This window comes from Siniperca chuatsi, linkage group LG11 (genome assembly GCF_020085105.1).
Source record: "Siniperca chuatsi isolate FFG_IHB_CAS linkage group LG11, ASM2008510v1, whole genome shotgun sequence".
Classification (NCBI taxonomy): domain Eukaryota; kingdom Metazoa; phylum Chordata; class Actinopteri; order Centrarchiformes; family Sinipercidae; genus Siniperca; species Siniperca chuatsi.
In genome coordinates, this window is record NC_058052.1 from 1,550,150 (window position 1) to 1,694,328 (window position 144,179).

Consider the following 144,179-nt stretch of genomic DNA (forward strand, 5'->3'; position numbering starts at 1 on the left):
CTGCTGTAACAAAAGAGTTTCCCCTCGGGGATCAATAAAATATTTCTGATTCTGATTCATCAATATCAGAGGATGACTTCAAAGCTATAAAGAATGTGCTGGATCCCAACACTCCGGAGGGGCTTGTAAACAAAGTGTGGTTTGACATTCAACTGCACTTCAGGCGCAGGGGAAATGAGGGCAATCAGCAGATCAAACCCACATCATTCACCATCAAAAGAGATGAAAACGGAACAGTATGCAGCCTGGAGTGCCTATATCTTTGTAAGAACAATGCTTTAGGAATGCTTTATGAACATGTTAATGAAAACAGTTTGAATTGGAATGTTTCTTAAAATATACTAGTATGTTACATAGCAATCGCCTTGCATAGTGCAAGTGCAGGTAACCAGGAGGGCCTATTTCTTTGTAAGGACAATACTTTATGAATGCTTTATAAACATGTTAGTAAAAACGTCTTACATTGGAATATGTCTTTAACTTTCATATTGCCATACTTGGTAACTTGGTAATCACAATAACCTTGTGATTCAATCAAATATGTATAGATGTCCAGATAAGCAATATCTGAAGTAGTATTGTTTAAAAGTAGGCTTAAGACTTTACTCTTTCAATCAGGATGTCTTTGATAAGACATCCTGAATGCCAAGAGGAGGGCCTTTATTTATGGTAATAGGGAGGAGGTGAGGGCAATCCAGGCTGACCTAAAGGTGAAGATCAGGGAGGCCAAGGAGAAGTACAGGAGGAAGCTGGAGTGGAAACTCCAGCAGAACAACATGAGAGAGGTCTGGAGCAGCATGAAGAGCATCACTGGCTTCAGACCATCTGACAGCAGAGGAGTCAAAGGCAGCTTGGACAGGGCCAACAAACTAAATATGTTCTTTAACAGATTCGACACACTGGCTCCTGCTCATCCCCCCTCTAACTCAGCTGCTGTCTGTCCTCAGACTCCTCTGAGTCCACTGCTCCCCCCTCCTCCATCTTCCTGGGAGAGTCCTACTCCCCCCTTAACCGGCTCTCAGGCTAACAGCCCCTCTCCAGACCGACGACTCCCCCCTCCCCCGACTGTAACCTCTGCTGTGCCTGACAGCTGACCAGGTGAGAGGACAGCTGATGAAACTCCACTCAAACAAGGTTGCAGGCCCCGATGGCAATAACCCCGGGGTGCTAAAAGCCTGTGCCCCCCAGCTATGTGGAGTCCTTCAACGTGTCTTCAACCTGAGCCTAAGTCTCCAAAGGGTCCCTGTTCTGTTGAAGATATTTTGCCTTGTTCTTGTGCCGAAGACGCCGCGTCCCAGTGGCTCCAAGGACTACAGACCAGTGGTACTGACCTCCCACATAAAGAAGACCCTGGAGAGACTGGTGCTGGAACAGCTTTGGCCTATGGTCAGACCTCTCCTGGACCCTCTTCAGTTTTCCTACCAGCCCCGGCTGGGAGTTGAGGACGGCATCATCTTCCTGGTGAACCGCATAGCATATCATATATTTCAACACCATCCAGCCTGCCCTGCTGGGGGAGAAGCTGGCAGCAATGCAGGTGGATGCCCCCCTTGTGTCCTGGATTGTGGACTACCTGACTGGCAGACCACAGCACGTGTGCCTGCAGCACTGTGTGTCGGACAGCGTGGTCAGCAACACTGGGGCCCCTCAGGGGACTGTCCTCTCTCCCTTCCTCTTCACCATCTGCACCACAGACTTCAGCTACCACACACCTGCCACCTTCAGAAGTTTTCTGATGACTCTGCTGTGGTGGGAAGTATCAGCGGTGGTGATGAGTCTGAGTACAGGGCTGTGGTGGGGAACTTTGTCTCATGGTGTGAGCAGAACCATCTGCAGCTCAATGCGACAAAGTCTAAGGAGCTGGTTGTGGATCAACGAAGGGCCAAGGCACCAGTGACCCCAGTTTCCATCCAGGGGGGTCAGTGTGGACATTGTAGAGGATTACAAGTACCTGGGAGTACACATGGACAATAAACTGGACTGGGCTAAGAACACTCAAGCTTTTTACAGGAAGGGCCAGAGCCGCCTCTATTTCCTGAGGAGGCTGAGGTCCTTCAACATCTGCCAGACAATGCTGAAGATGTTTTATGAGTCTGTGGTGGCCTCCTCTCGCCATCTCTCCATCTGTATGCATTTTCTTACTGCATGTTACTAACTCGACATCTTCTCTCTCCCGTAGTTCTGTGCTTTCTCGTTTCTCTCCTCTCTCCTTCTGTCACTTTCAGCAGGTATTTCTGCCTCCAGAGCTGCAGAGACTGGATCTGTGGTTGTGGGCCACCTGCTGCCCCTGTGTTTCTGCTCGACAACTGCTACTACAGTTGTTGTTATTGGCTCTCTTACTAATACTGTCATTATTGTTCCTATTGCTGTCATTCCTATCATTATTAATATATTAATATTAACACTACAATTACATTTCTACTATTTAAAAAATTCTAGGTGTTATTTGCATTGTGCCCCCCCAAAAAAACCTCTCTCTCTCTCTAAACCTCTCCTTCTCGCTCTCCTTCTCTCTCTCTCTCTCTCTCAAAACCTAACATGGCAGCGGCGGATGGCCGCCCACTGTTGAGTCTGGTTCTGTCCACGGTTTCTGCCTCTTAAAGGAAGTATTTTCTTGCCACTGTCGCCAAATGCTTGCTCATGGTGGAATTTTTTGAAAAAAAGTGCAATGAGATAAGTTCTGTTATGAATTGGTGCTATATAAATACAATTGAATTGAAAGCCTCGTAAGCCCACCCCTGGCACTGCCTACGGCTCTTACAAGTTAGTTTTCAAGTGCAGCCTGAGTGGTCTCATTGCTGCCACCTGTGGCCAATATAGGAAAAAACACCCATGACAACAATTAGGTGTTTTTATCCCATTGGCCACAAGAGCGCATTAAACCCTTTCGAACTTCCTGCCCCAGAATGAGGTAAAAAAGATGGCACACACAAAAACTTACTTTGAAGGTACTGTGTGGAGGTTTTTTACATGTATTAATTGCTTTTTATTTCCAATGTGAATGGATTGTAACATAACTTAAAAAAGGAGACCCTCCCTGACTTTCTCGGTTGCCTGTAACAGCCTGTGGACTGATTTCTATGTAAAGGACTCGGTTTAAAGGACTGTTTTTCGATGAAAATTCAATAGATGTGATGTTTATGCTTGCCTCTCTTCAGCTCCCCTACAGCACCAACAGTGTGTAACAATAGCTAACATTAGCTTAGAAATGGGGTCTGCTAACGTCAACAAATGACCAGCACCCACCCATGACAGCTACAGTAGCTTGGAAAATAGCATTTTGTGGCACTGAATTTGATGAATTTACTGTTTTTTCAAATGAGACATGTATTAGGTTGGAAAACCAATATGCGCCGCTGGAGTGGAGTGTTTCTGATGTGTGTTTCACTGATATTATTGAAACTGAATCATGTTTTATGGAGAAACTATTTTCTGGTTTTCCCTCTGGTGTCCTCCGGCTGCTTTGCCTCAGCTCTCTGTGATTTACGGAGTTTCCTGATGGACAGATATCTTTACTTGCTAAAGTAACCGCTAGCGGCGTCGAAATGGGCACCAGAACCGGAGCCAGGTGAGCAGCAACAGAACACAGCCTCTGATATCAATGAAGGCCAGTTTGACGTCAGGGAATACACTGCTGGGACCACTGCTGAGGTGGTTTTCTTGCCAGTTTTTCCTCCTGGCTCAGGCCTCCAGGGTTGGGCGCTGACTGATGCCCGACCTCCCTCTCGCTCCCCTCCCGCTTCCCACCTCTCCTGTCCCCGCCTGAACCCGCCGTGTCTGTGTCATTCCCAGAGTCAAGAGTCCTGCTTGGAGCCACTGTAAATCACCTCAGTACTGTATTCCCTGTCATCAAACTGGCCTCTGTCAGTCTCGGGAGTTGTGTTCGGTCCCGGTTCGGCCGTGTCACTGTTTTGGCCGATGCCCACGATGCACACTCGCTCCTACAGAGTGTGAGCACGAGCAACAGGATGCTGACAGCAGTTCACTTAACGGCCATTAGTGTCATAAATAACAAGGATTTTCTGAAAACTCTACACAGTACCTTTAAGGTTGAGGACCGAAGGGCAATCCATACAGAAAGTGTTTTAAGAAGCGTTTTTGACGTTCGTCAATTGCCCGAGGGCTAAACCGGTGGCGGAAGTTTCTGGTGTGCTTGCTCTATGGGCTGCACGATGCAGAAGAGTCTTATTTTATTCCTCTGGAGTACTAAATTAAGCGTAATAACCAGTGTTTGAATTACACTGTGGCTTTTGGGGGTGGGAGGATACTGTACATATGTATACACATACATGAATGCGCCTGCCTACGTGCAAAAATATACTATCAATACATTTCAGTTCATACAGAGAATATTTAGCCTGGGACAACAAAGAAGCAGAAAAAATATTCACTGTTGCAATGTTTTTTTTAGTAAGTTACTTTCTTTAACAGACCAGACCTAGGTTGCATCCCATGACAATTCTAAACATGCTCACAGTCTCAACTATTGGTCTTACGTAAAACACAAATGCGCGAATAAACATGCACATTGACAAGTGCTTTACTATTAGCCTATTATTTATTTCAGGAACCTAAATATACATTTACAGAAAAGAAACAGCAGCACCAAAAAGCAGCAGCTCCTCCTAAGTTTCTCAAATTAGGCTTTCTGGGGAGCTCAAGTCTCTTTCAGTGGAGCCGAGCTCCTCGTAGCGCCACCATATTTCGAACCCTGGTAATATCACAATCTATGTGTAATATCCATAGGCCCCCAGTTCGGATATGAACTTTCTGGCTTTCTGCATATTTCCTCAGCCCACCACTATAAAATAGAAAAATTAAAATGATTTAGTTTTCTTCCTGTATACTCCTAATGGATCCTACTTGAAATCTATTTTTGTCCAGTACATTTCTGAGCCTGGCAAATGTGCGTTGGGTATCTAAGTATTTCAATGGGAAGCATAAAGGAGATAGCCCCAAATTGGGCTAGTGGAATGGAAACATGATTAGCATCACAAGACAAACAGTATATTGTATGAGAGATATGTTTTTGAATGTGCAGTATAGCAGCATTGTACATGTATGACATGTTAATAGATTTCATATAATGGGACTAGTGTCATTTGATATTTTTCTTATTTTCAAAAAATCCTTTGAAAAGACAGAAGCCAACAATACATTAGTCCATCTTGAATACTTTCTAAATTCCCTACCCTGTAGCCCCCCCTTCTGAAGATTAAATCTTTGAAACAGCTCACAAACATATAGTTAATTTTTTTTTATTCCTAAAACAGTTGGCCACTGTAGTTTTTAGGAAATGTTACTCAAACAGGAGAAAATAGTGCATTTGTGGGGGGGCTGTTTTCAGTGGCAGATTAATACATATTTGTTGCTCTAGTGAGTATTTGGGGCAGCAGGACGGTGTATGTAGGATTGAGTCCAAATAAATTACAGGTTGTCTATTCATTGTAATGAAGGAACATGTCACCCAGTGCAACAGTGTGTTTTTAATAGTTTTTAGACAACAATGGACCTCTATGGTCCTAAGGAATAAGACATATCAAGCTTTGCTACAAACACTATTTGTTAGTAGGATACATTAATTGTTGGTTTATGGTCTTTTCATAGGATTTGTTAACAATAACAGAAATACAACCTTTTCCAACGCACAATTACCAGTCATTTCCTTTTGTAAGAAGCATAACAGACCTTTGTCACTTTGTGTTTTGTTACGTTGTGTACCGAGTAACTTTGCTCCCCCTGTAGCAGCTGTCAGGTATTGTGCATAATTAACTGTGCAAGTGAATTTTGCTGCTATCACTTGGAAGATCAACAATGGTATAAAAAAGGGAACCAGCTGTTCCCCATACATAGCACATGAGAGGAAATAACCCAGCATCTCAGGGGTTTATGGCCTGTGTGGGAATAGGCAACAAATTATGCTCATATATGGCCATGTGTCTACTGCAGATAAGTCAGTCTTCATCAGCTAATGTCAGTGGCTGAATCAACATTTCCAGTATATCAATTTTTTGAGTCATGTGACTTTTGGCTCCATACCATTGTTTGCCAAACTATTGTAGCTAAAATTTTAACAAACAAAATACAAATATTCAGCTATTGTGATATTCAGACTTGTTTCTAACTAATTATTGTCGTATGGCAAGGTGCTATATGCAGGTATGTGGACCCAAAAGCAGATGACAGATGAGGGCATTATAATTTGTTTAGAATAAAAAAATTCTTTCATACACATGTTTTTATTTTGAAGGGGTTGCCAAAAGAAACTTGAAAAGAGATTATGTTGATCTTGACCAATTCTGTTTTTGACAGAATCACTGCGTACTGTTGTCACAGTCTGTCATGTTCTCTCCAGCCACTCCCCTTCACTATGCACTCTCTCACCTGAGCACTGATTCCATGCACCTGTCACCTATCACACACCTGCACTTAATCAGCCACTCTACTCCCCTGACAGGTGCGGAGCTGGGGACCTCGGGCGGACGGCCCGGACAGGTGCGGAGCTGGGGACCTCGGGCGGACGGCCCGGACAGGTGCGGAGCTGGGGACCTCGGGCGGACGGCCCGGACAGGTGCGGAGCTGGGGACCTCGGGCGGACGGCCCGGACAGGTGCGGAGCTGGGGACCTCGGGCGGACGGCCCGGACAGGTGCGGAGCTGGGGACCTCAGAGCTGATCTCCGGAGGCGAAGACGGAACCCTTCTGGAGGCCGGCGGCGAAGACCGAGAATCTCTGGAGACCGCTGAACCTTCCGGGAGGCCGGCGGCAAAGCCCGAGAGTCTCTGGAGGCCAATGGCGAGGACTGACCCCTTCTGGAGGCCTGCCCATCCACTCAGGGACCAATGGCGGTACAGCAGGGCGGGGAACCAGCAACGAGACGTCAGGATGGGGAGCCGGCGACTGGATACCAGGGCGTGGAGCCGGCGACGGCGGGACATCAAGACAGGGCGGCGAGGTGGTTGGGCCTGGAGCCAGTAGCAAGGCGGCTGGACATGGAGCCGGCTCTGGAGCAAGGGGCTGCTGCGACCCAGCAGGGACTGGAGCAAGGGGCTGCTGCGACCCAGCAGGGACTGGAGCAAGGGGCTGCTGCGACCCAGCAGGGACTGGAGCAAGGGGCTGCTGCGACCCAGCAGGGACTGGAGCAAGGGGCTGCTGCGACCCAGCAGGGACTGGAGCCGGCGTGGCAGCAGGACAAGGCACTGGCGACTGGACCTCCGGACATGGCGCCGTCTTCGGAACCTCAGGGCTGGGAGTACGGAGCTGCTGCGATCCAGCCGGGAAACGAGTCGGCTGCGATCCAGCAGAGAGTTCAGGGAACTGCTGCGATCCAGCCGGGAAACGAGTCGGCTGCGATCCAGCAGAGAGTTCTGGGAACTGTTGAGGTCTGGCGGAGAGTCCAGGGTGCGGCTGATATCCAGCGGCAGCGACGACATGGTGCGGCTGCGATCCAGCGGCGGGGGCGAGGACAGGGTGCCGCTGCTGCCATCCAGCGGCGGGGGCGAGGACAGGGTGCCGCTGCCATCCAGCGGGCGAGGACGGCCGCGCTGCCATCCAGCGGCGGGGCGAGACAGGGTGCCGCTGCCATCCAGCGGAGGCGAGGACAGGGTGCATCCAGGGAGACAGCGACAGCGATGGCTGCTGCCATCCAGCAGAGGCGACAGGGAGCGATGGCTGCTGCCATCCAGCAGAGACAGGGAGTGGTGGAGAGTGACCGGAATCTGTAGGCGAGGTGGTGCCGGCTGTTGAGAGCTGGGTGGTGAGTCGGGAGACCTGCTGGGTTAGCTGTGTGATTTGGGAAACCATGGCTTTTCTGCTGTCTGTCAGAGTCTGGAGTAACTGTTCGTGCTGGCCTAGCAGAACCTCTCTGTTAGCCAGTGCTAAGTGGTAGGGTGCTACCTCCGGGTCTTTACCTGCTGGGTCCATGTTTGGTCGGATCATTCTGTCGTATGGCAAGGTGCTATATGCAGTTATGTGGACCCAAAAGCAGATGACAAGGAAGCGGTCTCAGGGTGAAGTAGCCGGATGACTACCAAGTTTATTGTGGGGTGGAATGCAGGCATGTACAGGTAGAGGTGAAAGCAGGGGAGTGAGTCCAAGGTGGAAAAACACAGTTCACAAAGAAGCAGCCAAAATCCAAGATCCAAAACCACAAATCCAAAATCCAAACAAGGGCCACAGGAGAACAAAGAATCCAATACAAACTTACAGTCAAGGCTAGGCAGGACCAACACCATGTGTACAACAATGATCCAACACTGAACAAAGAAAAGACCAAGACTAAATACCCTAGGGGAGGTGATATAACAAGACACAGGTGCCAACAATCAAGGGAGGACCAACAATCAAAACTGGAGGGAAAACACAGACAGGAAGTAAAAACACAAGACACACAAGGGAAAGAGAATACTACAAAATAAACCAGGAAGTGACAACACCAAAACTACAACAATTATACCATGGCTATGGAAAATACATGTCTCTGATTGGCTGAAAGGTATTAAAATTGTATATCGGGACATCTCAAATAAAGTTTGTCAACAGTTTATCAGTTAACAAGTTATATTAATCCTTAGGTAACCAAAGCAACAATACTTACATTCTATTTATGTAAGTGTATACTGCATAATCCCAAAGCTACCTATGCAGACTGTTGGGGTTGACGGTGGACCCTAAAAGAAGGTAGAGTAGGGTTTCATCTGTATTACAATGGAAGACATATTACGCACTCTTTCAACAGAATTTCAGTCTGAGTTCCCCCAGCATGACCAACAGACTCATCACAGCATGACTCACAAGGCCTCAGGGGCATGACACACACAAGCGCACAAGCGCACAAACACATTCCCATCCCGTGCTCCTTCCCTGTTGATATCAAACAGTCTGACTCTATTGAGGCCTTTAAATCCAAACTTAAAACTCATCTTTTCACCTTAACATTTAGCTAGCTGCTTATTTTTAAATATCCTTATACCTTTTACCTTCTGGTGGGTCGGTCTCAGTCTCAATTTATCTATTAAGCCTAATACTTAAATATTACACTGCATCTCTCTAACCCTCTGTTTGTTTGTGTCCCACAAGCACAGCTGTGTGCCTATCTCTCTTGCGCTCTTCTCTCTCCCCCTAGTTTCTCCTTCTTCTCTCCTTTCTCTGTGCTGGCCCATGGACCTCTCTCTCTCCCCTGGCTGTCGGTGCCTCTCTCCAGATGTTTTGGATCTGGATCTTCGTCCTCCAGGATGGTCAGCCTTTCCTCTTGTATCTATCCTCCTCTGTGTGTCTGTTCCTTTCCCCTACCTGTGTGAATAGTGTGCTTGAGTTTTGACTCTTGTGTGTGTAGCACCCATACAACCACACTGTATGTTACATACGTGAGAATGAGGGTGCAAACGTTTACATTTTAATAGTCATGTCACTGGGTTTTGAGAATAAGAGGGATCAATCATAACCCACCCAGTTTCCCTTACACTATAATACCCGAATTTACCACTGGGCTACATGTGTTTGTGTAGTCTGTCCTCTTCCAGATCTCCATGGTGGAGAGGAGGTTGTGTGGCTCAGGTCCATCAGTTTGATGACATCTGAAGTTGCTCGATGTCTTCCTGGATCCATTTTTCATGTATAATAATAAAAATAATAATAATAATAATAAACTTTATTTGTACAGCACTTTTCAAAATTAAAATTACAAAGTGCTTTATATGGTTGAATCAGGGTTACAACATTTCAGGACTGAGGCAAATAAAATCAGGCATGTAAAAACTACAGCAATACAATGAAATGAAATAAAAAAAAATAAAACCCCCAACAATAAATATAATTACTAATAATAAAACAGATATGATATATTGGCAATAAAACAGAGCACTAGAATTAATAAAAGGCATTTTTGAAAAGATACGTTTTGAGAAGTGATTTAAAAGATGTCACTGATTCAGCAAGCCTCAGATCCTCAGGTAGGGAGTTCCAGAGCCTAGGGGCCCTGACTGCAAAAGCCCGGTCACCTTTAGTTTTGTGCCGGGACTCGGGTACAGCCAGCAGAGCCCTGCCTGAGGATCTGAGGCTGCGCCCTGGCTCATAGGGGAGCAGCAGTTCAGCAATGTAGCTGGGAGCTGGACCATGAAGTGCTTTAAAGGTGATCAGTAAAATCTTAAAATCAAGTCTAAAATTAACTGGTAATCAGTGAAGAGAGGGTAAAACAGGTCTGATATGGTCATGTCCTCTAGTGCTTGTCAAAAGCCAAGCAGCTGCGTTTTGTACCAGATGAAGGCGTGAGATGTTTTTAGTCTAATGAGAAGAAATAAAAGCATGAATGACCTTCTCAGGATCAGGTCAAGAGAGAAAAGACCTGATCTTTGAGATGCTCCTTAATTGATAAAAACATGATCTAACAACATTTGTAATTTGTTTTTCAAATGAAAGTTCACTGTCAAATATCACACTTTCTGGCTGCGGGTTTGACATTGGAAGACGGGGATCCAAGCTGTTTATGCACAATCAGGATGGACTTTGAGGGGCCAAAGAGAATTATTTTAGATTTATTTTAATTTAGCTGGAGAAGGTTTTGGACATCCAGCACTTAATTTCTGACAGACAGTATAGAAGATGATTAAAACTGCCTTCATCACTGATTTTTAATGGGACATACATTTGTGTGTCATCTGCATAACAACGGTACTGGATTTTATGTTTAGTTATGATCTGTCCCAGTGGTAGCATGTATATACAGAACATCAAGGGGCCAAGGATGAACCCTTGGGAAACACCACAGGTCAGAGGGGCCACAGAAGAGGAGGCATTACCCATGACCACTGAGAAAGTCCTGTTTGATAAATAGGATTTTAACCATTTTAGAGCAGTGTCCTTGATGCCAGCTCACTGTTCAAAGTGGTCCGATAGGATGGAGTGATCAACAGTGTCAAATGCAGAGCTCATGTTACAATCTATTCATAATTTTGTCATCACGATTGTCCATGTAATTTTATTATGTTGCTCTAATCTGTACACACGACATTTATTGCATGTCTGTCCGTCCTGTTGCTCTTCCTGGGCTTTCTTCCATTTTTTCATCCAAATCGAGGGTCTAAGGACAGAGGGTGTCGTATGCTGAACAGATTGTGAAGCCTCCTGAGGTAAATATGTGATTTGAGGGTTAGGGTTAGGACAATTAGGGTTAGGGTTATCCAATTGACTTGACTTGACACACAATCAGGGCCAATAGGAAGCTGCATAGAGGGAAACTGAGTATGCTACTATGTGTATCCCTCCTTTAACTCATCATGACAGTGTGATTACAAATGTTTTACCACTCTCTTTACCATCATCCCAGTTTCTTTATAGTGTAAACTACTTTGTACAGCGTAAGATTCTTTGAAACAAGTTTCTATTATCATGATAATCTTAAAACTTATCACAAATAGTAAAACATGGAGAGAGGTGCTGCCTGTGTTATAGTTTGAGGTTTTGTCATTTCCTGTTTTATTTTGTAGTGTGTTCCTCTCCTTGCGTGACTTGGGGTTTTACTTTCTGTCTTTGTTTGCCTTCCCTCCAGGTTTGATTGTTGGCCCCACCTTGATTGTTTGCACCTGTGTCTCGTTGTCTCACCTCCCTTACGGTATTTAGTCCAGTTCCTTTCCCGTGTGTGTGCGTGTGTGTCTGTTAGGTGCATTTTTTGTTGTACCTTGTCCCTGTTCCCATGCACAGTTCCTGGCATTTCTTCCCGTGGGTTTGTTGGTATGGATTCTTTGTCTCCCTTGGACCGTGTCTGGATTTTGGACTTTACACTTAGCATGCTCCCTGTCAGATTTGTTTAGCCTCTTTGGACTCACTTCCCTGTTTCCACCACTGCCAGCTGGTAACCCATTACCTATTACTTGGACCTGTATCTGGCTACCTGCCTATTACCTGTTTGTTGTCTGTCTGCCTGTACCTGCCTGTAAGCCACTTCACCCCAATAAACATTGTAGCCATCCGGCTACTTCATACTCATACCGCTTCCTGGTCATCTGCATTTGGGTCCACATAGTTGCGAGAGGAAGGGGGCCCACAGAGACTGCTTATGTATAGGGCCCAGAATTTTGTGCTATATCACTGAGTGTACACGCAGTTTTCTAGAGACAGCGGTGGGTGATGTAATGAGAAGATTAAATATGAGGTAAGAGATGTTACCTTATAGTAAAACATTGTTTGTTTAGGTTAGGATTTAGGTTATAATCAGGCTTTTTCTTCACATTATGTTATTATTTTTGCAGTCTACACAAAGTTCCGTAAAATGTCAATTGAAGGCGCATTTATAAACTTTTTACTACATTTATGAGTGATTCATTTTATGATTTAAAAATATTTTAATTTTGCATTGTGAAGCAGTCTGTCACTATATTATAAAGAGTACGGTATAGAACTGCTCTATAGGAAAAGTGCAATGAAATAACTTATGTTATGAATTGGTGCTATATGAATAAAATAATATACAATAAAAATATGAGCCCTATAAATTAATCATTGACAATCCTTTTGATTTTTAATAATGATGATTAAGATATCACTGTGGTGATGGTTTACAGGTACATGAATTAGTGGTATGGGTGCTATAAATAGCAGCAGCCATGAGTAATGACAGCTGCTCTGATGCTGTTGAGGAACCTTGCCGATGCAACACAATTGGTGAAATTGCACTTTTTTGCCGTTCTTTTCATTAACAGGTCTAATGAGTGGTGGAGTAGGCAGAAGTATCGATATGCAAACGGTTGTTTAAGGGCATTTCTACATCGATTTATGGCAAACTGTGGAAGTGGAAATGAGGCTTGTGCACATGCTTCCAGTTTCCCAATGATATAAAACAGAACCAGACAGCTTTATAAATCTGACAAAAAGAAAAGATAAAATAGATTATTGTAATTTTATTTAATGAGGGCATTATAATTTGTTTAGAATTATAAATTTTCTTTCATACGCATGTTTTTATTTTGAAGGGGTTGCCAAAAGAAACTTGAAAAGAGATTATGTTGATCTTGACCAATTCTGTTTTTGACAGAATCACTGCGTACTGTTGTCACAGTCTGTCATGTTCTCTCCAGCCACTCCCCTTCACTATGCACTCTCTCACCTGAGCACTGATTCCATGCACCTGTCACCTATCACACACCTGCACTTAATCAGCCACTCTACTCCCCTATATAACCCAGCTCCTCTCCACAGTCAGGTTCCGGTCTCGTTAATGACTAAGGATAGGACGCTAGTTCCCCTGAATCATTAAACGCCTTGGACTCCCTTTTCCTGAGCAGACTACTACCAGCCTCCAGTACCCAGTACCTCGTCTCCGGCTCCTTCGTGCTCCTGTTCTCCGTGTGTGTCTACAGTCCTCCGTGAGTCTACCAGCCACCGGTACCCAGTGCCTCTTCTCCGGCTCCTTCGTGCTCCTGGTCTCCGTGTGTGGCACTCCAGCTCCAGTCCCCGTGTGTCTCCAGTCCTCCGTGAGTCTACCAGCCACCGGTACCCAGTACCTCTTCTCCGGCTCCTTCGTGCTCCTGGTCTCCGTGCGTCTCCAGTCCTCCGTGAGTTATCCACTCCAGTTCCTGGTCCCGTGCGTCTCTAGTCTTCCGTGAGTGTCGCTCCAGTCTCCTGACCCGTGTGGACCTAATACTCAGTGCTCCGCCACCTCCATTCCAAGGACTGTATACTTTCTTCCATTCACTATCAACGTACCTGTGTAATAATAAACTCTATCATACCTGCCTTGTGTCTCCGGCCAGTTCTGTCCGTAACAACTGTATCCTTACATTACATTTATTTAGCTGACACTTTTATCTAAAAGCGACTTACAATAGGTGCATTTCAACCATGTGGATACAATCCAAAAACTGCAAGAATCATGCAAGTACATCAACTTCATTAAATATGCTGAACTTCTTTCAGTGCTACATTTAGAAACAATTAGCGATATGGGCCAAGGTGCAGTCTGAACAGGTGAGTTTTCAGTCACCAGACACTCAGTGCTGCCACCTGAGTTTCAGACCGGTGGGATGAATGAGGAGCTTTCATTTACGTTTCGTATGAAATGAATATAATGTATGTTGTGTTTTTCATGTTTTAGTATCCTAGATCATGAGACTCTTTGCCTAGAAACATTGTGACTCTCTCTATTGAGATGTTGTGGTTACCTATAATTAACCCCACCTGTGTAGGATATTGTTTATGAAATTGCCAGTATACATGCTGAAGAAGGGCATCTTGCCCGAAACGTCAGTGTGGCAAGATTAAAAAACCTAACTGGAGTGCTGTCATAGTATTTCTTCTGTCTTTTGTCTTGTAATAAAGGGGGGGAAAAAATGCAAATACATTATATCATAAAGTATTACGTATCAATAAAGGAAACTAAAAATGATTAAGGATTAGTGCATTGGCAACAGAAAGCACATTTTTTGTTATACTAACATTATTATGAAAAGTACAATAACCAATATTATCCTCATTGTTTATTTGTACAGTATATAGGCTTTAAAGATCGCCTCCAAAAACCTGTTCATAGATTAGTATGACCAAAACATTTGACCTATGGCTGGGCTGAGGAGGCATCTTGAACATTCAGGGCTAATTTTTTAAAATAGATTTTGGAAAGACTGTCATTTGAGTAATGTAGATGGTATAGTATTTTAAATTGTATAAGACTGTGTCTTATGCAAAATGGTGATGAATGTATGTTTTTAAAAGATTCCTTGTGATTCATGTTACCCTGTATTACAGTGTGCAACTCCCAGTGCTACCCTGAATAAGATTGAAGGTGTAATGTAATCTAGATGATGTAGTTTTATCATCTGTGACCACTTCACATGCACAGCTGGGTGTATTCTACAGTAATTGCTGATAATACAGTCCGTGAATAAGAAAGGGGGTAGGGCAGTGGTGCATAGTTATGAAAAACTGATGAGAAGGAACTATTGTGAAATAATGTGAAAGTATTTCAAAACAGTTACCTTCATGGCCTTATATGGTCCTGCCAGACGGTGTTGATGAACTGATGATTTGAAGTTGTAACATGATTAGTTTTGTTACAGTTTTATACAATTTATTAACATATTTAAAAACACATAAAAACACTTAATGTCTTTTGTGTGTGTAGTTGGGGTGGACGTTCAGTTACCAGGCGACTCTATCTTTCCCTTTCTGATGTTCAGGAGACATTTGTGCATTTCATTTCATGAAGCAGAAACTCCCATTTTCTATCTCTTCCATCTTTGATCGCAGACAAGTAATTTCATGTGCCTTAGTTTAGTGGTTAGGCAGTAAACAAGAATGTGCTAAAACAATTACTCAAGAAAACGAGGAAGAGGATCTCTCACCCCTCCCCACTGTCATTCCCTCCACTGCATTAATGTGGCTCAGGTGAAACCGCAGCACAACACACATTCCAGGAAAAAACGGCATGACTGGGCCTGTCCTCCGCCAACACACCCACACCCACACACCATAAACTGATATAATCTAAACTCTTGTGAAAGCTAAAGTTGTTTGTGTCTGCGAGTGCACGTATTGTGATCATGTGACTGCGTTAATGTCAATGTGTGGATGTGAGGCTCTAATCAGAAAGCGAAAGGTTTCGCTGTCATGAAGACTTGATGGGAACTAAAAGCTTATGAATGGCCTGGTGATGGGCTTTTAACAGGAAGTCCAGTATTACTGGATGATGAAAGTGCTTTTATGCTGTAGTCAGCTGTAGACATACAGATAAACAACACTGGAGTCCTCTACAGCCCCACCAGCAGAGACAGAGGGACACATAGAGCTTAAATACTGTCCTCTCTATGGAGCATTTCCTGTAATCCCATTGTGTTCATAAACCCTGAGTGGGAGCTCAGAGCACCTACTGCTTCACACTGTTCAGAAATGTGGGTATATAATTAATCCGCTTTCTGAATTACTTCAAGAGATTTTACTTGTATAAGGTATGCCTTTTTGGTAACATTTTATTTTACAGGTTCAGAATTTCCAAATAGTTTCCAAAAAGTTTTATGTTTTATGGAAAGAACTATGTCATTTTGTACTAATTACAGGGAAAATGGAGACAGTGCACTTCCAATTGATCAGTTCCAATCAGTTGTCAGCGTAAGTTAGTCTCTTAGTCGGCTGCACAGCAGGTCAGCTGTACATGTAAAAATGTCAAATTTGTCTACAGGCAAACATATTTCCACATATATGAAGAATTAAGTTTTCAATGAGAAATTAATTAAATAATATTTACTTTGGTTTAAATTGAGCTTTTCTTTTAAGGAAATGTTTATTTTCCCTTATTATTATCAAATAACATAGTTCTTTCCAGGAAAAGTATAAGGAAATTACGAACTGGCTTTTTTTTACCATTTTACCATTGAACTAATGTCTAATACTACATCATTTATTTGTATGTATTTTGAGTATTAATGTAATGGATGTATTTTTGTTTTGTCATAGAACTGTTAATGTTCTAATAAAAAAGAAAACGAAGAAACCACTGTCCAAAAATTGTTCCTGTCAGGAAGCAGGATTGAAAACATGCATATGTTATACTCAAAAGTCCTTACAAATATGAAACAAACCCTTGTGCATGTTTGCTTGTGTGCAACCTGGAGAAGCATGTTCCAGCCATAACACATTAGCTCTGCAATAAATCCTATCTTCATGAGGGTTCGGTTTTTACTAAAACTGTTTTAGAGAGGTGTTTTTTATGTAAATGCTGAATTGTATTGCGTTATTCTGAAAGATCGTAGAAAAGGTTTCAGTCGTAGTCATCTGGACACTGTTTTCAGAATCAAGACGCCCGGCTCCCATCCGCTCATCGTTCATGGGAGCTTGCGTCTTGATTCTGAAAACAGTGTCCAGATGACTACGACTGAAACCTTTTCTACGATAGAGCACTCCTGGACGAATGAGGGACGACACCGTCTTATTCTGAAAGATGTTTCAAATATTTTGTCCATGCTATGCATATCAGTTAAGGTATACTATGTATTAGAAACTCCTCTCATACAATGAGCAGCACCACAAACTACATCCTCCAACAGTAACATACAATTGAAACAACTCAGCCTCTCTTAAATAGTTGTATTAGAACTCTCATGAAGGGGGGATTTATTGCAGGACTGTTGTGTTAGACGACACTAGTGTTGATGAGATGTAGCCAATATACCGGTTATTGAGTTGTTTTCTTATTAAAGGTTGCAAAATTATTGCTGGCATTGTGCAATTACACCCAAATGTTTATGACATGACTTACTGTAACTGAGTGGTCATGAGTCTGATTGACAGGACATTTTTCACAATTCATCATTCTAAATATTCATCATTCTAATATTCCCTGTTATGCAAGAGACAGAAAACCAGGACTAAAAACATAATGTTCACGGTCTATATGTTGCCAAAATGAGAAACTACATACTGTATTACATGAATGACTGTTTATTTATAACTCAGCGTATTGTTTTGGAAGTTAAGCTCTTATAGTATTAAACTTTCTCAGTGCTGTTGTTGCTGCTGGTTTAAATCCAGCAGTTTCTGTGTTTCCCCACTGCTCTCAGCAGATACTAGATTCTCTAAACATTGACCTGACAGTTAATAATTGACATGATGTCACTCCAGCAGCCACCACTAATGGCCTTGACAGAGGGAGACGATCTGCTGGGCAGTAAAACAGACAAACGAGCACAGTGTTTATTCCTGACAAATGACCTGAGTCGAACAAGTTAATGTTTTATGTGGATTATAAGTTGTGTATTTGTGTGGTCTGTTTTGTTGAGTGTGAAAGTGACAAAATGATCACATTAACAACTGAGCCATCTCTGTGGCAGCTGAGCAAAGACCATGAGATACAAACTCCAGAAAAAGCTAGTTAAGTGGACCTTGAGTTAGGATTTTTATTTTCTTCGTTTTGTTGTGGATGATCAAAAGCGAAAGAAAAGCAAACCTTCCACTGTTCTTTCCTAATGATCTCAGTGCAGTTACTCATTGATCAGGACCAGTTATTTTACAACAAGACTGAGTCTACAGCCACACTAACAGCTCCGTGAGGCTGTGCTTAAGCACAGTGTAAAAAAAAAGTGCTAAATGCTAATGCTAGTATGGCAATATGCACATAGTGACAATACTGACATGTTGATGTTTAGCAGGTATAATGTTAACTACCTTCACCATCTTAGTTTAGCGTATTAGCATGCTAACATTTGCTAATTAGCACCAAACACAAAGAGGTGAGGATGATGGGAATATCATTAGTTTTGCAGATATTTGGTTACAGACAAAAGTATGGGACAAATTGAAATTTTGATCTGATGGTGGCGCTAGATGAAATGTCAGAGGATCACCAAAGTTATTACAACTCATCCTGAAGGGGACATGAGTGTCTGTTCTTCCTCGTGTAAAGCACGGCCACTGTGTAACCTCTGTTTAAAACTGCTTTATGCATAAATGATATTTGCCTGCTTGCTTGCTACTTCTCTGGCACCATCTCTCACACTCCCAAATGTTTGCTTTCTCTACTAATTAACCAGATTCACCATTATCTGGAGTTTGGGAGCTTGTTATACATTCCAATATGATAGTGGAAGGACACAGTGCTTGTTTGTGTGTGTGTGTGTGTGTGTGTGTGTGTGTGTGTGTGTGTGTGTGTGTGTGTGTGTGTGTGTGTGAGAGTGAGAGAGAGAGAGGATATTTCACTGTTAGAAATTCCACAATGGATAAGAAATCTGGTTAGAATAAACGTTGTCTCTTATTTACACACATAAACACAGTCAAGGTCAGTGGGTTATTTGTTCAACTTGAATAAGATGGGTGGTTGGTAAACTGCTGCAGCTCTGTTTCTTTAGTTCTTTCTCACAGAATTTTAAAGCATGTAATATGATTCAAGATGACATGTACAGCTGCATATAAAATACAAAGAGACCATCAGATACTAGAGGAAGTTTGATAGGGTCAGCACAAAGGCCGAGACCATTACTTTGTTTAGCTTTAATTATTTGGGAAGTACAAATTGGCAGGGAATGCTGGATGGCTTCATAAGTGGAGATATTATTGTGAATTTATGTCACATAAAGATACGAGTATTTTCTATTCAAAGGGGCTTTATTGCCATGGGAAACAGACGTTTACATTGCCAAAGCAAGTGTGAAATAAAAATAATAAAACAATAAATAAAAATGTACATAAACAGAATGTACATAACTCATCCTGTAACGGACACGTTATGTCTGTATAAAGCTATAACAAACATTTACGGAACAGACATCTATGTCTGAATCACAAAAGCCATTACTTGAATACATAGATGAAGCCAGCAATGTTAATATTCCTGGTTTGGAAAGGGCTTGACATGTGCAGCATTTCTTCCACTCTGCAGCCTGACACAATATCTTAATTTCTACGTGTTACTGCCGCACACTGATCAAAAACTGATCTTAGTGTGTTTTTTGTAAGGTTGATGCATTCTCACCACAGTCCCTAATGGGACGTGGTTTTCTGCCATCAGTCTAAGGTGGGCATGCAGAGGCTTTGACAAATTGCTTTCTTATGTTTGTCTCCATGGAGTGTTTCTGACCTTTTACATTTTACAGGGAAAAAAGACATCCCCTTCACGACTCAGAAGCAGGAGTCTAACAGATCGCTGGCCAATGTGGATTGCCAAAGTCAAGGACCTCAAGTAAGTTTTTTATTTTAATGGTTCTTGTCTCGCTCTCGAATTGAAAGACCACGCTGTTGAACAAAGATAGGAAAAAAGCCCCATAGCCTGGGTGTGCTACTCACAAGGAGTGCATGGTGGCTGGGAAATCTCAAGACAGCAACAAGCAACCATTTCATTGGGTGCTCACCAAGCCCCCAGGAAGTGCGCCAGGCTTTGAAGCCAATTTGACATAGTGGCCAAACTTCTTACAACTTTTGGTTCCTTATGTGATGCACACTGGCCCAAAAAGACTTTTTCCCGTAGACTTACATTGTGAAAGAAGCGGCTGTAAAACAGCGGATACATTTTTTTGAGCGTCACAACCCCCTCGAAATGACTCATTTCACTATCAGAATCTGATCCATTCGGTCTGACAACACTTGGAAAGTCTAGAAGAGCCACGCAGTTAAATCATTTTATCCCCATTCCAGTTAGCAGAGGGCTAAACCGAAAGTTAGCCAGCTTGGCCGGCAGTAGTCTCTGTTGCACTTGCCCTATGGGCTGCACGATGCGGAAGCATATGCGGAAGATCTGGGTAATTTTATACCTGGAATTCAAACTTTTTTGAGCAGCTTTCATAGGAATGAACGGGGCCCCGCCTCTGACGCTGTATCCGGTTCTCTTTATACATCCATGGTTCTCGCCACCGGCAAGGGGAAAGAACAGAGTTGAAGCAGATTTAGTCATTGGGACCTTGGCAATGGAAAAGGACTCCTGGAATGTGAAACATCACTTCTCTGTGGGGGAGGGGGCTGAGCTGTGTTGGCTCTGGAACTCTACTCCTTGATAGGGGATGGTCATTTTCCTGGAGGACAGGAAGGCTGCTTAGTTACTTACCAATTGAATTACAAATGTTGCGACCTCAGTGAGGCACTGATGTAATATTTTGTGACTGAAGTCGGAGCCATCCCTTACCTAAGGACATTTCATCTTGCTGGTTCGTCGATGTTTGTTTTCAGAATTTTTCTAATTTGCAGAGAATCTTGGGTGCAGAGGAAAATATTCCTGCCAGCACAAACTAAATAAAATTTCTCTTTATGTGTCTGGAGGTCAAGGATACAGATCAACAGTTCCAGGGACAACATCTCCAGGGATTTGAAATCTGAAGGAGCTCAATAGAATCTTTCCATTTGTCCTCCATTTTTTATTATTTCTATTATTTTGTATTATCTTGTCCCCCCCCCATGTACCCTATAACAATACGTAAGCCTTGACCATACCTCAGTATGGCACAGACAGCTGCAGATTTGCACACAGACAGCGGACATGCTTCTATACAATGCATACTACAATCTGGGGCGACAATGACAACGCCAACATGCTGTTGTTAAGCAGATATAATGTTTACTATGTTTGTGATCTTAGCGTTAATTAGCAAATGTTAGCTAATTAACACCAAACACAAAGTACAGCTGAGGCTGATGGGAATGTCATTAGATTTGCAGGTATTTAGTCATAAACCAAAGTATTGGACATATTGAAAAAATGACCCTGAAAAGTCAGGGGATCAAGTTATTAGGATTCATTTTGGTTGTACCAAATTCTGGTCTAATCTATCCAGTAGATGTTGTGATATTGCACTGGATAAGTAAACATTTCGACCTACTGGTGGAGCTGGATCCAAAGTCATGAGATCACCAACCAAACCACCAGCCGACATTTCCGTCCCTAGAAAACACTACAGGTGTCGTCACAGTACAGGTAATATTTGTGTTAAGTGTCATTATGCTGGATTAGGCTACTGTTAGCTTTTAAAAGTGTACTGCATTACATTAGTCAATGACAAAATATTACCAAGTAAATGAGAGGTCTAGACCTAAACATTCCTGTGTACCTGTACATATGCATTTGAAAGACACTCTCACCAACAGTACCCTGCTCCTGTGCAATAATCTGTATATGAATGTAGAGTGCTTGTGGTTTAATTATACCCTGATGAAGAGTTGATGTTGACATGATGGTTGCAATAGCCTGAATTAGTGTCCACTTGGTGTGAAGTGTGTAGGGTGAACTTAAATGAACCAAAAACAAAAATGTGACAAAGAATCGCATTCTACACATAGACATTAAAGGCGTGATTACACCCATGATCACCCGTAAGGAAGTGAATCACTCATTCTTTAAACTCAACAAACTAACAATGTAATCTGACACTGCTCACTGCCTTCCTCCCACTCTGCCTCCTCATTCCATTCCTTCTCTTGTCTGTTCTCCCTCTCTCTATTGTCCCACATTACCTCTTTTCACTGGCTAAGTGGTGGCCACTGTAAACTGACCAGTCTTTCTTCTGCCCCCACATCCCTCTGTCTTTCTGTGGGAAGGATGGATGACTGATGGAGGGGAAGAGCAAAAGATAACATCACTTAATTGCTTTTTGAAAAGTCCCCTGTCTTTCATACTTGTTCACTCTGAAGCTGTAAGATGGTTAGACTATGTTAGAACGCCTATGATGGAAGTTGAATGTTGCCTAAAATCTCAGATCTGTTAAGTAAAATTTCACACTTCTCCTTCTTTCTTTCCTTTTTACTTTCTTAAAATTATTCCTGGTGTTCAGACCAATGTTTACTCCGTGACCCTGACAATAGTTCGCAACAGTTACATGTTTTTTACATTGTTGACCTCCAGGCAACAAAAGGCCAATATTGGGAACGTCCTATTGGGAATGTTTTTGTGGCATAAATTAATATCTTAAGCATCCCAATTTATAGTCAGTATAGCCTACTGTGTGAGCTTGTGTACTGGGATAATAATCCTACATGAAATCTTTCACGAAAACAGAATTAACTACACATAGTGGGAGACATCCTCCACAGGAATATTTGAAATTACAGTAATTGTTAATCAATCTAATCAGAAAACAAGAAGTCCATATAAGCAGCCTAAGCAGGTAGGCCTATCTTAATTTCTTTTTAAACCATATTTTATGTTATTTCTTTTTATTTATTGTAATGTTGCACTCTGTGATAAGAAATATGAACAGTTGCTTGTGATTTTGTACATTCAGTGACTTAACTAATAAAAAGAATTTCAGGGATGGTTCACTCTGCCCCCAAGTCAGAAAGTACAACAAAAAAAAAAAAATAGCACCCACAGCAGCAAACATTAGCCCCCCCTGAGACTGCCTACTACTAGTAAGTAAATTGAGATTTCTTTATCAATAATTTAGTAGCATTTGAAGAAGTGCTGTACAATTGTTTGCAAACTGAGTAAGCTGAGTAAAGTTAACAAACATTAGCAAGGACTTCTTAGCCCCTTAGCAAGAATTTCCTGCTACAAGGAGAGTTAAGCTAACGTTAGCTAACGTTAACGTTATAGCAAGATCATACATTTTATCAGCGGCCATCATTTAAATAAATTGAGTACACAGATAGGAGGCTATTTCAGTATACAATACATTGAACTTCTGTTGAGCAAAGAAAGTCTTCTGTTAAAGTTAAATATAAAATATTTAATTAATGGTAATGTTATCTGGTTCCTAGCTAGCAGTGCTGAGAGGGAAAGAGGGAAAATGTTAGGTTCCTAGATAAGTTTCACTTAAAATGTTTAAAGACATTTTAACGGCATTTACACTTTGTATACAAGAAGTGCTCCTAAACACAGCTGACATAAAGACATAAATACCTAAATGCAGAGAGTTTTTTAGAGTTTGTATTTTATTAGGTGCTATATTAGGCGCTGTCTGTTAGCTTGTCCCCAGATGTTTGCTAGTTACATTGGAACATTTAATACTATAATCCCTGTTTATCTACTGTATGTTAAGATATCCACAAATTATATTATATATTTCTTTATACATTCATGCTACAAATAAGTAATGCACATAATCCAGTTTGTTCTTGTCAGCAGTTTATTTGTTGTCGACTTTGTACACTAATGTCAGTTGTCCATCTTGTGTTTGAAGGGGACTTCGTGTAAGTTGCTCATGTTTTTTGAGTGTTATTCACATTTTTTTCGGCAATCAAAGGGCAACCCTAAACTTTGAAATGTTTGCGAGCTGATGAGGGCCACCCGGATACGCAATTAGTTTTGATCTCTCTGTCTCCTTTGGGGAGGAATAGTGAGTTTAGCCTGGCTTTGTGGGCCGCGTCCTCCAGGACACAGCTATTGTCATACTTAAAGCTGAACTAATCCACTTGCAAGGCAGTTGGCTATACCTCTTGCTACCCACCCAGGGGTGCTCAATGAGGCACACATTTTAATTAGAAAGCAAATTCTAAAACAATGGCAACATCAAGTGAAATTGTTACATATTATTTTACTTATTTCTATTCAGTTCATATATCTATTCAGCCCTAGTTTATTTATGTTTAGTTCAGGTACACAGTTGTGTGTGGGGATGGCCATAAACGTTGCTGGGCAGGCAGTAGTCCCTTAGACCCTCTGACTGCAAATCAGGTCACAGTGCAGGCCATTAACCTTCTAGTCTTTTAGTCAGCTGATGTCCAGACAGTCAGGAGCAGAAAAGGATGGATGGATGAAGGAAGTGGTCTATTCTTAGGGATTAATTATTAATGTTTATCACCATAGAGAATGACTTCAATGAGCACATTAAGAAAATGTGTGAAAAATCTGTGTACTACAGCCTATTATCAAATGATTTATGAGATGTTGCATACTCAAATGACACACTAAATATAGAGGTAAAAAAAAAAAGAAAGTTCAGTACACATCCTGAAATTAGTATCAGCCACTATACCACCTCTACTGGCTGCATTTGAGCATCATGACAACTAGAGGGCAAGTCTTTGTGTGTTAACCTTCTTGGGAGTGTCCTGAACAGTGAGCTGTGTACTGTGTAAATACAGCATCAGTATGTCAAATCTTGCCTAACATCTGTGTCACATGACATTCTGAAATCCTGTCTCGCCATTTTAAGGATCTCATTTAGCTGTATGAAAATGGGGAACCTGAAACTTCCACTGGTTTTTATAGAGCCATTGGTTTCAAGGCTGGTTTCACACTAACGACTTAACAAACGCTCTTAGGCTGGTTTCACACTAACGACTTTACAAATGAGGGTATTTTAAAATCAGATTCTTACCTCACCAAATACGAAAAGAAGTGTTGTCAATTTTGCCAAGCCTATGTGTGTGTGTGTGTGTGTGTGTGTGTGTGTGTGCGAGAGAGAGAGAGAGAGAGAGCGAGAGAGGGGGGGGTTAGTGATTGGCAAAACACTGTCCGCGTATTGACTATTATCTGCTGTATATCTGCTAGCTATTCATGAACAGGTAGTAACAGAAACTCCTGGTTTCTGTCTCTTCAGGTGTGTTCAGCCTGTATGACCATATCAGGAACCCGGAAACCCACGCACCTGTGAGCCGACGTCATTCGCTGAAAGTACCTGCAGCAACTCGTCCAGCTGAACTCACTCAGTTACTGAAACTACTTTCAGGAGACAAGACAAAGACGCCACGACGAGAATTCGTAAAGGAATATATTTATAAGCAATTTGGCAGTTTTATTTGTACTTTGATTGCGAGGAATATTGAAAGAGGATTTGCAGACAAATGGGCACCGCTCGGTTCGCGGTTTTGGCCATTTTAATCGCCGTTTTTCAGGTGAGATTTCCTGCTGTCGTGGTTATTTAACTCTCCAAACGGCTTCCACCCGTTTCTGTAGTTCTCTAGTGTGAAACTTTATAATAACTGGTACTTAATGTTACTTTTATTTATTTAATTTTTTTTTTACATCTGATAGAACACTATTTGGGTGAGGTGTTTTTAGAAACCTTCGTTACTTCTGACAATTTCGGAGGATAATTTCGACATCTTCCTTATGCAGCAACCAGCTTTTTATTAAAGTAAAATCTTTTTTTTTGTCACACAGCCATTTACCGCGGCTCTGCACTGTATTTAACGGAACGGAAATAGGTGGTTGCCGGGTGTTAATTGTATTCGTGCATGTAATAAGACTGAATTGAAGAGAGGGTCTTAAACCACATGCAATTTCTACGTAAATGCGACAAAACCCTAACACACAAGGTAGTTTAAAATCGCTCTTTTGTTAGTTTGATTCTTCCTTCCCTCGTCGAGTGAGTGGGTCTAACCCATGGAGGTCTACACGGGCCTCGCCCTTGTTCCGTTGATGACGTTGTCTGCAGGTTAAATTTCAGTCCAACATGTTTCGGTTAAAACCCACATTTGTCATTACAATTTATTCAGACAAATGGATTTTGACCGTATGTTGTATAATTCTGACAGATAATTTCTTAAACATATGCGAACTAGAGTTTTTAAAGAATCATTTAAAAAATATTTATGTTTGAACATGTCGGTGGTCATCTCAGTTTGTTTTTTAGACCCAGTTTTCAGAGTTACAATGAAAGACCTAGACCTAAGTAATTGACAACAATTTTGATAATCAATTTACTTGTTAGTGAAACAATGCTAGTTCCAGCTTTTCAAAGGTGAATTTGCTGCATTTTCTGCTTTTCTGTTTTATATCACTTTAAATTGAATGTCTTTGACTTTGGACTGTTGGTTGGACAAAATGAAGACCTCAACTTGTTATCTTAGTACTTGTGATGGGCATGTTTCATCTTTTTTTGACATTTCATAAACCAAACTTCAAGATAGATCAATAAAATAGACAGATATAGTGATAATGAAAGTATTTGTTAGTTGCAATCCTAGATGGACCCTATGACTCATTTACCTTGGTTGGGGATTTCACTAGTTTTGAATACTGTTTTAATTTTAAGTTTCCTTAACTAAATCAGACTGAAAAGGTTTTGTTTTAGACTACTGCTTGCACATTTTCCATACATCTGGGTTATGACTTGTTAAAAAGCTGTTTTTCTCTCCTAGGCCTCAGATTTAGTGACTGCTGAGGACCCAACATGTGTACCTGGATTCGAGTCAGATGTGTTGATTTTCAAAGTGCCTAGAAAGCGCCTGATGCAGGGCACAAGACTGGGCAAAGGTAAGAACAATCCAGGAAGCAGTTCTCTCACTGATTGCCTAATGCACACACACCTGGATGAAACTGTGTGGTGTTCATTTCCGACATTCATTATCATTATGTAAAGATATTTAGATTTTTCTCATATGTAGCCCAAACAACCTCAGGTCTCAACTTGCACTCACTCTGCACCTCATGTAATACTGCAGGGCAAAACAATGATTTGCTTTTCAAAGAACACCTGACATGGCAGTGGCGGATGGCCGCCCACTATTGAGTCTGGTTCTGTCCAAGGTTTCTGCCTGTTTAAAAAGAAGTTTTTTTCTTGCCACTGTCGCCAAATGCTTGTTCATGGTGGGATTTGTTTGATTTGTGACTCTCCAAAAAATAAATTCCACAGTTGTTCAGCTGCTTCTTCCACAATTTAAGTCTATGGGGTAAAGTCTTTTGGGGCCAATGTGTATCACGTGATGGACCCAGAGATTGTAATTACATTCTTTGGCCACTATGTCAAATTGGCTTCAAAGCATGCCTGGAGGCTTGGCTTGAACTGCCATGAACCAGGCTTATGGTTTGCTGTGCGTAGCTTAAAGACTTGTTCAACAACATTGAAGTTCAACCCTATAATCCTCTGAAAAATATTAATGTAGAAGTGTCTGTTGTCACTATACTTTGTACCTGAATGCAGCTTGTATATTATCTTGGAGAAAGAACGAACACAGGAAGACTTTGAGAAAAAGCTGCTCCACAATACGGGTTATCCTGTATACCAGGGTCACAAGACACTGGACCCTATCCTAGCATGCATTGGGCTAGAGGCGGGGTGAGCTTCTTCTTCATGCACTGACAAGCAGGATCTACTGAGAGATATGTTAGCGCTTTGAAGAAAGGAGAGTCCATAATGACTCTGCTGACATATAAACTGTGTAAACTCATCTAGGACAACCAAAACAGCTGTCCAGTTGTCTAGTGGGTGCTTGGTCTTGGTCAGCTGTTTGATGCCGTGTTATGGCTGTTTTACAATCAACAAAACCTGTCTGTTTCAAAGCAGGAATTATACCACACTACACTACAATGAACTACCCACACGGCCACTTTGACATGCCCTGTTTGGAATGAAGACTTTGGTGTGGCCTAGTCAAAGTCCTGACCTGAATCCTATTGAGATGCTGTGGCATGACCTTAAAAAGGCAGTTCATGCTCGAAAACCCTCCAATGTGGCTGAATTACAACAATTCTGCAAAGATGAGTGGGCCAAAATTCCTCCACAGCGCTGTAAAAGACCCATTGCAAGTTATCGCAAATGCTTGATTGCAGTTGCTGCTGCTAAGGGTGGCCCAACCAGTTATTAGGTTTAGGGGGCAATCACTTTTTCACACAGGGCCATGTAGGTTTGGATTTTGTTTTCCCTTAACAACCTTCATTTAAAAACTGCATTTTGTGTTTACTTGTATTATCTTTATTAGTTTGATCTGAAACATTCAAAAGTGTGACAAACATGCAAAAAAACAAGAAATCAGGAAGGGGGCAAACACTTTTGCACACCACTGTAGCTGTTAACATAAACAATAAACATTAACAGCTAACCCACTAGCTAAAATTAGCTATGTGATAAGCACAAACGGCAAACACTGTACAGTGTGACTATTGATACACCTCGGTTTTAAAGTTTACCAGGATATTGCTGCATAGTGTTAGCTAACTACAAATGTACATAGAGTTTTTCTGTAATTTGTGAGATCTGATGGGGTGCTACGTTTTCAGCGCATTGCCACAAAAGGAGTGCGGTGCAACATGGCAGCCTCTGTGGAAGGCGACCCACTCCCTATGTAGATTTTAAAATGGCTCATTCAAAGTAACGGAAAACACAACTATTCTTATTTTCAGGAGATTATACACTAATCAAAACATACTTAGAAATATTATATTCCATTTCTGCCAATAGCTCCTCCAAAAATGTTACACACTGGACCTTTTTTAAGTGGTATCTCCCTGTGACCCTGCCTGTGGTTACCAACTTAAACTTTTGATCCACGATTGATTGATGAATTGATATGGTGCTGTACACCAGAGTCACCATGTTATGCAATGAGACTGTGTACTGCATGGGGTGCAGTTGGAATGTTGCCCATGAGAAGTCAATCATGATGGTACTGTTGAGATGAAAAGTAGGGCTGGGCCATTATGGACCCCCTTCTTTTTTTTTTTTTTTTTTTTTTCTCAGTGATTATGTGGTTAAGTCCTGGCTTTTGGACTTGATGATAATTGAAAGTGAGTGAGAGTTGGTCAAGTGTTAGATTTGGGTCTGAAATACAGGCAGTTTCATTTTCATATCATGCAAATAAAACTTTACTGTTGTCAGGTTTGTGTGCGCTCTGCAAGCTGATGTCTCTACTCAAAGACTGTTTTATGAGATAAAAGAAGCATCACTCCTAACTAGAGCTGGGTATCAACAATCGGTTCCGACTCACAAGTTCCTGATTCAATTCAATATTGATTTGTTTAGGGATATTTTAGTAACAATACAAATTTTGCTTGGATATGAAAGATTGTCAGAAAACTAATGCTGTTAATTGTACAAGAAACCTGGTGCATTATTAAAAATATTAATGTTTTAACGCTTTAAAACACTTATAACAGAGCTGATAATTCCACTCAGATGCCCCAGTGTTTCCCCAACCATTAGATTATAAATATATAGATATTAAGAAAAACAACTTGACATTTAAGGTTGAAAAATTTCCCTTAATCATCAAGTAATGCATTTCTAAATGTTGTGCTGTTATTCCCACGTTAAAAGAAAAGATTGTTAGAAAGATTAGCTATAGATTGACTGCTCAGTCAGGTGAGGTAGAATTTTAGTGTTGTTCACACTTTAATACCGCATGGTTATGTATCAACATTCAGGCCTATACGCACTGTTTGTGAACTTCCTTCTGCTTATGTTCGGCGCAACTATGTGCTGTTTTTAGCTCAAAGAGAGTTCATCAAGCTAGCAGCACAACACATGTAAGCAGCCAAATTTGTAAAGTTTCCCCAAGTATTCCAGTATTGCACCCTTGATACGCCTTCCAATCCATGGAGCCCAACTCGCTGCACTTCATGGCCGGAGAAAGCGTCTCCTGGAGAGGAGCAACTAACACTGGTGGCTGGGGTCCCGCTGCAGCTCGGGGGAAACCGGCTACATCCCAGATTCATACATTTAAAAAATACGGGTAATCATCACTTTCTGACCTGAGTGTTTTTATTTATTTTTTTCTCTCTTTTTAGCTACCTAGCTAATGTTAATCTGCTTGTTATAGAAACAAAGCCCACGCGCAGCGTTTTTCTCTCACCACACAAGCACGTCACTCCAGTGCTTCTCTGCCAGAAAAAAAAAACACTATATGGACACAAGCCTTAACAGTATTAAAGCTTCACCCATCCATGGGAAAAGATTCGATTTGTGAATTAATAATTTTAAGAATAGAGGGGTCAAATGATTTTTATCTGTGTGGGATGTCTATATCATGTGGTATATCTGCTCATTATAGTAGAAAAGGTTTCAGTCATAGTTATCTGGACACTGTTTTCAGAATCAAGACGTTTCGGTTCCCATCCGGAAATGTCATTCTCAATTGTGAAAATGGTTTGAGAACTCAGAAATTTAAGCTAATCTGTGTTGCTTAAGCCCTGCCCTCAGGGAAGAATCTTCCTGAGTGTCTGCTGTTTACCCTGCCTAGTTTTACCTGAAACTGACCACCTTTTGTTTCCATGATGGCCCAGTAATAAGGCCTATCAATACTTGGTCTTTGACTCCCCCCATCCATTACAGCACAAGCTGGGTGTAATCCGGACATTACAACATAGAGCCCAAGAAGTACCCACCGGCTCAGAGGGTAAGAGGAAAGGCATGTCCAGAATGCTCTCTCAGCCTGTGGTTATCCTACTTGGGCTCTCAACAATGTTAAAAGAGCCAAAAAACAGGACAAAAGGGAAACAGAACCAAGAAGGAACGGTGTCTCCATCCCTTATGTATCTGGACTGACTGAAAAACTACCAAGGATCTTTAGACAGCATGATGTTTCTGTTTTCTTTAAACCAGGCAACACTTTAAGACAGAAACTCGTTCATCCTAAGGACAAGATGCCCACACAAAAACAGAGCAATGTAGTTTACTCAGTTCAATGCAGTGAGGAAAACTGCAAAGAACGGTACATAGGTGAGACTAAACAGCCACTTTACAAAAGACTTTATCAGCACAGATGACACGCTAACTCGGGATTGCAAAGCGCCATGCATTTGCATCTAAAAGCTACAAACCACTCATTTGAAGACACTGAGGTGAAGATTCTAAGTAGAGAGAAGAGTTGGTTTGAAAGATTAGATCTGGTGTCTCCAGTGCTGTTTAATTGGGTTCAAGTCCAGGCTCTGGTTGGCCGACCCAAGGACACTAACAGAGTTGTCCCTAAGCCACTCCTGCGTTGTCTTGATAAATGGTAATGGACTCTACTTTTATAGCGCCTTTCTAGTCTTCTGACCACTTATGCCACTGGCTGTGTGCTTAGGGTCATTGTCCTGTTGGAAGGTGAACCTTCGGCCCAGTCTTAGTCAAGTTCATATGACAGGCGTAGACTCAATGTGCTTTAAAATAAAAAATATACATATAAGATAAGAAGGTATTACGTACTGTATATAAAAACATAAAAGCATAGCAACATGAGAATCTTCTTTCTCACAGTCTGAGAGGCTTTTTTTTTTGCAAACTCCAAGCAGGTTTTCATGCGTCTTTCACTGAGGTGAGGCTTCCGTCTGGCCACTCTGCCATAAAGCCCAGATCGTTGGAGTTTTACAGTGATGGTTGTCCTAGAAGTTTTCCCATATCCACACAGGATCTCTGGAGCTCAGCCAGTGTGGCCAGCGGGATCTTGGTCACCTCTCATATTGAGGCCCTTCTCCCTCAATTGCTCAGTTTGTCCGGGCGGCCGGCTCTAGGAAGAGTCTTGGTTGTTTCAAATGTATTCCGTTTAGGAATTATAAAGGCCACTGTGCTCTGGTGGACCTTCAATGCAGCAAAAAACTTTTGTAGCCTTTCCTCCGTCTATGCCTCGATACAATGCTGTCTCTAAACTCTGCAGGCAGTTCCTTCGACCTCATGGCTTATTTTTTGCTCAGATTTATTTTTTTTTGTTTGTTTGTCAAATGCTTTTCTAGACCCAAAGTGTCAAGAGAGATGCAAAAACAGTACAGTGATACAAGAACATTCGCTTGGTTGATTATTTAGCTGCTCTGAAATTGTGCGTTCCAAAATTTTGGCCAGGAAGAAAAGGTTGGAGATGGGTCTGAAGTTGAAGAGCTTCAGAATCATTACTAGTTTAGTTTTTTGGGGGATGGGACTAATCACAGCAGTTTTTAGTTCAGAAGGAACAGTACCAGTTGACAGGGAGTTTTTGATGATGGTAGTAATGTATAGGCACACTGCAGGTAGGCATTTTTCAAGTAGTCAAGCGGGAACAGTGGCCCTCATTGTAGAGGTGAGTTTCGAGATTTTTTTTGTCCGCTGTGAGATGTTATATAGACAAGTGTGTGCCTAAATCATCGCAGATTCAATTGAGTTTGCCACAGGTGGACTCAAATCAAGGTGTAGAAAGATGGGAGAAATGGGAGGCACCTGAGCTGAATTTCAAGTGTCCTAGCAAAGGGTCTGAATACAAATCAAACGTTGCACCAACCTCTGCCAGAAATGTTCGCAGCATGCAACGCTGCAGTGCTGATGATGCCTTCAAATAGTTGACAAGTCTCAGTTGTCATGACTTCTCAGTACATTTTACCAGACTAGAACAAGGGTTATGCAGTGATTATGATATCAAACCAGGGTGGTGAATTTTAAGTGTTGCACCAGTCCCTCCTCTCTCCCTGTCATGGATGGCAACATGCTTCAGATGTATTCCTGTCAGAAAGCATTTGCATGATGACTTCATACAGATCCTCCCAACTTGTGACCATGATGGATGTTAGTCCCAAAACGTCTTCACAAAATTCCTCTTTCTTCATCATAAAATCTAACCTAAAATAAACTGTGCGTTGTCTGTTGATTCATCCTCGGCAAGTGAGATAAATTGGCTTTTTTTATGCCATCACAAAGTTACTGGGGCAAGTCTTCATCAAGAATTTGTCTTGCTGCAGAAGAATCTGACAGTGGTGTCTGATTTATTTTCTTTCATTTAATAATTTTGCTTTCCTTCTAGCATGCCGTCTATTACGTAACTCATACACTATTAATTCAGTCTCCGAAAATGGTTTGTGTTTGCCTAGGACCCGTGCTACGCTCAATGAAGTCTTTATTGCCTGCCATTGATTTTACAGTTATTCTGCTGGAGGCTTGATACGACTACTTCAGCTTGTTTAGTTTTGTGGTTCTTACCTGCTTTCCCAGCATAGTTTTGGTGAAAATGGACATGTTTGGTGTCCACTATTCATTATGGCCACTGTTTCATTGCAAATCAAGCACATTGGTCTTGTATTTCTCAGTCCACTCATCCTTAAATGTACTGTTTTTACTGTCAACCTTTTTTGTATTTATTTTTTTTGTATCGGCTAGTTTTGAACATGCCATTTTACTTTTTAAACCGGAGCTCCTACATCTGATCTGACAACAACCTTGCTACCTGCAGTTACTAGCGGGCAGTTGAATGATGACAGGTGAGGTGACAAGTGATCCAGGTCAGTTTGTGGTGGAGTTTTGTCCCTGATTCGCAATTGTAAATTGTATTTTGATGTGGATCTGGACCGGAGCCTGCCTGTTGAGGATGGAGGAGATGTAGTTTTAATCTGTGTAAATGTTGACTGGAAGAGTCAGTAATGACACTTGAGGACTTTTGTAGAATTCTCTTACTTTGTAAAAGAGTTTAAATTATTTTGTTGCATGTAGGCTTGCTAATTATTTCTTAGTTTTCTCTGTATGTACTGCATTTATAACGGATACCTGTTTCTTCTGTCCAATCCCAGTGGGCTTCACTGACTGCACAGACCGCACAAGATTTCTTTTCAGGAGTGATGACAGACGTTTCGTGGTACAGACAGACGGCATATTGACGGTCAGTGGAGTTTAACAGACTTGATTGCAAAATTGCAATTTCTAATGCTCAGCTTCCAAACTCCTCACACATCCTCTATGCATATAGGAGTTATAATGATTAGGGGATTTGGGTAACAATGCTTGGAGAGATTATTTATTTATTTATATATATATATATATATATATATATATATATATATATAAAAATAATATTTTTTTTTTTTTTTTTTTTTGATTTTATTTATTTTTGGTCCTGTGAAGGATGTAATACTTGCATGTTATAGTCCTATGGCTTGCTAATTGGGAAACCAACCAGATTGGAAATATAAATTCTCAGCAATAATTCAGGTGGTTTCAGCCAGATGTGCAGTAACAAAACACAACTTAGACTCAACTTAGATTAAGTATGAGTGATATCATCATACTCAATAGAACCCATATGAATTCCGTTCAAGATGTGGCAGCAGTAACTCGGAGACCCTACGTGTGTATGTTCTCGTCATTTTCATTTTCTTTACATACAACCCATATTGACCTGAACCCACCTGAAATATTCCAGAGATTTAGTTGAACAGCAACAACACTGTTATTGATCACTGTTGTAAATCTATTTTACACATCAAACTGTCCCAGCAGTTCAGTTTGCCTTAGATTGATTTTTGTCATGTAGAGAGCTTTCTTAAATCCAGAACTGTTACTAGCGTTATGGCCTTTGCTTATGAGTGCTTTTTCCCCTCCAGGTAAACAGACAGGTTGTTCTTCATGAAGGACACCAGGACTTCTTCATCCACTCCTGGGACAAGCAAGGTCGCAAAATGACTGTTCCTGTAAGGGTATTGCACCATGAGCGTCACCATGGGAACCACCACCAAAATGTTGAGCAACACCACAACCATCATCCCCACCTTACTGAATGGGACTCTAATATCGCAGAGGTAGGATTAGGGACACTACTGAAGGGGCCTGAAGCACACCCATTTCTAGTGTAAATATAACTTTTTCAAAACAATACATTTTGTGGAAAATATGCTTTACAGGTCCCACATACATCAAATTGTTTATCAAGGGCCTGGAACAATACAGACCTTTTATTATATGCAGTTTGACAGTGAAAAGGTTTTGTTTGCAAAGACCTGTTTTTCTTAAACACTTACCCCTGTGTGGCTTTGTATGAATGGGCAAGACTCACTGGTTCCATTTTGTTAATATCTTCCATTAGTACGTTTTTTTTTTTTTTTTTTTTATAGCAGGTTGTCCACCAATCGGAAGGTCGGCAGTTTGATCCCGGCTTCCCTCAGCCGAAGTGTCGAAGTGTCCTTGGGCAAGACACTGAGACCCAAATTGCTCCCGAGCTCTGTGCCTTCGGTGTGTGTGAATGAATGATTAATTTTCTTGAACTGAAAAGCAGTTAGAATCTGCCATTATTGTATGAATGTGATATGTAGTGTGTGACGTGCTTTGAGTGGTCGGAAGACTAGAAAGGCGCTATTAAAATACAGACCATTTGTCACCCACACCGTCTTGCCCTGCCTCTTTCTGTTTCTCTCTCCCTGTATGTATCTGCCGTTGACTTTCTTTGCCAACAGTGTATTTTTAAAGTTGCCCAAAAAACACAACTCCCATATTGAATTTCTTTCACAACAGCAGGTGAGCCGCGTGTAGAGGAGGATTGTTGTTAGTGACGTATTGAAACCAACATGGTACAGAATGACATTGGCACCAACCAGGTGTGTTCACTGCTGATTTACGTGGTCCATGCTCGTTAAATATCCACCGTGTCCACGCCTTCTAACATAATACCAGTTAACATCTCTGTCTCTGTGTTTGTCTGCAAACGCTTGCTCACCTGCTCTTAATATACCTGGGCAGCATTGCGTCATCGGATTGGCCTTTATAGAGACCACTGATCAAACTTTTTAGAGCGAATATTGGCCGATTATGGTCAGTGGACGATCAATCGGAGCACCGATTATTTTTACTGTGAAAAGTAGTGTGAAAAAGTCGGCAGTGATAAAACATCACGGTTCTAGTTGTCCACTGACACTCCCCCACAGTCTCTCACACGCACACATCAGAGAGCCTCTTGTAGTAGAACCGTTAACTCAGCTACAACACGGGTTCCAACACAGCGCCTCTCTGAGGGCCATAATGTGCCAATAGTCTTTCCAGTGGAGACACGGAGCTCTGGTAGTCAGAGCTCTGTGTCAGTGTCGCCCGTGTTCCCACAGCCCCCATGTCTCTCACTACGTAGCTACGAGGCCACACCTCCTACAGTTGTTTTCTGTTGCTTTTTTTTTATATGCTGAGAGGGAGGGTTCTAACAGAAGAAGTAGTTGATATTTAAGGCAATTCTCATTTTAAAATTGTTTGCTAGCAGTTACTAGTAGTTAACATCATTATCAATCTGTGTGCATTCATCTTGACATAGTGCAATACAGTAAGATTTTGTTTTTGCCTGCATGAATAAAAAAACAACCTAGTGTTTCTGTAAGAAATTGCACAGTACCTTGTCAGTTAACGATTGCTACTTTACAAAAGATGCTGAGAGTGGCATTTTTCCAGGACTTGAATTATTTCAAAAGTAACTTGATCAAATAGTTATGCAGTGTCATTCTAATGTCCCTGATGCAGCATTTTGGGCCAATGGCGGCCCAATGTCTAGTGTGCGTTGCACTGTAACTGACTACAAATGTACATGTTCTTCCAGAGTACAGCCGATCCACAGGTGCCTGTTCTGCATTTCCCCAAGTCTGCCGAAGGGCTGAGGAGGAAGAAGAGAGAATGGGTCATTCCTGATATCAGTTTTCCTGAGAATCACAGAGGACCCTTCCCCTTTAAAGTATCTCAAGTAAGAGGAAGTAAAGATGTAAAATATTGTAACGAGGCACTCTGTTTCTCTACCTCAGAAATTTAAATGTGGCATAAGTCAAAGACCTCAGCACTACTGCCTTACTGTAGTTAAAATTGTTTTGCAATATTGAAACTGTTGTTGTAGTCTGTGACAGGGAATAACTCAGTGCTGGTGTGTTTTTGTCCAGATCCGTTCTAATGAAGATAAAGTAAAGAAGATCTATTACAGCATCTCTGGTCCAGGAGCTGATCAGCCTCCTGTTGGCCTTTTCACCATGGACAGAGACACTGGTAATCTGTATGTCACACAACCACTGGACAGAGAGACAGAAACCAAGTACACGGTAAGCATCCTCTCGGATGTTAGTTTTATATATACACTCTTTGTCCACTTTTTAGGATCAGGCAGGGAGTTGTGGGAAACATCTGAACACACTTGTGCTCTGTTACCCACCATTTTATGCTGGAAAATGATTTGAATTGTGACACGTGTTATTTTAATTTGTCATACATATTTAATCAACATTTAAGTAACTATTAAGTATCAGATTGGACTCTGTATCAGCAGATACCCAGTATTACAGGACTCGGATTGGGACATCCTTAAGTATTGGACTACATTATATTGAAATGTGAAATAATTTGTCCACCCCATTGTCATGTATGGAGGAGCTCTTTACAGTGATTCAATAGAATACAACTGAAAAAATTACCATAGAGCTAAATCAACAAGCTGTTAATAATTAAAACTGAGTAAAAACAAGCTTCATAAAGACAGTATTTATTACAGAACATTTATGTTGGATTATGTTACAACAGGGCTGTCAGTTTTTCTGCTGACTCAGTTCAAAATCAGAATTGAGCCTGGAAAAGCTTCATATTACTCCAAACAAAAATCTGATGTTTTCTCAGAACGTTTGGTGCTAAGAGGATACATTTTGGGTGTGGTGTGGTTTTAAAGATGGGCTGAAAAGTTGACCAAACATTCACTGTGAAGGAATTTTCCTTAGAGGGTGTCAGGTGAGGTACACGTCACACTTGGGGTCACTTGCAAACCCAGAAATGAAACGGCCACTGTGTCCCTAGCATTAGTTCATTTTATGGTCTCCTGCAGTAGACTCATAACGACAGCTGTATAGATGGGAAGTTCCATTGCTGAGACACTCAAGGACAGTAGTTTGCTTTCTCTGTCTCAGATGTGGATGTAACAGATTGTCTCCCCTTTAAAATGTAAAACATGTGCCCCCCTAATTCCAACGTGAGGGAAGCATTAGAAGTCACATATTTAGGCTAGAAAAGCATAACCTTGTAGGGAGAACACGTTAGACTCGATAAGGCTAGTAGGGGATAAATATTGTGGGTCAGGAAGAGAAACTTCAGACTTGGTTTCAGCACTGCACTGGCTTTCACCGTGTACTGCAGATGTCATTGTCTCCTCGGCCGAGTCTCATTTAAACATTGCTGTGTAAGGCATCCTGAGCTTCCTGAAGCCTCCATCAGAGTGGACTAGCTCACAAGAATTTGCTTCCCATTCACCCTGTAGGTCAAATTTGCCTAAAGATGCCTAAATGCGCATCTTGTCACACTGTTGCGCTCTTAATACATGAGGGTAACCGGCTCATGCGTGTGGTCTGGAACTAACACATTGCGGTTGGGAGTGGGATTAAGAAAACAGTCCTGCGCGGGGCTGTAGTTCAAAGCCTCTCTGAATTATATTAACAAAAACTACATCAACTGAAAACATGGTGACACTAAAACACCACCTTTCACGTTTTGGTCAATAGCAGGATTTCTTGAATCAGTATGTATCTTTCTGTATGATCCATGCCCAATTCTGCAAAGAGATTTTTGTCCAAAATGCAAACATTCTAATAAAATGCCCACATTTTAAATATTATACAATCCTTCATTGTTTCCATACATGTTTACTTGCTAACAGTGTTGTTCTTCTCTGCCTATCTTGGCATGTTACTGCCACCTGTAGATCAGTGATTTAGTGTGAAACCAGGGGCAGGAATGCGCGTCGCTTCGCCCGCCTGCATGCTCCAGTGACATGGAATGAAAGCATCAACATGGATTATTCTTGCATTTACAGTATTATAACAGAAATGTGTTTGTCTGTGTGCAGTTTCAAGTGCATGCTGTGGCAGATGGTTCAGGAAATGCTGAACAGCCTATGGATATTACAGTGATTGTAATTGACCAGAACGACAACAAACCTGTTTTCACTCAAGCCACCTACCTGGGAGAAGTTGCTGAGGCCTCACCAATAGGTACTGTCAGTGGATCTCATTTAAGCCTGAAAAAGATGTCTCTTATTGTTCAACAGTATTTTTCACTTTTACAAGAGAGAAGAGCAGGGCAGAGGTGCTAATGTTTTTCCTAAACTTGGATACAGTAAACTCCAGGACCTGCTCCAACACATTAGGGGACTACTACACAGTGGATCTGCCAGTCCTGAAAGGGGCTTTTTCTAATGTAACCTGTAATCCCACAAAATAACGTAGTTGGCTAATGATAGCAGTTAAAACACATTTTTGGCCCTGTATGTCCCTATGTCCCAGCTTTATTTTGTAAATCACTTCTTTAATGAAGTGCTCTGAATACTTAGAGAAGCCTGTATACTTAATTTCAACTTCTGACTTCTTTCTCATCAGGTTTTGAGGTGATTAAGGTTGTGGCCACAGATCTTGACGATCCAAGTACTGCCAACGCAGATATCCACTACAGTATTATAAGCCAGGAGCCAAAGTTTCCCACTGACCTGTTTGCCATCAACCCAGAAACTGGAGCCATCAGAATCGATGTCCGTGGGCTAGACAGAGAGGTGAGGCTTTTAAAATAAATTTCAGCTGCCTGACTCACTGACAACTGAAATGGTGTTCTGGTCTGCTATCTAACGGTACATTTGTATGACACTACTGATGAAGCTCACAGTCAATCTACTGATCATAGGAACTTGTCATGTAAATTTATATAGCCATCTGCTATTGGCTGATCTTGACGGGCAGGGCTGGAAAGATTAACGGACATATCCGGAAATCAATATATAAGTGACAGATATGTAGGGCTGGATATCGGTACTCGATACTTTTTTTTAATTTTTTATTTTATTTTTATTTTTTTAAAAGGATACCTTAAAAAGGTATCGACCGAAATCACCCAGTACCAAGTAATATCAAAACGTCTTTAGTCAAACGATACCTGCATTGGATCCTTTTTGTATAGAGATCTTGAAACAAATGACTATTCTTATGGCTTTGCTCACAGCCAATCACTGCAAGCGTTCATTTAAAATGTGCATTAAAATAGCAAATAAAGCTGTAAACAGAGCTAAAGAACACTTTGAAAACTGTATTCCTTTCCCATAACTCAACATTTGATAAACAAGATGGGTTGAGGCACTGTGTAGGCACACTTTTGTGTTAAAATCGAATTAAAGTATTCTTTGAAAATGTATTTGTATCAAGATTTGGATGGGGAGGAGTGGTTTTTTAGGTATCGAATGAAATATTCTATTTTCGATCACTTTATAACTGGCCTTGATAGATATGGATACACTGATTCAGAACCAGGATACAGGAAATTGGTTAGCGTAGGTGGAAAACAAAAACAAATTCTCATGCAGAAGAAACTGTACGATGTGCCAACCATCCTGAAGCAGCCGATGACGTACAAGGCAGGGTCTTTTGCCTTTTACACACTGTCAATTTTGTATTCGGACAGCGTCATTACAGATAAAATATTTTTCCCCATGTTTGAATGCAAGTTAGTCATCACTGTGTTACTGCTTACTTTCCCATTGGAGTGTCAATTAACATTCAATATTCTACATCCATATCACTGTCGGCAGCCACCTCCAAAGCACAATTGCTTCTAACTGTTCCTAGTCGAAGGCAGTATCTAAACAACGGGACTTGAGACGATGTCATCGTGCAACATCTCACCACACAATGTGACACTTGTGGGAACTTGGTTTTCTGTACTGTAGTACAAAGTACTAACAATTTTTAAATGAAGTTTAATATCACCTTTTCGTCAGTACATTAGGCCGGCATAGATGTAGGGTTTTATGCTCAGTTTGAAGGCTGTGTCTTGCTATGGATTTCAAGTAATTTAAAACACACCTAAATCCTATGAAAAGGCACCTTTACTAAAACGTTGTGTTGAAATTTAAAGCATGAAGTTTCTGAATGGATTCTGTTCCAACGGAGTCTGTAAAATGACGGCAAAATGTTTAAGCCTTCCAGTTGCTGAGTTAAACTCATTGTATGTGTCTCCTAACAGGCACACCCAAACCACACACTGGTGGTACGAGCGGCAGACATGGAGGGAAAAGGGCTGGCTGGAGAAGCAACAGTAATCCTAACTGTCACAGATAGCAACGACAATGCTCCGGCCTTCGCTCAGCCCTCTGTAAGTACAACATACTTGTGACTGGAAATGTATAGTTTGCTAAACCCCTCCCCCGTAGAGCACTTGTTAAATCATAGCTTAGCAACCATAACTAGGCACAGCAGATCTGTCAAGCTGCGGAGTTCTCACCATGCTGAAGCAGTGTCCATGGGCCTGTAGTTTGAAGTGCTGTCATTTTTTCCACCTTTCCAAAAACAGTTACTTCCAATGTTACTTCCAACGGCAACGGTCGCATATTAGTGTTAACCAACTGTGTATACAGGTTCAATTAGGAAAAAGCCCCTGTGCTGATTTTAAAATCTGCCAGTTGTCATTTAGCTGGCAAGCTAAATGACAGAATCAACAGAAGCTGCTTTTGATTATTTCTGTCTGAAATCAAGGACCCAGTGTTTTAAAAATGACTGATTTCCATTCGTAAATCTGCCCCCATTATCCTTAGCCTAAACTCCATATATGAAGCACAAGAACAAAAAGCTTGACAGGCACGGTAGTAACTTGGCGAAGCCGGGCTTAGCAAACAGTCAGTTCATACATGGTCAACTTTAAGGCAACAACAGGCTGGCTAGAGAAGTTAGCTCACCATAATTATTTTTGGTAATGTAATAGGTTGTCATTTTACTTACAGTTCAAGTAAGATTGGATCTCGGTTTTAGTCCTGGAAGTTTGACATGATTTGCATCGGGGTTTTTTTTTTTTTTTTTTTTTTTTTATAGCAGGTTGTCCACCAATCGGAAGGTCGGCAGTTTGATCCCGGCTTCCCTCAGCCGAAGTGTCGAAGTGTCCTTGGGCAAGACACTGAGACCCAAATTGCTCCCGAGCTCTGTGCTTTCGGTGTGTGTGAATGAATGATTAATTTTCTTGAACTGAAAAGCAGTTAGAATCTGCCATTATTGTATGAATGTGATATGTAGTGTGTGACGTGCTTTGAGTGGTCGGAAGACTAGAAAGGCGCTATTAAAATACAGACCATTTGTCGCCCACACCGTCTTGCCCTGCCTCTTTCTGTTTCTCTCTCCCTGTATGTATCTGCCGTTGACTTTCTTTGCCAACAGTGTATTTTTAAAGTTGCCCAAAAAACACAACTCCCATATTGAATTTCTTTCACAACAGCAGGTGAGCCGCGTGTAGAGGAGGATTGTTGTTAGTGACGTATTGAAGCCAACATGGTACAGAATGACATTGGCACCAACCAGGTGTGTTCACTGCTGATTTACGTGGTCCATGCTCGTTAAATATCCACCGTGTCCACGCCTTCTAACATAATACCAGTTAACATCTCTGTCTCTGTGTTTGTCTGCAAACGCTTGCTCACCTGCTCTTAATATACCTGGGCAGCATTGCGTCATCGGATTGGCCTTTATAGAGACCACTGATCAAACTTTTTAGAGCGAATATTGGCCGATTATGGTCAGTGGACGATCAATCGGAGCACCGATTATTTTTACTGTGAAAAGTAGTGTGAAAAAGTCGGCAGTGATAAAACATCACGGTTCTAGTTGTCCACTGACACTCCCCCACAGTCTCTCACACGCACACATCAGAGAGCCTCTTGTAGTAGAACCGTTAACTCAGCTACAACACGGGTTCCAACACAGCGCCTCTCTGAGGGCCATAATGTGCCAATAGTCTTTCCAGTGGAGACACGGAGCTCTGGTAGTCAGAGCTCTGTGTCAGTGTCGCCCGTGTTCCCACAGCCCCCATGTCTCTCACTACGTAGCTACGAGGCCACACCTCCTACAGTTGTTTTCTGTTGCTTTTTTTATATGCTGAGAGGAGGTTCTAACAGAAGAAGTAGTTGATATTTAAGGCAATTCTCATTTTAAAATTGTTTGCTAGCAGTTACTAGTAGTTAACATCATTATCAATCTGTGTGCATTCATCTTGACATAGTGCAATACAGTAAGATTTTGTTTTTGCCTGCATGAATAAAAAACAACCTAGTGTTTCTGTAAGAAATTGCACAGTACCTTGTCAGTTAACGATTGCTACTTTACAAAAGATGCTGAGAGTGGCATTTTTCCAGGACTTGAATTATTTCAAAAGTAACTTGATCAAATAGTTATGCAGTGTCATTCTAATGTCCCTGATGCAGCATTTTGGGCCAATGGCGGCCCAATGTCTAGTGTGCGTTGCACTGTAACTGACTACAAATGTACATGTTCTTCCAGAGTACAGCCGATCCACAGGTGCCTGTTCTGCATTTCCCCAAGTCTGCCGAAGGGCTGAGGAGGAAGAAGAGAGAATGGGTCATTCCTGATATCAGTTTTCCTGAGAATCACAGAGGACCCTTCCCCTTTAAAGTATCTCAAGTAAGAGGAAGTAAAGATGTAAAATATTGTAACGAGGCACTCTGTTTCTCTACCTCAGAAATTTAAATGTGGCATAAGTCAAAGACCTCAGCACTACTGCCTTACTGTAGTTAAAATTGTTTTGCAATATTGAAACTGTTGTTGTAGTCTGTGACAGGGGAATAACTCAGTGCTGGTGTGTTTTTGTCCAGATCCGTTCTAATGAAGATAAAGTAAAGAAGATCTATTACAGCATCTCTGGTCCAGGAGCTGATCAGCCTCCTGTTGGCCTTTTCACCATGGACAGAGACACTGGTAATCTGTATGTCACACAACCACTGGACAGAGAGACAGAAACCAAGTACACGGTAAGCATCCTCTCGGATGTTAGTTTTATATATACACTCTTTGTCCACTTTTTAGGATCAGGCAGGGAGTTGTGGGAAACATCTGAACACACTTGTGCTCTGTTACCCACCATTTTATGCTGGAAAATGATTTGAATTGTGACACGTGTTATTTTAATTTGTCATACATATTTAATCAACATTTAAGTAACTATTAAGTATCAGATTGGACTCTGTATCAGCAGATACCCAGTATTACAGGACTCGGATTGGGACATCCTTAAGTATTGGACTACATTATATTGAAATGTGAAATAATTTGTCCACCCCATTGTCATGTATGGAGGAGCTCTTTACAGTGATTCAATAGAATACAACTGAAAAAATTACCATAGAGCTAAATCAACAAGCTGTTAATAATTAAAACTGAGTAAAAACAAGCTTCATAAAGACAGTATTTATTACAGAACATTTATGTTGGATTATGTTACAACAGGGCTGTCAGTTTTTCTGCTGACTCAGTTCAAAATCAGAATTGAGCCTGGAAAAGCTTCATATTACTCCAAACAAAAAATCTGATGTTTTCTCAGAACGTTTGGTGCTAAGAGGATACATTTTGGGTGTGGTGTGGTTTTAAAGATGGGCTGAAAAGTTGACCAAACATTCACTGTGAAGGAATTTTCCTTAGAGGGTGTCAGGTGAGGTACACGTCACACTTGGGGTCACTTGCAAACCCAGAAATGAAACGGCCACTGTGTCCCTAGCATTAGTTCATTTTGCGGTCTCCTGCAGTAGACTCATAACGACAGCTGTATAGATGGGAAGTTCCATTGCTGAGACACTCAAGGACAGTAGTTTGCTTTCTCTGTCTCAGATGTGGATGTAACAGATTGTCTCCCCTTTAAAATGTAAAACATGTGCCCCCCTAATTCCAACGTGAGGGAAGCATTAGAAGTCACATATTTAGGCTAGAAAAGCATAACCTTGTAGGGAGAACACGTTAGACTCGATAAGGCTAGTAGGGGATAAATATTGTGGGTCAGGAAGAGAAACTTCAGACTTGGTTTCAGCACTGCACTGGCTTTCACCGTGTACTGCTGATATCATTGTCTCCTCGGCCGAGTCTCATTTAAACATTGCTGTGTAAGGCATCCTGAGCTTCCTGAAGCCTCCATCAGAGTGGACTAGCTCACAAGAATTTGCTTCCCATTCACCCTGTAGGTCAAATTTGCATAAAGATGCCTAAATGCGCATCTTGTCACACTGTTGCGCTCTTAATACATGATGGTAACCGGCTCATGCGTGTGGTCTGGAACTAACACATTGCGGTTGGGAGTGGGATTAAGAAAACAGTCCTCTTGCGCTGGGCTGTAGTTCAAAGCCTCTCTGAATTATATTAACAAAAACTACATCAACTGAAAACATGGTGACACTAAAACACCACCTTTCACGTTTTGGTCAATAGCAGGATTTCTTGAATCAGTATGTATCTTTCTGTATGATCCATGCCCAATTCTGCAAAGAGATTTTTGTCCAAAATGCAAACATTCTAATAAAATGCCCACATTTTAAATATTATACAATCCTTCATTGTTTCCATACATGTTTACTTGCTAACAGTGTTGTTCTTCTCTGCCTATCTTGGCATGTTACTGCCACCTGTAGATCAGTGATTTAGTGTGAAACCAGGGGCAGGAATGTGCGTCGCTTCGCCCGCCTGCATGCTCCAGTGACATGGAATGAAAGCATCAACATGGATTATTCTTGCATTTACAGTATTATAACAGAAATGTGTTTGTCTGTGTGCAGTTTCAAGCGCATGCTGTGGCAGATGGTTCAGGAAATGCTGAACAGCCTATGGATATTACAGTGATTGTAATTGACCAGAACGACAACAATCCTGTTTTCACTCAAACCACCTACCTGGGAGAAGTTGCTGAGGCCTCACCAATAGGTACTGTCAGTGGATCTCATTTAAGCCTGAAAAAGATGTCTCTTATTGTTCAACAGTATTTTTCACTTTTACAAGAGAGAAGAGCAGGGCAGAGGTGCTAATGTTTTTCCTAAACTTGGATACAGTAAACTCCAGGACCTGCTCCAACACATTAGGGGACTACTACACAGTGGATCTGCCAGTCCTGAAAGGGGCTTTTTCTAATGTAACCTGTAAACCCACAAAATAACGTAGTTGGCTAATGATAGCAGTTAAAACACATTTTTTGGCCCTGTATGTCCCTATGTCCCAGCTTTATTTTGTAAATCACTTCTTTAATGAAGTGCTCTGAATACTTAGAAGTTGAAATTAAGTATACAGGCTTCTCTGACTTCTTTCTCATCAGGTTTTGAGGTGATTAAGGTTGTGGCCACAGATCTTGACGATCCAAGTACTGCCAACGCAGATATCCACTACAGTATTATAAGCCAGGAGCCAAAGTTTCCCACTGACCTGTTTGCCATCAACCCAGAAACTGGAGCCATCAGAATCGAAGTCCGTGGGCTAGACAGAGAGGTGAGGCTTTTAAAATAAATTTCAGCTGCCTGACTCACTGACAACTGAAATGGTGTTCTGGTCTGCTATCTAACGGTACATTTGTATGACACTACTGATGAAGCTCAGTCAATCTACTGATCATAGGAACTTGTCATGTAAATTTATATAGCCATCTGCTATTGGCTGATCTTGACAGGCAGGGCTGGAAAGATTAACGGACATATCCGGAAATCAATATATATGACAGATATGTAGGGCTGGATATCGGTACTCGATACCTTTTTTTTTTTTTAAAGGATACCTTAAAAAGGTATCGACCGAAATAACCCAGTACCAAGTAATATCAAAACGTCTTTAGTCAAACGATACCTGCATTGGATCCTTTTTGTACCGAGATCTTGAAACAAATGACTATTCTTATGGCTTTGCTCACAGTCAATCACTGCAAGCGTTCATTAAAATGTGCATTAAAATAGAATTAAAGAACACTTTGAAAATGTATTTGTGTAAAGATTTGGATGGGGAGGAGTGGAGGCATTTTAGGTATCGAATGAAGTATTCTATTGGTATCGGTATCACTTTAAGGGTACTGGTTTTGATACCGGTATCGTCATTTTTTGAACGATAACCAGCCTTACAGATATGGATACACTGATTCAAAACCAGGATACAGGAAATTGGTTAGCGTAGGTGGAAAACAAAAACAAATTCTCATGCAGAAGAAACTGTACGATGTGCCAACCATCCTGAAGCAGCCGATGAAGTACAAGGCAGGGTCTTTTGCCTTTTTACACACTGTAAATTTTGTATTCGGACAGCGTCGTACAGATTAAATATTTTTTCCCCATGTTTGAATGCAAGTTAGTCATCACTGTGTTACTGCTTACTTTCCCATTGGCGTGTCAATTAACATTCAATATTCTACATCCATATCACTGTCGGCAGCCACCTCCAAAGCACAATTGCTTCTAACTGTTCCTAGTCGAAGGCAGTATCTAAACAACGGGACTTGAGACGATGTCATCGTGCAACATCTCACCACACAATGTGACACTTGTGGGAACTTGGTTTTCTGTACTGTAGTACAAAGTACTAACAATTTTTAAATGAAGTTTAATATCACCTTTTAAGTCAGTACATTAGGCGGCATAGATGTAGGGTTTTATGCTCAGTTTGAAGGCTGTGTCTTGCTATGGATTTCAAGTAATTTAAAACACACCTAAATCCTATGAAAAGGCACCTTTACTAAAACGTTGTTGAAATTTAAAGCATGAAGTTTCTGAATGGATTCTGTTCCAACGGAGTCTGTAAAATGACGGCAAAATGTTTAAGCCTTCCAGTTGCTGAGTTAAACTCATTGTATGTGTCTCCTAACAGGCACACCCAACGCACACACTGGTGGTACGAGCGGCAGACATGGAGGGAAAAGGGCTGGCTGGAGAAGCAACAGTAATCCTAACTGTCACAGATAGCAACGACAATGCTCCGGTCTTCGCTCAGCCCTCTGTAAGTACAACATACTTGTGACTGGAAATGTATAGTTTGCTAAACCCCTCCCCCGTAGAGCACTTGTTAAATCATAGCTTAGCAACCATAACTAGGCACAGCAGATCTGTCAAGCTGCGGAGTTCTCACCATGCTGAAGCAGTGTCCATGGGCCTGTAGTTTGAAGTGCTGTCATTTTTTCCACCTTTCCAAAAACAGTTACTTCCAATGTTACTTCCAACGGCAACGGTCGCATATTAGTGTTAACCAACTGTGTATACAGGTTCAATTAGGAAAAAGCCCCTGTGCTGATTTTAAAATCTGCCAGTTGTCATTTAGCTGGCAAGCTAAATGACAGAATCAACAGAAGCTGCTTTTGATTATTTCTGTCTGAAATCAAGGACCCAGTGTTTTAAAAATGACTGATTTCCATTCGTAAATCTGCCCCCATTATCCTTAGCCTAAACTCCATATATGAAGCACAAGAACAAAAAGCTTGACAGGCACGGTAGTAACTTGGCAAGCCGGGCTTAGCAAACAGTCAGTTCATACATGGTCAACTTTAAGGCAACAACAGGCTGGCTAGAGAAGTTAGCTCACCATAATTATTTTTGGTAATGTAATAGGTTGTCATTTTACTTACAGTTCAAGTAAGATTGGATCTCGGTTTTAGTCCTGGAAGTTTGACATGATTTGCATCTTTAACAATACATTTCATATGTGATGAGACATTTTACATAAAAATCATGTACTTGATGTTAGAGGGCAAGTCTTAAGTGAATGAACTGTATTAAACAGAGATTTCCATGCAGACCATGAAATTAAGGATAAGGTTAAAAAATAATTTCTCTTGTTATCAAATAACAGCCTTTTTCCAATCTTTTTCTGTATTTCACTCCCACACTTAACACATCCCTTGCATTCCCCCAGTATGAGGCAACAGTAGCAGAAAATAAAGGAGACACTCAGGTCACTGTGATGTCAGTAACAGATGGTGACGACCCACAGTCCCCAGCCTGGAACGCCAAGTTCACAATTGTCAGTGGTGATCCTGGAGGACTTTTCACTGTGAAAACAAGAAATGACAAAAAAATGAAGGAATCATTTCTACCACCAAGGTAGGAAGTAAACCAGGAATTCTCAAATAAGCCACAATATTAAAGTTGTGATGTGTGTGACCTGTTCGTTTCTTCAGTAGCAATCAGTAAGTAAATAATTAAATTTAATTATTTAGAAGGAATTTGGGTTTTAGTTGTAAAGCAGAACGAATTGTAAGACATTTGTCTGATAAATTGTGCTGCTGTGCTTTTCCTTCCATCCAGCAGGGTCTTGACTTTGAGAAGAGCAGGAAGCACACTCTGTTGGTTGCAGTGGAGAATGACATTCCTTTTGCTACTCCGCTGCCCACTGCCACTGCAACAGTGCTGGTGACTGTGCAGGACGTCAATGAAGCTCCAGTCTTTGATCCAGTAGAGAAGCTTGTGTCAAAACGGGAGGACCTTGCCATTGACAGTGACGTGGTGCAGTACACTGCTCTTGACCCAGACACTGCACGCAAACAGAAAGTCATGTAAGATCAAACCCTGATGTCCTTGTTACTTTGAACCATGCATTTAATCACAAGATTATCACTGCAAGAGAAATTGGGGGGGGGAAAGAATATCGTTAAACAAGCTTTAGGTGACCCTTTCAATTCTTTAACCTCAGAAGTTCCGCAGAGTGACTGGAAATGTCACTCTTGACTAAAACTTTGAAGTCTGCTGATGATGACTGAGTAACAGAGATTTTAGTGAATGTGGTGAAGCTTATTAAAGGGCTGCAAATCTTCTAACCTGTAATTTCCAGCACATCCTATGTCAACACTTTGATACTACACAGTTCTCATCTTTCAGCACCAGACGAGTAACCATGTAGTTATAGTGGGGCAGAGGGCTCTGAAAACCCCTTAACATTTCCTAACATTTAACTATGCCCAGGGTTTATGTATGGAACAAAAAGAGTCTTTATTCGCTGTAACGTGCTAGTGCAATTCATCTTAAATAGTGTAGACTGGATTTACTACATGTGAAGTTATGTCTTGCAAAAGTTAGTAAACCCTTTAGTTTTTGTAATTTATTTTTATATTACACTTAAGCTATGATTTAATTTTTTTGTCTGTTTCTATACAATGTTTTCTGTTAGATGGGAGTAAGATGTTTGTCTTGCTGAAACTGAGGGCCTGCCTCAGGTTATCTGTCTGCAGGCTGCACCTCAAGCTGGTGAAATCTGTTAGAAACCACTTGTGCATTTCATGTTCACCTCTCAGCTGTTGTTTTGCTGGCGCGCAGTCACAACCAGCATCAGCAAACACTGAGAAGTTTTTCTCTATTGCATCACTCTGCTTTGAAAGAGGATTCTAAATGTTCTCCTGTGTTTCAGTGTGTTTTAAGTGGTTGCCTGGTATTTAGCCCCCCCCCCAGTATACCCAAACAAAACGCAAAGAACACATTCATAGTAAGCCCCACCGTGAATCGTGTAAGTTGTAATCAGCTCGCTTGCGTAGCATTTATCTTTCTGTGGTTCTCTTGATTATGTGCAGGTATAGAATAATTAGAGACCCTGCAGGCTGGCTGAACGTGGACAAAGGGACGGGCCTGATTAAGGTGAAAAGTGTCATGGACAGAGAGTCCCCCTTCGTCAAGGACAACAAATACACAGCACTCATTGGTGCATATGACGATGGTAGGTGGGAGGCAAGACTTACACTTGTATGTTTAAGTTATCGAAGTATAGATTTTAATCTTAGTGTGGTGGTTTTAAGCTGTATTTTGATCTTGATCTGTGTGTGTGTGTGTGTGTGTGTCATCTCACCAGATGAAGTCCCAGCCACAGGAACTGGTACTCTAATGATCCAGCTTGAAGATGTCAATGACAATGCACCCACCATCGAGGAACGTTCAATCAAGGTGCATCTCTTTTCCCAAACACTTCAGTTGTCATGTTTTTGAGCAAACTTAGTGCAGATGAAATTTACATGTTTTGGGTGCAGAACTTGTATTCTGTGATGGGTGGGATTTAAAATATACTAATATTCAAGATGTGACAAATTAATGAAGTCAATAATTAATTACTAACTAAAAGTAAGCAAAAGCCACTGGTGTGCAGTAATATGAACAGCATAAACAAAGATTTGCATATTACATTGTGTTTTCCCAGGTGTGTAACAAGGCATCGGTTCCTCAGCTGCTGTCGGTAACCGATAAAGACGAACCGGGCTTTGGCGCTCCATACAGCGTCTCTTTACAGGGCACGTCAAAGACCAACTGGACCGCTAGGATGAACGACTCAAGTATGCACACTCTTAATACATGACTGAAAATGAAACCTTTCCTGCTCCCTGGGGAAGTTGTTTTTCCACATAGTAAGCCACAAACTAATGCCGTCCAATCAAATAGTCAGTCCCAGGAAAAACTCATAGGTCCTTACTGGGGAGAAAAAACACTTCAGGTTTAAAAAGTCAGCAGAAAACACCCACAATATGTAATTAGATCAAGAAAAGAGTAAAAATTGTTTTAAAGTGTTCAGGTGCTGAAAGTATTCTGTTCAGCTAACCAAAATGTTAAATGTGTTTGACATTTGAATTGAATATATCAGGTGTGTTCCACTACTTACAAAGTAAGCTCCAAAACTTAATAAGTTTGAGCTACTAGGTCAGAGATGCTTCAGTTTAGGTATAAGATGAGGAATTGTTTGCTGAGAATTGAAAGATTGGCGTTTATTGGGGAGGCAATACACAACATGGGAGCAAGCAATGCCTGAGAACAGTTAAGTGGGAGAAAAAAACCCGTCATGCAACATATTTACAAGGAAGCTAGTTTGTTTAGGCAAGGATGTGCTTTAAATTATTTGTGGGGAAAAAAGGCAGTCATACAATTTTTCCTCCACAGCTTTTCTGTGAAAATATTGCTGGAATTTGACAAAATGGCAAACTCAAACAATGCAGGGGTTATAAAGTAAAATTTCCTCTTTATTGCAGAAACGGGCATCATCCTGAATTTAGCCACTGAGCTGGCCAGTGGAGACTACACTGTGGTCCTGAGGGTTTCAGACAATCAGGGCCTGCAGCAGGACAGCACCGTCCAGGCCACAGTCTGTGACTGCACTGGGGAAGAAGTGTTGTGCAAAGGGCGTGTGGCAGGTGGCACCAATCTGCCGGTAATCCTGGGAATACTGGGAGGCATCCTGTTGCTGCTCAGTAAGTCTGTTTGATTTTAATTAAATATGAAAAGATGCTTATCATAATCAAGGGGAAGTCATGAAGGTTTGCATTACAACAATGGTTGGAACCCTGTAAGAGACTTTATTCAGTTCAGTAGGACCCAATGAAAAGCCTAACCTGAAACTGCAGCTGTAGTGCCATCAAGGTGGTCTGTAGGACGCTGTGCTCAGACCAGCTGTGGGGAGTTCTAAAGGATAAGGCAGGTGAAATAGTGCATCTGTTGGGGACTATTTTCAGCAGCGGATTAATCCACATTTGGTGTTCTAGTGAGTATTTCTGGCAGCGTGGTGTGTGTGTGTGTGTGGGATTGAGTCCAAATAAACTCCGTGTGTGTTCATGGCGATGAGGGAACACGTCACCCAGTGCAACAGTGTGGCTCACTGATGTTTTAATAGTTTTTGGACAACGATGGAGTTATACGGCACAGAGGAAGAGGATGTGATACATTTCTCTGCTCTGTAGTAACGGTTGGACTTGTGGCGACTGAATCATGTGGGTGTGTTGTATTAAGCTTTGTGCTCTGTGTGCTCAGTGCTGCTGTTGCTGTTGCTGCTGTTTGCGAGACGGAGAAGAGGAGAGAAGAAGGAGCCTCTACTGCAGGACGACGATATCAGAGACAACATCTATTACTATGACGAAGAGGGAGGCGGAGAGGACGATCAGGTAAATTAAGACAGAGGTTGGGACTAATTTCTTTATGATGCGGCTCTTCAGACTCATATCATACCGTTACTTAAAGTAATCAAGGCAGTACGTCAAAGTCAGGAACAGAAAACATTGGCTACATTTGCAGCCGTGCAGTGCTGTTGGTCAGGCACTTGGTTAAAGTCAGTGCGAAGTCTGATATTCACCAACCGGACTTGTATTCTAACTTCGGTAGATCATCAGTTCCTCAGTTCAGATGTACAACAGAGATTCAGGAGGAAAGCCCAGTGGAAGTTCCAGTGCCTTAGTGGTTAGTTATAGTGAGTAGTTATTGGGTGATACAGATGAAAGATGAGGATGAAACAGATGAAATGAAAGATGCAAGATCTTGTGTTCATCATCAGGACTATGATCTGAGTGTTCTGCACCGTGGTCTGGACAACCGGCCCGAGGTGTTCAGGAACGACGTGGTGCCAAGCTTCATGCCGGCTCCTCGGTACCGGCCTCGCCCTGCCAACCCGGAGGAAATCGGCAACTTCATTGACGATGTGAGTCAAATATTTGAAATCTCAAACACTAGAGCATTTTCAAAAATCTCCCAGTGATATGCAGTATTTCACTTTATTTAAATGGCAAAGCTTTCAGCAACCTTTTATCAGAGTATACACACAATGTATACTCTTCTTCCCTTATAGGTTATGGTCAGCACGCGCTATACAATTCTAGAATTCAGACATTTGGTGTCCCAGTTGCTTATAGTCATGTTTTTTTAAATATGGTTTGATTCTTGTTCTCTCTCTCTCTCTCTCTCTCTCTCTCTCTCTCTCTCTCTCTCTCTCTCTCTCTCTCTCTCTCTCTCTCTCTTTCTTTCTTTCTTTCTTTCTTTCTTTCTTTCTTTCTTTCTTTCTTTCTTTCTTTCTTTCTTTCTTTCTTTCTTTCTTTCTTTCTTTCTTTCTTTCTTTCTTTCTTTCTTTCTTTCTTTCTTTCTTTCTTTCTTTCTTTCTTTCTTTCTTTCTTTCTTTCTTTCTTTCTTTCTTTCTTTCTTTCTTTCTTTCTTTCTTTCTTTCTTTCTTTCTTTCTTTCTTTCTTTCTTTCTTTCTTTCTTTCTTTCTTTCTTTCTTTCTTTCTTTCTTTCTTTCTTTCTTTCTTTCTTTCTTTCTTTCTTTCTTTCTTTCTTTCTTTCTTTCTTTCTTTCTTTCTTTCTTTCTTTCTTTCTTTCTTTCTTTCTTTCTTTCTTTCTTTCTTTCTTTCTTTCTTTCTTTCTTTCTTTCTTTCTTTCTTTCTTTCTTTCTTTCTTTCTTTCTTTCTTTCTTTCTTTCTTTCTTTCTTTCTTTCTTTCTTTCTTTCTTTCTTTCTTTCTTTCTTTCTTTCTTTCTTTCTTTCTTTCTTTCTTTCTTTCTTTCTTTCTTTCTTTCTTTCTTTCTTTCTTTCTTTCTTTCTTTCTTTCTTTCTTTCTTTCTTTCTTTCTTTCTTTCTTTCTTTCTTTCTTTCTTTCTTTCTTTCTTTCTTTCTTTCTTTCTTTCTTTCTTTCTTTCTTTCTTTCTTTCTTTCTTTCTTTCTTTCTTTCTTTCTTTCTTTCTTTCTTTCTTTCTTTCTTTCTTTCTTTCTTTCTTTCTTTCTTTCTTTCTTTCTTTCTTTCTTTCTTTCTTTCTTTCTTTCTTTCTTTCTTTCTTCCCACACACACACATCCATCCATCCTCCTCTCTCAGAACCTGAAAGCAGCTGACAATGATCCGACAGCACCCCCATATGACTCCCTGCTGGTGTTCGACTATGAAGGAGGCGGCTCTGATGCAGGAAGCCTCTCCTCTCTGAACTCGTCAAGCAGCGGAGACCAGGACTACGACTGCCTCCATGAATGGGGACCCCGCTTCAAGAAACTGGCCGACATGTACGGAGGAGGCGAAGATGACATGCTCTAAATATACTAAAGAACAAACAATGTAGATGGGTGGATGCACATATGGCTGCGTGAATGTTAGCTTGATGTATAGAACTGATAAATGAATGCATCCCAGGGAAAGTACGGTCAGCCAGACATCAGTAGGCCCACAGATGGGTTTTTCCTGTGTGTGGGGAATGTGGTTTACCTTTTTTAGATGCAGTTCTATTAGCAGTTAACAGCCACTGCTCAGAAGCCAGAGGATGAGTTTGGGGTTTTTTGTTTTTTTTATACACGAGTTCCCCATTTTGAACGGTTAATCTGTCTGCCTGTCCTTTAGATCCCTGTTTGACTTCTATGCTAAAGAATGATGATGTGGCTCCAGAACTCAATGAACAGAAAAAAAATTTTTTTTATTAATTTTGTGCTGATATTTTAGCCTGCGTTGCAGCTTACTGGGTGACACTGGACACACACACAGATGCTTGTAGATGCACTGGTAATGTTTGTGCGAATTTGGCAATGTATGGTACTTTACGTTCTTTGTTGTTTGTGGAGTTTGTACTACTGCTTCAGTTGAATTTAATTGTTTTTTTTGTATTTCTGTTTTGAGGAATGAATTTACAGATAATGGTGAAATCCAGGTAGCCAGCCAACGCCACATCGCCCTCTGAGGGTGTGGTCAGGGAGTTATCAATAAATGCTTTTTAAAATGTTTAAGTGTCTGTTCAGTTGACATCTTTATCACTTTGTAATGTCAAACACTTTTTGCTGTTACCTCCAAAGGTACTTTATTACAAACAGTTAATTTTGAATTTTTTATAAAGTTATCAATACAATGATGGATTTGTGAATGTCTTTTTTGTATTTCACTAACTGAAATTAGTCTTTCAGTACATTAGACAATCAAAATTTATACATTGCTGCAAAGCTGCAGTCATGACAAAAGTAGTGCTGCTGCGCTCCAAAACCCAACTGTCTGTCTGTACCAGAATGGTGGTGTGTGAATTCCCTGGCCCCTCGATGCTATGTAACTCGCTGCACACCACAATCACCAAATGGAAGACAGCCATACAGGGTGAGGTCACCTTGCAACTGTCATTCTGGGTGGCAAGCATGCATCTGGCATCACACGTTCACATGGGAAAAAACAAACGCTGCTAAAATAGTAAAGAGCTGTTATACAACCAACAGACTGATTCAGAAACCGCGAAAGCAAATGTTTTTACAGATCGACAGTGACTAAAAAGCAGAGACAAAGTGAAGCAATACCTTCTAAAAGCCTGGGTCATGCCAAGTTAGCAAATGTTTTGAAAGTAATGTAAAATTAAAATATATTTGCAGCTCTGTCCCCTACTATGATCTGAAGTCCATGTGGTTTGATGTGAATTAGATTTTAAGCGGCAGTAGGAAATGAGAGCTTTTGACTAAATACATTTGTACTCTGTGAGCAGGCCAGAAAATGGCCAAAAGGCCTAACATTGTAGCAACACAGCACATAATGTAGCAGCACACACCCTACAGTATGGCGGGACATCACATATATACAGATGGGTGACAAATAAGACATAAAATGTGTTCGTAACATGTTTATTACTTCACAGTACTGAACAGAGAGGGTGGTGGTGCTAGAGGAAAGGCCGTGTGATAATTAATCAAAAGAAAGCCAGAATATGTTCACAGAATTTCATGGTGTTTCCTTGTGTGCAAAGTTGAGTTTGTCCTGAGGGTGGTGCTACAGTCTCACTGAGTCACCATTAATTACCATTAGGAATCATCCATCCATCCATCCATCTTCTTCCGCTTATCCGGGGCCGGGTCGCGGGGGCAGCAGTCTAAGCAGGGACTCCCAGACTTCCTTCGCCCCAGACACTTCCTCCAGCTCCTCCGGGGGGATCCCAAGGCGTTCCCAGGCCAGCCGAGAGACATAGTCCCTCCAGCGTGTCCTGGGTCTTCCCCGGGGCCGCCTCCCGGTGGGACATGCCCAGAACACCTCCCGAGGGAGGCGTCCAGGAGGCATCCGGATCAGATGCCCTAGCCACCTCAGCTGGCTCCTCTCGACGTGGAGGAGCAGCGGCTCTACTCGAGCTCCCCCGTGTGACTGAGCTCCTCACCCTATCTCTAAGGGAGCGCCCAGCCACTCGGCGGAGGAAGCCCATTTCGGCCGCTTGTATCCGCGATCTTGTCCTTTCGGTCACTACCCAAAGCTCATGACCATAGGTGAGGGCAGGAGCGTAGATTGACCGGTAAATCGAGAGCTTTGTCTTTCGACTCAGCTCCTTCTTCACCACAACGGTCCGATACAGCGCCCGCATCACTGCAGACGCTGCACCGATCCGCCTGTCAATCTCACGCTCCATCCATCCCTCACTCGTGAACAAGACCCCGAGATACTTGAACTCCTCCACTTGAGGCAAGGACTCCCCGCCCACCCGAAGAGGGCAAGCCACCTTTTTCCGGTCAAGAACCATGGCCTCAGATTTGGAAGAGCTGATTCTCATCCCAGCTGCTTCACACTCGGCTGCAAACCGTCCCAGTGCATGCTGCAGGTCCCGGTTTGAAGAAGCCATCAGAACGACATCATCTGCAAACAGCAGAGATGAGATCCTGTGGTTCCCAAACCGGACACCCTCCGGCCCCTGACTGCGCCTAGAAATTCTGTCCATATAAATTATGAACAGAACCGGTGACAAAGGGCAGCCCTGGCGGAGTCCAACATGCACCGGGAACAGGTCTGACTTACTGCCGGCAATGCGAACACAGCTCCTGCTCCGGTTATACAGGGACCGGACAGCCCTTAGCAAAGGGCCCCGGACCCCATACTCCCAGAGCACTCCCCACAAAGCGCTCCGGGGCACACGGTCGAATGCCTTCTCCAGATCCACATGGACTGGTTGGGCAAACTCCCATGAACCCTCGAGCACCCGATGGAGAGTATAGAGCTGGTCCAGTGTTCCACGACCGGGACGAAAACCACTCTGCTCCTCCTGAATCCGAGGTTCGACTATCGGACGAATTCTCCTCTCCAGTACCCTGGAATAGACCTTACCGGGGAGGCTGAGAAGTGTGATCCCTCTGTGATTGGAACACACCCTCCGGTCCCCCTTCTTATACAGAGGGACCACCACCCCGGTCTGCCAGTCCAGAGGCACTGTCCCAGACCGCCACGCGATGTTGCAGAGACGTGTCAGCCAAGACAGTCCCACAACATCCAGAGACTTAAGATACTCAGGACGGATCTCATCCACCCCGAAGCCTTGCCACCAAGGAGCTTGCCAACAACCTCAGTGACTTCGGCCAGGGTGATGGATGAGTCCGCCTCCGGGTCCCCAGCCTCCGCTTCCTCTTCGGAAGACGTGACAGCGGGATTGAGGAGATCCTCAAAGTATTCCTTCCACCGTCCGACAACATCCCCAGTCGAGGTCAACAGCTCTCCACCCGCACCGTACAAGGTGTTGGTGAAGCACTGCTTCCCCCTCCTGAGCCGTCGGACGGTTTGCCAGAATTTCTTTGAGGCCGACCGATAGTCCTCCTCCATGGCCTCTCCGAACCTCTCCCAGTCCTGAGTTTTTGCCTCTGTGACCGCACGGGCTGCAGCACGCTTAGCCTGCCGGTACCTGTCAGCTGCCTCGGGACTCCCACGAGCCAACAAGGCCCGATAGGACTCCTTCTTCAGCCTGACGGCATCCCTTACTTCCGACAGGCACCAGAAACCTTGCGACCACAGCTACGAGCCGCCGCATCGACAATGGAGGCGGAAAACATGGTCCACTCGGACTCAATGTCCCCAACCTCCCCCGGGATCTGGGAGAAGCTCTCCCGGAGGTGTGAGTTGTAGACCCTGCTGACAGAGGGCTCCGCCAGACGTTCCCAGCAGACCCTCACGACACGCTTGGGCCTGCCAAGTCTGTCCGGCTTCCTCCCCCGCCAGCGGATCCAACTCACCACCAGGTGGTGATCGGTTGACAGCTCCGCCCCTCTCTTCACCCGAGTGTCCAAGACACGCGGCCGGAGGTCAGATGATACGATAACAAAGTCGATCATCGACCTCCGCCTAAGGTGTCCTGGTGCCACGATGCACTGATGGGCACCCTTGTGCTTGAACATGGTGTTAGTTATGGACAAACTGTAACTAGCACAGAAGTCCAACAACTGAACACCGCTCGGGTTCAGATCAGGGGGGCCGTTCCTTCCGATTACCCCTCTCCAGGTGTCACTGTCGTTGCCCACGTGGGCGTTGAAGTCCCCCAGTAGAACAACGGAGTCCCCGGGCGGTGCACTGTCTAGTACCCCTCCCAGGGACCCCAAGAAGGCCTGGTACTCTGCACTGCTGTTCGGCCCGTAGGCCGCCACAACAGTGAGAGACCTGTCCCCCACCCGGAGGCGGAGGGACGCGACCCTCTCGTTCACTGGGGTAAACCCCAACACGTGACGGCTGAGCTGTGGGGCTATGAGCAGGCCCACACCAGCCCGCCGCCTCTCCCCGCCGGCAACGCCAGAGAAATGGAGCGTCCAGCCCCTCTCGAGGAGACGGGTTCCAGAGCCCAGGCTGTGCGTGGAGGCGAGGCCGACTATATCTAGCCGGTAACGCTCAACCTCCCGCACAAGCTCAGGCTCCTTCCCCCAGCGAAGTGACATTCCATGTCCCTAGAGCCAGTTTCTGTGGCCGGAGATCTGGTCGCGAAGCCCCTGCCTTCGACTGCCGCCCAGATCTCTCTGCACCGGCCCCACGGATCCTCCTGCGGGTGGTGGGTCCACGGGAGGACGGCCCTCGTCGCTCCTTCGGGCTGTGCCCGGCCGGCCCCGTGGGGAAAGGCCCGGCCACCAGGCGCTGCCGTCGGGCACCCACCCCAGGCCTGGCTCCAGGGTGGGGCCCCGGTAGCGCCAATCCGGGCGACGTAACTGGCCTTGATTTTAAACAATCCATTAGGGTCTTCTGAACCGCTCTTGGTCTGACCCGTCACCCTGGACTTGTTTGCCATGGGTGACCCTACCAGGGGCATAAAGCCCCAGACAACATAGCTCCCAGGATGATTAGGAATCATCTTCTAGAAAATGTTCCGGAAATTAGAGCTGCAACAATTACTTAATCGATTAGTCAAATTAATCAGCAACTATTTTGATAATCAAATAATCATTTTAGCCATTTTTTTGAAGCAAAAATGCCAAACATTTGAAGTTTCCAGCTTCTCAAATGTGAGATTTGATGCTTTTCTTTGTCATACATGATAGTAAACTGAATATCTTTGGATTTCGGCGCTATATTGAATTGAATAGATGTATTTCTCACATTTGCAGCAAACTTTGTTTTACCGTCTGTCTTTGGAGGTCAGAATTGGCATCGCTTACTTTTGCCTGCCCCGTGTGCATCCTCAGGTGGACCAGGACCAGAGTTTTCACTCATAGCAAAGAGAGAAATTCAGGGACTGACATACCCTGACTCCAAAGCAGGAAAATAATAATCTCCTGCAAGAATTGATTTTATTTTGTTTTAAAATTATGTTTTTCTGAGTGAGGTGTGGAATGGGGGCAAAGCTGCACAGTACCCTGATTATGGAAGATTTAAAATACCAAAATAAAAACAAATCAAACAAAGAAATACTATAATAAAAATAGTAAAATACAATCCACATTGTTACGTACTGTATATTTGCTTTTTATATATGCATGTGTATTGCATTTCAGTGTTGTCCAGCAGAGGGTAGCATAGACCTGTCAAAACTAAATGTAAAGCACTATCATTAGTTTTCACGAGGAAGTACAGGGGAGCTTTACCCTTTTTGAGATGGAAACACATCTCCCATGCCAAAAGGAAAAACAATCAACTTTCCAATCACAACTTGGGGGCGGGACCATGGACAGACAGCCTTTCACATTAAAACAGTTTCCTGTGGGCTAGCTGGCCAGAGAGGCACTACTATTCGCTGTACATTTAGTTACATCACTGATCAGCTGTCTGCAGTGTAAAGGGATGGACTGTGCAGCAGGCACCTGTACAAACACACATACACACTTGGCATGGGAATTTCACGTCACAATGAAAAGAATTAATTCAGTTATTAAAGACAAAAAGTAAAATAATTGTCATTTAACATATGTTTTTCATTTAATTATGACACTGTAAATGCATACATGAAATAGAAATACATACAGAAATGTATATTGTATTTCACTACATATCTTTGTTTCATTTGCTTTTATTTGAGCATTTTATAGTTATCTCTGCTCTGAAACTCATGAATGGGTAATTGTAATTGTAATTGGAGAGTTAACCACACTGTACTTGCCAGGTGCAGATATTGTAGGAATAAATCATTAAAAAAACATTCGCAGTGAACACTCAAAAACATAATTTAACATAATCCAGTGTTTTGCAGAATCATCCATCATCAGCGTTCTATATGGAAGGGTTGGATACCCTTAACATTTACTTTCATTTGGACTTTCCCTTTTTTGCAACTCCACATACAAATATCTACACACTCTCCCACAGCCATCATGCTTGGGAAGTGACCACTAAGAACTTCCTTGTTGCTTTCTTGAGATCAAGCAGGACACAGTTTCTGTTCCTGGCTTTTACTTTGTCATACTGTACCCAAGCTGGATTTTAAACCAGGCTTACTTAAAGTAACTGGCCAGCATTGATCCACTAAACTGAATCCATTCCACACTTTGTAGTGTGAAGTTTAAAAAACGTTTCTTCTCACTTTTTCAGACGGTGATGTTATGTACATCCTGATGGCCAGATGATTACACTGCACAGGAGGCGGAGGAGGAGTCATTCCATGTGATCCACAGTGGGTGTTAGTCCATTATCTGCTGAGCTCGTCTACTTGATCTTTGTGACCTCTCCCAGAGATCACACATCATGTGCTTCCATGCAGTTACACGGCATCCACATGTAGCTCTGCCTGTGCTGAAGTCTAGGGAGGACATGATAGCTCCAGGTCACTGAAGGGGGACCTCAGGCAGCCCAGCACATCCCCCAGACAGAAGAGCTTCCTGGTCCCAGCCGCTAGGGCCTTTCTGGACCCCCGGGAATGGCCCTCACCACCGTGACCAAGTCAGCTGTCCTGGAGAGGAAGAGCAGAGATATTTAGTCATTTGTATCTGGAATTATGGCATTTTTTGCTAAACCACTTTTCTTGCATGCCTTCCATTGTAATCTTGATTTCCATGTGTTTAAATGAATATCTGACAACATACTGTAGAATAATGATGTCCTGTATATTACTGACATTATCATCTTTTCATTATTGCTCTGCATGTTTATATCCTATTTCTACGTCTGTCCAGGGACTCAACATGGTAAATGTTGGCTATCTCTGGCACACTTTCGGCAATGTTTATTAATGTGCACTGTCAATTTAGCACCTTGCTAGAATAGGTGTGTGTTTCTCTTCAGTTTTTCAAGGCACATATTTAATCATAAGAATTAAACAAAAAGAAAAATATTGGAGGAACAAATCTAAAAGAATTTAAAAAAAAATCAGGATTAATTGTATAGAATACAAAAAAGTGCAAAGTTTTACATTTTCGCTCACTTTCACAAATCAAGAAATTTCAAGAAAATCAAAGAAAAAAAGAAATTGGATGAAATTCAGCACAAGCCATAGCACATGTTCTCTCTGTCAAAACAATTTTATAAAAATTAAACAGTGCGTTGGTGTGATGTAGTTTCAGATCTGTCAGGGCGTCCAATCACTAACAGACGTCCAATAAAGGGGTGTGTTTCCTGTATGAGCTAGGAGCGATCAAATAAGGGAATTGGGATGTACCCATTGAACACAGCCATACTTCTCTTTAAACCTTAATATCTCATTATGTGATCAGCAATTCTCAAAAATCTGAAATGAAATGACCCACGAGACCCCAGGTTCTTTTAAAAAACATCAACAATCCAAACCTTCGGCTTTGTGTTTGAATGATGTTTTCAAACATCACTGTCTTTTCTCGGAGACAGCATCTGGTGGCCAGCTCGAATTCAGCCACGGCCGTTTCAGATTGGTTGCCACCTGTTGTCTCACGGTCTAAATTTAGAACACCTCCACCACTGGGCAGCAGGTCTCAAAGCTAAGGCCATGTTCAGACAGACAAAAGCACTGTGTGGAAAAAAGCAGCCCGCTGCGACGGAAGATAAAATAATTGCCCCCGTTTCCAGAGTTGTAAAATTCTTGCTCTGAGTATTAAAAACCTCTGTGCAGTGCTTTGGTGTCTGATGAGCCTTATGGAGCAAAAAACACGCCCACCAATCCCCCTTGCGTGGCTTTAATACATGGCATGCTGATTGCTGTCTGTCCCTATCGTTTTCCTATCTGACAACATGTTTGAAGTGGTTTGACAAAAGAATCTCACGGCCCTCATAAGTGAGTCAGTGTGACAACACCATTCACTGATGAGGGTGATCAGAAGAAAGCTAGTAAGTGGACCTTGAGTTAAGATTATTTTGCCAAAGCTACTATTCCCAAGGTCCATTTCACCACCAGATTAATGTTGCATCAAGATGAATATAGTAATGGTTTGTTGATGATAAAATGTTACCTTGACATAAGAATCTACAGCCACCTATGCCAGTACCTTCCCTCTGTGTGTGATCCCGTTCTGTATGAGCTCTCCTGAGACGTCTGACTTCTCGTGAGAGTCCATGCTGCACCGTGAGGAAACATCCTGGCACTGCCCCTCATTCTGGTTTTCCCAGCGGGCAAAACCTTTGTTTTTAGATGTTTTCCTGTGAGTCCTATATTTCATTTTGGGGAAGGTGTGGGAGCCGCCGTCTGTGGCCCCCCAGCTGTGTTCGGTCCACAGGGGCTCGGTCTGGGTGGCCTGGCTGGTGGTGGTCCTCTGCAGGCGCACAGAGATCCTCTGGGCTGAGCCGGTCATCAGGGTGATGGACTGAGTGTCCAGAGCTGGACCTGCTGATGTGACAGCTGGGAACTCAAACACCTCATCCTCATCTGAAGGAGGGAACACAGAAAATTATGAACACATCAGTGAGTATATGGTATAAATCCTGGTGTGCTAAAAAGAGCAGTAGGCGATTTGTTTATTTTTAACAGGGCCAATGGGAGCACAATTTCTGACATTTTTGTCTGTTTGTGTTGCTTTGTTCAGTAAATGTTGAAAATGACCTTTACAGGTGGGCAGTGCAGGGCTGCTGGGCAGTGAGCTGTGGGTCAGTCTGGTTGGAGAAACGTTGCCCAGAGAGCTGGAGCGGATCAGCTTCCTACAGGCCAGAACCAGCAGCTCCCGACATTGTTTATGACAGTTAACGCCACAGTCTGTGAAGTAAATGTGGACACATCAGCTTATATTCAGGGCAGAAGTGTTCTAAGCTTCAGGACAGGCAGATAATGTTACTTTGGTCTTGATTGCTAGATGGGAAGTATGGTCTAGGAATCATGTATGAACATCCAAAGCGTCACAGCAGTTCCACTGAAAGATGTTTTCAGTTTCACATTTCTTAAAGGGTCAGTTCACCCAAAGCCCAAAGCCTGGGCAAATAATACTAAATCTATAACATAGCTCAATTCTACTGGGGGCAAATGAGAAAATATATAATTTGTAATTAGGGTGAAATGACCCTTTGTATAGGAAAATACATACATATATACACACACACGTAGTATATACGTAACTATATATCTTCCTTGTCTTGTAAATATAAATTTCCTTTTTATTTTTTCCTTTAGTGCTACTTTTATATACTTTGTTCTATTTTATTGCCTATTGTATTGTTCTATTCTATAGTAATTTAAAATATCTGAATATGTGTTAATACATTGTGTGTGTAGTGTGAAGGGGGCTACAGCTGTATTTCATTGTGCAAGCCTATATTGTATAATGACGATAAAGCTGAACCTTGAACCATGTTTATATTCAAATGTTTGGATGGTCTTCACAGAAGAATACAATGAAACACCTTTGCACTTGTAGCCTTGTTTGATGATTCCCCAGAGCTGCAGGTCCACAGATGAGAGGAAGGCGGAACGTGGGTAAAGAAGAAAAAAATTACATTAGAAAATAAAAGCGTGGCGGCATGTTCCTAAAGCCATCAACAAGATACAAGTCATCATAACATTTAACACAACCGTGGGTAAGCCTATTGCGTCTGTGAGAATGTGACCTCGCAGTGTGCGGTGCTGCCCTGCTCAAGAGCCAGGCAGAGCTGTCAGAATTACTGGGAACAATGAGACCAAAAGCCCAACAGGTGCAACACAGTGAGTAATATTCAATTAAACCAAGCAAAAAGATGCAGTATGTGGCTGAAGATGTGTCGTGCCCAACAGCATTTTTGGAATTAAACTGATTGGCTCAAGGCAGGCCAGTCTGCACATTTTCAATGACAGGAGCAAAATTAAGAAGGCATGAAATGTGCAGTGACAGATTCTTATAGATACACACAAATCCAGCACAATGTTCACAGAAGGTGGGCTTCAGGTATGTCATCTCCTGGAAGTTGTGGATGAAACCTGGACCCATCTTACACTGGAGCAATGGGTTAGCCCGAAGGAAATACGCTATCATCTCATCCTTACTGATCAATCCATCTCTGAAAGAGAGGCGGAAAGGGACAAGAAAGAAAGGAAGATGGGCAGAAAAAGAGAGAAGATGGTCATTTACAGGTGTTCTAGTCCTACCAGGATTCAACAAAATGCACAGTGTTACAGCAAAGGAGCGTGCTCTCCCCTAAATTTTCTCTCAAATTGCTTCTTTAGTACCACCCACATCTGACACGAGGCCAAAAAACCCACCTCAACCTCAGTGCTATTTTTTTTTACAAATCTTACAATAATTTGCAGTGTTGGAGAAGCTACTTTAAAAGTGTTGCTAGTTAGCTATGCTACAAGCTAATCTTAATTGTAAGTAGTTAAGCTACAGCAACACTAGACTTTTATTGAAAGTAGTAAGCTATACTACAAGCTACTGAAGTAGCTGAACAAACTGAAGCTATTTCACATCAAAAAACATCTATTATTAAGTATTGTAATAAACAAATGCACTCATTATTTTGTGGTGTAAGTTATAACACTGTAAAACAAATGAATGTGGTTGTCAGAGGCTCCAGGTACAGGTGCAGCATCTGCACATGGTGGAGAACACAATGCTTGATGTAGAATGCTTGGACGCTTTTTTCCGTCAAGGGAAAATAAAATATAATGATGCTGCGCTTGGTCATGCTGCTCTGCTAAAAAAAATAGCTTGCAACTAGAAATGTATGGTTTTGAAAGTAGTAACACCAGAAAGCTGGTAGTGCAGTTAGCAATGTTGCTACATGTGGCGCCAACAAACACTACCAACACTGGTCATTAGGCAGACCACCTGAGGCTGTAATACTGGTGGTACGCAAAGCACAGATTGAGAACCACTGTTCTAGCAAGCATGGTCATCATGCTGTTGAACTGGGTTGAACTCAAAAATACAGTACTATTTTACTGTAGTTAATTATTTGAACATCTAACATCATAACGTTCAGTGTTCCACACTCACTGATCTTTGTCCAAAACACAGAAGGAGTCCAGGAAGGGAAAGTTAGCAGCGATGCTCTCAAAGTCCTCTTGAGAAATATAGCCATCATGGTCATGGTCATAATTCCTGAACACAGACTTCCCAATGACAAGAAAGAAATTACTCCAATGATATTTCATATTTACATTATGTCCAGTCAGTTGCTGTTTTCTGTATTCTGTAGGCATAATTTGAAATGGGATGTTGTCTACTCACATCCACCACCTTCCTGATGTGTTTATTGACCATAGAAGGGTCTGGTTTGGTGGTGACACCGGAGGCCCAGTCCAGTGGGGCCAGGGGCTTGTTGGGAGTCGTTGGAGAGGTAGGCTGTAAAGGATACAGCACACATACATAGGATATCAGCAAATACTCATATTTTCTGATATGCTAAATGACAGCATAGGTTAAAATATGTGTATGTTGTCAAAAAACAGTATTATTGTACAGCAAAAAAGGTCTTTAACCTTTCAGCAAAATTAGTCAATTAATCAGTTTGTTGAAACTGAATCAGTGTGGACAAACCTGAACACAAAACACAAAAAACAAACATATGTAAACCATTTTAGCTGAAACTTACCAATGATTTGGGGTTACGTGGTTCCCTTAGCAATGACAGTTCATAAATCTCATCTTCTGTATAATAAAGGTCTAAAGAAAGCTGAAAATACAAGGATTTTGTATATAATTAGTTCAAAATTCAATGAACAATTGAGAGCAGCATAGTAAGTTTTCATGTACTACTGAGTATTTATGATATATCACACTCATGTGTGTGGACAGTTGAAAGTATTGCAGTTCTCTCCCTTGTCCATTAATCAAGTGCAGAGAGACTGCACAGAGCAGTATACTGTAGAGCAATTTTCAACCTGATGTTTCTTAGCACAATTTTGGAAGAAACAAGGCAATGAGAAGCTCCATTTCTGAGTAATGTTTAGTACTGAAACTGCATTGGTGAATGCTGTAAATGACCAACTAACTATTCTTGGTCTTCTGGAGCTAAGTGCAGCTTTCCAGTGTCAGTGTTATAGTGTCAGTAACAGCATTCTGGCTGATAGGTTGGAAAAGTGCATGGGCTTCTCAAGCAAAGCTTTAAACTGGTTTTGTGTCCGTTTCACAAAGATATTTTGGATTGGTCTGTAGAGTTAGACTTGTCTTAGATTAGTCTAATGCAGAGTTTGTCACAGTTGCTCAGTCAGCCATGTTTTTTAGTCTGGAATTTTGTCATGTCAATTTAGTACTACTTAACCTTGTCAACTAAACAGCTTTGTGCAGCAGATGAATAGGTCTGAAGTCTGACTATTAGTGAGATCTAAGCCATAGTCAAAGCTTATCTTTGTGAAACAGGCCCTGGGACTTGTGTCTCAGTCTGTAACTTCTTATCACAGAGAGTGGACGTTCCATATTGTGGAGGTAGAAATCATGAATCACTTCACTGATGTGAATCACTCACGTTCAGTTCAAACATTCGTAGTCACTGATTATGTAGTTAGTTCACTTTTTTCCTAAGTTAAGCAGGCGCCTCAGTGTTCAAATGCACTTCAGTACATACGCCAGAAAGGTACATCAGTACGTACTAGTGAACGCATCACAGACGTTCTGATTCAGCCTTCAGTTCAGTAGTACGTTCAGTCTGTTTGTGGTCCAAGCTGTCACGTTGAGTTCAATACAAAACTAGCCTTTAGGCTCAGTCCTGGGTCCACTACTTTTCAGACTTTATGTTTACTACTGGGGGTCATCATCTGGATATATATTATAGCTTTTCATTGCTAAATAGCAAAAGCAACCTATATACAGTATAATTGGTACTCCTGGTGATCTTAGCCCCTTTTACTGCTAAATCTAACATTCTTGAAGACACTAAAGCAAACGTTCAACATTTTGGGAAATAAACTTAGATGAGAAGATTGATAACACTCTCATATCTATACACTAAATATGAAGCAAGAGCCAGCAGGCAATTAGCTCATCTTAGCATAAACAGTGGAAGCAGAGGGGAAACAGCTAGCCTGACCCTTTCCAAAGATTAAAAAATCCACCTACCAGCACCTCTAAAGATCACTAATTAATCTTGTTTGTTTAATCTGTGCACAAAGAGAAATGTAAAAATGACAGATATGGTTTTATGAGGAGTTACCTGCTGGAACTATTTATTTGCTGGGAGTAGTGACTTCTTGTTGTTACTGTGAGGTTGACAGGCAACCAGAGAAAGTAACCAGAGGATAAGCATGTAAGCTTATTGTCCAAATGTTTGTTTGTATAAAAGTTGTATGAGAGCACAGAGGAGAAGCTGTCCTTAAAATTAAGTAAAGTATCCCGGCATATTACAAATAACAAAATAATAATAAGACCCCCCTTTTTATTGCCACTGATCCAACTTTCCACCTATCTATAAGGAATATGATGAAAATGGCATTCTATCTTTAAAAAATATTGAAAATGTCAACCTTTATTGTCTTCCCCCAGATACAAAGACACATACTCCTACCTACTCCTCTTCTCCATGCACATGCTTCCACCATTTGAAAATTCTGGTGCTTCTCTACTGTATAAATCTTTTCATGAAGTGTCTTCTAATCTGTGATATTCTGCCAAAATGTATCCTTTGTAGATTCACAGGCTCTGATGCTTACTGTACAAAAAAGTGAATGAATTGAAAAATAACCATAAAGTGCAGAAATAAAAGAGACAGAAAGCAGCAAGACGAAGCAAGTTGTGTGGAAAATTTGACGAATTCCTTTTATGTGCAAACTTACTTATGCAAACTTATGACCAGTGACACTTATCCATTTTAGACCGATCTTTCCATTAAATCTTCCAGCTTTAAGATACTACCTGTCGAGTGGTAATCCCTCACCGTTAACAGATAGATGAGGTCCATGTTGGGCTCCACTTGGGCCACTGCACTTTGCAACGACACCAACTCATTGAAGGTCATGTAGAGCTGATGCATCTTCACCAAGTTCACCTTATTACTCTCATCAACCCAGTCAGGAAAGACTACATGCACTGCGATCAGGTCCTTGAGGTGCACACCCAGGATGGGGATTTTAAAGCCCTGGCATTCAATGAACGCCTTTCGGTAGCAGGAGTAGTTGTTGTTGGAAGAGACCAGCTCTGTCATCTCGCTCCAGATCTGAAGCAGGGAGAGGAACATTTGTCTAAGTATGATGGCCAAAACACAAAGTTGTTCAGGTAAAGCAATTCATGTGTCATGTATAATTTCCATTGTTGATTTTACTGGGGGCGCAGCGGTGCAAACTGAGGACGAACAGTAGGTCTGTTCTGTAGTACTCACTGTCTAAGATACAGTTTGGGTTGACTTTCACTTTAATAGACCAATGCTTTTTTTCTAAATTGACACCAAAATACACATTGGAAGAAGTGAAATTAGCCACAGAGATCCTGCTTGTGGAACCTTTGTGGGAACCTCTTGAAAAAATGTGTTATATTTTTAGAAAGGTTTGAGGATTTTTTTCATTGACATTATAGCAAAACTGCCTGAAGCTAGCATCTCATAGTCATTTGAAGAACTGCAGCTAAAGGCATGTTGACTTCTTGTGTCTCAATCAGAACTTGTGGCTGTCTGTCTCTACCACTCAGCTGTGAAGGTTGTTGCTTCATAGACAAACATGCCTTCATATCCTTTTCATCCAATTTTCTTATTTAAGTTGTTAAATTACTAAACCAATTACATTTACCAAATAAATCTTATTTCTACCTGGAAGGAAAAGTTTGTAACAAAACATGGCAACGCCTGGTTTGCCTACAAACACATTACCACTGGATCTCCTATAACCATGTATAACCAAGTCTTGTATACAGTGGTGTTCATTAAATCTTCATATGCTGAATGCATAATGCGCGTGGATATACAGTACATTGAAGTGCATTCAGAGGCTGGTATTGACTTACCTTCACAACTTCTGGAGACAGATAAGGGTGAGTCTCCTTTAGTCGAGAAATGGAGCTGTGGCTCAGTCCCCCCACCACTGCCATCAGAGTGTTGAAGTTCTGCAGCTGCAGAAGTTTCTGATGACAGAAAGCGACATGACGAAAATGTCACTTTTGCTTCTCTACTGTTTATCTGATCAAACATATTCTGTGCCTTGTGCTGTTTTGTTGTATTGCAAAAGGTCTGGGTTAGGTTAGTGAGAATGAGATGACATCATCATCACTATTGTAAGATGTAAGATTCAGATTTTATTTTTAGTTTTCCCCAGTTTTTTATTGTGGAGGCAGTCCACCCCCAGTGAATTCATGATAATATAAAGGTATGGTCTAGACCTGCTCTATAGGAAAAGTGCAATGAGATAACTTCTGTTATGAATTGGTGCTATATAAATAAAATTTAATTGAATCGGTTAAGAACAAAAGAAGAAGAACAAAATGAAGACTTTGGAGTGGCCTAGTCAAAGTCCTGACCTGAATCCTATTGAGATGCTGTGGCATGACCTTAAAAAGGCAGTTCATGCTCAAAAACCCTCCAATGTGGCTGAATTACAACAATTCTGATTCAGAGATGAGTGGGCCAAAATTCCTCCACAGCGCTGTAAAACACTCATTGCAAGTTATCGCAAATGCTTGATTGCAGTTGCTGCTGCTAAGGGTGGCCCAACCAGTTATTAGGTTTAGGGGGCAATCACTATTTCACACAGGGTCATGTAGGTTTGGATTTTGTTTTCCCTTAATAATAACAACCTTCAATCAGGAAGGGGCAAACACCACTGTACATGTACACACCCAAGAAATAATTCTGCTGTGCATTTTTTGAATTTGCGCCTGGTGGAATGTAAACAGCAGTAACCAGATAGTGTTGATAATATGGTTTCCATCTTCACATAAAAAGGTTGACATTTGGGAAACAGTGACCATCCACTTTGCCTGCATTTGAGCACCAAGCATTGTAAACACAGAGTACTCCTCCTCTCATCTTGCTGAAACTTAAACCTGAAAACCCATTCTGGTACAACCCCAAAATAAATTTATGAACCTGAAAATGAGCATAATATGACCACTTTAAATCTTTAATTACTAGTTACTTTGCAGATTCAGATTATTAATACAAAATATAATCAACAAGTAAATTATGATATATCATTATACCCAGCAGTATACAGTATAAAGTAGTTACAATAACCTTTACCAGCTGCAACATTGAAGTGATTAGTACTTATTAATGCATCAATAATTAAAATCCAGTAATTAAAATTTTCTTGAACTGGCTGTGAAAACAAGTCTCCTACTGGGACAATAAAGTCTAAAGTCTAATGTACTGTATATTATTCTGAAATGGGCCATTCTGCATAATGAGTACTGTAGCGAATTAAGGCTTAAAAGCATTAAACTGATCAAAGCAAACAACCTTAATTTAATTTAGTCTTGGTCTGAAGTTGCTACAGAGTTCTTGTCCCGAGTACAGTGACTGAATACTTCATACACACAAACCGCATCAAGTTCTTTATAAATGAAAATTTTCTCAAAACACTACACACACAATAAACTACTAACAAACACAACTAAAACTCCTAGACACACAAATGAACGGAGAAATGCAACCATGAATGAATACAGCGATGAACCATTAATGAATAAAATGAGGACCATTTGATACCAGATGATGCAGTAAATGATCATTTTTGCAAGGGGTATTAACTTGTGTAAACACAGTAGACCACTAAGTGAACAAGACTTTAAAATTGACCAGTGAAATCACCGAAAGTCAAAGGAGATTGTTGGAAACTATTATTAGGAATTAAGTTATTAATCATCTATGTTACAACATCTGCTGTTATGACAATACACCTATATATGTCCCTCTACTGTATATAGGCTATACATACTGTAACAGAAAATGAAAATAACATCAACACAAGTTACTGTCCATTTCAGCACTCTTTGAACCTCAGGAATGTCTTCTGTCTCTCCCTGGGAAGAATGTAAAAGGGTGGGGTTTATTTCTTCCCCCTAATAGGCAGACACAGCACCCTGTGTGTGTGTCAAGCTTAGTACTTCTATTCCTGTGTCCATTGACGTGATATTGAGCAGCTGTAACAAAAGAGTTTCCCCTCGGGGATCAATAAAGTATTTCTGATTTCTGATATGTTCTGTTGTGTAATATTTCTGAAAAGATATGTCCACAGATGTTATTTAAGCATGCCACTTCTTAGCTGTTGGTTATTTAGTTTGTGTGCTCCATAGTTCACTTGCTCAAAATGCTTTGCTTTAGGGAACTTTACCATTGTTTTAGTGTGAAGGGGCATTTGATAGTTGGTGAACCTGGAGCATGAGAAAATGATCAAAAATGGGTTGGGCTTCATATAGCAAAAAAACCCAATCTATATTAAGCTACTTAATAACTAGCTACCAGTGGTGGAAGAAGTACTCAGAAGTTTTACTTGAGTAAAAGTAGCATTACCACAGAGTAAAATACTCTGTTACAAGTAAAAGTCCTGCATTAAAAATTTGGCTTTTGTAAAAGTACAAAAGTATTAGCATCAAAATACCAAAGTAAAAGTACTGTAGCTGATCAACGTGCATTAGCAATTAGCCTCCTAAGGCTAATCGGCACAGAGAACAGAGAAATGACTTTGCCATGCAGAATCAAAATGTATTAACAAATATGTTATGTTTAACTGACAGTATAAGAAGAATGCGAAGCTTTGCTGTCATGCTGGTGCTGACAAAGAACAACAGAGACTGAACTAACAAGAACTGCCTCTTTATATGAAGCAATTAAGTGTATATGATATTTTTACAAAGTAGGGCTCAATGACACAAAACTATTTTTCAGTAGCATATTTGATCATTTGGAACACACAGTTTAATTATTGTAGGTCCTTGCTTTCAACTCTGACATGTTAAACTAATTAATTGATCATAGCTTACAATAAGATACAATGTAAGTGGAAATGTCTGAGACATGTAATAAGACCAGCCAATCATTTCATTCTGCCCGTGCACTCATTGCGCATGAAAATGTGTTTTGGGGGACTGGCTTTGGAGGGAGGCCTGAAGGGGTGGGATTTTTTTGGTTGGATACTTTCAAAATCTAGTGGTCTCTTGCTAGTTTCTCCAACGTTACCTACCCTAGCTTTAATGGTACACAACCAGATTAGGTGGAAAATGCTCAGTATAAACTGTCAGCAACACATTATATAGTCACACATAACATATTACAGGTCAGATATAATTTCACCTGCACTTTGATTATTTGTTTTGTTACACAGTGACTCAATTGACTGGATTTTGGAGGATCTGTTAACAATATGCTGCAGTCTTTTGTCTACGCTGCTGTACCAAACTGTTCTAGATATAGTGAGGATACTCACTATTCAGTGATGGCTGTATAAAACTGTAGGAGGAGCCTGTGTTTCACTTTGAATATCTTGAGTTATCCAGCTGTCAATTTTGAAGGAAGAACAATTTTGAAGGAAGAACATTTTCTGCTGGGCTTTTCTGGTGAGATGAATATTAATGAGACAGCTTTTCTGATGGAAAGAAAACTCAAGTGCACCTAATCATGTTTATGAATGGACATAACATCTACAATGTTGGCTTCATGAAAGAAATATTAAAACAAAAACAAAAATTACTGTTACTGATTTGAGTGTTGAAATTATGACAGGAGGAAATAAAACTGAAAGGATAGCGTGTGGAGGGCACATATGAAATAGTAGTAGAAATTAGTTAAAAATTTAGCATTATTAATAGTTAAAACTGTTTATTTGCTAAAATGTGAAGCTGCAACACAGGAGGTAGTTTTAACAGTTGTCAATGAAGCTGTATGCACGATTCAACAAGTTGAAAAGTGGTCATATCCTCTCATGTCTTGGTAAAATTTTGCCTTTCTGCTTTTGTGCAAAACGCAAACACCCCAAGTATGGTATCAATGGCAGATGATGTAATTTTTTCATTGAATTTATGTTTCAGGAAATACTGAAACAATATTGTGTACACACAAGTACAGATACCTTTGCAATAAAGCAACAACTAAATGAAATTTAAAAAGATAATAAAATATGTTTTCATTATACCATTACAGATCGAATATTTAAATTTTTCCCATGTTTAAATGGTAGTTTCATTTTGAATAAAAAGTAAGATGAAGAGAAGGCCAGCCATGTAATTTCCATGTTTTCTTGACAACCCCCCCTGAAAACATTGAAGATGGAAATGCTTTGTAGGGTACTGCAGTGCTGCCTCCTCCCTGTCTTACCTGAGCCACATGGATGTATTTGGTAATAACTTCTGCACGGGTCTGAGGTGTTAGCTTGCTGAGCACCATTAGCTGGACCCACTGCGAGACTCCATTGAACAGAGCAATGGAGCGCTCCAGAGTCGGGTTGTCCACCAGGCAGCCGTGGATCACATAGCTCTGGTAATCAGTGAACTGGGAACAAAAGGGAATTGCAGATCAGATATCCAGCTGTCAATTTTCAAACTAATCTCCCGGGCCTATAGGGTCCTTGGGTTCAAAGAGCCCCTAAATCCTGTAATGATCATTGCACCTAACAATAGAAATACAGACTAAACATCATACTGACAATTTTGCTTTTTTTAGTGGCTTAAAAAGTTACGTTTCTGAGGGAAATGGTATAGGAAAAGCCATGTTATCTTCCAAATTAAAAGGATTTATCCCCTTGGGAGCATCAATGTGCTCTTGAAATTTCATGGCTCTGTCATTTGCCAGATAGATCTTAAAATATCTTGTATGCAAAGTTGATATTTTCATGGAATTTCCAAATTGGAGAAGATTCATCCTGTGGGAAGAATTGATGAAAATTGAGTTTTTGATATTTCATATGTACAACTGAAAATCTGGCCTGATGGTGGCTAGAGGAAGATCAAGGGGTTACACACATGTCACAGCAACATTCAGATACTTTTTCTCTCCAATTAATTTCAATTTTATTTATACAATTAAGCCAATTAACAGAACAGAGAGAGAGAGCAGGAGGTAAGAGAGCATTCAGTAGCACAATGCAAATACCACATAGAATTTTAAAATAATAATAATGTAATGGTAGTGGTAATATTAATATAAATAAAATAATAATAGTAACAATAATAATAATGAGACTAATAATAATAATTGTAGTAGCGGGTGTAGAGCAGGAACACGGGGCAGTAGGCGGCAGAGAGGAGAGAAACGAGAAAGCACAAAACTACGGGAGAGAGACAATGTCAATTTAGTAACATGCATTAATGGGATAAGAATGCATCGTGGGAAGTCTCCCGGCAGTCTAGGCCTATAGCAGAATAACTGATGGTGTCTGCCTCTCGAATCCAAACTGGGATCTGATTCCACAGGAGAGGAGCTTGATAACTGAAGGCTCTGGCTCCCATTCTACTTTTGGAGACTCTAGGAACCACAAGTAACCCTGCATCCTGTGAGCGCAGTGTTCTAGTGGGGTATTGTGGTATTATGAGCTCTTTAAGATATGATGGTGCCTGACCATTAAGACCTTTGTAGGTGAGGAGAAGGACTTTAAATTATATTCTGGATTTTGCCAGTGCAGAGAAGCTAATATTGGAGTAATATGATCTCTTTTCTTAGTTCTTCTCAGTACACGTGCTGCAATTCAATTCAATTTTATTTATATAGCGCCAATTCATAACAGAAGTTATCTCATTGCAATGTTCTGAATCAACTGGAGAGTCTTAAGGGACTTTTTCGGGCAGCCTGATAATAAGGAATTGCAATAATTCAGTCTAGAACTAACAAATGCATGGACTAGTTTTTCTGCATCATTTTGAGACACGTACGTAAATGAAAGAAGGCAGTCCTTGAAGTTTGTTTCATGTGGGAGTTAAAGGACATATCCTGATCAAAGATAACTCCTTACCGTGGTGCTGGAGGCCAGGGCAATGCCATCTAGAGCAACCATATCTTTAGAAAACGTGTCTCGGAGGTAACACGTTGTTAACATAACTGTTAACATCAGAAATTGCAGGTCATCCAGTTTTTGATGTCCTTAAGGCATGCTTGAAGATTAGCTAACTGATTAGTTTCATCTGGCTTGATCGATAGATATGATTGGATATCATCTGCATAACAATGAAAGTTTATGTGTTTCCTAATAATATTGCCTAAAGGAAGCATATATAAGGTGAATAGAACTGAGAACCTTGCGGAACTCTGTCACTAACTTTGGTGTGCATGGAGGATTCACTGTTAACATGTATAAACTGAGAATCGATCTGATAGATAGGATTTAAACCAGCTTAGTGCGGTTCCTTTATTGCCAATTACATGTTCCAGTCTCTGTAATAGGATGTGATGATCAATGGTGTCGATGCAGCACAAAGGTCTAACAAGACAAGTACAGAGACAAGTCCAGTGACTGATGCAATTAGAAGGTCATTTATAACTTTCACCAGTGCTGTCTCTGTGCTATGATGCACTCTAAATCCTGACTGAAAATCCTCAAATAAACTATTGTTATGTAGAAAGTCATGCAAATGATTGACGACTGCTTTTCTCAAGGATCTTAGAGAGAAAGGGAAGGTTAGATATTCGGTCTATAGTTTGCTAAAGCCCCTGGATTAAGAGTGACCTTTTTTAAACTCCCTGAATTGGTTGAACTATGTGCAATACTGATAAAAATGTTCCTGGAAAGCTCATGGGAAGCTGAACAACTGCCTTGTTTCCACTGGCCAGGTGGTTAATTGGTAACAAGACCAGCAAGAAGATCAAAGTTTATATTCAGGGCATTATTGGAATTGTAATAAAACCATGAACTGATGGAATGAGCACTTTTTGTGTTTGTGCATGTGCGAGTTTTCTTGCAATGTAATATAGTGACATGGAAAGATGTTGCTTCAGTTCACATAAGTACGTCTTCCCACACATGGCCAGAGATTGACTTCTAAAGATATAAGATTTTCAAAATATCATTCATTATATAACAGAAGAGGAGCTATACATAAAAACCTAAACAAATTACCACAGCTGAAAAAGCACAACAAAATAGGAGAATTAAATGTGGACTCTTAAACATCAGATTTCTGATGCAGAATACTAGCAGTACTAGTGGACTATTTAATATCAGATTATCATATTGACTTATTTTGTCTTGCTGAAACCTGGCTGGGTCATGAAGAATATGTTAATATGTAAATTAATCCAATCCACCCAGTCATATTGATATTCACATTCCTCGAGGCACTGGCCGAGGAGGTGGAGTTGCAGCCATCTTTGACTCAAGCCTATGAATCAACCCTAGCATCCCAACCCAAGCCTCAGCATCCATCATGTCTGCCCAGCTCTGTGTGGCTTGCAGCTGATGGGCGCTGGTTGTGGCTTTTTGGGTGGCTCCTGACAGGCATGGGTCCTGACTATTGGCCACTGCCACTCTCTGCCTCTTTTCCAGGATCTTTTCTGACATTGACACAAAGTGGGGACATGACTGGGGGTCATCCAGCCCCCAGTTTTGGCGTGCTTAGCACATTGGATGAGGGTCCCTCACTTTGTTACTTCTTGGCTGGATTATTGTAATTCCTTATTATCAGGCTGCCCGAAAAAGTCCCTTAAGACTGTCCAGTTGATTCAGAACGTTACAATGAGATAACTTCTGTTATGAATTGGTGCTATATAAATAAAATTTAATTGAATTGCAGCACGTGTACTGAGAAGAACTAGGAAAAGAGATCATATTTCTCCAATATTAGCTTCTCTGCACTGGCTCCCTGTAAAATCCAGAATAGAATTTAAAATCCTTCTCCTCACCTACAAAGCTCTAAATGGTAATCCTGGATGGTTATCTGCGCACTGCGCTCTTATTTTGAAATAAAGGCAAAATGAGTACAGCAAATCAGAGATGCTCAGGATTGCGGATATGCTGCCCTATGTTTACCCTAACATTTATCAGTCATTATTGTTGTATTACCATTAATACCATTAGTACCTTATTAGCTATTAAGGTATTTCTGTAATTCCACTACCCATTAATGATCAGATTAAATACTAATCAAAATCTTGGAAGACTTTGAAGTCTTTCTTTACATTCACATCAAGCCTATATTTGCAACAGCCAATGGAAACATAATGAATTTCCATTTAATTTTGTGAAAATCAGGGAGAGAGCGCCAAGCTAGCGGCTCTGTGAGGTTGTACACATAATTTCTTTGCGCTAAATTCTAACATCATCATGCTAACATCCTCACAATGCTAACATGCTGATGTATAGCAGTTAATGATTTCAGTGTTCACCATCTTAGTTTAACATATGCTAACTAGCTAAACACTAGCTAAGAACAACGTACATCTGAGGATGATGGGAATGTCATTATTTTGCAGGTATTTGGTCATAAATTAAATTATTGGACATCTTTAAAGGTCCAGTTTGTAACATGTAGGAGGAGCTATTGGCAGAAATATAATATTTACAAGTATGTTTTCATTAGTGTATAATCACCTGAAAATAAGAATTGTTGTGTTTTCTTTACCTTAGAATAAGCCCTTAATATCTACATAGGGAGCAGAGCGGGTACCCTTCCACGGAGGTCGCCATATTGCACCGCCATCTTTCTACAGTAGCCTAGAACATATAAACCAAACACTGGCTATAGATAGGGCTGTTCAGGTTTTTTCCGAGTTTTGCGGCCACCGTTGTTTCTTCTACATGCTTGGAAGGGGAGGGTGATGCAAGTGGTATTAAAATGGTTGCAAACTGCTAGATGCAGATTTCACCGCTAGATGCCACTAAATACTAAATACAGGACCATTAAATATTGACCTTGATTATGGAGCTAGATGAAAAGTCAAAGAATGTCCCTACTAACTTTCATGGCATTCCATCCAATAGTAGGAGATATTTTATTCATAACCAAAAATGTCAACCTGCTGGTGGCTCTAGAGGACAAGTCAAATAGTTAGAGGATACCAAAGTCAGCAGAATTCATCCTCTGGCGGCCATGAATGTCTGTACAAAATGTCATGGTAATCCTTCCAATAGTTGAAAATATTTCAGTCTGGACCATAGTGGTGGACTGACTGAATAACTGACCGACCCTTGAGCCCCGGTGCTAGTGTGGCAAAAAATAAAATCATCGGACAATTGAACAGAAGCAGAGCTGTTTGTAGACATACCGATATCCTCCGGATAGACTTGAACTCCAGGAAGGTGAGATGCTCGGCCAGCTCCATGGGCTCCAAGTGGTCAAACAGCAGCGAGGCCTTGCCTTTCTTGGCCTGCTTCTTCCGCTGGGTCAGCTTACGCATCCAGTCGTACGACGGACTACAAGGAGAAAAATTATAAACAATGAGCACAATCAATCTAGAAACTTATGGTATGCTTTAGAAAATGTGACACAAGCTATATAAATGATAAACAATTTGTAGCTAACTGACTAAAAGCTGCAGAATCACCAGTATGGTCCTTTAAGGTCTTAGGTAGTTTGAGCTATGTCTATGTAGGTTTTCAGTCCTGTTGGTCCTGTGATATGTAGCAGCTGCAAAACAAGAACAACTGGTCTTATGTATCCTTAGAGATGTTTTACCACACATTAGGGTGAAGATTGGAATTGAGATTAGTTGTACTTTAGGGTGAGGACTAAATTGTAGGCACAGTTAATATCTTACCAATATCTCCGCTAATAATAATCCGGTCAATAGTTTCTACAAGTGTATCTGTATGCTCTTGGCGTCTTACATGGTGGAGATGTCGAGGAGTTTGAAATGCTCCTCACAGCCGAGCTGAGCAGCAACATCTCTGAACTCTTCTGTTATCCGGATCAGACCCAAGTCCAGGTTGAACTCTGCAGGGAATGTCACTATCCAGTACCTGAACACACACATAGATTTCAGCAGCAAATATTTGGACTATGAGAAGATGGTGACATGATGAACTTGTGCCAGAATGGAAAACATTTCATTTTAGCTCCAAAGAACTTTTCATTGAGCCACACAATGACACTTTTGACCTTGTAACATGTGACTCATGTCCTTATACTCTCGTGGCATGGTGCAGGAAGTTCCCTTTGGCTTGTTTCACATTTATAACTTGGGATTGTGGGATGTCCCCACCCTTTGTGACTCCACTCTAAAGAAGTGTTGTCCTTAAAACACAGGGTTAGTCACTGGTTTGAATCAAGGTTAAAACAAAAGCAATTCAATGCTAATTGTCAAATTTAACAAGACACAGGCAATGAACATTGTAAGGATGAAAACTAATTGTGGCCTCTGATTTTCAAGTGTGAAACCGTGAAACTGTATAAATTGGAATTACATGTGAAACTGTAAGCTCTGGGTTAATAAGTGTGACATTGGGTGAAATGAGGTTAAAGCAGAATGAGTAGGATTTTCCTTTAAAAAAACAATGTGTAGACTCATACAAAAAGAATCCCTCTCAATCATCACTTATGACCCACTAGAAGTGTGTGGTGGTGTCTGTATCTGTCCAGACCCTGCCCTCTGCCTGTATTTTCTTATTTTGCTGTGTTCGGGACATTTCTGGGCATCAACCTTTGGGCAGTGGGTGTGTAGCCTCCAGCCACTAACAATGCGCTGAGTGTGCGAAAGCTGCAAAAATGGCGGACACAGCGTAGAAAAAACGCAAATATAGCGAGGCAAAAAACCAAGATGACAAATTGAATCTGGGTTGGCTTTCACCTGCTGGCAAGCACTGAAGGAGAGAATGGGGATGAAGAGCAATGCAGAGTGGGCCTGTTTTCTGTTGGACAGGTGGTGTCGCCGGTGAGCTTAATTAGCTTGCTAAAGTATCAGCTTTTCCATTACAACAAATGTTACGTTCCAAAAATAGTAGCTAGGAGTGTATGTACAAGCAGTGTATGTACACACTAAGTCCTACTATCAACCAATGCAAACAACTTTACATTTTAAGAAAATAACCCTTGAGGGCTATAGTGCTGAGTTTGAGCTTAGAATAATTTTCTGTCTAACACACAAGCCAGGTCAGTTACTGCGGAGTCCCAAATCAACGTAGTAAGTTGATTGTTGGTGACTCAGTGGTGTCTGTAATGAGCTGGTAAATATCTAACGATAGCTAACATTACTGTTGGCAGTGTATTGGTACTGATACAGCAACGTTGTCACATACAATTCAATTTATTTATTTTATTTATGTAGTGCCAATTCATAACAGAAGTTATCTCATTGCACTTTTCCTATAGAGCAGGTGTAGACCGTACTTTATAATATTATTTACAGAGACCCAACAAATCCCACCATGAGCAAGCAAGCATTTGGTAACAGTGGCAAGGAAAAACTTCCTTTTAAGAGGCAGAACCAGACTCAATGGTGGGCGGCCATCCGCCGCTGCCGTGTGAGGTTTTGAGAGAGAGCAGAGAGCAAGAGCAAGAGGCAGAGAGAGAAAGAGAGAGAGAGAAGGGGGGTGGGGGAGAGGGGAGGGGAGAGGGAAGCACAATGCAACACCTAGAATTTTAAAATAGTAATAATGTAATGGTAGTGATAATATTTATAAGTTAATATTATTAGGAATGACAGTCATAGGAATAATAATGACAATAATAGTAACAGAGCCAATAACAACAACTGTAGTAGCAGTTGGCGAGCAGGAACACAGGGGGCAGCAGGTGGCCCCCAACCACAGATCCAGTCTCTGCAGCTCCGGAGGCAGAAATACCTGCTGAAAGCGACAGAAGGAGAGAGGAGAGAAACGAGAAAGCACAGAACTACGGGAGAGAGAAGATGTCGAGTTACTACCATGCAGTAATGGGATAAAAATGCATACAGATGGAGAGCGAGAGGAGGAGAGTGGAAAGGTGCATCATGGGAAGTCTTCCGGCAGTCTAGGCCTATAGCAGCATAACTAAGGGATGGTTCAGGACTCACCCAAACCAGCCCTAACTGTAAGCTTTATCAAAGAGGAAAGTCTTAAGCCTACTCTTAAATGTGGAGATGGTGTCTGCATTACAGCATTGGGCATGCGCCTCTGGTGTCGTTGAGCCGGGGCCAACTTTGAATGTTGTGTTTACAAACCGCAACCGACAAATCCTACTCATTCTGCCGTTAAGTTAGCCTTGGATTTTCTGTAGTCTTGTGTTTAGATTTCCCAGAGGTCGAGAAATTCAGAGTGAAAAGAGTTAATGTGTAAGGATGGATGAATGAAAGTATGATGGCCCATACAAGCCATAATACATTCTGGCCCTCTCACTAACATACATTCTCCTTTCACATACATATATTTTCACTCTCACATTAATTTATTTTCTTATTTTCATTCTTACACCCACACATTTTCACTCACATTTATATATTTTCACTCACACATTCATAAATTTGCTCTCATATTCATATATTTTAACACACACATTCATACATTTGCTCTCTTGCACATGCAGTCAATGTATACATTTAATATAATATATGTATGTAAGAAGAAAATGTATGTATGTCTGAAGAAAATATATGCCGATCTAAGCCTCTGGCATCACCGCAAACCTATGGCAAAGGCTTCAAATCAGTATGTACTACTAGTATAGTAGGTGGTTTTGAATATAGCCACAGACTTTCTTGCGGTTTGGGAGTTCCAGGTGAACTCCTGAAAGCCATTGTCATAGATGTGCGGTCACGTCAGAGGATTACTGTGGTCAAGACAGCCGCCTTTGGATTTTGATGCACGTCTATTCATGCAGTTACTGTACCGCTGCTTGGAGCAGCCACTATTTGACTACTTACGGGATTCCCAAATAAAAACATTATACTATACATCATATCATTAAATACAGTAAGTCTTGTTGAATATGTAACATCACCAAAGTCCTATTATGATAAAACCGTTTCTATATTAGGTTTGCTGAGGAGTGCACAATGGATTTCTGCTCAAAATGTTCTTGACCATATGAAATTAGTAGTTTCACTGTACATTATTACTGTACAGGGAAACTCACCTCAAAGGAGACACACTGGCACCTTCTTCATAGGCCTACTTGAACTTTCATAACTTTTTGACTCTACTCTTCAGTAGATTAATCTACAGAAGATATGTAGTCAATTCAGTTCAATTAAATTTTATTTATATACATAACAGAAGTAGGTTTCCTATGGAGCAGGTCTAGACCGTACTCTTTATAATATTTCAGTCAAAAAGTTTGTTTAAAAAAAAAATGCCAGGAATCTGAACTGCAAATGCAAAACTCCAGCCACCATCACACAAGACCACACATCTACGACTATGGCTTTCAGGAGTTCACCTGGAACTCCCAAACCACAAGTAAGCCCGTTTCTCTCTGCCGTTGTTTGTTCACATAGAAAGTCTGCTAGCTGCTATATTCAAAACCACCTACTATACTAGTAGTACATGGTTCTGATTTGAAGCCTTTGCCATAGGTTTGCGTAGGTTTGCAGTGATCCCAGAGGCTTCAGAGGGGACGAGAGGATGGCTGGTTCAGGAAGAATGACGTTCTGTATGCAGATGTAAATGACGCTCTCTTTGTTCCCTCCCCTCAGTTCCCACCTCGAGCTTCTCAGCCAATCACAGCGCGATAAATGAGCTGCCATCCGTTTCCACTATACACCTTAACACATGCATACATTCTTCTCTTACATGCATTTTCTTCAGACGTACATATATACATTCTTACATACATATATTACATATAATATTAAATGTATACATTGACTGCATGTGCATGGGAGCAAATGTATGAATGTGTGTGTTAAAATATATGAATATGAGAGAAAATGTATGAATGTGTGAGTGAAAATAAATTAATGTGAGAGTGAAAATATATGTTTGTGAAAGGAGAATGTATGTATGTGAGAGGGCCAGAATGTATTATGGCTTGTATGACCCCTCATATGAAGGTATATGTTGCACCTCACCTCATTAAATAACAAATCTTCAGCCTGGTTCTCTGGCAGTTGTCACCTTTGCAGTCACGGTACGTGGGGTTAAGTTAAGGACTTTTTCCAAGATTTGACAAACTAATACACTGATGATAAATCAGCACATTAAGGAAATAATCAATCACACTTTAAGGATTAATTTGCTGCTGTTTGTGGCTGACAGACAGGAAGCTAGCCTCTCCACTTCATACTTTGGACTGTGAGAGGAATTTGGAGCACCTAGAGAATACTTGGTTAGAACATGCAAATTCATCCAGCACTTTCTATACATCAATGAAGCTTTGGCAAAAGTTAATTAAAGACACTCTTTTCTCTCCAGTTTTCCTCCTTTTGCTATTTTTTCCTGCTATGATATTTTCTGTCCAAGTCAGCAAGTTCCCCAAAAACGACATATGTTTACGTTCAAGTAACAAAGCCCTCTAGTGGCCGTCGTAGCAAAAACAGGAAGTTAGTTGACGTTATTGTAGAGCAACAAAGTCATCATCGGACTTAAAACATCTGACTAGCTATTCTTTAACTATCAATTTCATCCTGTTGTTCTGCATTTAAAACTGATTGCACAAACCATTACTTCCCCATCATCACCATCACTGTTTATCACTCAGGCTCAGCTTGATTCATTGTCTCTTCAACTACAGATGAAGTTAAGATTTTTTTTGTCATTTTTGATGCCCACCTTAATTTTCACAAACATATCAACAGAGTCGCAAAATCATCTTTGTAACATGCAGAATAGACTACTGTAATGACCTTTCTGGCCCTACTGTGGGGCAACTGTGGGAAGGTTGTGTATACACAGCCGATTATACTTTACCTCTCCTCAAATGACTGCATTGGTTTCCAGTAATCACTAGAATTAAAATTTTAAGGTTCTCCCTTGGGGAAAAAAAGATGAATGGCCTTGTTTAAATGCAATGCTCCACCCAGTCCTCTCAGCTCATCTGGCACTGTTATTCTTGCTGTACCGAGTGTCAATTCAAAGCTGCCTATAGTTTTTAGTACAAATGATTAAATTCAGTTCAATTCAATTTTATTGATATAGCGCCAATTCATAACAGAAGTTATCTTATCTCACTGCACTTTTCCTATAGAGCAGGTCTAGACTGTACTCTTTATATTTTTTACAGAGACCCAACAAATCCCACCAAGAGCAAGACACTCCTTACGATTTACTAGGAAGTCTTTAAGTTACACTTCACCATACACACACACTTACTGTACTGTATATGCACATACACAGTGGGGTGGTGATGCCTGAGGCAAAATACAATAATAACTGCTGCAGATTTCCAGGAGGTTAAGACGAAGGCAAGCTGCCCTATGACTGTCTGACATCGGACAGCACAACAGACCACTTACTGAGCGTCTCCAAGGACATTGATCCAGACAGGATCAATACTGCTCATTCTACATTAACATAGAGTACACAGCAAGAGAAAAGATAAGGGAAAGACACTGAAATGAAATGAATGAAAAATCATCTGCTATGCTATCTTCACTTAAAGGGATTGATTAGAACTCCATTAGCAAAATAAAAGATTTAGGTTGGATTTCCTGTAAGGTGAGGACTAATTTATGTAAGGCATTGTTAAAGTACTGCAGCCAGCTGAAATACAATAGCCAGCAGTATTTTCACATATTGTTAAAACACAACAATACATATTGTTAATGTGTATTAGCTGTAGTTCCTGCAGGCCTTCTGCCAGATGGGATATATCATCAGTAGTTTTCCCGCCAGCTCTGAGGATGTAACGTACCAGCGATGCATCAGCAGCAGGATGCGAGGAAGTAGGTTGGCCTGCAGCTCCCCACAGTCATCTATGAAAAGAAGTGTCATAAAATGTCATCAAATTTAAACTATAGGTAGCAGACATAATATTAATTTCAATTAGGGAAGCCAAGTCATGTTGTTTTCTGACTTACTGTACTTATCTTAAAGCATAATTCTAGTGATATTCTATATTTTTCTTGTCAACAAATCCCAAACCAACAATGAATTATCCTACTAACAAGTATTGTCTGTGTATCCAAAACCAGATACATATTATTCCTCTGTGCCATAGAGCTCCATTGTTGTCCAAAAACTATTAAAAACACATCAGTGAGTTCCTTCATTACCATGAAAACACACACTAGAGCACCAAATATGAAGTAATACACCACTGAAAATAGTTGCCAACAAATGCACTATTTCCTCCAGTTTGAGTAATGTTTGCTAAAGACTACAGTGACCAGCTGTTTTGGGAAATTACTGAGCCTTTAAAAAAAAATTAAAATATGCATTTGTGAGCTGTGTTTAAAAATTGACATCTTCAGTAGGTGTCACTGAGCTTGGGGTTGAGAGCTACAGACAGGGTAGGGAAGACAGCATTGAGAGACAGACTAACACATTGTTGGTTTTGGTCCTTTCATGAGATTTGTTTAAAATAATGCCAGCCTTATTCTTTAAGTGTATCACAGCATGTCTCTCTGTCCCTCTTCTCCAGCCAAATTCCTAATTCCCCAGTCCCCTTCATTTTCCATCCATCCTCAGACTTTACCTCCTTTCGCCATCACTTGACTGTCCCACCCATCTTCACACCAGTTCCCATTTCCCTCATCTGCTCTGCAGTTGCCTGGTCATCCCCGCCCACCTCCTCATGACATATACTGGTCCACTTCCTTTGTTTCCTTGTCATAGTTGAAATGTTGCCTAATCGCATTTTGTCTTCACTTTCAAGCCACCTGAACCTGCCTGTCTGCCTACTTGTGCCTGTCTGTAAGCCTTTCAGAATCAATAAATCACTGAAATTAGCCTGTCTGCCTCACCTGTCTGCATTTGGGTCCTGTTCCTTGTTGCCACTCACCATTGTGACAAAGTGAATGTACCTGTTGGAATATTGTGTTCACTGACACTAATAATTTATTAAAGGTATTTAAAGTAGATTTTGACCAAGGGGCCCTCTACATAACAGGGCCTCAAGATCGGGTCTGAATGCAAAAGTTGCCGTGAAGCCCCTTCCATTTCATTTCAATAGTCAAATCATCATATACTAATTGCCACAAAGTGAAACTAGGCCTTTGGAGCCCCTGACGGTCTGGGTTCCAGTCTATGTCCACTTTGTCAGGTAGGCCTTGGTTGCAATTCAATCACATGTGTAACTCACCAAATGCATGAATGCATTCATTTAAGAGAGCATCAAGAGATGCTGCCTTTCCTAATGTGGATGATCCCATAGTGCCAAGCTGGAGGAAGGACAGAGGTCAACACTTCCTTTTCACTGCTCTGGACCATTCAGGGTTTTCCTGGGAGCAGGAGAGAGACAGTCATCAGTAAGATGTCTTTATATAATAGGAATTTAAAAAGTAACTAGAATAAATGCATTATGCTAGTCATGTGAAGAAAAATGTGTCCATGTATTGTCTGCCATAATCAAATAGCTTTAAGCAGACACTTGCTGATAGTGTCCATTATGTAAATCAATTTGATCTCAAAGCAATGCTAATCTGTACGGAATCTTTATTTCAAATCAATTTTATTGTCACATACACAATCATACACAGCACAACACATAGTGAAATCCCTTCTCTGCATTTAACCCATCCTAAGCATTAGGAGTAGTGGGCCTCCAGTTCTAAGCCAGTGCCTTGGTAAAGGGCACTGACAGGAGAATTAACCTAACATACATGTTTTGATGGTGGGGGAAACCGCAGTACCCAGAGGAAACCCATGCAAATACGGGGAGAACATGCAAACTCCATGCAGAATGGCCCTGCCCTGCCCTGCCCAGGAATCAAACCCAGGACCTTCTTGACAGTGCTAACCACTGAGCCACCATGCTGCCTTTGTCTCCTTATAAAAACGGGCAAGAGAGGCAGTCTTCAGTAATATTTTTTGCATATACATCAAAGATGCTGAAGGCTTTACTAAGAAGGGGGAGTGAAGCAAAATCAGTTGAAACCAATGTCCACCAAAGCAGGAAAATTGTAAGGTGTTAAATCCCACCTGATAACTAGGTACAGCAACTACAGACCCTGTTGCATTTGTTTGGGGATCCTTTGATCCATCTGTGAAAATCTGAACACTGTCTTTATATTTATGGTCCCTATAACTATAGTATTCAGTGGTTAAATCAGCAGTCTTATTACTGTGCTTAATCTTAAGTAATTCCAGGTCTACACATGGAGTTTTTAATTCCCGGACAGGTCTAATAGGCCACACCACAGTTACACAAAATTCTTTATCATATACTCCCATATATTTTGCTGTTTGCTCTCATGTCCAGCCAAACCTCTCTTTATGTGTCCTCTCCTTCTCCCAACATGTCTGCAGTATTCTTTTTGCTGGATCTCCATGCCCCCTTAGGTTGACCCAGTAATTGGTCGCCAGCTGTTTCCAACATAACCACAATTGCATTTCACCTGCCTCAACTCGGAGTGCACACACTAGGGAAGATCAAACTGCTCCTAAACACAGTCTTAAAGCTCGAGCTTGCATAATATCTAGGTCTGCTAGCACAGATTTTGCTGACCATTTGCAATCAGGCTTCTTGCATTCCATTACAGAATTAACATGATTAGTATTATCAACCCTCACATGCTGTCTCTTGACTTGACTTGAGTTCATTGTTTACTGCTTCCCATTTTAAACCCATCATATTTAAATGGTGTTCTGCAGTTTTCACAATAATCTGAATCCTTTCAATTTTAGATTTGATTTCATATGTTGCATTTATCACTCCTGTTATAAAGGTCACCAATTTCTTTTTCTCTTTCCATGCAATCTTCATATCTTGCTGTTCTTTTGCTGCCACTTGTTCTCAGTTATATCCACTACCCTTCTTCTGTTTTTTCTGTCCTGCCAACTTAACTGCCTCAGCAGACCTTTTCCTTCACCCTTATCTGTTGCACCTCCTCCTCTGTTTTCAACACAACACAACCCCAATAAGCTATGCTGTGCTTACCTCCACATTTACAGCCCTTTGGACTCACTCCCTCTCCACATTTTCCATACTCATGTTCCCCACCAAACCTAGCGCATCTTCTCTTTCCTTTGCATACTTTGGCCAGAGGCCCAAACACCTGACAGTTGAAACACCTCTTAGGTTTTGGTATGTATTCTCTTACACTATATCTCAGAAATCCAAAATATACCTCCTTTGGAAGTACCTTTTCCTCAAACCCTATCAAGATGGTTTCAGTATCCTCTTTCTCCACTCCCCTTGTGATTCTTTTCATACTCTTTACTGAATTATTCTTCACCCTCAGGTTCTCCACTAGTTCACTCATATTAACACTGAGGGGAACCCCAGAAATCACCCCCTTGCAACCACTGAACCTCTGTTCTCCAACTCTTACAAACCTGGCTGCTTTGACTTTCCCAACACTAGTCATCTTTGCCTTTTCCACCTACACTTCAGTCTTACATCCTATTAGCAAGTTTCCATCTCCTAAAATTCTTGCATGTTTCACCTCCCCAACTTGCCCTCTAATGATTTTTGTTAGCTTAAGCGGATCGACTTTCATTACTCCCCCTTCCCCCTTGAATCTTACCACTTCATTAAGTGATCCTGCCTCTTTTCCCTTGCTTTCCAACTCACCTGCGCTAGATGCCTTTTTTCCCTCTCTTTTACGACTATTCGCCTTCCTGGCTCTACTCCCTCTCACCACCTCTTTCCACTCACTCTACTTTGTCTCATCTTCCTCGCTAAACTCCATGTTGTTGTTGTCGCCCTCCTTCTCCCTCCCTGCCATACTGTCAGAGTTTGCAAGGAACAATCTATGAATACTGTTCTGGGCCTATACGGGCCGTCAGTTGATATTCTCACAAAATGTTCCTCACAATACCCAATCCTATTTTTATCAAGTCCTGATGTCCGCAAATCCAAAGTCACTGTTGTTTAATCAGAAGATAAACCCAAACCAAATCAAAGTCAGTGCAACATACAACGATTCAAACCTTCCACCTCTGCGCCTCCTTCTTGTCAGTCTGCTGGCAGAGTGCTATTTGATTCTGCATATTTACGTGTTCCCTGTAAAAACAGGAAGCTGGGGAGGGACTTGTTGCGGATATTAATTGGCATTTAGCCAATAGCGCTGAATGTGCTTCCCCCCGCCATGCAGCTAGCGTTAGCGTCTAGCTTCCAGTGAACACGGCCGACCATCGTTGACAGCTACAATGGTTACCAGTCTTCTAAGGACCTCTACTGTGCCATTTCTTCAGGCCGTTCCTAGCCGAGACAAAGTGTCTGTTACACAACCTTTGGATGACACCAACGGTGATAGTTCTACTAATAACAAACCAATTTCTATATGCCAGTTTGACAAATAAAACTTACTGACTTCTTTATGACAAGTTCCACTTTACTTAAGGTCAAGGGAATTATTCATGACAAAATTATAATGGTCTCATGAATGGATAAGATCTTAAATGCAACTATGCCTAGATGTGATGATTCCTAATGTGTCTGGTGATTTCAGTACTAACAAAAAGTTCTTATTCATAAATAATACTAAGAGCGCTCTGAAATAGCCTTTGCCTTAGGAATGATTCTAACATATTTATTTATGTGAATGCAGTAACCTCATATAACCCCTCTACCAGTCAAAGATGCAGACATGTGTGTCCTATCAATCAGCAATATCAGAGAGGCTTGCTGCATTAATAAATGTATAACTGTTGGTGGTTTTTGCAGCTGATGAAGAATTGTCATAGATCCACAGCATCACTGCTGCACTGTTGCATAAATGTCACTGTTCTGATCACTGACAATAATTGGATAAGTGGAAGTGATAACTAAATATGGCTACAAGTAATTATCTACAATTGTAGAAAAGATACCTAATTTTAGTGGGTTCAGTATATGGTAATATGTTTGGGAGAGGTTACCACTACCCATCTGATTCTAAGGCATTGGTTAAGTCTAGTAGCTCCAGATATTAAAGCCCCCATGTGTAGGATTTGAAAATTTCTGACTAGGTCACAGATACACCAGGCTCCACCATCCACTAATCATCCACACCTGCTCCCAATCACACTCCTGTTCTCCATTAGCTCCCAATCACAGCCTGCATAAAAGCCCTGCACTCACCGCAGTCTGGGTCCGACCTCGTTTGTGCCTAGGACTCCCTATGCTACGTCAACATTTATATCCAGCGATCTCATGTCTCCAGCAATCCCCTGTCTCCAGCGAGTCTTCCCTCCTACAGACTTCTTCATCTACATACCTGCACACCTGTACTATCTGGCTGTCATCCAATGAAGAACAGTCTGTTTCCATCTTGGTGTTCCCTGCCTGTCTGTCCGTAACAGAAGGTTGGACCTACCAAAAGTATGCCAGCCCTGAGCCCCGATGACCCCTTCCCGGACCTGGAGCAGGTTATCCGACGAGATCTCCTCACCCATCCACCACCTGTCGCTCCAACCAGCACTTCCTCAGGCACTCCTTCTCCACCGCTGGCTTATAGCACGATTGCCCAAGTCTCAGGCCTGGGAAGGCTGCGAGGGATTCTTGTTGCTGTGTTCTCTGGTCTTCAGGCTGTATCCACACCAGTGTCCCACAGAGCGATCTCAGGTGGTCTTCTTGGTTTCCTGGCTAGACGGGCCGGCGCTCCGTTGGGCAACATCCATATGGTCGCGACATGAGGCCGTCACCCAATCTTTTGGCAGTTTCGCAACACACCTCAGGAAAGAGTTTGGCCCTCCAGTCATTAATTCGTCAGCCAGTCAACAGCCTGCACCCCGACCTCTTCCAACCTATTCCGGTTGAATTGCAGCACGCCACAGGGCCAGCTGCTGGGTCACAGCAAGCTGCTGAACCACTGGCTGGGTCACAGCAGCAGCTGTACCTTCCTTCTCAGCCGGAGGGGCAGGTTCCAAACTCCCGGACACCACTGTTCCAGCCCGTTCCTCTACCAATCATCCCGTTGCCGGCTTCCAGAGGGCTCCCGCCTTCGCCGCCAGGTTCCAGAGGGCTCCCGCCTTTGCCGCCAGGTTCCACAGGGTTCCAGCCTTTGCTGCCGCCTCAGGTCCCCGGGTCCTCCCCCTGAGGTCCTCAGCCCCGCACCAGGCCAGTCCCTGAGTTGTCCACCGGAGGTCCTAAGCTCCACCCTGGTTCCACATTTGTCCAGGCACTGGTCTTACTGTCACGGATACTATAGGCTCCACCATCCACTAATCATCCACACCTGCTCCCATTCACAACCTGCACTCACCTCAGTCTGGGTCTGACTTCGTTTGTACCTAGGACTCCCTATGCTACGCAGCATAACATTTATATCCAGCAGAAATCTGACTGATTTTATTAGTGGACCTAAACCATGACAACTCAGAGTTGAGACCAGGAGGCAGAGTTGCAGTCCTACATGCTTCTCTACGCTTCCAGAGCAGTTACCCACCCAAAACTCCTTAGTGACGGTCTCTGCCCTCCGACCACTTAAATTAATAAAACCAAAAGTTAACAGAAGACGAGTTATACATAAAAACCCAAACAAAAACAGTGAAATAGCACAACAAAATAGGAGAATTAAATGTGGACTCTGAAACATCAGATCTCTGTCATCTAAAGCTGTACTAGTGAACAATTTAATATCAGAGTATCATATTGACTTATTTTGTCTTACTGAAACCTATGTTCTGGTATACGGCATTGCAATTGAACATTTAATAGTCTTTCCACAGAATCCTTCATTATCGGACCATTATTTAATTACTTTTGAACTGCTATTACTGGACTAGGCGCCATTAGGTAAAAACTTCTACTCTAGATGTCTATCTGATAGTGCTGTGGCTAAATTCAAGGAAGCGATCCCATTTGCATTTAATTCAATGTTATGTCTCAATATGACAGAGGTCTCCTATGCAAATTGCAACCCCTCCAAAATTGACCATGTAGTTGATAGTGCAGCAGGCTCACTGCGAACGACACTCAATTCTATCGCTCCTCTAAAAAAGAAGATAATAAAACAAAGAAGGTTAGCTCCATGGTATAACCCCCAAACCCGAAAATTAAAGCAAACATCACGAAAACTTGAAAGGAAATGGCGTTCCAAGAACTTGGAAGAATCGTTTAGTCTGGCAAGAAAGTCTTAACACATACAGGAAGGCCCTCCATAATGCCAGAGCAGCTTACTACTCAACATTAATAGAGGAAAATAAAAACAACCCCAGGTTTTTTCAGCACTGTAGCCAGGCTGACAGAGAGTCACAGCTCTATTGAACCATGTATTCCTAATTTTAACTATTAGAGAAAAAATTCATCAAGACCTGCCTTAAACTGGTGCTGAACTTTGGAAACAGCTGTAGAGCCTGATGTGTGTTTTGGCTGCTTTGCTCCTGTCAACCTTCTTCAGCTGACTTCAACAATTAATTCATCTAAGCCATCAACCTATCTCTTAGACCCCATTCCAACTAGGCTGCTTAAAGACATTTTACCCTTAGTTAGCACCTCTTTACTGGATATGATCAATCTGTCTTTATTAACAGGCTATATACCACAATCCTTTAAAGTAGCTGTAATTAAACTGCTTCTTAAAAAGCCCACTCTTGAACCAGGGGTTTTAGCCAACTATAGACCTATATCTAACCTTCCCTTTCTTTCTAAGATCCTTGAGAAAGCAGTCGCCAATCAGTTGTGTGACTTTCTAAATAACAATAGTTTATTTGAGTATTTTCAGTCAGGATTTAGAGTGCATCATAGCACTGGTGAAAATTACAAATGACCTTCTAATTGCATCAGTCACTGGACTTGTCTCTGTATTTGTCTTGTTAGATCTTAGTGCTGCGTTCGACACCATTGACCATCACATCCTATTACAGAGACTGGAACATGTAATTGGCATTATAGGAGTCGCACTAAGCTGGTTTAAATCCGATCTATCAGATCAATCTCAGTTTGTACATGTTAACGGTGAGTCCTCCGTGCACGCCAAAGTTAGTCCACAAGGTTCTGTGCTTGGACCGATTCTATTCACCTTATATATGCTTCCTCTAGGCAATATTATTAGGAAACACTCCATAAACTTTCATTGTTATGCGGATGATATCCAATTATATCTATCAATCAAGACAGATGAAACTAACCAGTTAACTAAACTTCAAGCATGCCTTAAGGACAAAAAACCTGCATGACCTGCAATTTTCTGATGTTAAACTCTGACAAAACTATTATTGTACTTGGCCCCAAACACCTCCGAGACACATTATCTAAAGATATAGTTACTCTAGATGGCATTGCCCTGGCCTCCAGCAGCACCGTAAGGAACCTCTGACTTATCTTTGATCAGGATTTATCCTTTAACTCCCACATGAAACAAACTTGAAGGACTGCCTTTTTTCACCTACGCAACATTGCAAAAATCAGGCACATCCTGTCTCAAAATGATGGCAAATTCCTTATCAGGCTGTATAAGTCCCTTAAGACTTCCAGTTGATCCAGAATGCTGCGGCATGTGTACTGACAAGAACTAGGAAAAGAGATGATATTTCTCCAATATTAGCTTCTCTGCACTGGCTCCCTGTAAAATCCAGAATAGAATTTAAAATCCTTCTCCTCACCTACAAAGCTCTTAATGGTCAGACACCATCATATCTTAAAGATCTCATAATACGTTATTACCCGACTAGAACACTGCGCTCCCAGAATGCAGGGTCACTTGTGGTTCCTAGAGTCTCCAAAAGTAGAATGGGAGCCAGAGCCTTCAGTTATCAAGCTCCTCTCCTGTGGAATCAGATCCCAATTTGGGTTCGGTAGGCAGACACCATCTCCACATTTAAGAGTAGGCTTAAGACTTTCCTCTTTGATAAAGCTTACAGTTAGAGCTGGCTTGGGTGAGCCCTGAACCATCCCTTAGTTATGCTGCTATAGGCCTAGACTGCTGGGAGACTTCCCATGATGCACCTCTTTCCTCTCTCCTTCTCTCCCTCTCCATCTGTATGCATTTTTATCCCATTACTGCATGTTACTAACTCGACATCTTCTCTCTCCCAAAGTTTTGTGCTTTCTCGTTTCTCTCCTCCCTCCTTCTGTCACTTTCAGCAGGTATTTCTGCCTCCAGAGCTGCAGTGATTGGACCTTTGGTTGTGGGCCACTTGCTGTCCCCGTGTACCTGCTCGACAACTGCTACTACAGTTGTTGTTATTGGCTCTGTTACTAATACTGTCATTATTATTCCTATAGCTGTCATTCCTCTTATCATTAATTTATTAATATTACCACTACAATTACATTATTACTATTTTTATATTCTAGGTGGTATGTGCATTGTGTCTTCCTCTCCCCCATCCCCCAACCTCCCCCATTCCCCATGTATGTATAATCGCTGCCATGAACACGACTGTGCTGTCAGGCGCACAGAGCACACTGGAGACACTACTTCTCACCTCGACTCACCTGGCACATCTTCACTGCCTGCACATATGGATTGTGTGGACAGATGGACAGCTTTCACACAATCGCTACACTCCATATCCTCATTATCAGGCCAAGCATATCAAAACCGACATAAACAAATGTGTTCACCTGTCAAACTTCCACCTTCAAATGATTGAAATTTTCAATATAATTCTGTTAAACTGACTGCATTTTCTTTTGTTTGTGACCGCGCTGCTGTGGCCATCAAACAAAATGTGCTTTATAACATCCACCTCACAAGTACCTGGGTCTGCGTCTCGGCTGTTGTTGCCATGATTCACTGTAAGCAGGCTCATTTATATGCATCAATATTCATGTAGTGCTTTGCATTGACCATTTGTGGTTGAATGTGGGCATGTAGAGTTCGGCATATGAGGCTGATCCATGTGCACACATTATCAGGTGGACTGTTGCCTGCAGGTGTTCGTACACACGGTTTTATAAATCTGAATTTTCTTTTAAAATATGTTTCCCCAGCCTCACTTGCTGCCTCCCGTCGGACAGGAAGTCTGTGATCCTCCTGCAGGTGAAGTCAGGCACACTCAGCTGGGAGAGCTTGTCCTGCAGCAGAGCCAGGATGATAGTGTTGAAAGCAGAGCTGAAATCCACAAACAGGATCCTGGCGTAGGTTCCTGATGAGTCCAGGTGCTGGAGGATGAAGTAGAGAGCCATGTTTACTGCATCTTCTACTGACCTGTTGGCTCTGTAGGCGAACTGCAGGGGGTCCAGGAGTGGGTCTGTGATGGATCTGAGGTGGGACAACACAAGGCACTCAAAAGACTTCATTACCACAGAGGGCAGGGCGATGGGTCTGTAGTCATTATGTCCTGTGGTCCTTGGTTTTTTGGGGATGAGGATGATGGTGGAGGATTTGAAGCAGGCTGGAACATGGCATGTGAGGTGTTGAAGATGTCCCTGAACACCGGAGACAGCTGATCAGCACAGTGCTTCAGGGTGGATGGAGAGATAGAGTCTGGCCTGGCTGCTTTGCGGGGGTTTTGCCTCCTGAACAGTCTGTTGACGTCCCTCTCCCGGATGGAGAGAGTAGTTGTTGCAGTAGGGGAGGGAGGAGCCTCTGGGGTGGGAAGTTGTGGAGAGGCCCAGTCCCCTGCTGAGGTGGGGGAGGTGGAGCTGATGGGCTGGAGCTGGTGGGTGGCATCACCTCAAAGCATCAGTAGAATTAATTCGGTTCATTGGCAAGTCGTCAATAGAGTGGGGGGCTTTTGGTTTGTAGTTGGTGATCTGTCTAGTTTGAAGGCCAGGTTTGATCCCCGCGATTTGAAAGGAATAGTAATGTAATAATTTTAAGGGATACATATGTAATGTAATCTGCTAACGTTACTTTGAGTTGGCTATCCTTTATGTTCAGTTTATTTCCTATTGAAAGGAATAAGTGCAGTGGTAATTTACAGTGTCAACATTTTTCCTTAGCTGTTCACTAAATGAATCTTATCATTAATGTTCGCCTATAGAGCCTGGGAGGTGCCATGGAGTGTGTGTGCACAATTTAATTATTAGTGCTCTTGAAATGATAATTCATGCACATGATTTAGCAAAATCACTTATGGGTAAGATTCAAGACAGAACACAGAGTCACAAGTTGATCTTCAATCAGGCTAGATTTAATATCAGCTGAGGAATAGTACAAGGAATACTCAAAGAACCAAGAAAAGCTTAATGTATATATACCATTCTAGACATTGACTTTTAACCTTAGTTGGGGCCACCCTTCTTGGTTACCTTCAAAACATATTTATCTTACTTTCCTGGACCACCCAAGACACATCTGGAAATTCTTTTTCATTTGGGGCCCTGTCCTTTACGTTACCTCATAACATGTCATTGCTAACCCTGGAGCCCCATAATGTTCCAAACAGATGTAGTCCCAGTCCAATTGATATATTATAGATAAACATACTCTAAACTATAACACATACAACTTCATGGATTGACCAATATTCAACCTAACAATCACCTACGTGCCATTAGTCTTGCGTGTACCGTTCACACTCTTACTATGGATTGCTTGGATTTAATAAGGTTTTAGTTTGATTTTGGACTTCTTGGTTTGAGATATGTGGATATACGTACTTAGTGTTTTGGCTGTTAAACACACATTGTATTATCTTTGAGATCCCTTAAACCTGCAGTAACTGATTTTTTTTGGCCACTTAGAAGCAGCAGAAACAAGTTGGGAACACAACATTGACATATCATCACCAGTCTAACACAGACAAACACATCCACACCTACGGGTAATTTAAAGTCTTCAAACCCTGCATGTCATTCGTGTGTTCCAAGAGGAAACCCACACAGAAGCCAACTCCTCACAGAAAGCCCCCCCAGCCAGACAATATTTCATAATTTCACAACAGACTACAACAGCAGTGATTGCCTGTTCCTATCACACATCTAATTTCTTGAGTGAATAACATAGCTGACTCCTTGTCCAAGCTTGTTCTTGGGAGAGGACTCATTTGTTGGTCTTGATCTTGACTCAATCTCAATTGTGTTTGGTGTTGGACTTGTCACTGCTGAAGTCAAAGCATAAATCAAATTTTATTAATGCATTTGATTACTATTTGATTTGTGAATGCAGTGACATACATTTAAATCTCACTCATTTCAATGTAAAATAACAGAGTGTAGTGGCAATTTCTGCAGAATAAAGAAACACTCAAGGCAACCACTTGTCTTTCTGTAGGTTTACTTCAAGCGTCTGCAGACGGATTCACAGCAGCAAAACATACATCAGTATAATCTGCTCTGAATAAGTACACAGGGAAAGGAGCATCAGTTATTTATTCAGTCTTCAGGGTCAGGCTCCTCAGCCCGGGGAAAAGAGTGTCCCTGAAGTCTGGACATAACAGTCAATAGGATGTTTTGTAGTTCCATCTCATCATTATCAGTGTACTGTTCTCATCCCGCAGTCCAAACAATCATACACAGATCAAGTATTGACGTCAAACAATTATGTATAGCATCTGTATGTTATTATATCAAAGAGTCTGTTTGTTCTTGCCATTACAAGAGTTAAGTACTGAAAATCTGCACAATTAAAGCAAGGACACTAATTGTTGCTTGCTACTGACAATGTGACGCAGAGATGCCTCATGAACAACAAACAGGCCATTCTGTAACTTTCAAAGTGTTCTCTTTCACGTTGTCTGCATGGACATCACACTGCTTTCACGGTAGGTCAAACATTAATGTGTTATATGTCAATTGCTACGGGATACACACACTGACACATTCTTATGTTTCCCATCCTTTTGATTTCACAGCTCGACTGTGCATGTTACAGTCAGCTGTGCCCTTTAGCATGACTTGTGCTTTTCTGCCTCCACAATGGGTCACTGTGTCTCTGCCTCTGGTTTACTGATGCGTCATTGTGTGCTTATGCATAGTCCAGTGACATACACTGTTCCTAGGTGCACACAAAGAGACGCACATTCAGACAGAAAGTATAATACAAATGAAAAGATGTACAACTGCACGCGTGCACACAGTGCACAGCTCTCAAAAGCCCTGCCACACATTAAGATCTATGTAATGTTGTTCACAAAGTACTAATTTAACAAAGTTAGACAGAGATACAACTGTAATATAACTCCATCTTTGACTTGTACTTCTTACCACACACACACTGCTTCAGACCAACACTGACAGTCTTAATTACACAAAATGAAGCCATGGCTGAAAAACTCAAACAGTAATTTTGTTCATTCCCCTTGCAAGGCAACAACCAGCCTTTAAATATTGTTCTTGCTGTCACAGAAACTATTATAAATAGCACACAAACTACACAATCTGTATTTCACAAGCAGCCAAATCTTACCCCCTAAACAGCAGCGTAACAGCAACCATCCAGGCTAAAGATCAGTCCCTTCACTGAGATAACTGTAAGTGCTGCTGGATGCTGCAGGCTGCTATTGGCTGTCAAGCAGAGAGACTCCCATGGTGGAGCTATACTACACTATGACCTCCTCCTCCTCTTGTTGGTAAACACAGCAGCCTGGAGCAGCAGCAGTCCTGCCATGTGACCTTACCCACACACAAACACATACACACACACATCAGGTTTATTACATTTGTGAGAGCCGTCCACTGATTACACTTAACCCCCTTAATCTTAACTACCACTACGTTCTTAAATCCTAACTTGCACACTTTGAGCGGAGGAATGCCAAACAATTAAATGATAAAATTTGTTGATTAAAGTAAAACTGAAGTGAGAAATCTCCCTTTGTGCTTTTATGTAAAAATAAATAACAAATGTAATGCTTTTAAACAACCCGATGTAAACAATGTAAAATGCATCACAGAATTTTTTCATAGTAATTAGATTAATGCCTCACTTATCCCAGATGTAGCACCTTTTGACAGTGCGCACCTGACTGTACTCCTTATTGTAATCTAAACCCTCTGCTAATTAAGGTTTTTAACTGTAAATCAGATTGTAATCTAACTGCTTGAAGAAGACCGATGTAAAACTCAGGTATGCCAGTACAAGCTGACACACTGAACAGGTAGTGCGTTAGGAATGAAAATGATGTTCAGAGCAGACTAGAACGGTTGGAGTGTAGTGTACTGCTGCAGACAGATGTTACATCAACCTTGGTTTCAGACAGCTGGTAGGACGGCTTAAGCAGATGGCCTCAGAGTTTATTACTGTGTGTGTGTGTGTGTGTGTGTGTGTGTGTGTGTGTGTGTGTGTGTGTGTGTGTGTGTGAGGAAAGAGAGATAGAGAGTTCACAGCCACTCATAAGTCATGTTTCATCAGTGAGTGCATTACCTCCATAGCCTGGTTATTTAGTCTGGTTAATCTCACCAACTGTACCTCATTAGCTTCTAATAAGATATAATTAAAAGGATAAAGTAATGCACATTGGATGTACTTACATACTAGTCAAAGATAACAAGCAAACACGAAATGCAGTTTTTAAATGAAGGTTGTTATTATTAAGGGCAAACAAAATCCAAACCTACATGGCCCTGTGCGAAATAGTGGTGGTAACTGGTTGGGCCACCCTTAGCAGCAACAACTGCAATCAAGCATTTGAGATAACTTGCAATGAGTCTTTTACAGCGCTGTGGAGGAATTTTGGCCCACTCATCTTTGCAGAATTGTTGTAATTCAGCCACATTGGAGGGTTTTCGAGCATGAACTGCCTTTTTAAGGTCATGCCACAGCATCTCAATAGGATTCAGGTCAGGACATTGACTAGACCACTCCAAAGTCTTCATTTTGTTCTTCTTCGGCCATTCAGAGGTGGACTTGCTGGTGTGTTTTGCATCATTGTCCTGCTGCAGAGCCCAAGTTCGCTTCAGCTTGAGGTCACAAACAGATGGTCGGACATTCTCTTTCAGGAGTTTTTGGTAGACAGCAGAATTCATGGTTCCATTTATCACAGCAAGTATGATGTATGATGTGCTTTTTCTAAAATGCAGTGTTACTTTTACGCCAGATGTAATGGGACACACACCTTCCAAAAAGTTCAACTTTTGTCTCGTCAGTCAACAGAGTATTTTCCCAAAGGTTTTGGGGATCATCAAGATGTTTTCTGGCAAAAATGAAACGAGCCTTAATGTTCTTTTTGCTCAGCAGTGGTTTTCGTCTTGGAACTCTGCCATGCAGGCCATTTTTGCCCAGTCTCTTTCTTATGGTGGAGTCATGAACGCTGACCTTAACTGAGGCAAGTAAGGCCTGCAGTTCTTTAAATGTTGTTGTGGGGTCTTTTGTGACCTCTTGGATGAGTTGTCGCTGCAATCTTGGGGTAATTTTGGTCGGCCGGCCACTCCTGGGAAGGTTCACCACTGTTACATGTTTTCGCCAGTTGTGGATAATGGCTCTCACTGTGGTTCGCTGCAGTCCCAAAGCTTTAGAAATGGCTTTATAATCTTTTCCAGACTGATAGATCTCAATTACTTTCTTTCCCATTTGTTCCTGAATTTCTTTGGCTCTCGGCGTGATGTCTAGCTTTTGAAGATCTTTTGGTCTACTTCACTTTGTCAGGGAGGCCCTATTTAAGTGACTTCTTGATTGAGAACAGGTGTGGCAGTAATCGATCCTGGGTGTGGCTAGAGAAATTGAACTCAGGTGTGATAAACCACAGTTAAGTTATGTTTTAACAGGTGGGGCGATCACTTTTTCACACAGGGCCATGTAGGTTTGGATTTTGTTTTCACCTAATAATAACAACCTTCATTTAAAAACTGCATTTTGTGTTTACTTGTGTTATCTTTGACTAATATTTAAATTTGTTTGATGATCTGAAACATTTAAGTGTGACAAACATGCAAACAAATAAGAAATCAGGAAGAGAGCAAACACTTTTTCACACCACTGTAACTCCAATAATCTCCTTTATCCTTTAATGTGGCTTTTTGGTGAATTTTCACATTTGACCATCCTCAAAAAATCCCTCCCAGCACCCAGTGAAATAAGGCATCAAAATCACTGGAGGCGAGTAAGAATTCAATTATGTATCTCTAGAAAGACTAAGAGACTGGTGATTGAGCTGCAATTTTCTGATGTTAAACTCTGACAAAACTGAAGTTATTGTACTTGGCCCCAAACACCTCCGAGACACATTATCTAAAGATATAGTTACTCTAGATGGCATTGCCCTGTCCTCCAGCACCACCACAAGGAACCTCTGAGTTATCTTTGATCAGGATATATCCTTTAACTCCCATTTTTATCCCATTAATGCATTTTACTAACTCGACAATTTCTCTCTCCCATAGTTTTGTGCTTTCTCGTCTCTCTCCTTCTGTTGCTTTCAGCAGATATTTCTGCCTCCAGAGCTGCAGAGTCTGGATCTGTGATTGTGGGCTACCTGCTGCCCTTATTAGTCTTGCTACTATTTTTATCATTATTATGCCTATCACTATCATTCCTATTATTATTACTTTATTAATATTAATATTACCACTACCATTACATTATTATCTCTCTCCACCTCTCCTCCTCTCACTCTCTCTCTCTGCAACCCAACTGGCAGCGGTGGATGGCTGCCCACCCTGAGGTTTCTGCCTCTTAATGTAAGATTTCCGCTGTTGCCAAGTGCTTGCTCTTGGTGGGATTTTTTGGGTCTCTGTAAATAATATAAAGAGTACGGTCTAGGCCTGCTCTATTGGAAAAGTGCAATGAGATAATTTCTGTTATGAATTGACACTATTTAAATAAAATTTAACTGAAGCACACCATATATAGTTGGACACACTTTGCCAAGTTCTCGCCACCCAGGGTGCCCTCGTCGGCCAACACGAGTAACTCCTCCGGGATGTGGTGGAAAACATCAAAGCCTTTTCAACCCATGATGCCCGGATCGGCAACCAGGTGGACCTGGTTTCATCTCAACTCGTTAGCCCTGTAACCGCTGCTGTTACCTCGAGCAGAGAGCCTTTTGTTCACGCTGGAGACTTAGGTTTGTGCATGTCTTTTCTAATGCAATGTTCCGCTTGTTCTTGAAGCAGCAGCCTTCCACTTATGTAAATGATAAATCAAAGATTGTAATAGGGTTGCTTAGTGGGAGCGCTTTAGCCTGGGCCATCACCATATGGGAAAATCAACCAGCCATTAGCTCATTAAGGAAGAATAGCTGATATAGACGGGACCAACACCCTCAATGCCTTGATTTCACTAGCCATTAAGAAAGACAATTGCCTCAGAAAGGCATAGAGAGAGCTATTCAACCCCCCACTGCTTCTCCTTCACACCTATCCCCTCCACCTGTAGTAAGTAATGCTCTCCTGGGTCCACCAGCAGTCAGCCCTACTGCCAGTACCTCCCCATCAGCCTCACCAGGAGAGGAGCCCTTGCAGTTGGGTTGAGGCCACTTAACCCCAGAGGAGCGGCTACACAGAAGAAAGGCTGGGGAATGTCTGTACTGTGGGCAGATGGGGCATTTCTTCGCAACTTGCACCCGCCAAAAGGGGGAGCTCACCAGTAGGGATGGGAGTACTGGTGAGTCAAACTTCATCTTCCCCTTTCCCATGCATGCAATCTGAGGCCAGTATCTGTTGGAATCAGGAAAATGTACCTCTGTTTGCCTTAGTCAATTCAGGTGCTGATGAAAATTTCATTGATGAGAACTCAGGCAGGTCCATGTCGCCATTTATTACAGGGCTCACACACATAGAAAAACACGTTCACTTTCACATCTATGGGAAAAATTTAAAGCTGTGCTTCCCTGTTACAATGTGGTATCTTGCTCCCCTCACAAGTTTTGCGTTATCAGATCTAAAAAACTGTAAAATGCCCAGTCCAGCGAGGTACACATCATCCGCATCATCATTAAACTGTTGCATTTGAAACTAATATCAGTATTTATGTAACCACAAAATGATGTGCATCTGTGGCAATACGATGCAAAACCAGCCTAAAACCTAGTGTACTTTTTTGTGATTATTTTTCCACGTGTGGTATATGGAGACCTACTGCTTAAACCCAGAGGGTGTTCATTGCCCATGTGCAGCACTTTGCAGTCTGTGCAGCTGGTGTGTCATTGATTAACATAGACTCCAAGTGAAACAGGAGCTTTTTCATTAGCGTTACATGTCTTTGTTTTGGGCCAAATACATGAGGAAGTTAATGCTATCTGGTAACATCTGTTTAGGTGCAGTGTCTAATATGGCTTGTGGCATGTTAATAATATCAATTACCTGGAGATTTAAAGAGCAATTTAACACCCCCTGCAAATCTAGTTTTTCACCCTGGTGTTAATCAGGTATGAAGAGATGTTATGTACTGCTCTGGTCACCATGTGGTGTTGTTTACCCAATATGCATCTCTCTAGTGGGACACAAGCAGTCAGATGCACTCTATAGATGTATTAAGATAACTGGATATGAGCACTACAGTCCTATCCAGCAGAACTGGTTGAGACTAGTTACTGATACAGCTCTTTTAGAATTTTTATTGAATCTACAGTAATGAATCAAATTGTCATTATACAAAAAGTAATTTGGCAGTGTCTTTATGGGCCAGTGTGCACCACTTGATTCTGCAATACTAAATATGACCACTACACCAAAATTGCCTCAAAGTCCAGTGCTGTTCCTGGGGACTTGGTACAACCACTGTGTTAAAATGTGAATGAATGAATGAATCACTACATAATTAATCTTTTAGTCAGTTAATCCATTATTCAATTGACATTGGGCATCATACAATATTTTTTATAAAAATGTGTCTTAAAATATTACAGGGAACTGACTCTGCAGGCTTGATCACCTCTGGTAGATTGTTCCAAAGTGTAGAGCCCCTGACAGCAAAGGCCCTGTCTCCTTTGGTTTTCAGCCTAGACCTTGGCTAGCAACAACACCCTACTAGAAGATCTCAGTCTGGCCCATAGTGGGATAAAAGATCAGAAACATAGGGAGGGGCCAGCCCATGCCTGACTTTAGAAGTAATTAAAGTAATTTTAAAATCAGTCCTAAAATAAACAGGCAGAAAATGATTTTTTTTTTGACAGCCTTGGTACATGGGGTGCACTAGGTGAGCTACCGGGTGCCCTGAAAATTGATTAATTTTGTTAATCGATTCTTAATTGAAATCATGTCATGCAAAAACTTCCTAAACATCGCTCCAGTTTTTCAAATCTGCTTTTCTGCTTTTCTCTGTGTTAAACGATGGTAAACTGATTCTCTTTATTTTTTGGACTGTTGATCAGACAGACAACCAAGTCGAATTCGAATTGTTTGGACACTGGGAAATTGTGATATACATTTTTTCACTTTTTATACCCACAACGATAAATCAATTAATCAAAAATTTACAAATTAATCGATAATGACAATTGTTAGTTGCAGCCCTACTATAATGAGATACTGTACGTTGTCACTTTGGGTGTGTGTCCCCCACCTGGCTCAAGTGTACAGTGGCTTATATGTGTTGATTGGAGCAGCTGGCTAACCTCAAGGCACTGTTGTCAGGAAGTAATGGATAATGGTACACATTTTAAATCTACTTTCTAACCAGTAGGTCTAACAAAATACATTTCTGCAATCTCTTTGCATAACAGATATACATCCTATGAAATACTCATTTGCTTTTTCATGTTCATGCTGTTCCAGAAGACACTGTATTTAATAGATTGTTTTACTATAAAGGCACATATCTCAGGTCAGGAATTACGGGAATATGGTTTTTCCTACCACAGTGATACAATTCGAGAACGAACGAATGCTAAAATACATTTTTGAATATTTTGAACATTTTGAACTGAAAACACAGAACAAGTTAAGTTAAACAAAGGGGATGTTGCATACAGCAAACACCAGACAATGTTCAAAAGAATAAAGCATACAATGTATACAATGTCTACTATCTTTTTATAGATGCACTGCATATCATTCAAAAGTGGTTATTGTTAGTGTGACTATGGCTTTGTTTTGAATAATTTATGATTAAATACTGCTGTAATGCTGCTTTATGACCTCAATTAACACTGTATAAAGAAAATGCTTTCATCAGTAGTCGTGCTTGTTGAGTTTTCTGTTGTTTTGTGAGTACAACTCCACTGCTTTTACTCCAACCAGCTGTCCCATGAAAAATTTTTTTAAATTTATCTCCCGATCTAATATTACTTTGGTTTACTCTTTTATATTATCCCTCCCAGTGTTATGCCCAAGTCCAGTATCATATTTTTATTAACACAGAATTGAGGAACTAAAATTGTTTTTTCCACTGTTAAGCTACGTGCCATAAAACCTAAATATATATTTCTAGAAAAATATCAGTTAGTGCAGTTTTACTAACAAAGTGTTAAAACATGTAACTTTTACAAACTGAGTATATTATACTTATATATATATAAGATTCATTAAACATTCTGTTAGACTTGAATGATTCTGACATACAAATGTGCACATTAATGAAAGTGCAATGTGTACTGTACCCCTCTGATGCTCTTTACAAACCTACTAGACATTCTGCAGGGTGAGGACACTTTGTTGAAACTGGAACACACAGCTTCACTTTATTTGAGTGTATGTACCAACGCTTCAGTTTTTCCTCAAGTCTCACAAAGGCAAAGATGCACATAAGACATCCATTCAACAAAGAAATGCCTGTGTGTTCAAATTTCCTTTAGGACTCCATTACCAAAGGATTTTGATCCATTCTACACTCACTCGTCCCTCTCAAATAGCACTGAGCAACTGGCTGATACACTGATGTACACTTACTGCCTCTTCATCTGAGGACACTTGTTTTTACAGAACACTCCACATAATGTACATTTTTTTTAAAACCTCAGCACTGAAGGACAGGATGAGTGGACTGCCTCACATAATTTCCAAAGCAATCAAAAGAATTTTTCCCACATTGATTTGTAAAAATGTTAACTAAAATGAGTGAAATATAAATGTGTTTTATTTACTGCTTAGATAAAACTACATAAACAGCTCCTGCACCAGTCTATTTAATTTAGGAACCCAAAACTCTCTATTTGGATAGACGAGATGTTGGTCTGTCTATGGGAATATGGGAAGCGTTGGCTTTATATTTTGGAGGAACTGCCATTATGGGATGTATTTGAGCCCATTTACAATACCTAAGATAAGGAATTCTGATTACTGATTATTTCCAAATGTTTGAATGTGACTTTCCTACTTTACACCCCTTGGTTTCCATTTATTTCAGTACAATATGCTTCAACTTGTAGAGACTTAAAACTTGTTGGAGTTAGGTAATCCATCACAGTGAACACGTCTGTTTTTATTTATAATGCAGTGCAGGCTTTTCAATTCAGTCCACATTTTTAACTGCACGTAACAACACAAGTCCTCTGAACTTAATAATAAAATAGGTCGTTTGCTACTGCCTTCCAAAACTACCTGTTTTCTGATCTGACAGCCCTATTGGCAGAACATTGTTAGTGCCTTTCAAAACTGTTAAACATTACTGCCATCTGCCATCTCAATGGTTAAGGGCTGGTTAAACCGGGCAGATATTGTATGGATTAAACACTATTTTATCCCTGAATTGGTCACCCCTGACTCAAATTAGATTCAGTCTGAAATTTTGTCAGATCGGTTGTCGTTTGACGTGCAGTTTGATGTAAGAGCGCCTGATTAATTACCTTAACAATCAACAATCTGGCTATTAGACAATTGGTTGGATTTCTGACATGTCAGAAATTTTGGTCGGCTGTCTTAAGTTTGAGTAGTTCCACAGAAGCTGCTGTCAAAAGGTCCATCATAAACTGTACTGCTTGTTTAAATATTATTATTAATAGTATTTTGTGGCTAAATGTGTAATCTTGATGGAGACTGCTATCATATAAAAAAAGAGCTTTGCTGTGCAACAGACAGATCAGATGGTCTTCCAGACATCTGCGGCTCTGTATTTTCCTTCTTACTTTCAGTTCATAGTAGAATTGCACAAAGTAACATTAGCTTTCTTTCTTCTTGTCAACATTGTTGAGGACGCGGTTGTCTTGTTTCAATAAACTTTATTGGAATTGTCAATGGACAAGTCAGTGTGAGCTCTATGTTGTGGATGATCAATTTATCCGTACAGTGTGAGCATAAAAGTCACAGGTTCTAGCCGGCAGAAAGGCTGATTAAATCGTGTAGTGTGAGGTAACATAGCTTTAGTTTTAGGCAATTCAAACTGCTTGGTTAAGGTTAGGAAAAATATCTTGGTCACGGTTAAACAACCCTAAAGCCACACAATAATGTCAGTAATACTTTCAGTAATATGGGGTTCAAATTCAGTTCAGGTATGAGTAAGGTTTAGCAAAGGATGGTTGCAGGTCTGTGACAGGACGTGAACTCCTTTTTCCTTTGTGAAAGTCAGACGTGCTACTCGTCCATCTACCACCCCAACTTCCACACACTCACTTTCTGCCTCGTTTCATAAAGGACACATTACTTTCTTCATTGGCAATGGACATAGTGAGGTGCAGAATCATCCAATATGGATGTAATTGTCGTAAGGCGAGGTGCTGTATGGAGAAGTATGTGGACCCAAAAGCAGATGACAAGGAAGCGGTCTCAGGGTGAAGTAGCCGGATGAAAGCTATGCTTGGCAGTAACAATACCATGTGTACAACGATGATCCAACACTGAACAAAGAAAAGACCAAGACTAAGTCTAAGCCTGTCCAGCCCCCGGGCCGTCCGCCCCAAGACTTGGGGCGGACGGCCCGGGGGCTGGACAGGTGCGGAGCTGGGGACCTCAGGGCTGATCTCCGGATGCCGGCGACGAAGACCTTCTGGAGGCCGGTGACAAACCCGGAGAGTCACTGGAGGCCGGCGGCGAAGACGGAACCCTTCTGGAGGCCGGCGGCAGACGCTGAACCTTCCGGGAGGCCGGCAGCAAAGCCCGAGAGTCTCTGGAGGCCAATGGCGAGGACTGACCCTTTCTGGAGGCCTGCCCATCCACTCAGGGACCAATGGCGGTACAGCGGGGCCGGGGACTGGCAACGAGACGTCAGGACGGGGAGCCAGCGACGGCGGGACACCAAGGCAGGGCGGTCCAGCTGGGAAACGAGTCGGCTGCGATCCAGCAGATAGTTCAGGGAACTGCTGCGATCCAGCCGGGAATGAAGTCGGCTGCGATCCAGCAGGGGGTCCAGGGGGCTGCTGAGGTCCGGCGGAGAGTCCAGGGTGCGGCTGCGATCCAGTGGCGGAGGCGAGGACAGGGTGCGGCTGCGATCCAGCGGCGGCGGCGAGGACAGGGTGCGGCTGCGATCCAGCGGCGATCCAGCGGCGGCGGCGAGGACAGGGTGCGGCTGCGATCCAGCGGCGGCGACAGGGAGCGATGGCTCCTGCCATCCAGCAGAGACCGGGATGAATGGCTGGAGCCATCCAGCAGAGACCGGGAGCGATGGCTGCCACCATCCAGTAGATACCGGGAGCGATGGCTCCTGCCATCCAGCAGAGACCGGGAGCGAATGCTCCTGCCATCCAGCAGAGACAGGGAGTGGTGGAGAGTGACCGGAATCTGTAGGCGAGGTGGTGCCGGCTGTTGAGAGCTGGGTGGTGAGTCGGGAGACCTGCTGGGTTAGCTGTGTGATTTGGGAAACCATGGCCTTTCTGCTGTCTGTCAGAGTCTGGAGTAACTGTTCGTGCTGGCCTAGCAGAACCTCTCTGTTAGTCAGTGCTAAGTGGTAGGGTGCTACCTCCGGGTCTTTACCTGCTGGGTCCATGTTTGGTTAGATCATTCTGTCGTAAGGCGAGGTGCTGTATGGAGAAGTATGTGGACCCAAAAGCAGATGACAAGGAAGCGGTCTCAGGGTGAAGTAGCCAGATGAAAGCTATGCTTGGCAGTAACAACACCATGTGTACAACGATGATCCAACACTGAACAAAGAAAAGACCAAGACTAAATACCCTAGGGGAGGTGAGATAACAAGACACAGGTGCCAATAATCAAGGGAGGACCAACAATCAAAACTGGAGGGAAAACACAGACAGGAAGTAAAAACACAAGACACACAAGGGAAGGAGACTACTACAAAATAAACCAGGAAGTGTCAACACCAAAACTACCACAGTAATACCTACAGATACTGGGCTCGGTTAAAAGAAACCATCCTCGACCCTAACTGTCTCCCTAGGATTTTGCGACGTAATAACAAGAAAATGTAAATAGATCACTCAGTATTTTTTCATAACATAAGGGTAATTGGGGTCAGAATGCAGCCTCAGTTAGCCCAGGCTACAGTATCTATTGCACTGACCAGTTAGCAGTGACATTAACCTGACGATGTCTTAATCAGTCACCATTCCACTTTTCACTTTTTAATATGATATGTAGGCCTAGTTTGTAGGGAAATAAATAGTATGGGAAATTGTCTTCCTGCAGCAGCCAGTGGGAGTTATTCATTAAACCTAGAGGTAACTGCACTCTGGACAAACTGCAGCCAGGTAATTGGAATCAATATATGGAATTGTTTATAAATTTATAGGGGAGTCAGATTCCCATCAATCTGTGCAGTTTCTCAGGTGACAACTAATTAAATAATTATGCTAATTTAGGTGTTGAATGTGTCAGTTGTTGCTGCTCATTATGAATGTATGCAACTCCAGTGGACTGTGTTGAAAACACAGCAAAGAGAAAGCTGTAAGGGACTGGGGTTTTAACACAGTAGGTTCCCACAAAAGCTGTCCACATGTTAACCTGTAAGACCCAGTCATACTGTATAAAGTGCAATAATGTAAGGGGTCGCACTTTATTTTACACTACACTAATAAGACGTAATAAGACGTACTTTGTATCAAAGTAGACAAAAACAATATGAAAAAGAAATAATATGTTCTTTATTAGACGGTAAACAGTTATACCCTAATTAGACACATACTCCTAAATTATACTGTAATTACAAACCGCATATAATGCTGTTTTAGACCCAGAATACACTGTACTTAGACACTATTATACCAAATTATACTGTAATTAGAAACCAAATAGGAGATCCTAATACACTATAAGACACATACCATTTTACAAGATCGTGCTCTAATTACAAATCAAATACAATGCCATATCAGATCCAAAATATGCTACAGATAGACGCTATTCTACCCTTACTACCAAATTATGCTGTAATTAGATACCACATTTAATGCTACCAACACAGGCCTATGGCTATGATAGCTTTATTAGACAACGTAGGTTGTAATTACATGAATGTAATGCCATATTATATGTTGGACAGCCTTTATAATAGTCATACAAAACACTGAGAGCTCAGAGGACAATACATTGATTTGGCCTTTATTTCACACAGTTTCACTTTCTTACAGGGTCATTTGTTGCTCATTAGAAGATAACTGTACTGTAAACTAAAGTCAAACCACATCGGGTCACATCTGGTCGCTACTTCACGCGTCCCTCATGGCCTGGATGTTCTGCAGAGTCCAGTGGAGTTTGTAGGTATTAATACATAGCCTAGATGCTTCCTCAACGCTCTACTCCCATACGAGTTAAGACATCAGACCATTTAATGTCATGTCACTATCTGACCCCAGTAACATTGGGCTATGGAAGCTGCCAGACCCTTATTAGACTTTCTTAGAGGGTAATTTGCAACACATAACAGCAGAACTTAATCAAATTCAGTTTATTTATATAGCGCCAATTCATAACAGAAGTTATCTTATTGCGCTTTTCCTATAAAGCAGGTCTAGACCGTACTCTTTATAATATTATTTACCCAACAAATCCGAAACAAACAAACAAAACTAAAGTGAAATCACATATCTGCTACTTCAGACACACCTTCTTCAGCTGGTCCTGTACAATTGGCAGTGAGCAATCTCACTAATAATGAATGCACACAGAAGGATTCAGAATTGTATTAGATGTATTTCGAGGTTTTTATATAAATGGCACAAAAATATTTTTCAATGCACACAAAAATACTGTTACGGACAGAACAACCGGAGACAAAGGTGAGGAGACTGAGAGAGTTTATTATACAAGGAGGTAATATGGAATGGATATGAGTGGAAATGATACCGTCCCTTATTTCGCTGAAGGTAGAAGGGTTTGGGAACTGGAGCGACACACTCAGGAGACTGAAGACAGACGGGAGCCGGAGCTGGAGCGACACACTCAGGAGACCGGAGATTACTGGAGTCGGGATTCGGTGATCGGGGTTCAAAGTGGCGAAAGCCTTGACGTAATGTCGTGGATGAGTCCGTGGAGTGTTCGAAGGTAGGTAGCGTAGCTCTGTCCTTCATATGAACGAGACCGGACACTGACTGAGGTGAGGAGTAGTAATTTATAGAGGGGTAGAGTGGCTGATGACGATCAGGTGTGTGATGGGTGACAGGTGCTGGGGATTAGTATTCAGGTGAGGAGGTGCGGTGTGGCTGCGATGTGGTGGAGCCTGGCGTGTCTGTGACAAATACCTATCGTATATAAATGTTAAACAAATCCACAAATAAAAAAATAAGGTTCACAAATGTATTTCTGATGCATACACACAAATATTTCTTGTTTTAAATAAATGTAATAGAAATCCACAAATATATGTATTTATTTACATTTATATACAAACTGTTGAACCTGCATTTACAAACTGCTTGTCATTTGTGAACTTCACTGCATTGATGCATGGCTTGATTCACAAATGCATTTTTTTCAACAGGGAATTATTTGTAGCCAATCAGATGGCTCCTTTCGCTTCAGCCAATCACATAGATGGGAGAGACTAAACCACAGATGATTTGCGGGAGGACCTGCCGCTACTCTGCCTCTGACTGGTTATACCAGGCATCTGCTAAAACCTAGCTAGGATGCTAACGGTGCTACAAACTAGACAGGCCCATGAGGAGAGCGACTCAGCCACAGCAGCTCACATTTTTGTTCCAGTAGCACTAAAACAGCAGAGAGGCCCCCACAAACATGTTAGTCATCCTGTGTGTACATGACTGGCAGCTGCATGAGTTTATCATAATAAAAGTTTGTCCGTCTTCATTTTTGCTGTTTGATTAAAGAAACATTTGAGATTATACTTAACCAGTTTGGAGTGGATCTCCAGTCTCTGTCCTCTATCACAAGGACCTGAGTCTTGTCTTTGTTTAACTGCAGAACGTTTTTGGTCATCCAGTGTCTAATGTCACTGATACAGCTGACAAGGTTTTTATGGGGTTGAGGTTACCATGTGAAAGTGAATTCGAAATCTGATGGATCGAACGTTATGAAGCTAATCAGTTAGCTAAACTTCATGCTTGCCTTCATGCTTGCCTGATTTTTGCAATGTTACGCAGGTGAAAAAAGGCAGTTTGTTTCCTGTGGGTGTTAAAGGACAAATCCAAAGATAACTCAGAGGTTCCTTACGGTGCTGCTGGAGGCCAGGTCAATGCCATCTAGAGTAACTATATGTTCTATATCAATAATTTCAGTTTTGTCAGAGTTTAACATCAGAAAATTTGTAGGTCATCCAAGTTTTTATGTCCTTAAGGACTTAAGTTTAGCTAACTGATTAGCTTCATAACGTTCGATCCATCAGATTTCGAATTCACTTTCACATGGTAACCTCAACCCCATAAAAACCTTGTCAGCTGTATCAGTGACATTAGACACTGGATGACCAAAAACGTTCTGCAGTTAAACAAAGACAAGACTCAGGTCCTTGTGATAGAGGACAGAGACTGGAGATCCACTCCAAACTGGTTAAGTATAATCTCAAATGTTTCTTTAATCAAACAGCAAAAATGAAGACGGACAAACTTTTATTATGATAAACTCATGCAGCTGCCAGTCATGTACACACAGGATGACTAACATGTTTGTGGGGCCTCTCTCTGCTGTTTTAGTGCTACTGGAACAAAAATGTGAGCTGCTGTGGCTGAGTCGCTCTCCTCATGGGCCTGTCTAGTTTGTAGCACCGTTAGCATCCTAGCTAGGTTTTAGCAGATGCCTGGTATAACCAGTCAGAGGCAGAGTAGCGGCAGGTCCTCCCGCAAATCATCTGTGGTTTAGTCTCTCCCATCTATGTGATTGGCTGAAGCGAAAGGAGCCATCTGATTGGCTACAAATAATTCCCTGTTGAAAAAAATGCATTTGTGAATCAAGCCATGCATCAATGCAGTGAAGTTCACAAATGACAAGCAGTTTGTAAATGCAGGTTCAACAGTTTGTATATAAATGTAACAACATCCAAATATGTTTTTGATGAAAATTGTAAATACGTTTAAATACATATATTTGTGGATTTCTATTACATTTATTTAAAACAAGAAATATTTGTGTGTATGCATCAGAAATACATTTGTGAACCTTATTTTTTTATTTGTGGATTTGTTTAACATTTATACGTATTTATAGGTATTTTTGTGTGCATTGAAAAATATTTTTGTGTCATTTATATATAAACCCCGAAATACATTTGTGAATCCTTCTGTCTGCATTCATTATTAGAGAGACTGATCTGACGCCACACAGATATAAAAAACTACCAGCAAACATATTGCAATCATCTGTGTAAACTCAAAATAAATTTTGTAAAGGCATGACTATCGACTATATTGAAATGATAATGTAAACATGGAAATGAAAATGTAATTCCACAATAGCATTATAATTTTCCACATATGTATGTATTATTTGAGTAAAAATTTAATTCTCTATCCCACATACTTGTATGGGTGTTCTATGACCATATTAAAATGAAAATGGAAAAGATGTTTGACATTTAATTTTCAGAGTCGTACCCCGCTGTACGGTCCGTGTACGTTCTGGCAGTTCATTTCTGTCCAAAAACAGAAAAACGACAATACCATGCTTTTTTTTTGTTTGTTTTAAACCAAAAACCGACAGGGGACAGGGGACCCAGAAGTAAAAGTAAATATAAAAATATCATCAGATTACATTGTTTATATTGCATTTTCATTTTCAAATTTGAATAGACATTTGAATATTGTCCACTGTACAGCAGGGTACGACTTTGGAAATGTCAAACAGATTTTCCATTTTAATATGGTCATAGAGAGATAAGATAAGATATAAGATAATTGTGCGAGTATTGTAGTTTGAATTACTGTACCAATGACAAAGACTGTAATTGCTGTATTTATGTCATGTGGTTTATACAACTTCCACAGGGCTATCAAACACATACAGTTACAATCAAACAGTACATCCTGACAATGACAACTATACCAGAAGGGAGTGCGCAAGGACAAGCAAGTCTTTACCTGATCAATATCTATTCAAACCAGCACAAAATTTGTCACAATATGCTATTAGAGCACATTAAAATTCACATTGCAGCTGATATCAGAAAGATATTCTAGGTCTTAGTTTTACAAAGCAATTCAGGTAGTCACCATGGGTGACAACATTGAGTTTTAATGTTGTTGCAGTTTTCCATTCAAACATTTAGGCAACCACATATGCACCTTACCTCATCTGAGACTTTCAATCAGCAAAGATCTACCAGCAGACCACATGGATCCACCTTTTAAACATGTTCATGTATAGATCCACCTCTTGTCCGTTCAAATCCACCTCAAAACCCAAATCCAGCTGGATCCACAAGGCTCCTACTAAACCCAGCATAGTTGTCGGTGCTGGATTGAAGTTTCCAAACTCTTTCTTCAGATGGCCCTCTTTCTAAAGCCCTTTGTCTGTCTCAGCCATATACAGTACTGCTGCGTATTCAGCCAGTACTGATCCCAGTGTCTGAGTTGTTTGTCTAAATGGCCACTAGACTTCCTTCAATTCTTTCCCAACTTAGTTTTCCTGCCTGTGTTGGTTGGTTTCCCTGGACTGAGCTAAATATAGTGACCACACAAGGTAAAGTGGAAAAAAGAGCAGAACAGGAAATGTATCACAATATGCGTGTGCGCACGTTAGTGTTTGTTTCTGCATGTCTTCCTGTCTTAAATCCCACCAACATTCAAAATAACTTTGCCCAGTAAATGGCAGAGTTTAGGTGATTGCATTTTTTTTAGGATTTCTGAGAGTTTTATTCTACCTAGCCACTTCACAAGTAATGTGGAGTAAGTTTGTGTGTGTGTGTGTGTGTGTGTGTGCCTACATTGTTGATCTGTACTTGTGTGAGAGGGTCAACCCATCCCATATTCTACTTTAATGACGTACATATTGTTTTGTCTCTCTGAGCTTCTAAAAATGTCTGCCTAAACAAAAACACTGACTGCACATCCTGCTGCATGGCTGGACAAAAATAACTGAGCTCTAACTTTTATTGTGTCACACACATTTTCAACAAGGTGTTGTGGGGACACTGGAATTTAGTGAGTCTTTTAGTATACGGTCAAATGGAGTGATGATGAGCTATCCTGGTGAACTTCTATCGCTGCACAGTAGAGAGCATCCTAACCAACTGTGTCACAGTCTGGTATGGGAACTGCTCTGCTGCAGAGCACAAGGCACTGGAGCGGGTGGAGAAAAGTGCCCAGTGCATCACAGGGACTCCACTTCCAGCCACTGAGGACATCCAGAGGAAACGCTGTCTGCGTCGAGCCCTTCTTAGCATTTTATGTGAATGAGCAACACAAAATGGCACACAAGTGTGAAGTGGAAGGAAATATTTAACAAGATTTCCAAATTTTTTTAAAATAAAAAACTTAAAAGTGCAGCGTGCAAAAGTATTCAGCCCCCTTTGTCTTGAATGCAACCAATTGCTTTTAGAAGTTGCCTGATGATTTTGGAAAGATTGAATGTTTACCTAATGACTAAAAAGAGTCCACCTGTGTGTAATCTTGTCTCAATATAAATGCAGCTGTGCTGTGAAGGCCACAGAAGTTTGTTAAGAGAGTGTTGGGGAGCAAACCACAAAATGAAGTCAAAGGAGCACACCAAACAGGTCAGAGAAAAAGTTGTGGTGAAGTTTAAAGCAGGGCTTGGATATAAAAAGATTTCCCAAGCGTTGAACATCTCAAGGAGCACTGTTCAAGGCATCATCTGGAAATGGAAAGAGTATGGCACAACTGCAAACCTACCCAGACATGGCCGTCCACCAAAACTTACAGAACGAACAAGAAGAGCACTCATCAGAGATGCAGCCAGGAGGCCCATGGTGACTCTGGAAGAGCTGCAGAGATCCACAGCTCAGGTGGGGGAATCTGTTCACAGGACGACTATTAGTCATGCACTACACAATTCTGGTCTTTATGGAAGAGTGGCAAGAAGAAAGCCAGTGTTGAAAACCATCCATAAGAAGTCTCGTTTACAGTTCGCTAGAAGTCATTTGGAGGACACAGCATACATGTGGCAGAATGTGCTCTGGTCTGATGAGACCAAAATTGAACTTTTTGGCCTAAAAGCAAAACACTACAAATGGAGGAAAACTAACACTGCACATCACTCTGAACACACCATCTCCACAGTCAAACACGGTGGTGGCAGCATCATGCTGTGGGGTGCTTTTCTTCAGCTGGAACAGGGAAGCTGGTCAGAGCTGATGGGAAGATGGATGGAGCTAAATACTGGGCAATCTTGGAAGAAAACCTGTTGGAGTCTGCAAAAGACTTGAGACTGGGGCGGAGGTTAACTTTCCAGCAGGACAACAAACCTAAACATAAAGCCAAAGCGACAATGGAATGGTTTAAAGTTACTTTAGTTAGTTAGTAAGTTACTGAAGGGCTTGCCAAAACAAGACTCTTGACCCCAGGATGACGATGGACATTAACCAGCCAGTCATCTCGGGAGTCGGGCCACTAGCTGCCAAGATGACCTGGCCAGTCATATCAGGAGTACGACATATTAAACCGACCGGTGGGTCCTCACATCTCTGAAAACGTCGAGCAAATTTCCAAATAAGCATTATTTGGATAAATTGAGCACATATTCTTAATCTAAATGGTTACTTTCTTGTCTGAAAAAATATCAAAACTTGTGATACATAACAGCACTATAGGACAAAAATCAGCCCTGAGCCTGCCTCAAAATCTCCGCCATTGCCACTGGTTGGCACAAAACGAATTCTGGGATACTTGGCTACCCTAAGTCCACACAGGTCAGCACCTATAGTATCCTAGATAAAACAGGCGGAGCAAGAACACTTCAGGTCATTTGGACTGTACTTGGCTAGATGTGGACTTTGAATGTGAACAGTAGTTGGGCTGTGTCTGATGATATTTCACCAGTCCACAAGAACAGAAGTACAGACAAGAACACATATTGAGAAGGTCACTATCGGCTGCGTAGCAATAGCAGCTTGTCAGCAGCAGCAGCCCTCAGTCAGTGTCCACACTGGATGTGTTCAGCCACTAATGTGCACTAGAAGTGTTTTGGCAGCGCTCACAGCCCACTCAATGTACACAGCCCACTCACAATACACAATCAATGTAGGTACATGCATCTCAAGATTACACTTCTTGAGACGCTTTCAGTCATCGCGCCACACGTAAAACATGAGTGAAAAACAAGTCGTTATGCAGCCAGTGTAGAGCTGGACTAAAAGTGTACCTGTTCAGTCAGACGCGCATAAGATGGATGACTTTAACACGGCTAAAGTCCTATATTCACTTTTTCCCCCTTTCTGTATCAGGGTCTTCACCTGCTCAACTTTCGTCATCAGCTACTTGCACTTTCATGCCAACCCAATTGCCAGAATAAAATGTATCAATTGTACGTTTCTGCAAACCACAGATATGTGCAATCTGTACATTTCAAATGTTGTGGTTAAAGTCTAGTTTGGTTTAGGCACAAAACCCACTTGGTTAGGATTAGTGGGTTTTGTCGCCAGTTTTGTCGCTAAAAACACCCGGTGTTATTGTGGTCTCGAACAGTGGCCTCTGGTGCTTTTCCAAGCCAGCCGTCTGACTACTGATTTCACCACCATCCAACCTTTCCTAAAGATGGCATCTTAACTATGTCTCTATGATACGTATTGTACAAAAGTTGAGATGATACATATTAGATGGATTGAAACGTATAGATTACATGTATCTGTGGTTTGCAGAAACATACAATTGATAAAAAAAAATTCAGGCAACTGGGCTGTTCCTGCTGGACAGGTAGCATAGGCAAGTAAAATGCCACCTCGGGCAATTGGTAAAAAATAATTAAACGCATGTATTTTTGAGATGGGATGGGTACTGAAGCAAGGTATTAAAAGGGCCCCGAGGAGAAATCATTAAAGACTGTAGTATTTTCACGCCCGCTGCAGCCTCTCCTGCTGTCTGTGTTGGGCTGAGCTCTTCCATAGACAAACCTACGTGAGTAAAAAGCCAATACATTATCAATACACCTGTTCAACAAGCAGAAACATGTGAACATGTAGAAAGCGATATTTTAATCTGCTCTGTCTGCAGTCTCTCATATGCTATACACAAGCACTCGCTTCGCATCTATGACACACTGTGTCCTTGTTCTGATTAATTTACTTTATTTATAAAGATGAAACATGACAATTCACTTTTTGTTCTTGTTTGATAAACAAAACTATTTGTATAGGGGCCAGTAAAAATTGACTCCGGACAAGTAGAGTTCTGACCCACTTGCCCAATTGGGCAAGTGAAAAAACGTTGAACCACGATTTGATGCAACAATTAACTTCTAATAGTCAATTTAACATTTCGGTTTAGCCTTGCCATGACCTTTGCCTTTGTCCAATGAGATATGAATTTTACTCTACTGTAGGATTATGCAACCCACTACTGCATGGTGTTAAGAGGCTTGACCGTGGCCACTTACTCACTTCCACATACACACAAACATCGCTGTTGTTATGGAACCTTGAATTATACCGATTATCATATGATTCCATTCTACTCATTTGTAGTTTGGGATCAGATGTAAAATGTTAATATTCTTGAAATCAAAAGGCCACAACTACTGTCAGAAAACACTCCTTTTTCAGCTTGAGTTGTGCACTGGAAATATAACTTAAACTTCTAGAAACCAAAGGATGATGTGATAGATACTGCAAAGTGAAAGAATTTAAGTTATATCTTTTCACTACCGTTAAGTGCGGCAGCAGAAAATCATCAAAATTACCAGTGGGATTAGATGTTTGTACACCTAATTTGTGCTTTGATGAGGTCGACAATGACCTGCCAGGTTGCATCTTTTGCTTCAATGGTAAATCCACAGTAATACTGTTTTTGGTTTTTATATCAAACTTCATCCAGAAAATCCAAAAAGTTTTGCAGTACAGTTTGGCCACTGATTGCTGGGAAGTGCAGTGTAGAAACACACCAAAAATTGAAGAACATTTTCAAAAATTCCACATTATCACCTGCTTTGTAGCAAAGATTGTGGCAAAATATGTGAATGTGATATGATAAATCATAACTTGAAGATCATCTCCTACAAACACTTGTTGCAACTGATAGCTGAATATAATTGAGTTTTGCAGTTTTAAGCCAATATAAAGTTATGTTCTCCCCAGACACACGCCATTGTTAAAGGATGCACTTACCTTACTGTGATCCAGACAAACATTACTGCCAGGTGACCACTGCGACACAAATCAAAATCCTGTATTATCAGTGCTCATCAGGATTGCTAATGATACACAAAATGTACTTTAAATGCTGCAGGTTAACTGTGTCTCTCCACAAACACTGTCCCTCTCTTTTTCACTCACACACAGTCTATAAATAGATTCTGAGTTTACTGGAAACAAAGGTTGGTGTGCAAGACAGCTTTGCAAATATCACTGAGTAGCCTTGTTACAGATACAGAGACAGAGGGGGGGAGCAGACATAGCCAGGAGACAGGCAGAATCTAATCCAGATGAACAATGAACATGTTCTTCTGCAACTGATTCAACTGTTGGTCAGTCTCCTATAAGCAGTGGTGGCTGGTGGAAAATCTTCTAGGTGGGGCTGTGCCACATCCAATCAATTTCAGCATCCCAGTATGATTTAATGCAAAAAAAAGTTAATTACTACTTTGCTGTTAAATATTTAACAATTATTTTATTCCAACATAAAATAAAGCAGTAAGTAATGCCTTGACAAACACATCACTTCAGTATAATATAAATCGTGTAATAGAAAATGTTTATTTCTTGAAATGCCCCTATGGACCTAGTTTTGTTGGGGAAACCAATAGGGAGGTAAAGATCAGGATAAGTAAACATGAAGTGCAGTTAGTGGCGTCAAGCTGCTATTCAGACACTTGAATGGACATAAGCATGGGAGTCAAGTGCTCTGGGGTGTAGAGATAATAAACACCAGCAAACTTCTCTCACAAGTGAATAAAATGGAATTATACTCAAAAATAAATTTGGTCTAGTCAAAGTCCTGACCTGAATCCTATTGAGATGCTGCGGCATGACCTCAAAAAGGCAGTTCATGCTCGAAAATCCTCCAATGTGGCTGAATTACAACAATTCTGATTCAAAGATGAGTGGGCCAAAATTCCTCCACAGCGCTGTAAAAGACTCATTGCAAGTTATCGCAAACGCTTGATTGCAGTTGTTGCTGCTAAGGGTGGCCCAACCAGTTATTAGGTTTAGGGGGCAATCACTATTTCACACAGGGCCATGTAGGTTTGGATTTTGTATTCCCTTAATAATAACAACCTTCATTTAAAAACTGCATTTTGTGTTTACTTCTTGTGTTATCTTTGACTAATTTAAATGATCTGAAACATTTAAGTGTGACAAACATGCAAAAAAATAAGAAATCAGGAAGGGGGCAAACATCAACAACTACTGAATAAATTGCCATGAATGTTTTTACAGACATTACAGAGTTCACGGAGGATGAATCCTACTGACTTTGGTGAACCTCTGACTTGTCCTCTAGCGCCACCAGCAGGTCAAATTTGTCACTTATCCAGTAAAATGTCTCCACATCTACTGGGTGGATTGGCACAACATTTTGTAAAGACATTCCTCTGGTGTCCAGAGGATGTAGCCTAATGACTTTGGTGATCCCCTGATCTTTCCTAGTGGCACCAGCAGGTTGACATTTTTGTTGTCTCAACAACTGTTTGATTAATTGCAATGAAATTTGGCACACACATTCACACAGGACATGTGGAGGACATGACACATTAAAATCAAACAGGATGAATGCTAATATCTTTGGCAATCCTCTAACTTTTCACATAGCACCATCATCAGGTCAAAATGTCACTTTGTCCAATACTTTGGTTTATGACCAAATATCTACAAAACTAATAACATTCCCATCAGCCTCAGCTGCACTTTGTGTTTAGTGCTATTAGCAAATGTAGCATACTAAGATGGTGAACATGGTAAACTTTATACCTGCTAAACATCAGCACATTAGCATTGTGATTATGATCATGTTCGCATGATCGCTGACATTAGCATGTAGCTAAAAGAACCATTGTAGCACAGCCTCACAGTGCTGCTAGAGTGGCTGCAGACTCTTAGTATTTTGCCTAAAACATATGCTTAAACAAGTCATTTTTCTCATGAGGACAGTCTCAGAAGAATTGTGTTGGTAGATTGCTATGAACAACAGGGTCTCTTTTGCTTACTTTCTGTTGTAGCAGTTTGTAAAGTCAGATTAAGAGCAGAACAAAGTGAAGTGACACAATATTAGATGCTTTCTAGCACAATCGGAATACTTCCCAGTGTGTTCCATCAGCTTTTCCATTTGTCCAAAAGGCTTTATCTGTGTGAGAGATAAGCCAGATAAAGGCACCTGTAAGACCTGTTATCCAAAAATTGCCCTCTCACATTTCAAGCACTCTGTCAAAACAGCTGAAGGGAAAAGTGCCGCAGATTTCAAATTGAGCATTCTGGATTGTGTTCTCAAACTGGACATGTGTCCCTCAAATCTTGCATAATGATTACAGCTTTAATTTACTTTGCAGTATGTCAATAATAAACTAGCATGCTATTAATAGCCTTGTTCATATTGAGAGGAGTGATGATGAGCCTGGCACATGACCTTGTGAATAGTGCATGTGTCAGCAAACACAAAAACAAACACACACCAGCACCCTCAAACAAAAGGACAGGGGCGTTGTAGTGGGGGGGAAAGTGGGACCGACTACCCAGGGCCCCAATGGGGGGAGGGCCCTCGAAAAGCCTGGAATGAAAAGTTTGTTATTCTTTGCATTTTTTTTCTAAGTAATTAGTGTCATAGCTAATTTAAAATTGGCTGAATACATCAGTTGAGAGACTGAACTTTGTATGAAAAAAATAGTGGAGGCTCTCTGAGGCCCCTCTTACGCCTTACAAAAAGCACAAAATGGTTTAGTCCACCCCTGGGATTGTGACTGCTGATGCTGGAGGCAACTTGCACTATAAAGCAAAACTTTCTCCAAGAAAGGGAAATCAGGGTACCAAAAAAAGGAAAGAAAGGAAACTGAGACCGGCTAATTTCTTTCAAAAGAAAGATGAACACGGGGCACCCTGGTAGCTCGCCTGGTAGAACACCCATGTACCCCATGGTAAATGGTAAATGGACTGTACTTATATAGCGCCTTTCTAGTCTTTTCCGACTACTCAAAGTGCTTCAACCCATGTCCAAGGCTGAGTTCTTCCTGCAGCGGCCTTGGGTTCGAATCCAACCCGTGGCCTTTTGTGTCCCACATTTCCTGTCTGTCTTCAGCTGTTCTATCAAATACAGACAAAAAACCCAACAAAATAAACTTTCAAAACAATATATATCAGCAGTTGTTTAGACTGAAGGCAGTCAGCCACGAAGCTAGCTTGGAGCATATTTGCATTGTATAACATAAATTAATCAGCATCAAAGCTTAATTTTATACATTTATACATTTATATCTATCAACAACATTACCCAGCAAAGCTTAACATCATGAAAGCCTTCTGTTGTTTCAGAAACAGCCACCACGAGTGGAGAAGCAACGGGTCCCTCATTTGTTACCGAGGACATGAGACAAGGTGAGCTCATGAAGTGCTACTAAAAGTCATTACAAGCAATAATTTGAGATTGAGGTGTAAAGACAATTCAACTTTGGAGCAATATTTAGCCCCTTTCCCAGTAAGCGAGACATGAGCAGTATAAATGGATTCATTGCAATCGCAAGATTCATATGATACCACTGGCTAGCACCGCTAGCTTAAACTGAGCCTGCAAAGGCCTTCAAAAGACAATAATGTTAATGCCATGTGCGTCAGTATCAGTACCCTAAGATGCATCAAAGTTTAAAGTGAGACTAACTTCACATTTTTTCAATTGATACAAAACCAAAGATTCAGTAGATGGCAATGTAATTTGATGTGTGTTTGGGGTACAATTTTGACAAGTTTGTATACATTCCTTTCGTATTAAACAAGCCTTTGTTTTATAGACAGGTTTAATAATGATTTTGTGACCTTGCTAGCATTCGTGATACCTTGATAAATTAAGGTTGATTGGATCAGTCAGCCGTCAGGCTCCTTCAGTCTTCCTCCATCCCAACACAGCGGCCAGACATTGCTTATCCAGACATCTACATATTTGAATCATCAGGTAGCAGGAAGGGTTGTCTGTAAATAACCAACCTGTTAATAACCAACTGTATGATCTGGGCTGAGATTTAGTTGGAGACGACAGTCATGTTTACTGCTGCTGCTATAAGTTTCATACAGTTTCACTGTAGTTTCTCATGTTTACATATGTTAAATATGAAATTTCCACTCAAGTTAAATATACATTTTGTGAGAGTAATCATCTTTTCCCATTGACTTTGTATGCAATCCGGTCACTTTTAGAAAAGACAAAGAAAGAATCCATAAATTTGAAACTTTGCTTGCTTAAGTTAGCTGTGAGTGATAGCTAACTGTGCTAGTGACGGTTGGAAGTGGTGTAACATGTTAGACATGTTTTGGTGTACATGCGATTATTTCAAATACAGCATACAAATGATGCAAAAGTGGTTTGAGACGTTTCTATGGATGTTTTGACCCTTTGTTTGGAACACAACTGGGTCTTCATTAGGATCCACTGTACCCGTCGTGAATCCAAGCTTTACTTAAGCTGCTAGATTTTCATTGGAGTGTACCTTCAACATTACATCAACATCCATTGCTCTCGTCTTTTAATAATTATAAATTCTAGGATACTGGTCTAACTGTTGTCGAGGTTTCATGGCTGCTTTGCTGTCGTGTTTCCGTTGTTTCATTTTCAGTAAATTAAGTCTATAAATCTTTTTTTTTCTTCCAAGAACAACAACCTAGGTATTTACTATTACTGTTAAAAACACACTGGAACAAAAGATGCTGCTTGTACAACATGTCAGGTACTCTATGGAGCGTCAGGTACAAAGGCAACAGGTTACAGGACCCAAATGCAGACACACACACAGATTTGCCCAGCAAGTGCTGTGACTGGTAGGTTATCTTAATTAAAATTATAAAGAGTACGGTCTAGACCTGCTCTATAGGAAAAGTGCAATGAGAGAACTTCTGTTATGAATTGGCGGCATATAAATAAATAAATAAAATAAAATAAAAAAACACCCTAACATTGATCATAGTGTTGAGTTCTACAATCTTCTCCTGTGAAATGTACCACTGTTGTGGAAGTGAAGCAGTTCCATTTTCCCGGTGATCTAGTGTGTGAAATCTTTCCAGGAATGTTCCTCAGTGTGACCTCGAGTTAATGGGTCTTTGTGTCTGTACTTTGGCTTAACTAAAAGCCACTGACAATGAAAACAGAAACACTGGGCACAATGAAGCCACACTGGCACCTTCCTCAAGGTTTTGTAAAAGTCGTACATAACACATGATACAGTGACATTTTGAGGAAAAACACATCTATCATTTGATGGCATGGCTGTAGCTACCACTGAGGACAAGGAAAAGGAAATGTTCTCTTGTGGATATTAGGTCTAGGTACCTCGCGATTAGATTTAGATTCAGGAGTTTTTAATTTCCCTACTTTCTCTTAATGTATGGACACATTCACAATAGCATAATCACTAATATCCATCAATAAAATATTGACACAATAATATATAAAAAACATCCCTGGCGGCATATTATATCAGCTGTAGCCAATTAACATAATTCAATAATGGCTAAACTTCTGTTATGAATTGGTGCTGTATAAATAAATTGAAATGTTTGTGTCATGTCAGTTTCAGTAGTGAAAATCTCCCAGTTAAACTAGTAGTTATAAGTTGGGACCTCCAGTATTTGGAGCAAGTAGTTCTTATAGGCACCTATCGGATACATACAGTACTTAATCAAAATTCTCTTCTGCTGTACATCTAATTTTCAGGTTGTGAGCATTAATGATGCTGTTTCTGCCTTCACCAGATTTCAACTGAATCGTTGAGTTTTATTTATTTATAACTTTAATTACTTACAAAAGCAACAAAAGTCTCCCCTGCAGACTGCTGCAGACTCATACACAAGGTCTCCTGATCTCTACGTCAATTTTAAACTTAAGTTTGAATCAGTATCAGTGGCATGAAAGTTGCAGGCTATTTGTAACTAACTGGAAGATATAATGGCTTACATAGAAATCTTAGAGTCTGTAACCTTCATAATGACAACCTTCATCACATTTTGTTTGAATGTAAGAATGCAAGCATAGTGATTAAAGAAAAACTACTTGCCAAAGGCCAGCCAATGTAAATATAACAATTTGTGGTTTATTACCAAGGGGTTTAATGTACACTGTAATATGAATTCATAGAAAAAACTATTTATTCATGTACAAATTACAAATACTTCAGCTGTTTTCTCCACTTTTTTGTTTAAATGTACACAAGTTTCTTCTCTCCCATCGCTGTCCCATAGCAGCTTTGCAACCTGGCAAGACTTTGCAGTGAAACGCAGATAAGAGAAGTATGAAAAATAGAAATTCATTTCAGTCATCTCAACACATACAGAGGGGAAGGAAGAAGGGAAGGAATACCAGGAAACAATAAAAAGTCTTTTAGCTCTTTGTAAGAAACATGGAACTTGGCATTGTTTTATGTTGCAGACAACAAGTAGTTTTACTGTATGATTGCATTTTATCATTCTTACAAAACAAAGACAAAATCCCACAAAAAGCTTATTCTAAAGACTTTACATTAGCAACTTTCTTTAGTACATCAAAATGTGCATATTAATGATTTGGTGATTCTGAAGTATAGAAACACGCTTTTCTTTATGACAGAGAGACGGTAATGGAGAAAGAGAGGGAGCAGACAGCTGGCCTCTTCACACAATTAAATATCCACAATCAGTTTGACTGGGTAGAAAATAACAAGATGATCCCCCATCACAAGTCCATAGGGTTTGTCGATACGTTAAATGAGCAAAATGGCCTCTTATAACACAGATAAAACTCCACTTTAAAAAAAAGAAACAAACTTTGAAAAGCAACAGACAAAACATACATTTTATACAAATCTTTGTTTCTATCCCCCACATAGGCACCACATAGTAGATTAAGTTGAATCTTCATCTCAAGTAAATTGCTGTTTGTTTCATTTAGTGTGTAACTTATACAGTGCAGAATATATGGGCTTTGATTAAGTAAGTGTCTGTGTGTATGTATGTGTGCTTGTATTTCTATACTTTTAAGGACCAAATGTCCCCTCAGGGATACAAAAAACGTGATAAAGCTCTGTTTGAAGACTACTAGTTGATTCCCACTTCTTTGAGGTTGTCATTTAAAATTTAGCAATAAAATGTAAAAAATTAGGTTTAGTTGTTGGGCTTCAACGAATTTACCATCCTTTAATGTTAATAATTACACAATTATACACCATAATTAAACATAAATTAAAATGACTCAGGTCCTCCATCAAATGTTGAGCTAAGTAAGAAAAAAAACTGATTATTTATTCTGACAATACATCATAAGTATAGGGAAGTGATTTATTCGCAGCATAATAAATACAAAGGTACAATTTTTTAAAGGATTCTTTAAAGCAGTGGTCCCCAAACTTCTGAACCATGCTAGCAGTGGGGCTCTAGTGATGGCATTGTTGGTTGGTCAGTCCACCTCTTTGGTCCAGCTTAATTACTTTGGAAAAATCCGCAATTGGATGGATTACATTGAAATTTGGTACAGACATCCATGTTCCCCAGAGGATGAATTGTAATAACTTTGATCCTGTGACTTTTCATCTAGCGCCATCATCAGGTCAAAATTCTAATTTGTCCAGTACTTTGGTTTGTGACTAAATACCTGTAAAACTAATGACTTTCTATCAGTCTCAGCTGCGATTAATGTTAAGTACTAATTAGCAAATGCTAGCATGCTAACATGCTAAACTAAGATAGTAAACCGAACATTATACCAGCTAAACGTCAGCATGTGGCTGTAGACTCATTGGCTATGTACAAAATTACTCCCTATTTACTATCTGGTGCGCTACATTTACCCTCTGCCATTTTAGGTGAGTGTCTGAATATTGTATATAGTGCCCTCAAAATTTCTAATATTACATTTATTTAAATTTATTATATTAAGAGATCTGATACCGCTCAGCCTTGCTGGCAATTTGTCTCAGTAGCCACTCTTGGTACTGCAACGAAAAAATCCCCTGGGGCTCAAAACGCATTTTCCCTATAGACCACCATTATAAAAGAGATGTCTTTAAAATTGTTGACAGACCACCTAAAATTGCAAGCAAGGTCAGTTATTACTTTGTATTATGAATTTTTAAAATCGACAAGATTTTATATTTGTAAAACTTTCCCAGAGCCAAGAAAAGCTATTTTTATGTGCGTGAGGAAGCTATCAAACTTTTTTGGCTTATGCACTTGGAAGACAATTTTCATATATTCCCAGAATGCAATGCATTACGTTTTATGTGAAAATTATGATTCATAACTGTCTAAATTCTCAATGTACTGGTCATTATAGAGTAAAGTGGAGTGTGTTATATAAGAAATACTGAATGAGTGATTTCAGACAGCTTTAGTCTTGATCTGTCAGATGACAGACACATTTGGAAGCCAACAGAATTTGAGACAGTTTACACAGCAGACATTTTGACTTGTCATAGAAGTAAAAGCACAGGTGTGACATTAACGATGACTCCTTGCAACAATATTTGCAATGCGATGTGATAGTAAGGTAGGAGCAGAACCACCAGGAGCTTTAACCACAGAAACCAGAGCAAGTTACAGTGTAGTGTAGTCGGTGAAAATTCATTTTAAAAAATTATTAATTAATCAATCACAAAATTAGGTCTTAACATTGGGAGTACTTTATAATATTTATCAAGGGTAACATAAATAGAAAATATAACAAATATAATGCAACAGAAGTACTGAAAAAATCCACAGTGTTGTAGAACACAAGGGAAATGCAGGAAATGAGTAAATATAATGACACTGATAAATGGTAGATCTGGATTTAGATTACTTTTTGAATTATGGAGTAAGATTAGAATAAGGATTAGGTTCATTCAAAGGCAATATTTAAGGTTTAGGTTTTGGAGGTTTGATTTAGAAAGGGCAAGGATTATAACTAGATTTTTATCAGTTTAAAAGGTACACTCCCTGATTTTGCTATATGACCCCCAAATCTCTAACTTTCCTTCAAGTCACTGTCACATGATCAGTTGTGAAGTGATTTGGGAGTGCAGCTGGACACTTTAACCAAACCAGGGAGTTCACCTTTAAGATTAGTGTTGAGGATTTGGCAGTGACTGAATGTAGTTAGTGGACGTCCTCACAAGTATAGTAATACAAGCTTGTGCGTGTGGTTTTAGTGTCTTTTGTCGCCCCCTAGTCTCCGTCCATGCTCACTGTGTGTCTGGTGATGTTTGGTGTGTTGCTGCCTCTACACAGTAGTTGAGTTTGTCCGAGGCAGTGAAGCCCGGCAGACACACACACTGATAGGAGCCCACTGTGTTGATGCACTTTGCATTTTTACACAACGACATCCGATTGTTTAGTTCTGAACACTCGTTCACATCTGTGGATAGAAGAAAGAAATGAGATAAAAACATGACAGACACTTTAAAGTTGTGTTAGTTTTTCTTAGTTTTAATTGTGTGTAACTGCTCTCTTACCAATGCAGGCCATGCGGGACAGGTCCAGGGTGTATCCATCAAAGCAGTCGCAGGTGTAACCCTCCTGAACCCGGACACACCGACCGTTCTCACAGCCGTTTAGTATCCCACACTCCTCTGCTCGCAAACCCTCAAATGCCTTGTATGGCTCTGTAGCACAAAAAGACAAAGTGTATCATTCTGAAATCAGGTCACAGTTTTGAGATGTCAGCATAACACTGGAAAAAAAAACCCATTCCTGGAGAGAGGCAGCCATGTACACACTACTCACACAATAATGTATTTTGGATTTGGCAATGTGTGAGAATGTTTTACAGTAGTGGAGGGTCTGTGCTGCTAGAGCCCCCTGGGGGGCATATTGTTAGATCCAGTGTAACTGACGCTTTGCGAGGATATCATTATCTCTGATGTCTATCACGAATATTAAATCTGCTTAGAAATCATAGAAAAAAGACGCTCCTTATAACGCCATAACTTGCCTCAGAATCATCACATTTTTAAGTTTTCTTTAGCATCACAGTAATCCAGGTAGTTGTCTCTACATCCATGGGTCCACTGCTAATAGTTCATTCGGCATACTCTTAATGGTGTTTAAGTTGGAGCTAACTAACTTGACTCCATGGCAACATTATACTTCCTGTTTACACCCTTCAAAGCATCATGGGAATGGTAGTTCTGAAACTTAAGCATGATTATCCCCTAAATAAAATTAAGACAAAGAATAATAATAGGAGTGATCCATTAATATTAACTTTTTTCACGGTGTACTATTAATATTTTTTGACAGTACTAAGGCTCAGAATGTCCCGTCAACATGGTTTTTATATTCCTGCAGTTGTTTAAATTTTGTCTGAGGGGGGCCCACAGTGTCAGACCTCAAAAATCCCTGCTCTATAGACATCTCACTTGAGGAGGAGGTGTAAATTCGGCCTACTAGACTTCAGTTCTCTGAAGTACCCACCTTCATTGGTTGGTGAAAGGCCAATGGAACATGTTTATCTTTCCCAGCAAAGAAAAAAAAACAGGGTTCACGTAATATCTGGCTTTAATCCTAAGAAAACAGTTAAACTGATGACACCACTGGTTTCTAATGTCCTCAGTGTCTGATGTTTTTACCGTACACATATAACCAAGCACGCTCCAAAAACATGCATTCGAATTTTGAGTACACTGATACAAATACATGGTTTATGTGAGTGGCTCTCAATCTCTGTCATTTTCCACTGTGACCCGTCGAGGCTTTCTTTCCAGCTGAGGATTCAGCTACTGCAGGACTGGAATCAGGATCAGCAGACTCTTGGACTATCATCCCATTTAAAGGTTCTCATTCTAACATGTTGTTAGTTTTATTGTCACAAGATGGCAGCAAAGCACTGTGAAATGAGAACCCCAAGTCAATGTTTGTCATCTGAGAAGCTGAGCCTGCATATTTATGATATAATACCCACTAATGACTAGCTCTGCAGTTCACAGTGCATTTTGCTTCACTTCCAGCAGTTTGGAGAACTCATAACTGTCCAACCATCTATAGATCCCCAGTATAATACACACTCAGTTGTCAGTTTATTAGATAAACTGAGATAAAATTAATCCACTCTAATACAAACAGCCCTGCAATAAATCCTCCATGTACTTCCATGAAGGGTATCATGTTCAGGTTTTTTAAAACTATTTTAGAGAGGTGTTGATTCAACTTTATAATCATTTTAGAAGTTGCAGTAGAGGTAGATTCCCCTTTTAACTCCTCCCAGATTGCAGATCCTGTCTTCCCAAAAGTTAACTATTTAAAAAGGTTATAACACCTACATTGTAAATTAGCTTGAAATAAATTTGTCATTGGACCATCAAAATTTCACTATTTTTTTCAAAATTGTATTACTGTATTTATTTTTCACAGTGTTACTTTTTAACGGCACACGTCCTGTGTGGTCATTAACCCCAGAGCTAAACTTTGTGACCATTTTCCAACTAAATCAAATCAACATGGCTACCATGGGTAAAATGAATTTGCCTAAAAAGTGGCCGTATCTCCAATACTGTTTGTGTGAGTAACATAAAACATATTGTAGTAATTTGACAAAGGGTGCGAAGCATCTCCGTGGTGGCATGCCAATCAACTTATACAGGGAGTCATAGAAGACAATAAGTTGTTTTTAATCCAATGAACCAAATCTCATGAAATCACCAGAGCAGACAAATGTCCCTCTTTTGGCACTCAAAGTAATACGGCACGCGTTTTGGCCCACCCTGTATGTTAAATACAAACAACAAAAATCATATAAGAATGGGCCCAAACAGCTGTACCAAATCTTGGTGTACTTTTCAAATACGCAATGAAAAAGCCACAATTTGGTCAAAATTACTTCCAGTGGGTATATTACATTTTAGCTTAAATTGGAAAATTGTTGCAAAAAGGGTTTAGGTCATCCTGTTTCACCAAGCTTTAATCCAAGCCCATAAAAGTCAGTCCAAATGGCAACAACAGTAATCAGTCCTCTCATAGACTTACTACTATAGATAAATACGCTGTATTTTATTTTATTCATATAGTTCCTAAGCCATTGAAAACAAACAGTGTAGCCTTCATTCAGCATTCTAGACAAATACACTGATCATAAGCTTAAGAGTTAAGAGTTAATCAACATCTCACTATTTCATGATGAACGTTTCAAGTTATCTAAAGCAGCGATATCCATGAGCCACATGCACTCTATGAATTATAACTCTTATTCTCCCCTGTATTCTCCATTATTCTCCATAGAAAGGTATTAACTGGTAAATACCTTAAATTATTATTTTTTTCAGACTTTAATGATTTAATATTAGCTTTTTTCTCATTTCTCCTCAGGCCTTGTAATCATTCAGATAAAGAAAAAAAAATTATGGCCAAGGCATGTTACCTATTACTAGCAAGAACTCTGTTCTTTGTAAAGACCTGACTAAAGACTGTGTTTCAGTGCTATTCCTCTGTTAATATAAAGGATGCATAAAATCCAAATACTCACGCTCCTCATTCTCGTAAAAAGGTAGGACAGCTTGCTGCTCAGGTGATGGTGAATAGTCTGGGCTCACTTCATATTCATGGACTGGGCCGGCAACAAGGGCGTCATGACCGTAGGGCCGCCGCCCATCACCCAGAGGAAGGTTACACATGGACGCATAATCCTCTGAGAGAGAGACAGAGAGAGAGTAAAGACATAAATCATTGAATAAGAAAAGTCAGAAGCTGCTGTAATAATAATAATTATTAAGAGGTCTGAGAACCCACAGTTGACCAGTCAACTCATTAATCATTGGTTGTGCACACTTGTATGCTATGTTTGCTGGAAAAATGTTTCACTGCTGGTGTAAATGCAGCTATGGCTGACTGTAGAGAATAGATGGTGAAGAGTGTGTGAAGATACTTGTGGACAGGGTGGCCAATATTAAAATGAAATCAATTAATAAAATTGAAATTTCATTTGCCATTGGTGTGTACCATGTATGACAATATTCTGTTAAACTCATCACATAATTCAGGGTTACACTCACAAGTACAACAATGAATATTTATGAAGTCTTCATTTTGATGTTAGTAATGTTGTAAATTAAATTAGATTTTATCATTTAAATTATAAGTTTGTCATAAATCATGTGCAACCAAATAGCACTTTCATTAAATAATTATTCTTTTTAATATTGTGGCAGCCCTGACCTTCCAGAGTAAACACTTGCCGTGTGCAAATAAACAGACAAAAACAAAGACTAGTTTTAGTACTCAACTTACACCTAAACCTACAGACGGATTAAAATCCAAATTTCAAATCTTTTTTTGTCTCCGCACCTGTATTGGGAAATTGTTGGCACCTCAAATACTTGACAGCCAGTTTACAGGAGTGACTTCCTTTGTGTGAGTGCTGGCAAACACTGGTCAAACACAACAGAATATGAGACACAGACATACAGTATGGTGTGTCTGAGCCTGCCCTTACACTACATATGAGAGCAGTGTGTGCATTGTGTAGTGTGTACCGGTGTTTCTGGGTGGACACAAGGCACAGTCCATGCCCCAGGCCTGTCCATACAGACAGCAGCACTCTGTGTATGTGGTCTTCCTGTTGGGACCCAGCGGCCGCATACACAACTTTGCTTCTGTAACCGTCTGCCAGCAGATGCCCTGGTAGTCTATCTGCTCCAACTCTTGTTGCTCTACAAACACATACACAGCATTACTACATAACACAGTACAGACAGACAGACAGTGTATACATAGCACAAACAAGTAAGACATACAGAACAACAGAGACACACACATGGATTGACACTCTACAGACCACAGACTGGATTTCTAGTAACTTAAGGAGGTTACTTATTGAAAGCTCGTAAAGTTATGTGTCATATGCTCTGTTTCATCCAAACAGGCCTTATGCAATTAATTGAAATATTATTTATACCAAATACAAATAAATGAAATATCGTAGAAAAGGTTTCAGTCGTAGTCATCTGGACACTGTTTGAATTGTAAAGAAAACCTTATCACCCTGCGGCACGCTGAGAGGGAGAGGAACGAAGATGGGCGACTTGAGCCAAGTTATCACATGGGAATCTACAATGCCCGAACAGAAGAGGCAGAGAAACCCATTGGCTAACCAAGATGTTCACCAGGGCCGAATGCCCGCAGAGTGCCTGTTACTAGTTAGTTAGTTATTAGTTTAGAAAGAGAGATGGTTTGTGTAGTCAATGGCTTATTGTGTGTGTAGTTAGTAATTTAATAAACATTCCATTTATAAAGAATTTGGTTATGTGGTTTTGTGTGTATGAAGTATTCAGTTCACTGTACGCAAGACAAGAACTCTGTAGCAACTTCAGATCGAGACTATTTTCCCTGAGGTGAATTTAACATGAGTTAAATTCTGTTATTTAATGTGAACGCTGATTTCATATGATAGCCGAAAGTGAGTGTAAATATGCTCCTTTCTCTTACCAAGTTAAAGGTCATTCACTATGATCAGTTTAATGCATTTAAGCCTTAAGTCTGATTGTTTTACAAACTTGCTGCAGTCTATCAGAAAGTTGAACATGTTTGAAGGACTTTTTTGGTTTGTACTTTTGGTCTATGTGGCTGTGCTCCCAACCAGCTCCAAAAATCAAATGGATAGTTTGAGGAGTTAGGTTAGAGATGGCGAAATGTAGGTAGAAGGTAATGAATGGTTTACTGAGATTTGAACTTGTTAGGGGGCAATACATAGCCTGGGAATGAGCCCTGTCAGAGAAGCTCTATTAGGGCTAACTTTAAGTATTAATGATTTGCACAGAAGTCAGAAGTTGTTTCTTGAGACATTTTGTTTTGGCTAAAATATTGCAAAGACTTGACAAAACTAAAACTAAAATACTATAGGTGTTGGAATGATTTGCATTCATCTTTGCAAATGCAAGAATATCCTGGAGGGAAATATTAAGAAGGCAGCCTCTGAATGGTTGTCTTTAGTTCAATCTGTGTGTATGGGATATAAAAAAAAAAGCCTTTCTTACCAGCTACCTCAGGAACAAAGATACAGCGGTTACTGTTGGGGTCCAATACCATGGGATGTGTACAGAAACACATGTATGAGCCATCTGTGTTCAAACACTGTCCACCAACACACACTGACTCATCCAGACACTCATTGATGTCTACAGGAAAGAAAAGCAAACAGAAACATTTAATGGAAAAATAGCAAAGTCAGAGGACTTTCTTCATGTCAGCTGCACGTCCTCACCTTACGAGGAAATCAGGTCGGCTGAGACAGTGATCTCTTTTAAGTGCCTTCTTAAAACATGCTTTTATCAGAGAGCTTTTCCTGATTTTACTTGAGTTTTAATTTTCTGTCTTTTACTTACCTAAAAGTGTTTTTCTGTTTTCTTTTAAAACCAGATGGTTTTATGACTTGTGTGTTTTATTTTGCTGCCTTAGCACTTTTTATACATTTTGTAAATAATAATCTTGATTTATAGAACACTTTTCAAAATCCATGTTACAAAGGTAAGTTTACTGTATGTCTGCTGAGTAAAGAAGGATTGTGGAGTTCAAATGACTGCTGATTTACAACCGGATCATCACGAAAAGTTGAATATTAGAGAAATACACTCCAGAATGAGATTTGTTCCTTTTTTCTATGAATGTAAATGTCACATACAACTACAGGTAATTTCAACTCAAGTCGCTCTCCATCATTTCTTAAGAATTTGCATATATAAAGCACAAAGCCTTCAGGCCAGATCTGGACTGGTTTTCTGACTCTTCAGGCCAGACATAATTGGTGTAAATGAAAGAAAACCTAGCCAATAGCCAAACCTCTGCTGGGCTTCACTCTCTACCCGGTCCTCTTCTCTCCTGTTACTTTGTTGTATAAAACTGTTCAATTTATCATTTATTTCACCTGGAGTATCCTTTTCATTGAGACAGTTATTATCCATCCATTTACATCCTACTTATTCTATGCCGGGTTGTGGAAGATGATGATTAGATTCATTTAAATGTGAAGTTGACAAAAATGACATTTTGCTTTAAATTGCTCGGGGGTGAAAAGATTTTGTAGTTTCTGTAAGTTTAATGTAAAACGCTAGGTCAATTAAAATTTATCACTGGTTTCAGTCCACAAATCAGGCTGAAGATTACAAAAGACTATAAATCTGTGCTAGGCAGTAATTGCTGCAGTGTTTTTACAGTTTTTTTCTCTGTCATAGCTGTTTTGCACTTTCCAAAGACAAAGTTTGGTAAAAGAAAAAAAAACATTTTTTTTCCTTTTTAAGGATTTGTGTGAATTAGCTCTCAAAGCTAATTCTTGACCTTGAAAATTAGTAGCTTAACAAAATAATCTAAACTCAAGGTTCACTAACTAGCTTTTGAAATCTTTGGGAAAAGCTCTTTCTCCCTTTTCCTGTCACTCTACAACCGCTACTGTTAGTAAAGGCAGAAATGCACAAAAATATTTTTCAGTGCTCAGGAGAGCCGTATAAAGATTGTGAGATGCAGATGAAAAGCCCTGGAAAAAGTCAGGAAGTGGACCTTTTATTTTTAGTTTATTGTAACTACTGTTCCCAAGGTCAAGATTTGTTGGGTGAGTACGGTCTAGACCTGCTCTATAGGAAAAGTGCAATGAGATAATTTCTGTCATGAATTGGCGCTATATAAATAAAACTGAATTGAACTAGAATTTTTATGTTTTAAGTCTTTTAATGTAGATGATTCTGTGTGAAATATTTATATATATATTTATATATATATATATATATATATATATATATATATATATATATATATATAACCTTTTCAGGCCCTCCACAAACCATGGTGTACAGTCTTCTTCCGACAGTATAGCCATGCACAGTGAAAATATTCTAGAAATTCACAGAGCTGCCACAGAAACATTTTGAGGCTGCAGCCTGAATCCTGTTTTTGACAGCTTTACAGCAAAATTACAACACTGTAATTTAAACAAGTATTAAATGTGGATGTGCATTCCTCCTGGTTCAGACATAAGTCCACCCTGTGGATGGTCTCCTGCTGTAGCTGCTGTGCTCTATATTCTGCCCTACCTGATTAATGTGTTGTTAATGTAACAGATCTGGTTTGGTTTCGTCCTGGTCTGGTTATGGATGCTTAATCTGGTGATTCTAAGCTGCTACAGGGAGAGCAGAGCACTCAAACACACTGATTCACATACAAACTCTGATTTGACAGCAAGTTATCAGCCAAAAGAGTTTTAGATCAGTGTTAGGTGTATTAGGCAAAGGAGGAAACTTTTAACATCTTCTACAAGGTTTCTCTAACACACACATGCACACACAGCCTTTCTTTTGGTGTGTATCACCCTGACCTTTGCACTCCAGGTTGGCAGGGTCGTAGTCCTGTCCGGTCTTGCAGTAACACTCGTAGCTGCCCACAGTATCCAAACAGAAGCCTCCTTTACACACCTCCTGGCCAAACAGTGTACATTCATCTGCATCTGCAAACAGGCAGAGTAGGCTTCACATGTTACATGTTCAGAGTTTGTGGTTACAATGGAGAGCCATGAGTAACTATACAGTGGCTTTTTTTTGGAGGACAATGGCTCCCAGGAGTGAGGCACATGGTAGCAGGGTAGATGTAACATTAACATATTTAGGTATAATCTGCATGTAGCATTCATGTAGCATTACCATACAGACAGAGAAATACAGATATTTATTACTATAGTACTATATACTAGTACTATAGTACTAGTACATAGTACTGTATAGTAATTCTACGTACTGTATAGTAGTACTCAGTTCACTGACAGACTATGTTAGTGAGAACCATAAATCGGCCCTTCCAGTCTGACTTGCAGTCACCAAAAGTTCTCTGAAACAGTTCTATCTCAGTAGGGTCCTTTCCAGAATGTTGTCAGAAACTTAGAGTGCGTCAGTGGCAAAAACAAGCACTTTTAGTGGTCGTACATGGACACCGCGCTATTGCCCGGAAGGATTACATCACAGCCCGTTTCACGGTTTCCGGCTGCAGCGCTCTCACTCAATACTGGACCAGTTTCAAAAGTTGTTGTCCCCATTAGTCACTTAAACACAAAAACATGGGAAATAGAGTCCAGGTTAAATACCGAAGTTACCCTTTACGTCATGTAAAAGTAGCTTAGTCTTACCTTTGTAGCTGTCAGCTGTGGGTACTCCATACAACAAGTCTCCATTGAGAATAAAACCTCTTCCAGATGGACATATCTGATTGAACTGGTCTGAAAGGGGACAGACATGTCAGACACAGTTATGGAGGTTTGGAGGTTAAGGGTTCATCGTGCACTGAGTTGTGTATTTGCATACCTATACTATAAGGACACTTAATAAGGTACACTTGACTGGGATGACTGGGAGGTGCTTCCTGACATTTTGACACTAGAATACCTGTTTACTAAGAAATGCATACTGAATAATACCCAGTCAGCCAAAATGTTTCACTGACTGAAGTTCAGAAAAGAATGGAGAGACAAGAGTAATGTGTAGGTCTCTGAGAGCCAGGGTTAGGGTTAGCGTTACATTGTTGCCAGGCAATCAGCACAGACTCCAGGAAGTTACTGATGTTACTGCTACTCCTCTCCAACTGGCATCCTAAACTGGCCACTGGAAAATTCTGATTTGGGTACAGCCCTAACTTAGAGGACTTGTTGCTCTGACCACAGATGTAGACAAACTTTTTTGTCTACAGCTGTACAGGTTTGTGTCAAATCATCATTCAAATCAAGCTAACTCATTTATCCCCATACAAAGCGGGTCCTAGATAATTGCATCTGTGGTGGTGCTGCAAGCTGCACACTTCTTTAAATTAACTCAACACATGAGCTTTTGCTCTCTAGCTTCATTATAGACCTACAGTTTATTAAGATATTATAATGATGCTTTTAAAATCTGGTATACTGTGTTACTGAAATAAAGCCCAAGGTGGGTCTAGTAAAGATACTGAGTGTATCTGTGTGTTATTGTATAAATTCCTTCCTTCTCTTACTCCTCCTCTAACTCACCTGTGCCATTGACAGGACAGGGATGCACCTCACAGTTGTCACCCCAGCCGGCTCCCAGTGTGCAGCAGCACTCCTGCAGGGTGACATTGCTGGTCAGCACACTCTCACACAGGTTCTCATCGTTCAGATGATAGTAGCACTCCTTACGCTCCACTGTTGATGCTAAAAAATGAATGAAGGAAGAGAAGGAGAGAAGAATGAACACACAGCGACTATTAAGGATCAGATGGGAAATATTTGTTTAGCTCAGTGGATGTCACTCATATCAAATCATGAGTGTGTAAGTGTCATTTTACCTCCTGTAAACCTTAAGAACCCAACCTGATCCAAAAATGACCTTGAGTCCAGCCAGTTGTTTCTGACTTAAACTACTACAGGAGTAGAAAAGTTTTCCAGCCCCTCTTTACTGTACATACACTACCGCTCAAAAGTTTGGAGTCACCTGTTGAAGTTTTTCTTCTTTCCTTCAATAATGACTATTTTAACATAGATAAAAACAGTATAATTATACACCAAATGTATTATTTACATTTGAAAGAGTTTTAGAATAATTAAATGATTAAAACCCATGTCCCCACAGTGTTGCATGACAAGGGAGAATACTGTTGTAACCATTTTTGCCCCCAAATACTCCTAAATTTTTAATTTGTTTTCCAGTCCAGAAAAGCGTAAGTGACCCTAGATCAATTTTTGAACCACAACTGTGCAATTGGGCGCTAAATATTTTGGCAACCTGTTTTTGTTTGGGCCCTCTGCAGTCTACTCAGTGGTTGGACTGAATAGGTTTAAACTGTGATTTGCCAGTCCGTAGTATGTTCAGCTGCTGTTCTGTGATCCAGTTCCAGCAGTGCTAACCCTGGACTAACCTGCTGTTTCTATTGTGAAGATTTAACAATAGCTCTGCTAAAGCAACGCGCCTGTTAATTCCAGCTTGTTCGAGGCATCATTGTGCACTTGACACTGAAACAGGAACCTGTTCCTATTTAAATCTGCACAGATTTTAATGCTCAGCTTCCAGTTTCTTTCACCAACGACTGCTGGTTTCTTTAATATTCTTATTTAACTGTTACTCAGAGGTATCTTTGTCTCTTTCTGCCCTTTCAGTTGTCAGTCAGGTTGAACCATTGTACAGCGTTTTGTTCTCCATGTACAAACACTTTTTTGCAAACCCTTCGTACAAAATAACATCTATTTGCAAAGAGGACTTCTACAACCTAAAAGCATGAAAGACCATTTAAAAATATAAAGCATTCCTCTCAGCCATCTGACTGTACCGAATCAAGCTTTTGTGGCAGGCGACCCCAAACTTTTGGGCGGTAGTGTACATACTTTTTTCCTTATGTGCAATGCTGCCACAGAGAAAAAGCCAAACAGCTGCATTGCACACAATAGGAGTTTTGAATGTACCAGGGGAGCCAATTCATTTCTTGGGATTGAGATTTTCTCAACTGGTTTGAAGCAAGTTCTCTATGTGGGCTTTAAACAAATTGGAGGCAGTGCACTGCTGAAATGTTGACCATTTTCCTGAACTCAGGAACAAATTGTTTGACCTGTATGATACAGGGTGCAGATTTTCATCACAACCTAACACTGCAGCAAACTAGCATATTGTTTAAGTAAAAAAGAACCGTGAAAAGATGAAGATGGTTGAGCATCACTACCTTCTCATCTTTAATGTACTAGGACTTCAAATATAAAAGAATTCATTGGGCTCAGTGAGCATGTCTTAACTACATCGTAGATTGACATTTTATTTTGTTTGCATAAAACATCATACATCCACAGTCATGTCTGGATTTGATTATGGAGTCATTTATACTTGTGTGAGTGCAGTTTTACATCATGTGTTTGATTAAAGCAGATTTATTGTTATTTATATCAGATAGTTTGCAGGTCTTTAGCAATAACAAGAAAATGAATTGCATTTTTGTCCCTATTTACTGTATGAAGTTTGTCTACCTCAATTTACAAACTTGTATGGAGAAATGACAATAACCATGACAGAGTGTAATGAATTCATTCATGTATTCAGGTTCTTTGTTACTAATTTGTACAAAAGCTGAAGGTGGGTCACCTGTGGGAATGGTCTCACACTTGCCGATCATGGTGTTATAGTCCTGGCCACTGGGACACAGGCAGACGAAGGAACCATCAATGTTCACACACTGGGCTTCTCCACACATACCGCTCAGCAGCACACACTCATTCACATCTGTGGAGAAGGAACAGAAGAACATGTTAATAATCTTATTTTGAATTAGGCTGGTCATTAGCCTCTCCCCATTCTGCTCCAGCCATTTCAAGGCAGCAGGACAGATATGTTGATGAATTTGCAGCCTCCGATTTGAGAAGTGCCGCACCAGAGCACAGTGCCATTATGCATGGCTGTCCCCTGCGTTTACCTTGATTAAAGGTCCAGCGTGTAGGATTTAGTGGCATCTAGTGGTGAAATTGCAGTTTGCAACCATTTGAACACCGCTTGCATCACTCTCTGGCTACAGATTGTGGTGTGTGGCGTTCAGACCAAAAGATGAATATTTTAACACTAAATGAAACAGATTTCACAAATTGAAATCAAATCAAAACCATGAAGAAATGATCAATGTACCTCCCCTCAAATATGAAAGAACTACTGTTAAAACTATTACTTAATATTTTATCTGCATCTTGGGATCTGCAACAAAATACCCATATTGATAGACAATACATATGTCAGATTTTTGGCTGGACCACAGCAAAACACGGCCAGCCCTATAAACTCGAAAGTCTGTCCCTGACTTACTGAGTGAGTGAGAGAGTGATGAAGTTTCCCCATTGGCCTTAGCTCATATATAGATGCGAACGGTCCTGAATTATGTCCTCAGGAGGCTTTTAAGATTTGTTTATGCTCACACGAGACAGATCCACAGATTGCGCATGAGCTATGAGCACGCATAGAGGTGTTTAGCCTCAATGCGCTATTCCATGCAGTATGCATCGAAACGCCAGGGGGCGCACAAACAAAACATTCTGTGAAGAATCAAGAAGTCAGTGAGTGTTATCAGAAGAATGCCATAGACCAAACTTGGCTGCACACTCTGCTATACAGCTCCTCAGTGCATTGATAGAATGAATTAATTAATTGTAAACTCATATTTATTCATGAACATACTTTATCACCACTGTACACACCCTGTAAAGAAAGACGGCAAGTATTTGGAACAAATGTATTCCAATGAAACAAAGGTATATCCTTTAAACAATTAGATTCTGCTGAGAAAAACTTATTTACTCAAATGTAGACTTTTAAGATCTCCTGTTTTTGAAGCATTTAAAAATGAATTGGCTGGCTTTTTAAAATCTTTGAGACATATTAACAGTAAAAATTAATATATTACTTTACTTCTTCATTTAAGTTATTTGCTTTTATCAGCATTTGTGGGAGTCATGCTCTCAGTTGTATTGTAATGTTCTTCAGATGCCCATTTAACTAATTTGAAACAATGATGTCACTGGCACACGCGCCCTGGCGCCGGGAACACTGCTGTAGCGATCAACCCCATCCTGATGAACATTTTCTATCCTGTAATTAACGGTGTCTTTTAATTACTTAGAAGTAGATAATATCCCGTATAATTCATAAAAGTGTTTGGTGCCTTCCAACAACTGATGAGACAAAGCTTTAACATGGGAGAATTAAACTTAAAGCTTTATTAATTCATTAGAAAGAATTATGATAAGATAGGGTGGGAGTGGCTCCTTGAAAAACAAACAACCCCGCCCCCTCTTACAGAAGACTTTAAGACAAGAGAAACTTCTTGTCCTCACTCTCTTACGTCTTGAGCTCTTCTCCTCTGCATTTCAAAAACCTTATCATCTTCAGCAGACCTCGGACACACCAGCGAGGAGGTGTTGGTGAACATGTTGGAAAAAGGCAGATATCCAACAACTCTGAAAGAAACCTTGGACTTTTAGAAGGAGAACTAGAGAGAGATAGAGATGGAGAGAATGAGACTCAAAGACTTAACTCTTAAATTAAGAAACTTATTAACATTCCTAAAAAAACTACTGCTACCAGGTTAAAGAAGCCTGCTCCACTCTGCTGCAGCACCTGAGTCCTAACGAGGACCATAACGAACTTAATTTAAAAAGATTTTTTGGGGGGGGCTTTTTGCCTTTTTGTTTGATAGGAACAGCTGAAGAGAGACAGGAAATGTGTGGAGCAAGAGAGAGGGCATGACAGGCAGCAAAGGGTTGGATTCGAACCCATGCCACTGCAGTAAATACATGGGGCGCGCTACCAGGGCAACAAACTTTAAACTCAGACAACAGCTGGTAGACTGACCGTGTTGCCATCACAACCGAACGTCATCAGCCTGATTATGGAAGAGACCTGACTCAAGCTGACGTCGGCCCTGCGTCCGGAAACATGGAACGCCGGGGAGTTTCATACAGAACCGATCGCCCACCGGGTGCTCAGGGAAAGGGCACTGCTTCTCCTCTCCACCGCAAAGCCTGCCATGCTCAGCCAAAACTCAGGTGAAACAACAGATTATTTTCTGTGATATTGGGGTTTGACGTTTTAGCTTATTAAAAACAATTTGGAAATGTAGATAAAAATTAGGATCTCCCATCAAGATAGATATGATAGCTAAATTACTTGAGCTGATTGATAATTCCTAATAATAATCTCCCTTGACTTTCTAAAACTTCTCAGTTACTGAAAGGCGCCTAGTTTATTTCAATGGTAACTAGTAAAGTTTGTCCACTTAGTGGTTTCCTGTGTTTCCAATTTGAATAAATTGATTAGTAATTAATTGATCAATTAATTATAAATGGCTATAAAAATTTTCTCCTGGTAAGGAGTGGTGCCCCGTTGAAAAATGTATTTAATGTAAGTTAGATTGTTATTTAATATAAACGCTGATTTGATATGATCAGTTTAATGTGTCAGGCATAAACAAAGCTTTACAGCGAGGGAGGACAGTCTTCAATTACGTCCTCAGGTGCACATTGACCATATGTAGTAGGTAGGTAGTTCTTAAGGAAAATAGCAAAACTGTTCAAAAATGCCCAATCTCCAAATATTAAGAAATCAAGAGGAAAGAAACCTGAAGAGAAGGCAAAATCAATTTGACTTGTATTTGACACACAACAATTTTGTTTGGCTTGGGAAGCAAAGGAGGTCTGACCAAGGGGGATTCTGGCCTGATGTCTTTAGATGAACTGCAGCTAAACACCAGGGAGACACAGATTTACAGAGAGTGCTTATATCAACTTGACAGTCAAGAGCTTTACAAACCATCTCTGTGACAGGAAGCAGA

General features: G+C 40.9%; 3 protein-coding genes and 1 long non-coding RNA gene across 20 annotated transcripts in view; 2 read left to right on the forward strand and 2 right to left on the reverse strand.

Annotated features, from left to right (window-relative positions):
• The first annotated feature begins 9,731 nt into the window (after window positions 1–9,731).
• On the forward strand, window positions 9,732–13,727 carry LOC122884776. Its single transcript, XR_006379973.1, has 2 exons — window positions 9,732–12,146; window positions 13,190–13,727. It is a non-coding gene; the product is annotated as an uncharacterized LOC122884776 (long non-coding RNA).
• An 11,103-nt stretch (window positions 13,728–24,830) lies between these two features.
• Window positions 24,831–55,137, forward strand: LOC122884777 (B-cadherin-like). The gene is given in 24 exon segments (XM_044215111.1): window positions 24,831–25,234; window positions 26,483–26,597; window positions 33,564–33,652; window positions 34,374–34,568; window positions 36,341–36,481; window positions 36,672–36,827; window positions 38,612–38,756; window positions 39,141–39,310; window positions 40,771–40,899; window positions 43,068–43,208; window positions 43,400–43,555; window positions 45,344–45,488; window positions 45,874–46,043; window positions 47,403–47,531; window positions 48,441–48,602; window positions 48,605–48,628; window positions 48,836–49,080; window positions 50,089–50,231; window positions 50,364–50,455; window positions 50,706–50,838; window positions 51,526–51,744; window positions 52,301–52,431; window positions 52,818–52,961; window positions 54,123–55,137. Coding segments are annotated over 24 exon segments (3,438 nt in total). The 5' UTR covers window positions 24,831–25,183; the 3' UTR covers window positions 54,336–55,137.
• Window positions 55,138–59,923: 4,786 nt separating this feature from the next.
• Window positions 59,924–120,031, reverse strand: rasgrp3 (RAS guanyl releasing protein 3 (calcium and DAG-regulated)). 8 transcript variants are annotated; one of them, XM_044215126.1, is made up of 17 exons: window positions 119,883–120,031; window positions 86,780–86,918; window positions 85,349–85,451; window positions 83,610–83,672; window positions 79,456–79,587; window positions 78,894–79,041; window positions 74,019–74,192; window positions 69,716–69,832; window positions 68,658–68,936; window positions 66,381–66,461; window positions 66,017–66,130; window positions 65,783–65,898; window positions 64,697–64,844; window positions 64,215–64,251; window positions 63,424–63,573; window positions 62,837–63,249; window positions 59,924–61,368 (listed from the first exon to the last, which is right to left on the reverse strand). In XM_044215126.1, exons 2-16 carry the CDS (start codon window positions 86,847–86,849, stop codon window positions 62,861–62,863), a joined length of 2,121 nt encoding a protein of 706 aa, XP_044071061.1. In that variant the 5' UTR covers window positions 86,850–86,918; window positions 119,883–120,031; the 3' UTR covers window positions 59,924–61,368; window positions 62,837–62,860. The 8 variants fall into 8 exon arrangements, with proteins under 8 accessions (XP_044071061.1, XP_044071059.1, XP_044071062.1 ...); XM_044215124.1 differs by lacking the exon at window positions 119,883–120,031 and adding an exon at window positions 114,897–115,213; XM_044215127.1 differs by lacking the exon at window positions 119,883–120,031 and adding an exon at window positions 114,897–115,206 and having other exon boundaries at window positions 62,873–63,249.
• A 5,947-nt stretch (window positions 120,032–125,978) lies between these two features.
• Window positions 125,979–144,179, reverse strand: part of ltbp1 (latent transforming growth factor beta binding protein 1) — a 208,993-nt gene continuing 190,792 nt past the window's right edge. For 9 of the 10 annotated variants that reach the window (XM_044215115.1, XM_044215114.1, XM_044215113.1 and 6 more), the window contains 9 exons: window positions 140,951–141,088; window positions 138,877–139,038; window positions 138,007–138,096; window positions 137,206–137,334; window positions 134,879–135,019; window positions 133,379–133,555; window positions 132,373–132,534; window positions 129,368–129,517; window positions 125,979–129,270 (listed from right to left, as the gene is read on the reverse strand). In XM_044215115.1, coding sequence (XP_044071050.1) covers window positions 129,098–129,270; window positions 129,368–129,517; window positions 132,373–132,534; window positions 133,379–133,555; window positions 134,879–135,019; window positions 137,206–137,334; window positions 138,007–138,096; window positions 138,877–139,038; window positions 140,951–141,088 — 1,322 coding nt within the window. In that variant the 3' untranslated portion in view covers window positions 125,979–129,097. The remainder of the gene's footprint in view (window positions 129,271–129,367; window positions 129,518–132,372; window positions 132,535–133,378; window positions 133,556–134,878; window positions 135,020–137,205; window positions 137,335–138,006; window positions 138,097–138,876; window positions 139,039–140,950; window positions 141,089–144,179) is intronic. The other variant, XM_044215118.1, reaches the window with a different exon arrangement.

Excerpts from the sequence above, each read along its gene's own strand:
- rasgrp3 (XM_044215126.1), bottom strand. The coding sequence starts at position 86,849 with ATGGGATCATCCACATTAGGAAAGGCAGCATCTCTTGATGCTCTCTTA. Across the intron at positions 66,462-68,657 it reads ACCTCATCTATCTGTTAACG|CTTTCTTTAGACCTTTATTA; the intron begins GTGAGGGATTAC and ends TTGTATTTTCAG. Across the intron at positions 63,574-64,214 it reads ACAAGGCTACAAGTGCAAAG|ACTGTGGCGTTAACTGTCAT; the intron begins GTGTTTCATTGT and ends TTTACTTCACAG.